This window comes from Microtus pennsylvanicus, chromosome 1 (assembly GCF_037038515.1).
Source record: "Microtus pennsylvanicus isolate mMicPen1 chromosome 1, mMicPen1.hap1, whole genome shotgun sequence".
In the NCBI taxonomy this organism is placed as follows: domain Eukaryota; kingdom Metazoa; phylum Chordata; class Mammalia; order Rodentia; family Cricetidae; genus Microtus; species Microtus pennsylvanicus.
Genome location: NC_134579.1, coordinates 89468628 through 89612806, shown reverse-complemented (window position 1 = coordinate 89612806; position 144179 = coordinate 89468628). Strand labels below are relative to the sequence as shown.

The window sequence follows — 144179 nt, the reverse complement described above, 5'->3', positions numbered from 1 at the left end:
AGGCAAAACTTATTTTGGTCTCTCCACATCTTGGAGCTGACTGAAGATGGCAGCGGACACACTGCCAGTGCTGGGGTAGGACCATATTTAAAAACTAAAAATTTCTTCCTTTGTCTCTACTTCTCTTCAGCTACTCTGGCTATCAAAATCCATCTTAGAAACTGTACAGACACTAGAGAACTATTTCCTTGTGCCATGTTTACAAATATTTGCGTTTTTACTCCCAGTTTTATGCCCAGCTATACTCTTTCATTTTTATATCTACTACTTGATGTGGGAGTGTCATATATCAATCTGTTGATTTCATTGGTTAAGCAATAAAGAAACTGCTAGGCCCATTTGATAGGCCCACCCTTAGGTGGGTGGAGTAAACAGAACGGAAGGCTGGGAGAAAGAAGCTGAGTCAGAGAGTCGCATGGTTCTCCCACTCCAGACAGATGCAGGTTAAGATCATTCCTGGTAAGCCAGCTCATGGGCTACAGCAGATTATTAGAAATGGGCTAGTCCAGGTGCCAGAGCTAGCCTAGAAGAGGCTAGATAGAAATGGGCCAAGCAGTGTTTAAAAGAATACAGTGTCTGTGTAATTATTTCGGGGCATAAGCTAGCCGAGCAGGCGGCTGGGGTGTTGGGGACGCAGCCCCGCCGCTGCTCCTATTACTACAAATGGCGTTCATGTGGACAACTGCTTCCACATAAAGCCTGAGACAGCTTGGGAAGTAATTCTAGAACAAAATGAAAGCATTGTGCCTGGTTTCTTGGTAGCAGCACTCTCTCGGGTCTACTCTGCTTGCCAGAGGCAAGCAAGTGCCTCATCTAGAGAGGCTTCCTGACTCAGCTTTAGCTGCAAAACCCTGCAGCTCATTAAGAGGTCCTGCCATGAAACACTTAAATGGTGTTGATGAAAAGCTGAACACATGCTTTTCGGTTTTCAGCCGTAGCAGGAAAAAAGCTGCGCCATTTAAAAATGCTGGCTTTCTGGGCTGTCCTGCCAGGGCAAACTCTGACTGTTTGAGGCAGGAGGGCCGGCTACCGAGAGAGGACTTGAGTGTTGTCTGTTGTAGCTCGCTGGCTGGCAGGGACCTTGAAACGCCATAGAGGTGTGGCTATAAACATGGCTACAGCCAGTACCTCAGCTATGAGGCTGGAAAGCTAAGGATCCAGCCGTCAAAGCCACGGCTTTAGTCCTACTGATATTGCTTGGTACATTAAAGACTCATGTGGTCAGAAAAACAGAGATACAGTAAAGAGAACGTCAAAGACAAAGAAAAATTTTAAATGATTTACAGTGTTAAAATATATGCAGACTAAAAGTTAAAATTCTTAAAGTAAACCTCTGTGACTTAAGGGTGTGGTAGCACACGCCTTTAATCGAGTGCCTAAAAGGCAGAGACAAACAGATCTCTGTGAGTTCAAGGTGTAGTAGCAAACACCTTTAATCCCAATGCCTGGGAGGCAGAGACAGGCAGATCTCTGAGAGTTCAAAGACAGCCTGGTCTACAGATATACGCTCAAAAAGCAAAAAGTTAACTTAGGAATGTCACAGCTTAGATTCTTAAGCATCTAGTGATTTAAAGGCGCAAATCAAAAGTGCTCCTGGATAGTAAAAAATTGCAGATTCACAATAGGACAGATTCAGACCACTAAATGAGTCACACTGTTGGATGAATGTACTTAGGTTTGGAAGAGAGAAGAAAAAGAATATAGAGAATAAAGTTAATGGTTTAAAAAAAAGGGTAAAGTCTTTAAAGAGACAGAATAAAGTGATAGAGTAAAAATAAGCCACGTAAAAATAGAAAATTCACAGAGAGTCTGGATTATGTACATTGTGTTTTCTTTAAATTTTTGACTGTGAAGGAGCTAAGTACAGAGAGACATTTCATTACATGGGCTGCAAAGTGGAACCAGAATGGATATAAGGGTATTACAATTTCAAAATTTGTGTCTAAGGATATGATGCTTTGGAGAGGGTCTTCTTTTGTTTTCACAGAGGACCAGACCCTGTGGATTGCATCTATCCCGATATGGTATGATAGACCAAGACCTCCTGAAAAGTTTCTGTGAACATCTTCAGAAAATTGCTTCGCTCAACTGCTAACTGAGATGAAACTAGCACACAGGTTATACCATGAAAGACCTAATTAATGATGCCCCCATTCAGCAGGAAGCAGTTTGGAGAGAAAAAACTGTGCCCATGTTCCCAAATATGGTTTATAAATGTTCTTTTACATTTAAAGGGGGAAATGATATAGGTATGAATAATTTGCATTGGTATGGATTTTAAGGTCAATTTTGTTATATGTATATGTATTTTTTATCTTGAATAAGGTGTGATTGTGTAGTTCATTTTTAAAATGTAATGTATAATTAGGAAATATAGGTTGTTGATGGATAATCATAAATAATAGTCAAGTTTGTAGTCATGTTACTTAGATTTTCTAGATATATAGAAATATATTTCAGATAGGCATTCTTCATATCTCTCAAAGGCTACAGAATATGGCATTTAAAATATTTTAATAACTTAGGACATTTCATGACAATGAGACATGTCTGCTCCTGATGGCACCAATCTACTTCGAGAGGAAGATGGGCATCAAAGAGGATTGTTATGGAGTTTGATAGCCATTTGGGCAAGAAACTGCTCTTGCCTGGACTGTTGCATAAACTGGACAAAGAGAACCCGCAGAGAGAGGACTGCTGAACTTGCCTAAAGGTGAGATGGTCTTTCGGGGTTCCTGACTCATGAAAGAGTCTGCGAGACATTCTGCAGGATACAGCAGAAAGTGACTGAACTGTCTTTGGAATTTCCAGCTTGATGAAAATGTCTGCTGGATACTATGGGCCTGAAGGCTGAAGATGGATGCCCCAACGGTACAGAAGAACTTTGAGTGACTGTCCAGGCAGCGAAATGTCTCTGTCATTTCTAAAGTTTTAAAAGTTGCTTTTTTCTTATTTGCTTAGGTAGTATTGTATCTTTCTGGAGTCTTTGATGGAGTTAAGAATAGTTAGTTATAGTTATAGTTTTCCTTAGTTATGATAAAGATTATGGTAACTTTTACTTGATAACTGTTTTGTTATATGTAATTTTGCTATGTTAAAGTTAAAGCCTTTTTTTTTTTTGTTTAAACCGAAAAAGGGGAAATGATGGAGGAAGGTCATTGGTTAAATAAAAAGAAACTGCTTGGCTCTCATTGGTTAGGAGATAGGTGGGAGGAGTAAACAGAACAGAACGCTGGGAGGAAGAGGAAGTGAGGTCAGACTCGACAGCTCTCCTCTCAGGAGCAGACGCCTCAGCAGAGACGCCATGCCCCGCTCCCGGGCAGACACACGTGATGAAGCTCCGACCTAGAATCTTCCCGGTAAGACCGGTGCTCACAGATTATTAGAGATGGGTTGATCGGGATATCAGAATTAGCCAGTAAGGGCTAGAGCAGAATGGCCAAGCAGTGATTAAATGAATACAGTTTGTGTGTAATTATTTCGGGGCATAAGCTAGCCGAGCAGGCAGCTGGGGTGTTGGGGAAGCAGCCCCGCCGCCGCTCCCATTACTACAACTATTTATTTCTGAGCACTCATTACTTACCTCTCCACCTGTGGTGCAATTTTCTTTTGGGATGCCTCACGTGCTCCCTTGTACACATGAGGACCTTTCTGTGTGTTTTGTGGTTCACTGGTCTGACCCACATTTAGGTGCCATTTTTTGGCTGATTTTGGCATATTGGGCTGCCATTTGTACACAATGACACCTTGCTTTCTGAAAGGTTTTGAGCCGCTTTATGCACAGCATTAGGATTCTCAGATGCTTGCTCTTTAACTATTGATTGCCCTGCTTCTGTACCTTCAATCAATCTATTAGATGTCTGTGTCAGTCTGGAGACAAAGTTTTGAAATAATTTATCTGATTCCTGTCTCATACTAGACATATCCTCAGCCTGTTCTTTAGAAGATGAAAGTCTATGCCAGGCCTTCTTGGCAGCTGCATTAACTTGGACATATGCTGTCATATCAAAGTCTAATTGCTGATCTCTGTATCTCCTTTGCACACTCCTGCCTAGACTTATTCTGCCTAACTATAGGCTTATTCTGGTATATTGTTAACCAATGAAATGAATAAATATTCAGAGAACACAGAAGCATTATCCCACAGCAGTGTGAACTTGTGTAATGTGAGCTGATTTACATCTGTGACATGAAACCACTGCTACAGTCAATGGCCTGTGTCTGAAACCTTGGGATGACCCAGTTGTGTCAATCAGGACTATACACATTTGTAGGCAGAGATTTCCTCTTCTGACAGTTTCCAAAAACTGACATGGAGACTTAATATTAATTATAAATGCTTGGCAGAGAGTTTAGGCTTATTACTAGGTAACTCTAACATTTCAAATTAACCCATATTCCTGATCTATGCTCAGCCATGTGGTGGTACGTTTATTAGCATAACACATTTATCTCCTTATATATCTGCATTTGGTTTGTGAGTTCTCTGACTCTGCTCTTGCTCTTCCTAGAGTCCTCAGTTTGGTTTTCCTTCCTATACTTTGTTACTAATAATGACAACAACACATTGTCATGGTATATAGGAGTATTCCACAGTACCTATTTACAAAACAAAAGTACAAAAAAAAAACCCTTCCTTAAATATTCATTTGCTCAAGAGAAACCCCCCAATTGTATAACCATTAATCAGGTCTGTCTTGATTCACATGACATGCATTGTAGGGCCCTGGTCTCCCTTATTCCTGTGGTGCATTTGTGGGGACAGTTTATGATCTACTAACTAAGCTTCCTGTGTGTTTCTGTGCTATGCCTGCCCTGCCTGGTGGTTAGCTGCAGGGCATTTACTCCATTGTTAATATGGTAATTTCCCACCTGCCTGGGCGGAGATCCTTGTGCTGCAGTCAGGTAGATAAGGACTCCCCCAATGCTGAATAAAGTGGCATTCGGCTGATCTCCTTTCGAATGACCCTGGTCTCTCTGTGTCTTCTTTTCAATCTCCAGGCCCTAGCCCGACTCGCGTTCGGTACAGAGGCGCGCAAACTGTACCGAGGGTGTAACACCAAATCGGGTGTTACAATGCATTAATACATGCTGGGAAATTACAGAATCATTCACCTACTACGAGCCACAGAATTATGCAGTAATTATACAGTTATTGTTTCACCAGATCGACCCATCAGAATCTATAATTCTGTTGTGTGATGGATTTAATCAAGATGTAAGGCATATTGGCATAATTGTCTTGTAAGGAAATGGATGTTTCCTCGCTACAGAATTCTCCCATAGCTTACTAACATCTGTTACTTACTTTGGATATACCTCCCACAGTTTAGTACTATTTGATCACTTTTTGTGCAAAATTTCCCTGAATTATATGAAAAACAGGCACACTGTCAAAAAAACCTTCCTCCCCACTATGAGAACTTCATTCTTTTTTTCCAATGTAAACACAGAACTAACTGCCTGTGATTATCTTTATTGGCAGTCATTTGGCCAGCATTAAGTGTCCAGGCAAAAGTACTTCATTAAAGCCATTTGTAGATATTAACTAGCATAAATATACTACATCCTAAGACTCTTAATTGATAGTCCCTCAAATAGTTAGAAAAATAAGTATACTCTGATTTTACCTCATTTACAGATAAGAGATTGACCTAAAGTAACTGTAGTAATTGGGGCGGCCGGGCTGCATCCCCAACACCCCAGCCACCTGCAAGGCTAGCTTATGCCCAAAATAACAACACACAAACTGTATTCATTTGATCACTGCTTGGCCCATTTCTATCTAGCCTCTTCTCAGCTAACTCTCACACCTGGACTAGCCCATATCTGATCATCTGTGTCACACCGCTCTTACTGGGAAGATTCTAGCCTATGTACATCCTGGGTCGGATCTCTCACGTGCATCTTCCCAGGAGCAGGGAGCATGGCGTCTCTCTGAGGCGTCTGCTCCCGAGAGGAGAGCTGTGGAGTCTGAGCTCACTTCCTCTTCCTCCCAGCATTCTGTTCTGTTTACTCCACCTACCTATGTTCTAACCAATAAAATGGGCCAAGGCAGTTCCTTTATTAGCCAATGACCTTCCTCCATTATTTCCCCTTTTTCTGTTTAAACAAAAAAAGGAAGGCTTTAACTTTAACATAGCAAAATTACATATAACAAAACAGTTATCAAGTAAAAATTACAATAATCTTTATCATAACTATGGAAAACTATAACTATAACTAACTATTCTTAACTTCATCAAAGACGCCAAAAAGATACAATACTACCTAAGTAAACAAGATGGATGCCCCAACAGTACAGAGGAACTTTGGGTGACTATCCAGGCAGTGAGATGTCTCTGTGATTTCTAGAGTTTTGTAAGTTGCTTACTTATCATTTACTTAGGTAATATTATATACTTCTGGAGTCTTTGATGGAGTTGAAGATTAGATAGATAGTTATAGTTGTTTTCCTTTGTTATGATAAAAGATAAAATAGATATAAATATTGTAGCTGTAATTCTTACTTGAAAACTGTTTTGTTATATGTAGTTTTGCTATGTTAAAGTTAAAGACTTCCTGTTTTTGTTAAAACAGAAAAAGAAGAAATGATGGAGGAAGGTCCTTGGTTAACAAAAGAAACGGCTTGGCTATTAGGTTAGAACATAGGTGGGTGGAGTAAACAGAACAGAATGCTGGGAGGAAGAGGAAGTGAGCCAGGATGCCATACCACTCCTCTCAGGGGCAGACACAATGAAGATCCAGCCCAAGACTAGGCTAGAATCTTCCTGGTAAGCCAAATCTTGTGGTGCTACACACATTAATAGAAATGGGCCAAGCAGTGTTTATATGAATACAGTTTGTGTATTGTTATTTTGGGGCATAAGCTAGCCAGGTGGCCAGGAGCTGGGTGGCAGGAACGCAGCCCGCAGCTCCTTCAACACAGGGCATTACCAACTGTCTCAAAACATTCACAGCAAGATTATGAAAGGAGATCAGTTGTCAGAAATACATAGGGAGAGTGTCTGATAACATATACATTACAATCTCATGGGCAGAATATAGACATTAGTGATAGAATATTTTTCACATTTTGTTTTCACATGTGATAGAATACTTTTAAAGGCAGTCTGGTCTCTGGGGCATAGAGTTTAATACAATAAAAGGCAACATAAGATGTGAAGTTCTCTCATAGTTGCTTCCTGCTGATAAGGGGAGAAATTGTAGGTCTTGACTTGAATGCTGGAGCATAGTGGAAACCCATGGAGACCAGGGAAGAGCAAGGCTGCCTCAGACTCTGTGACACCTGCAGGCAGCCTTGGAGCAGTCTGTGTCAAGAGAACACAATAGGGATTCATTGGGTGAGAGTTGCAGAGAGCTGGAGGGCAAAGTGCACAGCTGTGGCAAGGAAGCTGCCTAGCAATCTCTAACTCCTTAAATGTTTATAAATCTGGTGGAAAAAATACATGTTAATGGAAGGATATGAAGTTAAGGAATCTCAAAGAAGAAACTTTATCTCTTAGATGCACACTTGAAATTTTAAGTGCACAGTTTTGTCAGATTAGAAAAAGGCAAACCAGGCCAGGGAGACAGGGAAATTTCCTCTCCCCCACAAAAAAATTAGGCAGGTGGGAAAACAAATTACAAACAAATAATACTTAGTTGAGTTTACTTTTAGTTGTGACAATGATGCTGGATCTAAATCGATCTCTTGAAGCTCATAAGAATCATTCTTAAGAGGCAAAAATATTAGATCTATCAGGTTATTACTATTTGTGGTCTGTACTGAGATCCATATTGTGGAAGAAGCAAAGAGACAGCTATTCTGAAGCTATATTTTATCTATACCTGTAAGGTAAATAACAATTAATAAGAAGACAACTATACAGTTGAACAAATAGGTCCCTAGTATTAGAATTAAAAAAAAATGTTTAGAGTTAAATGAAGAGTGTAGGTTTTAAATTTATCGAGCAAGCAGCAGCATGTTTGTTTGTTTTTTTTTGGGTGGCTGGGATGGCCATGAGTGTAGGAGAGCATCAGGTTGCTGATACCTGAGCAAGCTGGGATAGACAGTGAAAGAGCAAATCTATCTTTTAGATCATACATTATAATCTGCACTGAAGAGAAGCAGTACAACATTTCAAAGATGTATCATTGGCACAATCCTAACACCAAAGGGAAATAACACAAAAACAGGGAAAAATCAAGGAAAAGTCCCCAATCCCCACTGTGAATGCTGGTATGAAATGAACAGCTTTGCTGAGCTCCTCAAATGTTAGAATAAGGGTGCCTTTTCCTCTGAGAGGGCTAGCTAGATTTTAAAGTCATAGTTGCTTCCTTGCAGAACCAGTTCAGTTTATCCAGACCTGCCCACTATCTGTCTCAGGGCTTCATTATGTTTTTGGTATGTGGGTGTTTCCTGCCATTTTCTGTGCACAGTACCAAAGAAGCCATAAAAGGCCATCAGAACCCTTGGGATTGGAGTTACAGGAGATGGTTAGCTACCATGGTTTCTTGCAATGGATCCTTTTCCTTTTTAACAGCAGATAGTGCTCTTCGCTGATAAGCTGTCTCTACAGATGGTTTTGTACTTAAAATTTATTTTTATACATTTTACTTAAAATGTATTATATCAATTTAATTCTTTTTTGTTCTCTTTTCACCAGTTCATAAATTATTTCCTTCCAATTTCCTCTTTGTTAAGCACATATGACTAAATGTGTAAAACACATTGTAAAACCTGTTGAGGCTATTTCTGTTGGTTGTGTATATATAGATCCAGGGTTGAACATGTCCCATTGGATACTCAGTTAGTTAGCTCATCCCTGCCTGAGTCAAATTCTCCCAGTTAAATGAAAACTCCAGTCATTAAAAACAAAATGATCTGACCCCACAGTGACATAGGCTTCTTTGGGTAGGAAATATTATCAAAATTAGAAAACCCTTGGTGCAAATTCCTCATCAGACACTTGCTGGTGTAGTAAAGGACTCTAAAGTTCTGTACCTGCAGCAAACACTCTGAACACTGATCTCAGCCAATCACAGTTTTCTTGGAACTCTGGGCCTCCCTCCACACCCTACTCACCATTCTCATTTCAGATAACTTAACAATCCTGAAGTTCCTGCCTCCAATTTCTTACTACCATGACTACATGTCTATGCCACTATGTTTGACTTAGATTGCTCTGGCTTTATTTAGTCAGGCATAAGAAAGATGGGATGAGTAAAAAGAGCATTACAGTTAACTACATTATAAAAGCATTGATCTCTGTAAGCCTGGGTTTTATATCTTTTGAATAAATTCAGAACTATGTGCTAGTCTCCTGATTAGTTATAAGAGACTCAATGATAAAGAAAAACTTTCTTTTTAATAGTTGAAAACAGTAGACATTAAGGAAGAAGTATTGTGTTTGATGGGAGCCATTTTGTGACTAGAATTAGGACCAGAGTCTGTGCCCTGGCTTCCTAAACTAACCGGGCTCAGACACTCATGCTTATTAAGCCAATTAAAAAACCATGTTATCCAGGTGTGCTGTGCGCATGTCTTATGCATACACACTGGAGAAAATGTGTGAAGACCTCTCTTATGTCCTAGGACAATCTAGACTACCATGTGAGGTTTGGGACAACCAGAAATTCATAACCACACACTTAAAATTAAATAAATATATAAATTTGATTATAAAAATTAAAATTATGAAAAATTTAAAAACTAAAAGTCAAATATATAACTCAAAAAACTAGCCATAAAATACCTAATAATCCAATTAAAAATAAAAAAAGATATTCACAGAGAATTCCCAAGTGAAGACTCTCAATTGGCAAAGACTTTGAGAAATTCCTCAACATACTTAGTCATTATAAAAATGCAAATCAAATAACTCTGAGATACCATCGTATACCTGTTAGAGTAAATAAGATCAAAACCACTGAAGACAGCTTTTGTTGGAGAAGATGTGGAGTAAGTGGGACATTCCTCCATTGCTGGTGGAAGTACAAACTTGTGCAGTCATCTTGAAATCAATATGGTGGTGTATCAGAAAATTGGGAATCAATCTACTCTCAAGTTCCAGCATTATCACTATTGGGTACATCCCTAATGTATTCTCAATCACACAACAAGGATACATGCTCGACTATGTTCATAGCAGCACTATTCATAATATCCAGAGCCTTTATATAACCTAAATGCCTCTCACCACAGCTGAGTGGATACAGAGAGCACAGTTGAAGTGAGTCTGTGCTCAGGTACACCCCAAGCATTACCTCTGCCTATTTGATTGGGTTTTAATGGGTAGAGGTTCTTCCCTAACAATTCAATACTCGACAGCTCTCTCTCTATAAATGCCTGATTGTCCAGGCCTTACAGTGACTTCTTTTTAAGCACCAGAATTTTTTGAAAATCTGTGCATCATTTGAAGTCACCACCATTCAAGTCTCCTAATTGAAAGTTTTACAGTCATAGTGAAGCAGACACATTCACATTCAGAAAAGTCATTCTTCATGCCTGTAAGTTCCCTTTATCTCCTTAAAGGGGCATAAACTCCAGCAGGGCTCCACCTGCCTTGTATCCTTGGGGTCTCCCATTGCTGACTATTTCCCAACTTTGGGCTAAACTCAGGTTTGTGATTTCATTAAGGGTCTGTCACTTTTTAAAAACATGTATTTTCAGTTTCTCTCCTGAATAGTTTTTGTACTCTTCCATTGTTTTATGGAGATTTGGGCTCAAAGACTCTTTGTGCATATTTCTAAGTTAGTTTCTGATGCTGTCGATCTTGTATTTCATTTGGGTCATTAGGTGTGAGGCAAAGATGAACTCAGGATCACCCATTCATACCTCACTGCTATAATGACATGCTCACTAGGCTGAAGAGATGGCTCAGCAAATAAGAACACTGGTTGCTTATCCACACAGCATGACTTTGTTTCCCAGAACCCACAAAACAGCACACAATTCTCTTTAACGCCTGTGAAAGGGGATCCCATACCCTCTGATGGCCTCCACTTTTACCTCCACTTTTGCACTCGGTATATACTATGACAAACTCAAGTCATCAGACAGCAGCAAAAAACTTTATGTACCGAGAAATATTATGGTATTCATTGGGCTTCTGAGAAAATGTTACGAACAAATGTTGAGTCCTAAGGATAACACATTCTACAATAAAGGGAAAAACAAAAGAAGAGATAGCAGTTTATCAGTTGCCTTGAAAATATGCCTTATTATTTAAGTAGTTGTCTTTTCTTTTTCCTTAAATTAAAACATGTTCACAATCTTCAAAATGACAACAATTTTCTGGTAGAATGTTTCAATTAATAGGGTGCTGACTTAGTGGGAAATGTTTGTGCTGTGCAAGCCTGGTAACCTAATCTTGATTACCATATGAAAAAAGCCAAGAGGCCACCACAAAAACTTGCCTTATGTTCTTCATATGTGTCAGGGCTAAAATTCCATAATTATATCACACATACATATAACAGAAACTATTTTCAAATATGTCTCATTGATGATACTTTGCCTTGCATCTCTTGATAATTCCCTTAGAAGGAAGCACTTCATGATGAAGTGACAAATGGAAAACTAATGGGGACAGGTATATGCAAAAAACTTCAAATAATGTATATGTATCCACAGGACATCAAGTTATACTGTGAAATATTCAGTTGACTACTGATTATCCCACATTTTATATTTCTACCAGTTTGATGAAAATGATGCTGTGGACACATATATGATGTAATGTTTCCTATACTCTATCCTATTATGCATTTTAACATTAATTTTGATAAGATATGTAGACAAAACAGCAAATGTACTTTTGGACTTATCAAGAGACTAACCCATGATGGTTATGAGTTCAGATGTATTCATAACTAATTAGTGACATACAAGCTAGACTGGATAGCAAATGGCATCTCAAGGGAATTTGTGAAAACATGAAAAAAAAATCCAGGAAAAAATTTCTTTGCCCTTTCACAGGCAGCATTACTTAAAAGGAATGACTATACATTGTCTAACATTAAATAAATGTTTTGCTTAGATGATGGATATCTCATTCTATATATTTCAGCAGAAAAATACCTATCACTAAGTGAAAGCACAGTAGAAGATGTACAAAAATCACAGAACAAATACAAAGAACACAAGATAAACTTTATTGAAAGGATTTGCTAAATGTATAGAACACTTTAATATCTCTCACTAACGAAATATTGCAATGGAAAAATGTCCACCATCAGACTTAGTAAATAATTAACCTTCTTTATGATGAAAAAGACAAGAAACAAGAATTTCTGACAATAAAGATCACTGTGGGGTCTAAAGTCTTTACCATATCATTTACATGAGGTTTTTCCCTTGCAGTAGTTCTTCCCTATTATCTGATGTTAAGATGATAAAAAATAATGTCTTTAACATATATACAGGGCAAAGACATGGCCAGGCAGTTAGGACAAGTTCATTGTCAGGATGAAGGTCAAGTTTTGAAAACTTCCTGTAGTCCTGCCTGCCACAAGAACACACAGGGTCTAACCTTCCTGGGAGCAAGCATGAATATTCATTTACCCAAACCAAGGCACATTAAAATAACATGATTAAAGTTAAATAAAAATATTTAAACAATTTTTCACTCATGAATATTTTTCTCCTCTAAGCATTCATTCCTGTAACCCAGCTGCTGAGGTATGTAAAGGCTTATTTCTAGAGTTTTTCTCAATGATTATTTGGTTCATGCAATAAAAAGCAAGAATGTAGATTTGAAGTTATAGAAATTAATCATTTTCAATTAGAGGCATCCTTTGGAAAATTTAGAAAATAATGCCATCCTGGAAGAAATGTCATGAGTTTGTCCCTGAGAATATACATTCACACACCATTTCAAGTTCCTGTACCTGGTTCATGCTACAAGCTGAGTATATGAGTTCTTAGCTTCCCAGTGTAGGTGTCGTGTCTGACACTTCTTGTGACAACACTGTCAAGGTGATCATGTAACCATCTGGAACCCAGAGTCACATTAAACTCTTAAGTGACTTGGACATTATGATTTATGACAGACACAGAAGAGACACTCATACACATCTACCAAATTTTACAACTGGATATGTAATAGGTGAAGCTTTGTTAACCAATCATCTTAAAGAAGTGGAATCTAGTTAAGGTGTGGCTCTCGGGAACCCAGGACAAAAACTGGGATAGATCAGGTGCTTGCTATCTGGGTAATTCCCATGTGACACAATGGAACTTGGACTTTCCATTCTTGTGGCATTAATTTCCCTTTATAATAAGTAAAAATATAATTGCTTATCTTTAAACAAACCTGGTTATTTCCTGAATCGAGCTAAATACTACAGATATTTATACAACTGAAGAAAAGTGGAAAATCAAAAATGGTTTTGATATCATTGAATTCACAGTACTTCTGTCCATATAATATTGCAGGTGCAAACAAAATAGAGACTTTATAATTCTTAAACAGATTTCATACTTTTAGACTTGTTTTCTTCCCAGTCTTATGTAAGTAAATGTGTATTGCCTGAAGAGATTTTCAAAACTTTTATAGTCACATTCCCTTCAGTATGATCAGGTTGAGGTTTTTCATCTACTTGGACTTGAGCTTTGTAAAGTGCATATAATATCTATATAATCGCATTCTTCAATATGCAGACACCCAGTTTGACCAGCAGCACTTGTTGAAGATGCTTTCTTTTTTCTAATCTGTCCCTCTGGAATTTTTTATAAAAATCAGATGTCTGTAAGTGTGCAGTTTTATGTCTGGGCCTTTAATTAGATTCCATTGATCAATGTATCTGCTTCATGCCAATACCTTGTGGTTTTTATTATTGTATCTGTGTAGTACAGCTTGCAATTAGAGATGGTAATATACCTCCAGCAGTTCTGTTACTGTTGAGGATTGTTTAAACTAGCCTATGTTTTTTGGTTTTCCATATAAGGTTGAAAATTGCCCTTTCAAAGACTGTAAGAATTGTGTTGAAATTTTTATGGTGATTGTGTTGATTTTGAAATTACTTTTGGTAGGATGACTGTTTTCACTATGTTGATTCAACTCATTCATGAGCATGGGAGATCTTTCCAATTTTTAATGTCTTCTTCATTTTCTTTCTTCAAAGACTTGAAGTTTCTATCGTATAAGTCTTTCACTTTCTTGGTTAGAGTAACCACAAGACATTTTATTTTGTTTTTCGCTGTCGTGAAGAATGTTGTTTTTCCAATTTCTTTCTCAGTCTATTTATCATTCATATATATATGCGGGCTAATGATTTTTTGAGATAATCTTGTATCCAGCCACTTTACTGAAGGTGGTTCTCTGGTAGAACTTTTAGGGTTTATATATATTATCATAGCATCTGTAAGTAATGATTCTTTGTCTTACTCCTTTCCAATTTGTATCTCCATGATCTGCTTCAGTTATCTTATTTCACTAACTAGATCTTCAAGCTCTATAGTGAATAGATATGGATAAAGTGGACAGCCTTGCCTTGTTTCTGATTTTACTATAATTGCTTTGAATTTCTCTCCATTTAATTTGAAGTTGGCTATAAGCTTGCTGTCAGTTGTCCTTGTTATGTTAAGGTATGTCCTTGTATCCTTAATATCTCCACAACTTTCATCATGAAAGGGTATTGGATTTTTCAAAGACTTTTTTAGTCCCTAGTAAGATGATCATCATGTTTTTCCTTCAGTTTATATGGTGCATTACATTTACTAATTTTCATATGTTGAACTATGTTGCAAGGAGAGGGTCTGCTTATTCCTCCTGGCCACCGGCTAGCTTAGTCCCAAAATACTCACACAGAAACCATATCAGTTTAAACCACTGCTTGGCCCATTAGTTCTGGCTTCTTATTGGCTAACTCTTCCATTGATTTAACCCATCTCCATCAATCTGTGTATCTCCATGTGGCTGTGGCTCAAAAGCAAGATTCTGACTGACATCATCTCTCTGACTCTGCTTTCCTCCTCCCAGAATTCAGTTCCATCTTCCCCACCTACCTAAGTTCTGCCCTATCAGGCCAAGCAGTTTCTTTATTGATTAACCAATGAAAGCAACACATAAACAGAGGGACCTCCTACACCAGAACTATCCCTACATCTCTAGGTTAAAGCCTGCTTGATTATAATAGATGATATTTTTGGCATATTCTTGGATTTGGTTTGTAAGTATTTTTGAGTACTTTTGCATCTATGACCATGAGGGAAATTGGTCTACAATTCTTTGTTGAGTCTTTCTGTGGTTTGGGTATCAAGGTGACTGTGGCCTTATAAAATGAATAGGGCAATGTTTCTTCTGCTTTTTTATTTTGTGAACTAATTTGAGGAGTATTGTAATTAACTCTTCTTTTAAGTCTGGTAAAATTCTGTTCTATATTCATTTGGCCATGGATTTTTTTATTTGTTTGGGAGACTTTTAATGACGATTTATATTTCACTGGGGGGATGTAGGTCTGGTTTTAATTTTAACTTTGGTAAGTGGTACCTGCTGATAAAATTATCTATTTCTTTTAGATTTTCCAATTTGATGAAGTACATGAATTAAAGTATGGTTTTTTTGTGACTCTCTAGATTTTCTCAGTGTCTGTTGTTATGTCCCCCTTTGGGTTCTGATTTTATTAATTTGGATATACTCTGCCCATATTTATTTAGTTTGGATAAGTTTTTATCTATCTTATTGATTTTCTCTAAGAATGACTTCTTTGTTTCATTGATATTTTTTGCATTGGTCTCTTCATTTCTACATTACTCATTTCAGTTTGATTACTTGTTCTGGTCTTCTCCTCTTGGGTGTACTTACTTCTTTTGTTCAATACCTTTAAGGTGTTCTATTAAGTTGTTAGTATAATATCTCTACATTTTTATTGTAGTCAAGTAGTGCTATGAATTTCCTCTTAGCACTTCTTTCATTGTATCCCATAAGTTTGTATATATTATGTATTCATTTTTATTGAATTCTAGAAAATGTTTAATTTCTTTATTTTTGCTCCACTGTTCATTCAATATAGAGATCTTTAGTTCCCATGAATTTATATGCTTTCTTTTCTTTCTGTTGTTAATATACAGCTTTAATTCAGGGTGGTCTGATGGGTACAGGGTATGATTTCAAATTTCTTGTATCTTTTGAGACTTGATTTATGTTTGAGTATGTGATCAGATTTGGAGAAAGTTCCTTGGAATGCTATTCAGAAGGTACAATCGTAGGGTTTGGGTAGAGTGTTTTTTAAATATCTGTTATGCTTATTTGTTTTAAAGTTCAGTTAATGCAGAATTCATTAATTTCATCTGCATGACCTGCACATTAGTGAGACTGGAGTATTTAAGTTCCCAAATATCAGCGTGTGTGGGTCAATGTACGTTTTAAGCTATAGTAATGTTATTCTTACAAAAGTACTTCGGGCATAGATTTTAAGAATTAAAATGTTGGCCAAACGGCAGTGGTGCATGTCTTTAATCCACCCACCCAGGAAACAGATGCGGGCAGATCTCTCTGTGTTCAAGGCCGACATGGTCCACAAGACCTGGTTCCAGGGCTGGCTTCAGAGATACAGAGAAGCCCTGTCTCAAAAAAAAAAAAGAAAGAAGAAAGAAAAAAATGAATTGAAATGTCATCTTTGCGGTGTGCCCTTCCCCATCTCTTTTGATTAATTTTGGTTTGAAGCCAAGTTTGTTGGATATTAAAAAGGCTACACCAGCTTGTCTTTTAGGTTTATTTGTTTGGAAGATTTTCTCCAATACTGAGGTAATGTATATAATTGATGTTAAAAGTTGGCTTCTTATACGCACCAGAAAATTGAACCCTGTTTTCACATCCATTCTATCGTTCATTGTGTTTTTATTAAGGAAATTAGACCACTGATAGAGAGATATCAAATGATTAATTCCTATAATTTTGTTGTAAATGTATATGTTTGTACATGTATGTCCAGGAGTGTGTATTCAGAAATATCTGTGTCTGTGTGCATCTGAGTGTCCAACCATTCACTAAGAACATAATCTTCCAATGAACAGAAACAGGAAAAATTGGAGGAAAGACTGCAATACCTGCTGAAGCAGAGGGATCTGATCACCAAGCAAATAGTCTTGGCAGAAAAGCTGCAGAATCACTTTGCTGTCTTCCAGATGAGGTAGGATCCCAGGCTCCGAAAGAGAGTTATACCCAGTAGTTCCCCAATACCTGAATCTCTGTCCTGTTTGGGTTACTGGCCATTTGCATGGCTTTTCAGTCACAGCCAGGGAAAGAACATCTGAGAGTATTGGGCTGGCTCAGTCAACAGAAATGTCTGCACAGGAAGCAATATGTGTTATCCTTAATCTTTCTCGATTGTGTGCACTTATTCACTTCTGAGTGCTCTCATGTGTTCTGAGTGCATTGATCCTGCCTATGGTAGTTCCAGACCTAACAGGTACAGTGTTAATTGTGGAAGACGGTGTCTCCTCCTGCCACTTTATTTTCCTCCAGGAGTATCACATTTAGAGATAAAATCCTACACTTGGGCAGATTTATGTGTGCACATTCTTATTGACTATGGGTTCTCTGCAGTCTGCATCTGTTTCCTATAAGAAGGTTTCTCTGGAATTAAAATCAGATTTAGAGTTTGACATGTTTTACCCAAGGAAGTTTCTTTGCCGAAATGGGCGGTTTTTCTAGTTCACCATGGTGGGTATTTCTCAGTTCAATTTCTAGCAGCTTTAAAAGTGGAGAAAAAAGAAACTCAGGTATTGTCTTATCCTTGAGGAAGCAAGGAGTGAATGAGCCCAGCTCAAATGAAATGCTGCATTGTACAGCTGAGAAGAGCTGGTGGGAACTCAAATGCTGGCAGGGCAGTTCCCCAACAGACGTGTCTGCCAGCTGTATTCCTCCCCTAGGTTTGAAAACCTCCAGCATGATCTGGAACTAGCCACAGTCCAGGATGGGAGCCTCCTGCAGAAGGACCTGCTGCAGCAGGAGCCCTGTGTGTGCCAGGCCAATGACCCACCATTGACTCCTATCCCCTGCAACCTTGGCATTCATGGGGTGGGTTTTCTTCCTTGACGTTTGTTTCCCATGTGTGGTCAGGCCCTGGTTTTGTCTAGGCTGTGGTCCAGTGAGGCTTCCTATGGGTCTGATTGCCTTTCCTTCTCTGACAGCTCCACTTTGGAGAACTGAGGAGGCTGAAGGAAGCTCCACACACTCCACTCTAGCAGCAACACCTGCTGAAAATCCGACCTCTCCTCATAGCTGTGAATTTACTAGTGAGGAAAATATCCACCTACTGCAGAGGATCCACACCCAATCTGATTCAAGTTCTCTTGGTCCATTCCTGGAGAAAGGAAATCATCAGAAAGAAGCCTGACATTCAGAGGACCAACCAAAAATGACTCAGAATCCCGACATCGGTCAGCAGGTGGACCCTGAGTGGCGCACAGCAGCATGGGGAGGATGTGCTGCTGAGCAAGGCTTCCTCTGTCAGTTTACTCTCCATGTCTTTAGTAAGCCGGCTGCGCCCTCCATATGTGGTGAGGACTCTCACGAGAAAGACTGTACTGATGCCGTGCTGTAGTCTGTGCACACCACAGGGAAAAGAACAGGATTCCCTCTCCTGTGAGTGCTGAGGGAGACTCCATGTCACAGGAAAGTGTTGGTGAAGATAACGCAGTACAGAGACTACAGCATCCCTCACCTGTGTTAGTCACTGATCGTCCATAAAGAAAATGTCCGGGGATTCTCCAGTTTCACAGTCTGAACTGACATGTCAGTCCTGAGAAAGGCTTATAGCAGAGGTCTGGTCACCTTTCCTTTCCTTAGAGAGCCAGATGCTCTCAATTGATTTGTTGAATGTAGAGCAAGAGAAAATTTTTAGCTTAATTTGGGGTGGAGGTTCTGGTTTTGTTTTTTGGGGTATTTTTTCTTTGCTTTGGTTTAAATATTGTTAGTTTTTGATAATTATTTTTTTCTTGTTTTAGTAGCTGGTTAAGGCTCTACACTGTATATACTGACTATCCTTCCTAAAGCCCCTATTGAGTAAAAAGACTATTTTTATGAATAAAAAAGCAATTTTCAACTCTTCAATTTTACCACCCTTCCAGAGTCAGGTGTGGGGTTGCTCTGCTGTGACTACAGAACTCACAGGCAGAGATGGATTTCTGTATGTTCCAGAAGCCATGATTACACAGTGAGTTCGCCTCCAGGCAGGTCTACACAGGTCTACACAGGAGGGTAGTACCTTGAAAGTGGATGGCCTGGCCTACTCCTGTCTTTATGACCTTGACTTTATATTAACAGCTAGATTTAAGAGAATGCAATGAAGAAGGGCTCTGGAAAGAAAGGAACTCCCCGTTCTGCACTACATTAGTTCTATCCCAGTGTCCAGTCACAATTGCCCATTGTGATCCTCGATGGCAAACCACTGAACATGGCCTTTGAAATACATGAGCAAAGTGTGCCCACAACAGAGGGGAACTGCTGAGCTGCAAGTTTGGATTCTGGAGATGCCTTCCAACCTCTCACTACTAAACCATGACTGTTACATTGGGAAGCTGTCGAAAAAGGGCCCGCTCCAACACTGTCATCAACTTACAGTAGGAATATAGGGAACAGAGTCAGAAGGATTCATTCAAAGCTCTGAAATGGTCCTACCCATTTATTTATGTCACAAAACAGTTAATAAAATTCCATAAGGCTATCTCATATAAGATATTCAGAACATCATTCCTTCTGCTATATTTAAGAAATGTGACTTTGGCACTTGGAGAGTTGGTTCAGTAGTGGAGAGCACTTGGGTTTAGTTTCCAGAACCCATAAGGGGGCTCATTTGAAACTAAAATTCCAGGGGACCCAATACCTTCTTCTGACCTCAGCACCATGCATGCCTGTAGTGCATATGCACACATTCACACACCCACACTCACCTCACACACACCCACAGTCACCTCACACACACCCACACTCACCCCACACACACCCACACTCACCCTCCACACACAGTTGCCACCAGTTAGAACCAAGTGTTCTCATACACAAGTCTATGAAGATCGTTTGTCTTTAGACTGAGTCCTGCCCTTGCATCTACCAGATGATTCTACTTTTGTTTTGAGTTGTTTTCTGTTGGTTTTCCTTGATCCTGCTGGCAACTTCTTCCATCTTTTTACAAGCAGCACACAGGCATTGCAGGTGTCTCCTGAGTGAGTCTGGTGCAACCCAAAACAGCTGTGGAAGTCCTTATCGTAATGTTTACTGCCTATGAACTGAGAGCAGGAGTACTTGGTTTTGCAGATACTGCAGTTCTCGGTACTTTTGTGTGCCTTTGGCTTGTGAAAACAAAACATCTTTTCTTCTGGGCCATAGTTTCCATGTGCAGCAGCATCCACCCAGTGTGGGCTGCACCAAGACAACTCACTCCAACCACTCACTGTCTACTCTAAATCCAGTAAGTTAGTTGTTTTTATATGCTACCTAAAGTTTAAAAAAATCACCAAATCTACCCAAATAGTATAGCCCAGAGTGTGATGAATCAAAAATGTTAAGACAAATCAATGATAAAAAATGATGTGCGTGTGTATATACTTGTCAAAAGTTTCTAGTCATGTGCAACTGTTTTAATGATTTTAGCAAAAGAGATGACATTGGACAACAATGGATATGTATGTTTGATGGGAAATTTGCCAACCTTTTCCAGTTCATAGTTCTTTTCATTCGCTGTTTGCTCATTATGCAATTTATTTTCAGACAACAAAAACAAACCCTCTATGGTTTTAACACTTTTATCATCTCCCTCTGTTTTTAGTCATAAGTGCACATGGTATACGCCTGTGGTTACTTTACCATGATATCAACAATTTGGAAAATAGAAACAATGAGGATGATTGAAAAACGAACTATGAAATTTTTCTTCAGCTCCTATTTAAACATTAAAAACAATCCATGTCATGAGCTGTAGTCACTCATGTCTTTAATCCTAGCACAGGAAGGCAGAGCCAGGAGACAATTTTTGAGGTGAAAGCTAGCCTGGTCCATGTAAAGTGTTCCAGACTAATTAAGGCAACATAACATAAAATATTTGTTGCTCATTTAGCGTGTAAAAATAAGAACTGACAATGTCTGTCTCAGTCCATGCTTTTACACTTAGCACACTGCCTTTACCAGAAAATGGAGTCTACTAAAGTCTCGCAATGATTTGGTTTGAGAAGTGTTGAATTGCAGAAATTCGACATCTTTTATTTCAGATCCATGATACATTTATGAGGTGTGTAAACCAATGGCCTTTTGGTTTACTAGATTTATACACATGTCTAATATCTAATTTTTTATTAGTAACATTTTGTATTTTTAGATTTATCACCTGTATACCAAACAATTTGGTCTCTTTTATTCCAACCATAAGTACTCTAAAATCAATATTATTATCATTATCGAAAACACCTTTTTTATCTTTCATTATCTTGAAAACACCTCTGGATCCTTTAAAACAGGTTTCCTTTCATGTTGTAACTCTAGTCTGCTGTGTTTTCTCTAGAAACAGGTTGCTCATCTTGAATGGAATTTTATAATTTGAGCAAAAGGAACTAAGCCCTTGCTATAATGGCTCTACTAAAAGGTACTTTACTATATTTTCAGGACATTTTAAACCAGGATATTGACTCACCTTTGCACAAATCAGTTCCATGGATGTGTGAAGCTTTGTTTCAGATCTCTGCTTAAAACAGCTTACAAAAGTAGCAGAAGAAATTAAACTTTCAAGTGTTAGTGCCCTCTCTTGCCAAAATATATATATACATTTAAATTACAGAATAACTTAACTCATTGAAGATTATAAGATTAGGAAGTAAGTGGTAGACTCTGAAACGCAATTGTGTTTGTGGTTTTTCTCATGTTTCTAGTAGAATCTTACTTGTGGTGATATTTTGTTTATGATCTAACCAATAGAGGTTGTCTGAGGATCAGAGTGCAAAGCTAGCCACACTAGTCAGCCATACAGGCCATGCAGTGTTATCATTAATCCCAACAGCCACACGAGTTAGCCATAGAGGCTGGAAGACGGTCGTACACACCTTTAACACCAGCACTAGAGAGGAATATAGGGCAGAGTTAGACAGGACCTTGCTTTCTTTTCAGTCTGAAGATTTTTTTCAACACTGCTTGGCCTATTAGCGCAGGCTTCTTATTTAATAATTTTTAATTAATTAATTAATTTAAAATTCCCACCTTCTCTTCTCCTCCCATTTTCCTCCCACTCCCCCCACTGCCTCCCTCCCTCTCCTGTCCTAAGAGCAATCAGGTTTTCCTGTGCTGTGGGAGGTCCAAGGTCCTCCCCACTCCATCCAGGTCTAGGAAGGTGAGCATCCAAACAGACTAGTCACCCACAAGGCCAGTCCATGCAGTAGAATCAAAACTCAGTGCCATTGTTTTTGGCTTCTCAGTCAGCCCTCATTGTCAGCCACATTCAGAGTCCAGTTTGATCACATGCTCCATCAGTCCCAGTCCAGCTGACCTTGGTGAGCTCCCTTTAGATCAGTCCCATTGTCTCTGATGGTGGACGCACCCCTAGAGGTCCTGATTTTCTTGCTCATATTCTCTGTCCTTCTGTTCCTCATTTGGACCTTGGGAGCTCAGTTCAGTGCTCCAATGTGAGTCTCTGTCTCTATATCCATCCATCTCTGGATGAAGGTTCTATGGTGATATGCAAGATATTCATCAGTGTGGCTATAGGATAAGGTTAGTACAGGCACCCTCTCCTCTTCTGCCCCTGTAACTAGTTGGGGAAATCGCCTTGGCCACCTGGGAACCCCTCTAGAGCTAAGAATCTTGCCAACCCTAAAATATCTCCCTTGGTTAGGATAAACTCTTCCCTGCTCCCATATCCACCCTTCCTCCATCTCAATTATCCCATTCCCCCAAGCTCTCCACAATCCTCCCTTTCTCCCTTCTCTCTCCCCATCTCCTCTTCCACCCAATCCACCCCCACTCCCATGCTCCCATCTTTTGCTTGACGATCTTGTCGACTTCCAATATCCCAGAGGATAAATATATGTTTTTCTTTGGGTTCACCTTCTTATTTAGCTTCTCAGGGTCACGAAATATAGGCTCAATGTCCATTGTTTATGGCTAGAATCCATTATGAGTGAGTACATACCATATTTCTCTTTTTGGGTCTGAGTTACCTTACTCAGGATAGTGAGTGGGTGCCATCCCAGGCAGGAAAAGGAGTTCTTTTCCATTTCTTTATGACAGTTTTTCACGTCTTGTTTAAGGTCCTCTATTATTTTCATAATAAAGTTGATTTCTTCTACTTCTTCTTGAGTAGGGTGTTCAATTCTTCTTGTTGCATGATCCCTGGATTCTGGTGATGTCATGTTCCCTTTCAGGTTGTTGGAGGAATTCTTGCATTGGCGCATGCCCATCTCTTCCTTCAAATGCAGCCAGGAGAGTCTTGGTGTCTTGTTCCAATCTTTGCTATTACTGACTCTCTGGGAGGATCTCCTCAGTGCAGGACTAGGAACTGTTCCTGGGCCAAGGGCCAGTCTGGATGGATCTCCTCATTAGAGGACCAGGGACTCCTGGTAGTCCAACGACCCCCAAAGACAAAAGCACAAACTTGGGGGGAGGGCAGGGTCATGTGGATCAAAGAAGCCCCTGCAGCAGGAGTTGAAGGGGCCCTGTACTCCCTCACCCATCTGGATGGAAATCCTCAGCACCTATATTTTTCCTTTTTTTCTCATTTCAAATGTGTTGACTACATGCGGGAGTGGTGAGTGTCAATTTGGATGGGTTTTCCCACAGTAGCTCTTCTCCTTTGTGTGCTTGTTTTCAAATTTAGTATATCTTTAAGAGTCAAAAGTCATAGACCAAAGAAACTAATGTGTTCTTAATATATAACAGTTAAACAACTTCAGTTATGTTCAGTCTGTCTCACATCACTCGGCTAGCTTTAAAAACTGAAAATAATTTACCTTCTCCAAAAGTGAACTAAAAATCATGAGTCCATGAACTTAATTGTGTCGGTGTTGTTTGGAATAAACTTATGTTATGGTGTGTCATATATCCAAAAACATGAATTAGATGAGATTTATTTAACATGTAAAAACAATTCTCAACTTTAAAGATTTGGCCTATGTGTTTCCTGAGAGAACTTATAATATTATTCCCTAGGAGTGTTTATTAAACAATGATTTTTTTCCACAAATCCATGATTATTATATCTCAAATACCTATCTTGAAAACACATAATATGGAAGGAAATGTTTTTAAGTATCATGTAGGATTTTTACAGCACTTTAATAAATTTAATTTAACAATTTATTCATTTTTAGCATGCTTACAAAATATTTTCTCATGAATAAACTCTCAAAGGTGAATGTCCTTCATTCCTTTTAATAGTACACATTAGATTAGCTTGAGATCACAAACAGTGAATAGAGATATTTACTGTGTCAAACATCTAGAAACACATGTTTATAAACATTCAGCTGCTTCTGAGTAAGAGAAGAAGCAACTGATAGTAAAGCTTTCGGGAAAAAATTGATAAATAAATCCATTACACTTATTACACTGGAAGACATGACTAAATTATTCAAACAGTAGAACTGTCAATTTGTCAGAAAGACCAAATGTGTTTGGCAAAATAGTTCAGCATCAGTGTAAAGCATTTTTAAATGGTCAGAGAGGAGAGACAAACAAATAAAACTCTCTGTACAAAACACAACAAGAATCAGGCACAAGGAACAGAATTGTTTTTCAAACCATATTCTGTGGTTGTGTTGTGTGTGTACACGGTCTCTCTGTGCTACATCAGGTTCTAATGGAGTCTACTGTCTCCTTGTGACAGTGAAATGAGTAAGGAGAGTGAAACCCGAACTTCAAAGGTTCCATTCTTACTCACTAGGCGTCCTTCTTTACCTATCCCCACATCCTTCACAAACAGCGGTTTGTTACTCGTGTTTAAGGAAAAAGAGGGCTCCTAACAGTAGGTCCTCATGGGCATTATAAAAATCTCAGTATTTGCTTTTCATATCAAAATATATGAGTCCGTAAGAATCTACCATAACATACTGTGGTGATATTCTACATGATTAATGAACAATGTCTCATGTTGAAGCATTTTGAACTCTACTGCTTCCTTTAAAAAAATCTGAAAATACTTGCAGTTCTCTCAGAATTTCAAAATCACAAACAACTGCATGTGGAAATAAAATTGCTTTCACTTGTGCTTCATTCCACAGCTTCTATTTGTCAATCTAATTAGCAGCCCCAACATCTTTGTGAATCTTCCCAGTGAAACCAAGGTAGAGGTATGATAAGCTTCATAAGATTTTGATCTCCATAAGATTTTGAGTTCAGCTTTCCTTTCCCCACTGCTGCTTTGCTTTGATTGAGTACAACAGGCCAGTGCAGCCAGAGATCTCACTGCTGGGCAGACCTCTTGAACTCAGCAAGGGAAAAACTCAGCATTTAAATCTCTCTTGTTTTCATGAGTATCTGTTTAACCAAGCCAGGAGTAAATAGTTCCTGATTTCTGAGGCTCTGCAGATGGTGAGTGTGCGTGTAGCAGCTGAATGGTATTTAGTGATATTTTTTAAAAGCAAATCCTCTAGAGAGAATCCAGGAACAGAAGCTCAGAAGAGATGGATGGTTCTACAGTAAGTATGTCTCTGCACAGCAGCTATGCTCAATTTCTTCTACAAAGTTGATATATTTATGTTGCACATTTTCTCTGCTTCTCATAGTCTTCCCTAAGGAGTTTATATCTATTGACATTTGTGTGTCTGTGCTAAATTATGAAAATTATAATTGAGTCTTTAAATATATACTATTTAGCAGTCCATCGCCTTACCACTCAGCCACCTCGTCCCACAAATATATACTATTTAAACGGGATCAAATTCCCACTGTTTTGTTTTGTTCTTGTCTGTTTGTTTTTTGAAGACATAGATCCTCAATGAACTGATGATGCTTATCATTGGGGATTCCACTGTGACAGAGGAATATTGTAGTTTCCTGATGCCCAATTCCTCCAGAGAACAACTCACACCATATATGGTATGGCTACTGCCCAGGCTCTCTTTGATTACTGGTTTATGAAAATGCATGCTCGTTCACATGAAATGCGTAGCCTAGCATAACTTTTTCAGTTATGAGAAAGTAGACTTAGTAATGGCAGAGTCTTGTGGAAAACAAAACTACATATCCGGAATTCACTTGAGAATCTGGAATGTGGCAGACACACGTAGCTTATGCGTGGCATAAAATTGATGCTGTTGTATTCACACTAGAGTTTCTATGCTGTATTCCTTGGGCAATCACTATGCCAGCAATAATGATGTGACTCTTGTGTGAAAAGCTGTCATCAGCTTTCCTTAATGTATTGATTTTGACTTCATTCACCTGTATTAGGTTCTCTGTAACAATGTCTACCACTTCAGAGATCATTAGTTTGGTTGCTTTGTTCCTGGATTCATATACAGTGTTTGATTCTGTAGTCAGGATATGTTGATTTCATATTATCAGTAATAAATTATTTTGAAGCATTGCCAAGTGATGAACATAAATGATCACATCTTTTGCAGAAAATGAACTTCTCTCTAATTATTTATATTTCATTTTTTGCATTGGAAACTACCTAGCATGGGATCTCCACACATTTTCCCAATGAACACAGTAGTTTTCATATGAATATTTAAAAAATAACGGTCTATTTATATGTTTTTTAAACTTATCCTTATACTGAAAACAGTTTTCCTTAAATAATTTCCTAGTTGTATTTGTTTCAACTCTACTATGTCCAATTCTTTCCCATCATTTTCCCATCCAGATCCAACCCCTTTCTTTCTCTCACCAGAAAAAAACTGATTTCTAAGTGATAACAATAAAAAAATATATATACTATGATGTAGTAAGATAAAACAAAACTACCACAGAATAATAGAAAAAAACAATTAGAAGACTAATAGCCCAAAAAAGCCTAAAGAAACAGAATCCCCCAAAACACTCAAACTGGAAAATGTATAAATAAGATAAGATATAAAAGAAAGAGAGGATGTAAAGTTCTGACATGACATTATGAGACAAGGAATCTCCAAGATGCTGTTAAATTTCAGGGGGGGGGTATTTTTTCAAGACAGGGTTTCTCTGTAGCTTTGGAGCCTGTCCTGAAACTAGCTCTTGTAGACCAGGCTGGCCTCGAACTCATAGAGATCTACCTGCCTCTTCCTCCTGAGTGCTGGGATTAAAGGTGTGCATCACCACTGCCAAGCTCGCTGTTGAAGTTTTTGAGGTTTGGCTTGTAGCATACATTTGGGAGTAGTTCTTATCCTAGTGACAATTCCTTGAAAAACTAAATTTTCATTTGCAAATGGTTATGATTCAGAGATAGATTCTGGGTTAGGGATCTGTGCATGAGTCCAATTCTTATTTCATTTCTAGTACCAAATCAGGTACATAACTACATACCCTGTGTATACTGCCTCTATTTCTGCTAGTCCATATGTACTTCAATCCAGGTGAGGTGTGGAAGGGTGTGGGGGTATTGGTATTCTACATCATCTTTGGGTCTTACACACTAGCTTCCTCCTATTTTTAAATTTTTATTATAAACTATCTTTATTCATTTCATGTACCAATCCCAGTTGTCCCTACCTCCCTTCTTCCTCTTTTTTCCAGTTTACCTCCTGTTCTCCACTTCATCAACTCCTCACAGAGGGTAAGGTATATTGCTTTGAGAAAGGACCTAGTCCTTCATACTACATCTGGGATGAACAAGATATCCGTCCTAAGAGAATGGGTTCAAAAAGTCATTAGAAGCAGTAAGGCTAAATCCTGGACACCCGCCAGTGGGCCCCCCTGTCAGCCTCAGGGATACAAATGTCACCCACATTCAGAAGTCCTAACTCAATCCTCTGCTGGTTCCTTTCCTATCTAGCTAAATTTGGTGAGCTTCTTTCAGCTCAGGCAAGCTGTTTCAGCAGGTATGCCCATCATGGTCTTGACCTCTTTGCTCATATCCTCACTCTTCTCACTCTTCAACTGGATGTTGGAAGATCAGCCCAGTGCTCCACAGCGGATCTGTGCCTCTCCCTCCATCAGTTGCTCGACAAAGGTTCTATGGAGACATTTGTGTTAGTCATCAATCACATTAGAGGGCAAGACCAATTCTGACACTATCTCCACTATTGGTTAGGGTCTTAGATGGGGTCATCCTAGTGGATTCCTGGGAATTTCTTTAGTGGCAGTTTTCTTGCTAGCCCCTAAAGGCTCCCACAATTAAGCTATCTCCTTCCTTGTTCTCTGTCACTGTCTTTTCCCAGTCTCAACTATCCATTTACCTCTAGTTCCCTTCCACCATTCATTTCTCACCTCCTCCTCCCCTTCTAACCTCCCTTCTCCTCCCACCTACATGCTCCCAATTTTCTCAGGAGATCTAATCTATTTCTCTTAGGATTCTATTTGTTACTTGGCTTCTCTGGGGTCATGGACTATAGGATTTTGTTACAGCTAAAATCCCCTTATGTGTGAATGCATACCATACTCATCTTTCTGGGTATGGGTTACCTCAATCACGATTGTTTTTTTAGTTTTATCCATTTGCATGCAAATTCCAAGATGCCAATGTCTTTCACTGCTGAGTGGTACTCCATTGTGCAAATGTATCACATTTTCTTTATCCAATCTTTGGTTGAGGGACACCTAGGTTGTTTACAGGTTCTGGCTATTACGATTAAGGCTTTATGAAGATATGAACATAGTTGAACAAATGTCCATGTAGTATGATTGAGCATTATTTGGACATATGCCGAAGACTGGTATTGCTGGGTTCTAAGGTAGGTTGAATCCCAATTTTCTGTGAAATTTCCATACTGCTTTCTAGTGTGGTTGCAAAAGTTTCATTCCCTCCCACAATGTAAGACTGTTCCTCTTACTTTGCATGCTCTCCTGCATAGGCCTGAAAGGGTGTTTTGGGTCTTACACATACTGACAGGTGTAAGATGGAATCTCAGAGTCATTTTGATTTGCATTTCCCTGATCACTAAGGGTGTTGACCATCCCTCTAACTGTCTTTTGGCCATATGGGATTCTTCTATTTAAATTCTCTGTTTTGATCTGTACCCCATTTTTAATTGTATTATTTAGCATTTTGATGTCTATTTGCTTGAGTTCTGTATTCATTTTGGAAATCACAGTCCTCTGTCTGATGTGGGGTTGGTGAAGATATTTTCCCAATTTCTAGGCTGCTTTTTTATCTTATTGACTGTGATTTTTGATTTACAGAAGCTTCTTAGTTTTAGGAGGTCCCATTTATTTACTGTTTCTCTCAGTATTGTGCTGCTGGGGTTATTATATTTAGGAAGTCGTCTCCTGTGCCCTTGGATTAAAAGCTGCTTCCCACTTTCTCTTCTATCAGGTTCAGTGTGGTATGATTTATAATGAGGTCTCTAAACCATTGGGACTTGAGTTTTGTGCTTGAGGATAGATATGAATCTATTTTAATTTTTCTACATGTTGACATCCAGTTATGCCAGCATGGATTGTTGAAGATGCTTTCTATTTTTGATTGTATAATTTTAACTTCTTTGTTAAAAATTAGGTATTTGTAGGTGTGTCGATGAATATACAGATCTTCAATTCTATTCCATTGGTCAAACAGTCTGATTAATACTAATACCAGACCATTACATTATTGTAGCTCTGTAAAAGAGCTGGATGTCAGGGACGTTGATGTCTCTAGAAGTTCTTTATTGTACAGGATTGTTATGGCTATCCAGGGTTTTTTGTTTTCTCATATGAAGTAGATTATTGTTCTTTCAAGGTCTTTGAAGATTTCTTTTGAGATTTTGATGGGGATTGCATTGAATCAATAGATTGCTTTTGGTAGTATAGCCATTTTTATTGTGTTGATCCTACCTATGCAAGAGCATGGGAGATCTCTCCATTTTCTGGTGTCTTATCCAATTTCTTTTTACAAAGATTTAAGGTTCTTGTCGAGCAGGACTTTCACTTGTTTGGTTAGTGTTACCCACAAGATATTTTATGCTATTTGTGGCTTCTGTGAAGGGTGATGTTTCTCTGATTTATTTCTCAGCTTCTTTATCATTTGTATATAGGAGGGCTACTAATTATTTTTAGTTGATCTTGGATCCTTCAATATTATAATTATAATTATTATTAATCTGTAGTATTTCCCTAGTAGAGTTTTGGGGCTTATGTACGTCATATGCAAATAACAAAAGTTTGACTTCTTTCTTTCCAATTTATATCCTCTTGATATCCTTTTGTTTTCTGATCACTCTAGGTAGAACATTAAGAACTATGTTGAATAGATATGGAAAGACTGGAGAGCCTTGTCTTGTCTCTAATTTTGGTGTAATCCCCTTGACTTTCTTTCCATTTAATTGATGTTGGCTATTGTCTTACCGTGTACTGCTTTTATTATGGTTAGATATGGTCCTTGTATCCCAGTTTTCTCAAGACCTTTATCATAACAGGGTTTCAAATGCTTTTTCAGCATCTGATGAGATAATCCTCATATAAAAATCTTTCATAATTTTGTTGTGGGTTTCATTGATGGATTTTTGTATCTTGAACAATCCGTGAATCATGCGATGAAACTGACTTGATCATGGTGGATGATTTCCAGGTTTTTTATGGAGGGGTTAGTTTTGTTTGTTTGTTTGTTTGAGGCAGGGTCTCTCTGGAGCTTTTGTAGCCTGTCCTGGAACTAGCTCTTTTAGACCAGGCTGGCCTCGAACTCAGAGAGATCCATCTGCCTCTGCCTCCCGAGTGCTGGAAATAAAGGGGTGTGCAGTTATTTATTGAGTGTTTTTGGATCAATGTTCATGGGTGAGATTGGTCTGTAATTCTCTTTCTTGGTGTGTCTTTTGTGGTTTTGGTATCAAGGTAACTGGGCCTCAAGAAAAGAATTTGACAATTTTCCATCTGTTTCTATTCTGTTGAACACTTTGAGGATTATAGGTATTAGCTCTTCTTTGAAATTCTTGTAGAATTCTGCACAGAAACCATTCAACTCCGGGATTATTTGGTTAAGAGGTTTGTGATAACACCTTCTATTTCCTTGTAGGTTGTACATCTATTTTAATTGTCAAGCTGGTCTTGTTTTAAATTTGGTAGATGGTATCTATCTAAAAATTGTCCATAAAGTTTGTGGAGTATAGGCTTTTGTAGTATGACCTAATGATTCTGTGGGTTACCTCACTCTCTGTTGTTATATCCCTCTTTTCATTTCTTTTTTTTTATTTTTTATTAAAAATTTCCACCACCTCCATGCATCCCCTTTCCCTCCCCCTCCCCCCACTCCCCAAGCCCCATTCCCTCCCCTTCCCTCTCCAGTACAAAGAGCAGTCAGGGTTCCCTTCCCTGTGGGCATTCCAAGGTCCTCCCCCCTCCATCCAGGTCTAGGAAGGTGAGCATCCAAACAGGCTAGGCTCCCACAAAGCCAGTACATGCAGTAGGGCCAAAGAGGAGCCATTTTAGGGTTGGCAAGAGCCTTGACTCTAGAATGGTTCCCAGGGGTCCAGAGAGATGTACCCCACTAGGTCCTTGGGCAGCTGAGGAGAGAGAGCCTGAAATGGACCGATCCTATAACTATACTAATGAATATCTTGCATATAACCTTCATTTGGCGATGGATGGAGATAGAGACAGAGAGCCACATTGGAGCAATGGACTGGGCTCCCAAGGTCCAAATGAGAAACAGAAGGAGGGAGATCATGATCAAGGAAGTCAAGACCGCAAGGGGGGCACCCACCCACTGAGACAGTGGGGCTGATCTATTAGGAGCTCACCAAGGCCAGTTGGACTGGGATTGAGTAAGCATGGGATAAAACCGGACTCTCTGAATATGGTGGACAATGAGGGCTTCTGAGAACCACTTTTCATTTCTTATGTTCTTAATCTGGATATTCTATTTCTGCCTTTTAATTAGTTTGGATAAAGGTTTGTCTGTATTGTTGATTTTCTCAAAGAAACAGCTCTTTGTTTCATTGATTCTCTGTATTGTTTTCTTTGTCTCTATTTTGTTGATTTCATCCCTCTTTTTGATTATTTCCTGTCTTCTACTCCTCCTGCATGAGACTGCTTCTTTTTGTCGTAGAGCTCTTAATTATGCGTGAGCTTTCCTCACATTCTTTTTGTGGGCACTTAATGCTATAATCTATCCTTTGAGCACTGCTTTCATAGTGTCCCATAGGTTTTGGTACACTATGCCTTCATTTTTGTTGAATTCTAGGAAGTCTTTGATTTCTTTCTTTATAGCTTCTCGAGACCCAGGGGTGGTTCAGTAGAGCACTGTTTATTTTCCATGTGTAGTGGGTTTTCAGAAATTAGTGTTACTGTTGAATTCTAATCTTAAACCACAGTCCAATAAGATCCAGGGTGTTACTCCATTTTTTGTATCTGTTGAGATTTGCTTTGCTACCAAGTATGTGATCAATTTTAGCGAGGGTTCTGTGAGGTGTTGAGAAGAAGGTATATTCTTTCGTGTTTGGGTGGAATGATCTGTAGGTATCTGTAAATTACATTTGATTCATTAATCTGTTAGTCTTTTTATTTCTCTTTTAGGTTTGTCTACTTTACCTGTTCATTGGGGCGAATGGGGTGTTTAAGTCCTTAATAATTAGTGTGTGGTGTTTGATTTACAATTTAACCTTTAGTAATGTTTCTTCTACCTATGTGGGTGTTCTTGTATTTGTGGCATTATTGTTCAGGAGTGAGACTTCACCTAAATGGATGGGTCCTGTTATGAGTATAAGGTGTTTTTCTCCACCGCTTTTGATTGATTTTAGTTTGAAGTCTATTTTGTTAGATAATAAAAGAGCTACACCCACTTTTTCTTTAGGTTCATTTGATTGGAAAATCTTTTCCCAACCATTTACTCTGATTTAATATATGTCTTTGAAGTTGAAGTGTGTTTCTTGTATACAGCAGTAGGCTGGATCATGCTGTCATAATCATTTTCTTAGCCTGTGACTTTCCATAGGGGAATTGAGTTCACTGATATTAAGAGATAATACTGACCAGTGTTTGTTAATTCCTGTTAGTTTTTGATGAAATTGTGTGTTTCCCTTCATTTGGTTTTATTGGAGTGAGGTTATATGATGTTGTATGTATTTATATGTGTGCAGGTAGCTTTGTTTCGTCAGTGTTCCTTCTTGTACTTCGGTAGTGCTGGATTTGTGGATAGGTATTGTTTAAATCTGATTTCTCATGGATTATCTTGTTTGCTAATGGTGATTTAAAACTTTACTGGCTTTAGTAGTCTGGGCTTGCATTTGTGGTGTCTTCAATTCAGCAGTAATCTGCCCAGGATGTGACTAGAACAATGGAAGAAAATAGTGTACTACAGAAACATACAGAAAAAATCATAAGGCACAATTAAAAAACGAACCAGTAAATAACATAAAAAATATTTAAGGTGTAGTTAAGTGATCATGAATATGTTAAAGAATTAGAATAAGAAAAAGACAACACAGAAATGAATGATGAAGAATATAATTATACTGTCCATTAGGACATGTTCTTGGTGGTTTGTCCTTTTTATCCTATATTCTTCATGATGATTCATGTAAAAAAAATGGATGAAAGGCAACGTGCTGTTTGTAATATTATATCTAATCTAGAATATCTAATTTATGGGATTGCTGATCACAAAATGTTTAGTCATATTTTGCTGGTGTTTTTATTGATTCTTTGAAAATTTTGCTGAGTAACTTATTGTACTTTAGTTCATACGGATCTTATGTTCTTGAAGCAGTGATCGGAACCTGTAGGGAAGAGTCAGTTTTGGATGTCAGTTGATCCAAGCCATGCATCAGCTACACAATCTACATCCTTTACTTGTCCTTTATAAATCTGCCCACAGATTCCCAGCACTGATTCAGGACGTAGAAATTAGTCTCTTTATACCTCGCCATACAAAGGTGTCAGCTCTTCCATGGTCTTCCCACTGATGTCATTGGAATCATATGCAGTAAAAATTTCTGCTTCTTTCTTAAATTCTGCCTTTGCTACACATCTTATGTTTGACATATTTTTATTTGACATCAGTGTATGCCTGCATGGTTGCAGCTTACAGCTCATGTTTATGCAGCCTATGGATTCTAAAGAAAAAATTTGCCATAAGTATAGATAATTAAGGGCACAGGTGAAGTCTGGAACTTCACATGAAGATAATCTGGCTCCCATTCTCATACCCCATTTAGGCCCATAGGTCTGAAGGTTAACTTTTCCTACTTGGTTTAATACTTCAACTACACACAGATTTTTAGTATAGACTGTATTTGGAGTATGTCTTTTAGAATAATGATAAGCAAGAACACATCAAATTTTGGGATGAACTCTTGTATCCTTAGTCTAAGTAAAGAAATATTTACGTGGGCATTTGATAAACTCTTTCCTTTCATGACAGGGAATCTTGACATTCCAGGATGTGGCAATTGATTTCTCTCCAGATGAGTGGGACAGCCTCGACTTTGCACAAAGGGCTTTGTACAGGGAAGTCATGTTGGAGAACTACAGTAACATGGTCTCTGTGGGTGAGACATTTTTTGTTCCTGATTCCTTCTTTATCATATTTGTATCCTACAACGATGTTTTACATCTACGTCTGAATTGTCTGCCTCACATTTATTTGCCAATTTAATAAAAATCTTGGAGTTCATTATGTAAATCAAAATGTTTTGTGTAAATTTATCTTGTCAATATATTCCTGACTCCTGGAGATGATATTTATCATTTAAACTTTCATAATACATTTTAGTTTTTAGACGCATCATAGATTATATATTGATTTGGATCTTAATGATTCATAATGTGTTTGCATTTGATCCAGTAGTAATTTACAAGGAAACTCAAGGTATACAATATTAACAAAAATGCTTTTGAGTGTGTTAAAATATTTAAAGATAGCAATAAGACAATCATATTTGGAATTTTAAATTATAGGCCATCTTATATAATCAGCATGGTGGTTTATGAAAAATCCATGTGTTTTATTGTTATCCCAAGTTATGGTCATAGGTCTCTTCCAATATGCAGGTCTTTCAGTGTCAAAACCAGACCTGATCAGCTTTCTTGAGCAAAGCAAAGAGCCCTGGAATGTGAACATACGAGAGGCAGAAGGCAATGAACAAGGTAATCATAATGAAGCATTGGCACACGTGGGAAACCTGGGGCATGGAGAAATTCTGCCCTGAAGGGGGATGCATGGTGTAGGAGAACCATTATGTTTTCATTGGTTAATCAATAAAAAACCTGCTTGGCCTGATAGGGCAGAACATAGGTAGGCGAAGGTAAATTCTGGGAGGAGAAAATCAGAGTCAGCGTGAGAGAGCCACCATGGAGACCCCAGGTCAGATATGCTAAATCTTTCTCAGTAAGCCATGACCTTGTGGTAAACACAGATTTATAATAATGGGTTAAATCAAAATGTGAGAGTTAGCCAATAGGAGGCTAGAGCTAATGGCCAAGCAGTGTTTCTATGTGGTTATTTTGGGTGCAATCTAGGGAACAAAAGTCTCCAAATCCCTGTAACAGATGCACAAATATTTCTACCTAAAATTATGTAAAAATTCACATTGAATAATTATTCCAAATTACTTTATAAGTAAAATGACCTCAGATTTCCTTTGAATAATTAATTTATCTATAAAGCAGAAGTAAAATGATGTGTTGCCATATCTTCGAACATTACCAGGCCCTCAAATGAGCAATATTGAAATGAAAATTAGCATTAAAAAGTTTCACAGTGTTTGAAGGAGTATTGCTCTGTACCTGTTCATGTCTGTTCGTCTGCTCTCATGACAGAATTACATGGATTTCACTGTTGTATAGTCTCACATAAAATCAGGAAATATAAATCTTATAGTTGTATTCTTTGTAGAAGATTGTAGAGTTCATTATTTATGTCAGATACTGCAGAACTAAAAAGGGAACTTTTTCTAGTTCTGCAAACTATTCTTTAGAAATTAAGACTTGTTTAGTGTCATACATGTTATTAGTCTAATTTAATCACCTACTAATCTCTGAATATCAAAATTTATACGTTAATATCCACATTAATGTTGTATATGCACTTGTTTTCATTTGTGTTTTATATCTGTATTGTAATTTCTTTGGGGAAACAAATTTATATGTCTACAGTATTTTACTTTTAATACTTTTATTAGTGATTTAAGAATACCTTGCAATGTCATTAGACCAAATTCAACTCTCCAGTCTTCCCATGTTCCACTTCCTCCAGACATCTTTGGTTTTTTCCTCTTCTTTTTTTACATTCTCAGAATTCAACCGGAAACCTCCACAAAATTGTGGGTGTTGAGCATGGCCTACAATATGGTTGAACAATCAGAAGTTGCACATTCTTAAAATCAACATTATTTCCTTTCTGCAAGCATCTTTAAGATAGTAGTAGCTTCTCAGCAAGGCATGGATCTCCAGGCCCCTTCTTACTGTCTCCGAAGGATTTAAATCTGACTTGGGATTGCTCATGTCTGATACATATTATCCTAATTACTTGAGTTTACATGTGTGACTCTCATGTTGTGTACAGAAAGCACTATTTTCTTATACTCATTCATGACTTCCTGCCTTGTTATGTATTATCACTCTGTGCTGAATGAGCTGTGAACAGTCCATGGAATAAGTCTGTTATAAATATACTCATTAAAATTAAATATTTTCTTGTAGTTTGGACCATGTCTACCTATGAGTCACCTTTAGTTGTAAAATTCTGCCAGAATTTGGGAATGAAGGCTTAGAGATGCAACAGTCTGTGGGTAAATCAATAGGACATTAAAAATAATTTTAATAGCAAGCAGAATAATGTAGTAGGTGGTACCTTCTATTTTTTAATAATGCTTCTTGAATTAGCATGAATACTCCTCAAATTATTCTACAAAATAAAAACAGCAGAACACTGTGGAAATTTTTTATGAGGATAGCTACCTTGATATCTAAACCACATATACACCCAAAATGTAAGTAAAATACATGCAAATTTCATTATGAACTTATCTACGAAAGTCTCCAAAGAAATATTTGCTACATATATCCAATAACATATCAAAAAGATAATCTATCCTAGGCTTTACGTCAAGACATGTAGGGAGAGATGAAAAATTCAAAGTCAATAAATGTAATCTACCACTTGTACAACCTTAAAGTCAAATTCCAGACGTTCATCTTATTAGATGAAGAAAAGCCTTCGACAATATTAACAGCCCTTCTTGATAGAAGTCTTGGAGATATTAGGGATACAAGAAATATACCTCTGCTTAAAAAATGCAATTCACAGAAAGTGTATAGCCCACATCAAACTAAATGGAGAGAATTCAAAGCCTCTCCACTAAAATAGTGAACAATGCAAGAGTATTCAATCTCTCTATATGTATTCAATACAGTACTTGAAATCTTAGCTTAAACAAAAACTCAAATGAAGAAGATCTAGAATTGATTCATATCAAAGGAACAAATCAAAATAATGTTATATGCAGATGCTATGTTTTTATATATAAAGGACTGTAAGAACTCTATGAAGAAACTTGTACAACTTAGTAACACCTTCACGAAGTATAAGGATTGCCAAATTAACTAACAAAACTGAGTAACTTTCCTACATACAAATGAGAAAAGACTTAAATAGAATTCAGGAAAATGATGCCTGTCACAATAACCTCAAAAAATAGTTTTGGGTAATTTGAACTAAAACAGTGAAAGACCTTTATAAAAACTTTTAGACACTGAAGATATGAATTGAAAAAGATATTGTAAGATGGAAAAATACATATGCTCAAGGATTGGTCAATTAATATAGTAATATACTGATTCAGTGAAAACCCTATCAAAATTCTAACACAATTCTTCTCAGATCTCAAAACCACAGTTTTCAGTCTCATATAGATACAAATAAGCAAAAACCTCACAATAGCTTAAACAACCATGAAAAATAAAACTATAAACAATATACCATTCAGAGTTATAATTCTTTGACATTTTTATAATAATTAGGTTTTGTAAATAATGGTATGTCTGAAAGACAGACATATTGATCAAAAAATCAGATTGTAGATACTAACTTATGTCCACTCATTTATTACATTCATTTTGTAAAAGAATCTAGAAAAATGCACTTGAAAAATAAGAGCATTTAATCCTAATCTTACCTAAGCTATTTCGAACAGACCATAAGTCCCCAAAGAAAAAATAGTTTTCTCCAAGAGATTCTCAGTGGGGATAAAAGTAACACTTAGAGGAATTCCCCATAACCAGCACTTGAAATATATCACCACACAACTCAATGGAATTTTTGTGCATTCTTTTCTCCCCATAATGTTAAGTTTTGCAATGTATTTTTTTAATTGAAAAACTTTCTGCCTCCTCCCCGCCTCCAATTTCCCTCCCCCTCTTCCCACTCCTCCCTCTTTTTCCCGCTTCTCTCCCCCTCCTCCCATTCCTTTCCCCTCCCTCTCCAGTCCAAAGAGCAGTCAGGGTTCGCAGACCTGTGGGAAGTCCAAGGTCCTCCCCCCTCCAGCCAGGTCTAGGAAGGTTAACATCCAAACAGACTAGGTTCCCACAAAGCCAGTTCATGCAGTAGAATCAAAACCCAGTGCCATTGTCTTTGGCTTCTCATTAGCCCTCATTCTCCCTTGTGTTCAGAGAGTCCGGTTTCATCCCATGCATTTTCAGACCCTGTCCAGCTGGCTTTGGTGAGCTCCCAATGGATCAGCCCCACTGTCTCAGTGGGTGGGTGCACCCCTCGAGGTCCTGACTTCCTTGCTCATGTTCTCCCTGCTTTTGTCCTCATTTGGACCTTGGGAGCACATGTATTTATTTTTATTTATGACCTTACAATATCTTTATGTACATTACACCTTCAAAAGTTTTGTTTTCTTTGTTTTATGCAATTTGGGTGGTACAAATGTGTGTCTTTCTCTCTACAAATACTTATTGTGCTTTTTCTTTATGTTCCATTCTTCTCTGATTCTATCTGATTTCTTTTATTCTGGATATATTATTTTATTGTTATTTTTTAGGTGCCTATTTGTTTTCAAAGAAGTGACTAAAATTGGGTAAATTCAGACATACGTAAAGATGCGGATGATCTCAGAGCACTTGAAGGATGAAAAGTAGTCAGAATATATTTTATGTAAGCATCTATTTTCTGTATAAGAAAAAGAAAAAAAATGTATCTCTGATAAAAAATATCAGTCCTAGTGAATTTCCTTGATGTCTGATATTTTATTTTATTTTTATTTTTTTAATTTATTTATTTATTAAGGATTTTTGCCTCCTCCCCGCAACCGCCTCCCATTTCCCTCCCCCTCCCCCAATCAAGTCACCCTCCCTCATCTGCTCTAAGAGCAATAAGGGTTCCCTGACCTGTGGGAAGCCCAAGGACCGCCCACCTCTATCCAGGTCTCCTAAGGTGAGCATCCAAACTGCCTAGGCTCCCCCAAAGCCAGTACGTGCAGTAGGATCAAAAACCCGCTGCGATTGTTCTTGAGTTCTCAGTATTCCTCATTGTCCTCTATGTTCAGCTAGTCCGGATTTGTCCCATGCTTTTTCAGACCCAGGCCAGCTGGCCTTGGTGAGTTCCCGATGTCTGATATTTTATGGATCTCTTCCTTGGGGTATACATGATTGTCTGTAGACCAGGTAGTAGTAACAGTTTCCAGTTCATCTTTTGTTCTTTCCTTATTAATTAATATTCTGACTAATATTTTGTGTATGTGTTGTCAAATTTAATTTTTTATTAAAAATTTCCACTTCTTCCCCACATCCCATTTCCCTCCCCCTCCGCCCATCATCCTTCCCCCTTCCTCTCCAGTCCAAAGAGCAGTCAGGGTTCCCTGCCCTTGGAAAGTCCAAGGTCCTCCCCCCTCCATCCAGGTCTAGGAAGGTGTGCATCCAAACAGACTAGGCTCCCATAAAGTCAATACATGCAGTAGGATCAAAACCCAGTGCCATTGTCTTTGCCTTCTCAGTCAGCCCTCATTGTCTGCCACGTTCAGAGAGTCCGGTTTGAACACATGCTCCATCAGTCCCAGTTCAGCCTGTCATGGTGAGCTCCCATTAGATCAGCCCCACCATCTCAGTGGGTTGGTGCACCCCTCGAGGTCCTGAATTCCTTGCTCATATTCTCCCTCCTAGTGTTCCTCATTTGGACCTTGGGAACTCAGTCTGGTGCTCCATTGTGGGTCTCTGTCTCTATCTCCATCAATCTCCGGATGAAGGGTCTATGGTGATATGCAAGATATTTATCAGTATGGCTATAGGATCGGGACATTTCAGGTTCCCTCTCCTCAGCTGCCCAAGAAACTAGCTAAGGGTATCTCCATGCATACCCGGGAACGCCTCTAGAGTCAAGTCACTTGCCAACCCTAAAATGGCTCCCTTAATTTAGATATAGACTACCCTGTTCTAATTTCTTAATATTACTCAATTATTTCATTTCAAGGGATTGTGGATATGAGTTAAATCCATTAAGATAATGCAATTTTATGAGTGTACTTTTATTGCATTTGGGTTATAGTCGTTGTATTAGTTACTTATTATTTATTTCTGTGATAAAACTCCAAGATAAAGGCAATATATAGAAGAAAGATCCATGACAATGAATCAGAGGAAGCAGTTGGCAAGGGACTAGAGCAGCAGTGAGAGATCCCATCTAGAATCACAACAGAAAGTAGATAGCTCACTGTTGTTATTAGAAGGCTACAAAATTCTCAAAACCAGTGTCCAAGGACATAGGTGTTCCAATAAGTTGATACCTCTTTATCTTACCCATAAATATTCACCAACATTAGACTATGTATTCAGATATCTGATTATATGGGGTCATTTCACTCAAACTGCCATAATCTCATTTAGTATTCTAAAATTGTGATTGGAACCTCTAAGATAACATAAACTCAATCCTTTCATTTTTATAATGTATTTAATATATGTTATAAAAGATATTCTATCCATTTACATTAAGAAGTTTATTTCATTAGAACAAATGAATTGAAGTTTATTTTATATAATATGCCATCTTGCATATATGTCTACATATATATATAATTGTGTCACTTCTATAACTGAAAACATTCACCTAAGTATACTAATTCAGATAATTATATATTTTTCTTTCTTCCAGTTTTACATTCTCATCAAACACAAAAGAATAGACAAGATTGTATCCACAAGTTCGTGTCAGGAATAGCTGTAAGTAGTGACTTTAAAACCTTCCATTTAGGGATGATTTCAATATTCGGTGAAGAAAGAAAAGAGAATGGTTTATGTCGTGATTGAAATAATCTCTATTCATCAGCCATCCTGGGTAGTCCTAGAAATAAAGGTCAGTAATTTCTACCTTATCTGGAAAGATTTCACATTAGATAACTTACAATTTCAGAAGCAATTTCTTCAGTAAAAAAAATACAAATAAATTTTAAAAAACATTTTTTGTACAAAGAATATTGAAAAATCTGAAAATTGAATGACGTGTATTCTATTAAACATTCTCCAGAATTTTCTCAACAAAATGACATTTTGTTACAAGATATTCGTGAGATAAACATGAGAAGTTTTTCTCAATCAATTGAGACTGAAAATATATCAAAGAATTTTCAGTCATGAGAAACGTTAAACATTTACTGATCTTATTAAAGCCTTTCCTAGGAACTCTAATGAATAATTTCTAGAATCCTCTTCTTAAAGTGACAAATTCCCAAAAATGAAATCACCATATGTCTTTTCTCATTATATAAGTTCATAGAAGAAGTCTGTTTTTTCTAAGAGCCAATACATACATGATAATTGTAAGGATGATTTTGGTTGTAACACAACTTCTTTTTGTTTCAGCATGACCAGAAACAAGGGAGGCATTATATCAACAATCAAAATGAAGAGAGACAAAACAATTATATAGAATGTGGAAAGTGCTTCAACAGATATGCATGCTCCACTATGAATAAGAGAATTAATTCCAAAGAGAAGGCATACAAATGTAAAGATTGTGGCAAGTCATTTATCTGTCACACAAACTTTCAATCTCACCAGAGAACACATACTGGTGAGAAACCTTACAGATGTCAAATATGTGGCAAGTCCTTTACCCGGGTCTCAAATCTTCATTTTCATAACAGAATTCATACTGGTGAAAAACCTTACAAGTGTCAAGAATGTGGAAAGTTTTTTACCCATATCTCAACACTTCTATCTCATCAAAGAATTCATACTGGTGAGAAACCTTACAGATGTAAAGAATGTGGCAAGTCTTTTGCCAGGGCCTCAGATCTTCAGAAACATCACGGAACCCATACTGGTGAGAAACCTTACAAGTGTCAAGAATGTGGAAAGTCTTTTACCCAGATCTCAACTCTTCTATCTCATCAAAGAATTCATACTGGTGAGAAACCTTACAGATGTCAAGAATGTGGCAAGTCCTTTACTAGGGCCTCAGATCTTCAGAAACATCACAGAACCCATACTGGTGAGAAACCTTACAAGTGTCAAGAATGTGGAAAGTCTTTTACCCAGATCTCAACTCTTCTATCTCATCAAAGAATTCATACTGGTGAGAAACCTTACAGATGTCAAGAATGTGGCAAGTCCTTTACCCGGGTCTCAAATCTTCATATTCATCACAGAATTCATACTGGTGAGAAACCTTACAGATGTCAAGAATGTGGCAAGTCCTTTACCCGGGTCTCAAATCTTCATATTCATCACAGAATTCATACTGGTGAGAAACCTTACAGATGTCAAGAATGTGGCAAGTCCTTTACCTCTGCCTCAGATCTTCAGAAACATCACAGAACCCATACTGGTGAGAAACCTTACAGATGTCAAGAATGTGGCAAGTCCTTTACCCAGATCTCAACTCTTCTATCTCATCAAAGAATCCATACTGGTGAGAAACCTTACAGATGTAAAGAATGTGGCAAGTCTTTTGCCAGGGCCTCAGATCTTCAGAAACATCACAGAACCCATACTGGTGAGAAACCTTACAGATGTCAAGAATGTGGCAAGTCCTTTACCCGGGTCTCAAATCTTCATATTCATCACAGAATTCATACTGGTGAGAAACCTTACAGATGTCAAGAATGTGGCAAGTCCTTTACCCGGGTCTCAAATCTTCATATTCATCACAGAATTCATACTGGTGAGAAACCTTACAGATGTCAAGAATGTGGCAAGTCCTTTACCTCTGCCTCAGATCTTCAGAAACATCACAGAACCCATACTGGTGAGAAACCTTACAGATGTCAAGAATGTGGCAAGTTCTTTACCCAGATCTCAACTCTTCTATCTCATCAAAAAATTCATACTGGTGAGAAACCTTACCGATGTAAAGAATGTGGCAAGTCGTTTGCCAGGGCCTCAGATCTTCAGAAACATCACAGAACCCATACTGGTGAGTAACCTTATAGATGTCAAGAATGAGGCAAGTCCTTTACCCAGGTCTCCGATCTTCATATTCATAACAGAATTCATACTAGTGAAAAACCTTACAAGTGTCAACCATGTGGAAAGTCCTTTACCTGGCCCTCGATGCTTCTATATCATCAAAGAATTCATTCTGGTGAGAAACCTTACAGATGTCAAGAATGTGGCAAGTCTTTTGCCAGGGCCTCAGTTCTTCATAACCATCAAAGAATTCATACTGGTGAGAAACCATACAAATGTCAAGAATGTGGCAAGGACTTTAAAACAAATTCAAGTCTTAGAAAGCATCAAAAATGCATGTAATGCGTACATTTCATGAAACTTGTTAGTGTACCTCACATTAATTCATTGTACTGATCTTCATGCATTACCCAACTTATTTCACAGACTCACATCTTTCAATTAATTTTCAAATCTTAGTCAATACTTAGACAGCTACACAGTTCTTATGAATTTAGAAACATTGTATCCAGATTTGAATTTTATTATCATCAAATATTTAGTGTAAACAGAATTTATGCATCAATGTTGTAAACATAGTAATCAAAAATTAATTACTATGAATAAGTAAGTATTTCTAGGAGGAATAAATTGAGCAATAACTTTTCTTGACTGTATGTTAAGATAATGTGTGACAAAAACAACCTATGTCAAACTAGTTCAGATTTTGATGCACATTTAATTTCTTGGCATATGGTTGCTTATATAATGAGATTATATTCTATATAACATTATTTTTCTGTGATTTTTGTGATTCTTGAATAAATATAAGCTTATATTAAAATTCAAGTCTTTTAATTTGTGTCTTTGCAACAAAACAGTTAAACAATTTGCCCAATTTTTACTGCACATTTTTCTGATATTCTATTCTCTAATAGTAGAGTATCATAAGTGTGAACACTTCCATGGATGAGCTGGTAGGACAGAGAATGACACACTACATAGATTACTTTAAACTTTTATAATTATGGTACAAATCAGTGTGAGGTAGATGGAAGATATCGATGGGCATGAAAAACTGGACAAGAAAAGCTACAAGGCAACAATATCAAAGATCTGTAGTCATTAAGGAAAGCAGGGAGTGGGAGAGGTGGACTTCTCCAGAGAGAAACACAAAAACTGATTGTCCAGTAAGCAATGGACAATATGCTTGAAAATATATAGAATTATAACCTTTTATGGATTGGTCTCCTTGTATTTAGGAACATATGTATATACAAATTTATGTATCAATATAGCAGTGCATGAATAAAGGACATAAACTTGAAAGAGAACAGATATTGTGGTATATAATAGAGTTGGATATAGGATATCATAAGTACAAAATTAATCTTATTATTTGGTACATTCTAATTATATAAAATAAGTAATGTGTTTGTATACACCCTATTGTTTCCCTGTTATACTCCCTCCATCTAAAATATTTACCCTCTCAATTCTGCAAAAATTTTCATCCACTTTTTATATTTTTTTCTAAATTCTATTTATGAGATAAGATGAGTGTTATTTGTATTTTGGAGAGTTGTCTATTTCTTTGGCTTAATAATCCATAGTTGCAACAATTTTCTTGAGACATATAATTTTTTTGTTTTGTTTTTTGTTTTTTTTTTAATTGAGAAATGGGGAAAAAACAAGTTTCCACCTCCTCCCAGCCTCCCATTTCCCTCCCCCTCCTCCCACCCTTCTCCCCCTCCCCCCACTCCTTTCCCCCTCCCTCTCCAGTCCAAAGAGCAGTCAGGGTTTTCTGCCCTGTGGTAAGTCCTAGGTCCTTCCCCCTCCGTCCATATCTAGGAAGGTGAACATCCAAACTGGCTAGGCTCCCACAAAGCCAGCACATTACGTAGGATCAAAACCCTGTGCCATTGTCCTTTGTGTCTCATCAGCCCTCATTGTTCGCCATGTTCAGATAGTCCAGTTTTATCCCATGCTTTTTCAGTGACAGTCCAGCTGGCCTTGGTGAGCTCCCAATAGATCAGCTCCACTGAGACATATAATTTTTCTATAATTTTATTCATTGATCGATTATCTTTCATTATTTATTCATATATTTTCTTTATCCGTATATTTACATATATTAGTGGTTATCAAAGCTCATTCCCTGAATCATCTGTTATATGAAGTGCAGTAATAACAATTACCACAAACTCATGCATATGTGCTTCAGCATAGTGAACTCACTTTGACAAGTATGCATATCCAGGAGTGATTCAGCTGGTATGTGTATGGTAAATTTTCAGTCATATCTATCATTATAGCATCCACAGTACCTGGGATGTCTTATTTTACAGTGACCATAGCATATGTGTTCTTTTTTCCCACTTCCTTTGCAGTTTTTAGAAAAATTTACAGTTGACAAAAAATGTAATCATTAAAAAGGAACCCAAAGCTGGAATTATAGAACACTCCAAATATTATTTCCCTTTGTGAAAAATGAGTCTGGGACCCAAGAAAATGACCACAAAATCTACAGTACTTGAGCCAGCTTATAAGTTCTATTGAAAATGTATTGTAATGCAAGTGGTTGCCATGACTTAGCTTGAGTGGTCAGAGCTTGAACTCATATTACTACATGCCTGGGTACCTCAACGTGGTCCACTTGGTAAGCAGAAAGTACTTGTGAGTAACTAGGGTAACTTTGCACACATATTTGTATTTCATATGTATGTTGGCACTTGAGATACTGTCTTAGATATGCTGATTATGAAAAAATGTTGTCAGCATGCAGACAATAAAACTCTGCTCTTTATCATCTACCATACAAAAACTGCACCAAAAGTGTCATGGATATCAAAATGAGACCTGATACCCTACAAATTCCAAAGGACACAGTAAAGATAATCCTCCAACTTTTAAGCACATTTAAGGGGTGTCTGAATAGGACTCTTGTCCAAAAGTACATGAGACTAAAAATCAACTAATAGGAGCTTATAAAATTAAAACTTTTTATTTCAGCATAAGAAAATGTCATTTACACTATGAGAAATTCACTGGTGCAATGGTGACGTGAGAGTTATTGTGTATTTCACTTCATGCTGATCTGGTGAGACCTACACTCTAGGTAGGAATTAGTACCTGGTTCAGTGTCCATGGTCAAAAGACTCTGGCTGGATGAGTCATATATTCCTTTAAGATGATGCTACTGTTGTTACTTTTTGAGACAATGTAACTTCTTTGTAAATATTTCCATTTTGATGGATAGATGTCTTCAGCTGTCAGCCTTGGTTTGCTGATTGACGCAGCATAGCATGGTCTACATCATGTTATATCCCATGGCTATGTGCCTCAATATCTGTATGTGTGTGCATGTGTTTTTCCAACTTATGGTGCCTCTACTTAGCCCAGACTGATCTCTGACTTGCCACTGCTCTTTCTTCTGTTTATTGATTCAAGGTTTGGACCATTATATTCTTCCCAGGCAAGATTTTTTTCTATATATCTGAGGACTAATCTAGGCTCATGTGGCTCCAGCCAGAACTGTCAAATTGAATCTCATCTTCACTCACAACATCATAGCTTCAGTGAGCTCTGCAGGGGAAGTTTTTATCACTACCTGTATGACTTCCTGTTGTTTGGAACCAACCAGTCTCTAAAAGTCTGAGGATCTTTCCCAGATGCTCTTCACTTCAGAGGATTCATCCCTCCCAATCCCCATCATCCTGACCTAATTTCTCAGGATCATTAATTTCTCGTCTTACTCAGTATGGATCTTAAGGAAGGGAAGAACCATTCCTGCACAGTACTTCAAAAGTGAGCATTCAACTCCACACAGATAATGTTCTAATGAAGTGGGGAGCTAGATCTCTGGCTTTGAAAGGAGGATGAGCATCCTTTCTGATGTAAGAGAGGCTCCTGATATGGCACCTTGGTTTCAGGTCATGTTTGGAGTGAGGAAATTAGCCAGAGAGGAAAGGGCTGTACTGTACTGTGGGAAGCAGCAGACCCCTTCCTGGGCATTCTATTGTATCCTGGAGATCCCTGGCATTCTATGTGATGTCAGAAGTGCTGTGGCAACACCATCTGCCGCTGGGGCATCTGTTCATTGCTTACAGGTTTTGGTCATAGCCATGTTGGCAAGACTGATCAGGCTTCTTGAGAGACATAAAGGAGAGCATCATGAGACTAGAGGGAGGCAGAAGAAAGCTGGCCTTCAATCTCAGCGTCACACATCAAGAAATAAATGGTTTTGGGCAAAACGCAGTGAGTCCTGAATAGGGAGTGGGGAACTACTTGATGATGGAAGGCTTCAACTTGGTTTTACATGGTGGGACACTGGATCTTGGAGCTTTGGGGAGGTAATGGATCTATCCTGCTTCTCTTCATTTCTAAAGAGTAGACCTGGAGTCTAGGGTTTCTGATAGTTAGATTGGCAGAGAGCCAGTAATGGTCAACGCTGCAGCTGCTGTGCTAGGGGCCCTCTGCTTTGACTCTGAGTGGAAAGGAAAGAGAGAGAGATTAATGAGATCTCAGTTACAGAACTGTACTTCAGCACACTGGATTTCTTTTGGTTGTGGGTCACTAATAACAGGGAGAGTAAAGTCCCCTGGCCAAAGCTGGAGGATCTCACATTTTACCTCAGAGTATCCTGCAGGGCAGGAGCCATCAAGTATTGCTAAGGCTTCTGAGTCCTGCTTCTCAATCGCCCATCATCTTTCATTTGAGTGTAGGAATTGGCCATCATACTCTCTGCAAGTGTCTGTTCTTGGTGTGTGATTGCTCACCTCTGTGGATGCGCTGTCCAGGTGTCGCCAGACTGTCCTGTCACTAGGTGATCTCAACTTTGCTAACGTCATGATTAATGGAATGTATTCTGCTGATGTTTGGGAGAATTGTTCATTATTACCCATGTGACTTATCTTGGTGTGACGGGACACCCACAATCCCCATCACCCCCATGCATTGTAACAGCCCTGTGGATCTTTCCCGAGGTACTCATTCACTTTATGGAACTGAACTTCCTTCAACATCAACATGAGCTAATGTCTCAGTATCTTTCACTTCTCATCTTATTAATTAGAGATCTTCAGAGGGGAAGAGCCATTCCTTGGGAATGTTTGGAAAATGAGTCTTGACCTCTATACATGGTGAAGTATTAAATTAGAATTAATGAGAGTTTAACTAATCAAAGAAATCTCTGGATTGGAAGAAAGAGATGCTGAAGGGCTTCCCCTGTGTCTCAGGGAAGGCACCTGGAAAAACCAGCTTGGCTTTTGGTGATTTGGGGAAGAGACAGTTATGAAATAAGTGATGGTAGTTGGCCGTGACTCTAACAGTCCATTCTCTGCACATTCTATTGCATCCTGGAGAGTCGTTGACCTCTTTTGTGAAATCATCAGTGTTTTGTTTTGGGGGACTCATTAAGTACTTATAGGGTTCACCAGAAGACACGTTGGTAAGATTGATTTGAGCACACCAGTTGGCAGAGAGGTCTGACTTTTCAAAAGGGGATTGGGACTTGAGCTGGACCTCTAGAAATGGGGTTTAGTAGATGGGAACTTTGGAAAAGATGGTTCTATGCTGCTTCTGGGTTAATGAAGTGCAAACACATGGTCAAGGATTGGTGATGGTTAGTTTAGCAGAAAGCCAGGACTTGTCAATCCTACAGCTTCTGTTCTCGAAGTTCCTTACTTTTATTTTGAGTGGCAAAGACCAGCAGGAGGCACAGACTTCTATATGATGCTGGCATGGGTACTGGGGACTCTAGTCTGTTCTTTGCTCCTGGACCATACCATACCACAGGCTGAATTTTGAGCTGGAGATGGTGACTATGGAGCATAAGAAAGTGATGCTGGACCTGCAGAAATTCCCCAAGATTAGAGACGCCTTATATAAGTGCAAGGAGCTGACTGAGGAAACTGTTTCCTACAGGGAAGTGCGTGACTTCACTGGGATCCCCATTCATTGGGAGTGACTGTTTCTGCCATGTTTTTGTCTTTGAACCAAGGTGAGGACCTTCTTTCTAGCCTGTCTCATGCTCTTGAGTTGGGCCTCTTAGACCAGTTCTGCTAAGAGTGACGTATCTGTGAGCCCATCCCAGAATTGTCCTGCCAGCCAAAGGACCCTCTAGATAGAAAATCTATCCACACCATGATGAGGGTGTCAACCATCTGTGGGTCTGTGGGAGCTCTGGGAGGGTTTTAAGAGGTGATCCAACGGGACCCATAGATGGAATATATTTCTCTTGGGTCTTTTGTCCTCCCATAGAGAATATTTGCCTTCTACCTCTCAACCTCATAATGTTTTCCCAACCATGAACAGTTAAGTACATGTGGTTGGAGGCAAACCCTGCTCTCAGAAGTACATGGATCTTTTTACTGTCAGGGATTTCAGAAGTAGCCTGAGTCTTTCTGGAATTTGGCTCTTCTCTGGCTTTTGCCAGCTACTATATTATGCTGACATGGTTACTGGGGGCTCTAGTCTGGGGCTGCCTGGAACAAGGACCTTGCGTGGATGATGTGGGAGTTGTAGATGTAGGCTGGATTGGACTCACAATGTATTTTGTGATGGTTCAGCATCCTCCACAAGTAGCTGCTGAGTGAGCGAACTCAGTTGAAGCAAAAAGTTCGCATGTTGAGAGAAGAGAACCGAAAGCTATGGAGGGAGCAGATTTCACTGCAAGAGTTCTGTGAGAAGGTGAAGAATCTCAATGATGAGGCCAATGAGAAGATATATGAGCTATGTGCCGAGGAGAAGCAGGTAGGCTGAAGCAGTGTGGGCCGGCTGTACATCATCTGTAATAATACACACACACACACACACACACACACACACACACGATCATTTACCCACATATTCAGCAGCTCACTAACATCCTATCCAATTGTTGATTTCTGTGAACATTCACAAGTCTTTCTGGGGAAAGCATCTTGTAATATCAATGGTTAGGTGCAGCTTTGAAAGAGGATATCCCTGTATAAATGACAAAAGAGTGGTTCTCTTTGTCATCCTTTTTATCTTTTCTCATATATTACATCTCAACATCAGTTCCTGTTCCTTCCCTCCTCTCAGGTCTTCACTGCCTGCTCCCCCTCTCCCTGGTCCAGTCCTCCTTAATTTTTCTTTAGAAAATAGCAGGTCTCCCTTGGTTATTTGATCTAATTTTTAAAATGACAATAATCCCCAGGCTTTGCTCATGTTTGTTATGCATTCTAACAATGAGATACATCACCAGATCACTTTTGACCTTGAGATTTCAATCCGGTGCTCCTATGCGGGTCTCTGTCTCCTTTCAATCGCCTTATCAATTATTTTCATAATAAAGTTGATTTCGTCTACTTCTTCTTGAGTAGGGTGTTCAGTTCTTCTTGTTGCATGATCCCTGGATTCTGGTGATGTCATGTTGCCTTTCAGGCATTGGCAATGCCCATATCTTCCTTCAAATGCAGCCAGGAGAGTCTTGGTGTCTTGTTCCAATCTTTGCTATTACTGACTCTCTGGGTGGATCTCCTCAGTGCAGGACTAGGAACTGTTCCTGGGCCAAGGGCCAGTCTGGATGGATCTCCTCATTAGAGGACCAGGGACTCCTGGTAGTCCAACGACCCCCAAAGACAAAAGCACAAACTTGGGGGGAGGGCAGGGTCATGTGGATCAAAGAAGCCCCTGCAGCAGGAGTTGAAGGGGCCCTGTACTCCCTCACCCATCTGGATGGAAATCCTCAGCACCTATATTTTTCCTTTTTTTCTCATTTCAAATGTGTTGACTACATGCGGGAGTGGTGAGTGTCAATTTGGATGGGTTTTCCCACAGTAGCTCTTCTCCTTTGTGTGCTTGTTTTCAAATTTAGTATATCTTTAAGAGTCAAAAGTCATAGACCAAAGAAACTAATGTGTTCTTAATATATAACAGTTAAACAACTTCAGTTATGTTCAGTCTGTCTCACATCACTCGGCTAGCTTTAAAAACTGAAAATAATTTACCTTCTCCAAAAGTGAACTAAAAATCATGAGTCCATGAACTTAATTGTGTCGGTGTTGTTTGGAATAAACTTATGTTATGGTGTGTCATATATCCAAAAACATGAATTAGATGAGATTTATTTAACATGTAAAAACAATTCTCAACTTTAAAGATTTGGCCTATGTGTTTCCTGAGAGAACTTATAATATTATTCCCTAGGAGTGTTTATTAAACAATGATTTTTTTCCACAAATCCATGATTATTATATCTCAAATACCTATCTTGAAAACACATAATATGGAAGGAAATGTTTTTAAGTATCATGTAGGATTTTTAAAGTACTTTAATAAATTTAATTTAACAATTTATTCATTTTTAGCATGCTTACAAAATATTTTCTCATGAATAAACTCTCAAAGGTGAATGTCCTTCATTCCTTTTAATAGTACACATTAGATTAGCTTGAGATCACAAACAGTGAATAGAGATATTTACTGTGTCAAACATCTAGAAACACGTGTTCACAAACATTTAGCTGCTTCTGAGTAAGAGAAGAAGCAACTGATAGTAAAGCTTTCGGGAAAAAAATTGTTAAATAAATCCATTACACTTATTACACTGGGAGACATAACTAAATTATTCAAACAGTAGAAACTGTCAATTTGTCAGAAAGACCAAATGTGTTTGGCAAAATAGTTCAGCATCAGTGTAAAGCATGTTTAAATGGTCAGAGAGGAGAGACAAACAAATAAAACTCTGTACAAAGGACAGCAAGAATCAGGCACAAGGAACAGAATTGTTTTTCAAACCATATTGTGTGGTTGTGTTGTGCATGTACACGGTCTCTCTGTGCTACATCAGGTTCTAATGGAGTCTACTGTCTCCTTGTGACAGTGAAATGAGTAAGGAGAGTGAAACCCGAACTTCAAAGGTTCCATTCTTACTCACTAGGCGTCCTTCTTTACCTATCCCCACATCCTTCACAAACAGCGGTTTGTTACTCGTGTTTAAGGAAAAAGAGGGCTCCTAACAGTAGGTCCTCATGGGCATTATAAAAATCTCAGTATTTGCTTTTCATATCAGAATATATGAGTCCGTAAGAATCTACCATAACATACTGTGGTGATATTCTACATGATTAATGAACAATGTCTCGTGTTGAAGCATTTTGAGCTCTACTGCTTCCTTTAAAAAAATCTGAAAATACTTGCAGTTCTCTCAAAATTTCAAAGTCACAAACAACTGCATGTGGAAATAAAATTGCTTTCACTTGTGCTTCATTCCATAGCTTCTATTTGTCAATCTAATTAGCAGCCCCAACATCTTTGAGAATCTTCCCAGTGAAACCAAGGTAGAGGTATGATAAGCTTCATAAGATTTTGATCTCCATAAGATTTTGAGTTCAGCTTTCCTTTCCCCACTGCTGCTTTGCTTTGATTGAGTACAACAAGCAGTGCAGCCAAAGATCTCACTGCTGGGCAGACCTCTTGAACTCAGCAAGGGAAAAACTCAGCATTTAAATCTCTCTTGTTTTCATGAGTATCTGTTTAACCAAGCCAGGAGTAAATAGTTCCTGATTTCTGAGGCTCTGCAGATGGTGAGTGTGCGTGTAGTAGGTGAATGGTATTTAGTGATTCTTTTAAAAAGCAAATCCTCTAGAGAGAATCCAGGAACAGAAGCTCAGAAGAGATGGATGGTTCTACAGTAAGTATGTCTCTGCACAGCAGCTATGCTCAATTTCTTCTACAAAGTTGATATATTTATGCTGCACATTTTATCTGCTTCTCATAGTCTTCCCTAAGGAGTTTATATATATTGACATTGCATGTCTGTGCTAAATTATGACAGTTATAATTGAGTCTTTAAATATATACTATTTAAATGGGATCAAATTCCCACTGTTTTGTTTTGTTCTTGTCTGTTTGTTTTTTGAAGACATAGATCCTCAATGAACTGATGATGCTTATCATTGGGGATTCCATTGTGACAGAGGAATATTGTAGTTTCCTGATGCCCAATTCCTCCAGAGAACAACTCACAGCATATATGGTATGGCTACTGCCCAGGCTCTCTTTGATTACTGGTTTATGAAAATGCATGCTCATTCACATGAAATGCGTAGCCTAGCATAACTTTTTCAGTTATGAGAAAGTAGGCTTAGTAATGGCATAGTCTTGTGGAAAACAAAACTACATATCCGGAATTCACTTGAGAATCTGGAATGTGGCAGACATACGTAGCTTATGTGTGGCATAAAATTGATGCTGTTGTATTCACGCTAGAGTTTCTATGCTGTATTCCTTGGGCAATCACTATCCCAGCAATAATGATGTGACTCTTGTGTGAAAAGCTGTCATCAGCTTTCCTTAATGTATTGATTTTGACTTCATTCACCTGTATTAGGTTCTCTGTAACAATGTCTACCACTTCACGGATCATTAGTTTGGTTGCTTTGTTCCTGGATTCATATACAGTGTTTGATTCTGTAGTCAGGATATGTTGAATTCATATTATCAGTAATAAATTATTGTGAAGCATTGCCAAGTGATGAACATAAACTATCACATCTTTTGCAGAAAATGAGCTTCTCTCTAATTATTTATATTTGATTTTTTGCGTTGGAAACTACCTAGCATGGGATCTCCACACATTTTCCTAATGAACACAGTAGTTTTCATATGAATATTTAAAAAATAGCGGTCTATTTATATGGTTTTTAAACTTATCCTTCTACTGAAAACAGTTTTCCTTAAATAATTTCCTAGTTGTACTTGTTTCAACTCTACTGTGTCCAATTCTTCCCCATCATTTTCCCATCCAGATCCAACCCCTTTCTTTCTCTCACCAGAAAAAAACTGATTTCTAAGTGATAATAATGAAAAAAATATATACTATGATGTAGTAAGATAAAACAAAAATACCACAGAATAATAGAAAAAAACAATTAGAAGACAAATAGCCCAAAAAAAGCCTAAAGAAACAGAATCCCCCAAAACACTCAAACTGGAAAATGTATAAATAAGATAAGATATAAAAGAAAGAGAGGATGTAAAGTTCTGGACTGACATTATGAGACAAGGAATCTCCAATATGCTGTTAAATTTTGGGGGGGGGGTGTTTTTTCAAGAAAGGGTTTCTCTGTAGCTTTGGAGCCTGTCCTGGAACTAGCTTTTGTAGACCAGGCTGGCCTCAAACTCACAGAGATCTACCTGCCTCTGCCTCCTGAGTGCTGGGATTAAAGGTGTGCATCACCACTGCCAAGCTCGCTGTTGAAGTTTTTGAGGTTTGGCTTGTAGCATACATTTGGGAGTAGTTCTTATCCTAGTGACAATTCCTTGAAAAACTAAATTTTCATTTGCAAATGGTTATGATTCAGAGATAGATTCTGGGTTAGGGATCTGTGCATGAGTCCAATTCTTATTTCATTTCTAGTACCAAATCAGGTACATAACTACATACCCTGTGTATACTGCCTCTATTTCTGCTAGTCCATATGTACTTCAATCCAGGTGAGGTGTGGAAGGGTGTGGGGGTATTGGTATTCTACATCATCTTTGGGTCTTACACACTAGCTTCCTCCTATTTTTAAATTTTTATTATAAACTATCTTTATTCATTTCATGTACCAATCCCAGTTGTCCCTATCTCCCCTCTTCCTCTTTTTTCCAGTTTACCTCCTGTTCTCCACTTCATCAACTCCTCACAGAGGGTAAGGTATATTGCTTTGAGAAAGGACCAAGTCCTTCACACTACATCTAGGATGAACAAGATATCCGTCCTTAGATAATGGGTTCAAAGAGTCATTAGAAGCAGTAAGGCTAAATCCTGGACACCCGCCAGTGGCCCCCCAGTCAGCCACAGGGATACAAATGTCACCCACATTCAGAAGTCCTAACTCGGTCCTCTGCTGGTTCCTTTCCTATCTGGCCAAATTTGGTGAGCTCCCTTCAGCTCAGGCAAGCTGTTTCAGCAGGTATGCCCATCATGGTCTTGACCTCTTTGCTCATATTCTCACTCTTCTCACTCTTCAACTGGATGTTGGAAGATCAGCCCAGTGTTCCACAGCGGATCTGTGCCTCTCCCTCCATCAGTTGCTCGACAAAGGTTCTATGGTGACATTTGTGTTAGTCATCAGTCACATTAGAGGGCAAGACCAATTCTGACACTATCTCCACTATTGGTTAGGGTCTTAGATGGGGTCATCCTAGTGGATTCCTGGGAATTTCTTTAGTGGCAGTTTTCTTGCTAGCCCCTAAAGGCTCCCACAATTAAGCTATCTCCTTCCTTGTTCTCTGTCACTGTCTTTTCCCAGTCTCAACTATCCATTTACCTCTAGGTCCCTTCCACCATTCATTTCTCACCTCCTCCTCCCCTTCTAACCTCCCTTCTCTTCCCACCTACATGCTCCCAATTTTCTCAGGAGATCTAATCTATTTCTCTTAGGATTCTATTTGTTACTTGGCTTCTCTGGGGTCATGGACTATAGGATTTTGTTACAGCTAAAATCCCCTTATGTGTGAATGCATACCATACTCATCTTTCTGGGTATGGGTTACCTCAATCAGGATTGTTTTTTTAGTTTTATCCATTTGCATGCAAATTCCAAGATGCCAATGTCTTTTATGGCTGAGTGGTACTCCATTGTGCAAATGTATCATATTTTCTTTATCCAATCTTTGGTTGAGGGACAACTAGGTTGTTTCTAGGTTCTGGCTATTACGATTAAGGCTTTTGTGAAGATATGAACATAGTTGAAACAAATGTCCATGTAGTATGATTGAGCATTATTTGGACATATGCCGAAGACTGGTATTGCTGGGTTCTAAGGTAGGTTGAATCCCAATTTTCTGTGAAATTTCCATACTGCTTTCTAGTGTGGTTGCAAAAGTTTCATTCCCTCCCACAATGTAAGACTGTTCCTCTTACTTTGCATGCTCTCCTGCATAGGCCTGAAAGGGTGTTTTGGGTCTTACACATACTGACAGGTGTAAGATGGAATCTCAGAGTCATTTTGATTTGCATTTCCCTGATCACTAAGGGTGTTGACCATCCCTCTAACTGTCTTTTGGCCATATGGGATTCTTCTATTTAAATTCTCTGTTTTGATCTGTACTTCATTTTTAATTGTATTATTTAGCATTTTGATGTCAATTTGCTTGAGTTCTGTATTCATTTTGGAAATCACAGTCCTCTGTCTGATGTGGGGTTGGTGAAGATATTTTCCCAATTTCTAGGCTGCTTTTTTATCTTATTGACTGTGATTTTTGATTTACAGAAGCTTCTCAGTTTTAGGAGGTCCCATTTATTTACTGTTTCTCTTGGTATTGTGCTGCTGGGGTTATTATATTTAGGAAGTCGTCTCCTGTGCCCTTGGATTAAAAGCTGCTTCCCACTTTCTCTTCTATCAGTTTTAGTGTGGTATGATTTATAATGAGGTCTCTAAACCATTGGGACTTGAGTTTTGTGCTTGAGGATAGATATGAATCTATTTTAATTCTTCTACATGTTGACATCCAGTTATGCCAGCATGGATTGTTGAAGATGCTTTCTATTTTTGATTGTATAATTTTAACTTCTTTGTTAAAAATTAGGTATTTGTAGGTGTGTCGATGAATATACAGATCTTCAATTCTATTCCATTGGTCAAACAGTTTGATTAATACCAATACCAGACCATTACATTATTGTAGCTCTGTAAAAGAGCTGGATGTCAGGGACGTTGATGTCTCTAGAAGTTCTTTATTGTACAGGATTGTTATGGCTATCCAGGGTTTTTTGTTTTCTCATATGAAGTTGATTATTGTTCTTTCAAGGTCTTTGAAGATTTCTTTTGAGATTTTGATGGGGATTGCATTGAATCAATAGATTGCTATTGGTAGTATAGCCATTTTTATTGTGTTGATCCTACCTATGCAAGAGCATGGGAGATCTCTCCATTTTTCTGGTGTCTTATCCAATTTCTTTTTACAAAGATTTAAGGTTCTTGTTGAGCAGGACTTTCACTTGTTTGGTTTGTGTTACCCACAAGATATTTTATGCTATTTGTGGCTTCTGTGAAGGGTGATGTTTCTCTGATTTATTTCTCAGCTTCTTTAACATTTGTATATAGGAGGGCTACTAATTATTTTTAGTTGATCTTGGTTCCTTCAATATTATAATTATAATTATAATTAATCTGTAGAAGTTCCCTAGTAGAGTTTTGGGGCTAATGTATGTCATATGCAAATAACAAAAGTTTGACTTCTTTCTTTCCAATTTATATCCTCTTGATATCCTTTTGTTTTTTGATCACTCTAGCTAAAACATTAAGAACTATGTTGAATAGATATGGAAAGAGTGGAGAGCCTTGTCTTGTCTCTAATTTTGGTGTAATCCCCTTGACTTTCTTTCCATTTAATTGATGTTGGCTATTGTCTTACCGTGTACTGCTTTTATTATGGTTAGATATGGTCCTTGTATCCCTGTTCTCTCAAGACCTTTATCATAAAGGGGTTTCAAATGCTTTTTCAGCATCTGATGAGATAATCCTCATATAATAATCTTTCATTATTTTTGTGGTGGGTTTCATTGATGGATTTTTGTATCTTGAACAATCCATGAATCATGCGATGAAACTGACTTGATCATGGTGGATGATTTCCAGGGTTTTTTTGGAGGGGTTGGTTTTGTTTGTTTGTTTGTTTGTTTGTTTGAGGCAGGGTCTCTCTGTAGCTTTTGTAGCCTGTCCTGGAACTAGCTCTTTTAGACCAGGCTGGCCTTGAATTCAGAGAGATCCATCTGCCTCTCCCTCCTGAGTGCTGGAAATAAAGGAGTGCGCAGTTATTTATTGAGTGTTTTTGGATCAATGTTCATGGGTGAGATTGGTCTGTAATTCTCTTTCTTCGTATGTCTTTGTGTGGTTTTGGTATCAAGGTAATTGGGCCTCAAAAAAGAATTTGACAATTTTCCTTCTGTTTCTATTATGTTGAACACTTTGAGGATTGTAGGTATTAGCTCTTCTTTGAAATTCTTGTAGAATTCTGCACAGAAACCATTCAACTCCGGGATTATTTGGTTAAGAGGTTTGTGATAACACCTTCTATTTCCTTGCAGGTTGTACATCTATTTTAATTGTCAAGCTGGTCTTGTTTTAAATTTGGTAGATGGTATCTATCTAAAAATTGTCCATCAATTTTGTGGAGTATAGGCTTTTGTAGTATGACCTAATGATTCTGTGGATTTCCTCACTCTCTGTTGTTATATCCCCCTTTTCATTTCTTATTTTTTATTTTTTATTAAAAATTTCCACCACCTCCATGCGTCCCTTTTCCCCCCCCTTACCCCCACTCCCCACGCCCCATTCCCTCCCCTTCCCTCTCCAGTACAAAGAGCAGTCAGGGTTCCCTTCCCTGTGGGCATTCCAAGGTCCTCCCCCCTCCATCCAGGTCTAGGAAGGTGAGCATCCAAACAGGCTAGGCTCCCACAAAGCCAGTACATGCAGTAGGGCCAAAGAGGAGCCATTTTAGGGTTGGCAAGAGCCTTGACTCTAGAGGGGTTACCAGGGGTCCAGAGAGATGTACCCCACTAGGTCCTTGGGCAGCTGAGGAGAGAGAGCCTGAAATGGACCGATCCTATAACTATACTAATGAATATCTTGCATATAACCATAGAACCTTCATTTGGCGATGGATGGAGATAGAGACAGAGAGCCACATTGGAGCAATGGACTGGGATCCCAAGGTCCAAATGAGAAACAGAAGGAGGGAGATCATGAACAAGGAAGTCAAGACTGCAAGGGGGGCACCCACCCACTGAGACAGTGGGGCTGATCTATTGGGAGCACACCAAGGCCAGTTGGACTGGGACTGAATAAGCATGGGATAAAACCGGACTCTCTGAATATGGTGGACAATGAGGGCTTCTGAGAACCACTTTTCATTTCTTATGTTCTTAATCTGGATATTCTATTTCTGCCTTTTGATTAGTTTGGATAAAAGTTTGTCTGTATTGTTGATTTTCTCAAAGAAACAGCTCTTTGTTTCATTGATTCTCTGTATTGTTTTATTTGTCTCTATTTTGTTGATTTCAGCCTTCTTTTTGATTATTCCCTGTTTTCTACTGCTCCTGCATGAGTCTGTATCTTTTGGTCCTAGAGCTCTTAATTATTCGTGAGCTTTCCTCACATACTTTCTGTGGGCACTTAATGTTATGAACTATCCTTTTAGCACTGCTTTCATAGTGTCCCATAGGTTTTGGTACACTATGCCTTCATTTTTGTTGAATTCTAGGAAGTCTTTGATTTCTTTCTTTATAGCTTCTCGAGACCCAGGGGTGGTTCAGTAGAGCACTGTTTATTTTCCATGTGTAGTGGGGTTTCAGAAATTAGTGTTACTGTTGAATTCTAATCTTAAACCACAGTCCAATAAGATCCAGGGTGTTACTCCATTTTTTGTATCTGTTGAGATTTGCTTTGCTATCAAATATGTGATCAGTTTTAGCGAGGGTTCTGTGAGGTGTTGAGAAGAAGGTATATTCTTTCGTGTTTGGGTGGAATGATCTGTAGGTGTCTGTAAATTACATTTGATTCATTAATCTGTTAGTTTTCTTATTTCTCTTTTAGGTTTGTCTACTTTACCTGATCATTGGGGAGAATGGGGTGTTTAAGTCCCTAATTATTAGTGTGTGGGGTTTGATTTACAATTTAACCTTTAGTAATGTTTCTTCTACCTATGTGTGTGTTCTTGTATTTGGGGCATTATTGTTCAGGAGTGAGACTTCACCTAAATGGATGGGTCCTGTTATGAGTATAAGGTGTTTTTCTCCACCGCTTTTGATTGATTTTAGTTTGAAGTCTATTTTGTTAGATAATAAAAGAGCTACACCCACTTTTTCTTTAGGTTCATTTGATTGGAAAATCTTTTCCCAACCATTTACTCTGATTTAATATATGTCTTTGAAGTTGAAGTGTGTTTCTTGTATACAGCAGTAGGCTGGATCATGCTGTCATAATCATTTTCTTAGCCTGTGACTTTCCATAGGGGAATTGAGCTCACTGATATTAAGAGATAATAATGACCAGTGTTTGTTAATTCCTGTTAGTTTTTGATGAAAGTGTGTGTTTCCATTCTTTTGGTTTTGTTGGTGTGAGGTTATATGATGTTTTATGTATTTGTATGTGTGCAGGTAGCTTTGTTTCGTCAGTGTTCCTTCTTGTACTTCGGTAGTGCTGGATTTGTGGATAGGTATTGTTTAAATCTGATTTCTCATGGATTATCTTGTTTGCCAATGGTGATTTAAAACTTTACTAGCTTTAGTAGTCTGGGCTTGCATTTGTGGTGTCTTCAATTCAGCAGTAATCTGCCCAGGATGTGACTAGAACAATGGAAAAAAATAGTGTACTACAGAAATATACAGAAAAAATCATAAAGCACAATTAAAAAAACAAAACAGTAAATAACATAAAAAATATTTAAGGTGTAGTTAAGTGATCATGAATATGTTAAAGAATTAGAATAGGAAAAAGACAACACAGATATGAATGATGAAGAATATAATAATACTGTCCATTAGGACATGTTCTTGGTGGTTTGTCCTTTTTATCCTATATTCTCCATGATTATTCATGTAGAAAAAAATTGATGAAAGGCAAGGTGCTGTTTGTAATATTATATCTAATCTAGAATACCAAATTTATGGGATTGCTGATCACAAAATGTTTAGTCATATTTTGCTGGTGTTTTTATTGATTCTTTGGAAATTTTGCTGAGTAACTTATTGTACTTTAGTTCATACGGATCGTGTGTTCTTGAAGCACTGATGGGAACCTGTAGGGAAGAGTCAGTTATGGATGTCAGCTGATATAAGCCATGCATCAGCTACACAATCTACATCCTTTACTTGTCCTTTATAAATCTGCCCACAGATTCCCAGCACTGATTCAGGACGTAGAAATTAGTCTCTTTATACCTCGCCATACAAAAGTGTCAGCCATTCCATGGTCTTCCCACTGATGTCATTGGAATAATATGCAGTAAAAATTTCTGCTTCTTTCTTGGATATGGAAATACTGCCTTTGCTACACATCTTATGTTTGACATATTTTTATTTGACATCAGTGTATGCCTGCATGGTTGCAGCTTACAGCTCATGTTTATTCAGCCTATGGATTCTAAAGAAAAATTTGCCATGAGGATAGATAATTAAGGGCACAGGTGAAGTCTGGAACTTCACATGAAGATAATCTGGCTCCCATTCTCATACCCTATTTAGGCCCATAGGTCTGAAGGTTAACTTTTCCTACTTGGTTTAATACTTCAACTACACACAGATTTTTAGTATAGACTGTATTTGGAGTATGTCTTTTAGAATAATGATAAGCAAGAACACATCAAATTTTGGGATTAACTCTTGTATCCTTAGTCTAAGTAAAGAAATATTTACGTGAGCATTTATTAAACTCTTTCCTTTCATGACAGGGAATCTTGACATTCCAGGATGTGGCAATTGATTTCTCTCCAGATGAGTGGGACAGCCTCGACTTTGCACAAAGGGCTTTGTACAGGGAAGTCATGTTGGAGAACTACAGTAACATGGTCTCTGTGGGTGAGACATTTTTCTTTCCTGATTCCTTCTTTATCATATTTGTATCCTACAACGATGTTTTACATCTATGTCTGAATTGTCTTCCTCACATTTATTTGCCAATTTAATAAAAATCTTGGAGTTCATTATGTAAATCAAAATGTTTTGTGTAAATTTATCTTGTCAATATATTCCTGACTCCTGGAGATGATATTTATCATTCAAACTTTCATAATACATTTTAGTTTTCAGACGCATCATAGATTATATATTGATTTGGATCTTAATGATTCATAATGTGTTTGCATTTGATTCAGTAGTAATTTACAAGGAAACTCAAGGTATACAATATTAACAAAAATGCTTTTGAGTGTGATAAAATATTTGGAGATAGCAATAAGAAAATCATATTTGGAATTTTAAATTATAGGCCATCTTATATAATCAGCATGGTGGTTTATGAGAAATCCATGTGTTTTATTGTTATCCCAAGTTATGGTCATAGGTCTCTTCCAATATGCAGGTCTTTCAGTGTCAAAACCAGACCTGATCAGCTTTCTTGAGCAAAGCAAAGAGCCCTGGAATGTGAACATACGAGAGGCAGAAGGCAATGAACAAGGTAATCATAATAAAGCATTGGCACACGTGGGAAACCTAGGGCATGGAGAAATTCTGCCCTGAAGTTGGATGCTTGGTGTAGGAGAACCATTATGTTTTCATTGGTTAATCAATAAAAAACCTGCTTGGCCTGATAGGGCAGAACGTAGGTAGGCGAAGGTAAATTCTGGGAGGAGAAAATCAGAGTCAGCGTGAGAGAGCCACCATGGAGACCCCAGGTCAGATATGCTAAATCTTTCCCAGTAAGCCATGACCTTGTGGTAAACACAGATTTATAATAATGGGTTAAATCAAAATGTGAGAGTTAGCCAATAGGAGGCTAGAGCTAATGGCCAAGCAGTGTTTCTATGTGGTTATTTTGGGTGCAATCTAGGGAACAAAAGTCTCCAAATCCCTGTAACAGATGCACAAATATTTCTACCTAAAATTATGTAAAAATTCACATTGAATGATTATTCCAAATTACTTTATTAGTAAAATGACCTAAGATTTCCTTTGAATAATTAATTTATCTATAAAGCAGAAGTAAAATGATTTGGTGCAACATCTTTGAACACTACCAGGCCTTGAAATGAGCAATATTGAAATGAAAATTAGCAATAAAAAGTTTCACAGTGTTTGAAGGAGTATTGCTCTGTACCTGTTCATGTCTGTTCGTCTGCTCTCATGACAGAATCACATGGTTTTCACTGTTGTATAGTCTCACATAAAATCAGGAAATATAAATCTTATAGTTGTATTCATTTTAGAAGATTGTAGAGTTCATTATTTATGTCAGATACTGCAGAACTAAAAGAAGAACTTTTTCTAGTTCTGCAAATTATTCTTTAGAAATTAAGACTTGTTTAGTGTCATACATGTTATTAGTCTAATTTAATCACCTACTAATCTCTGAATATCAAAATTTATATATTAATATCCACAAAAATGTTGTATATGTGCTTGTTTTCATTTGTGTTTTGTATCTGTATTGATTTTGTTTGGGGAAACAAATTTATATATCCACAGTATTTTACTTTTAATACTTTTATTAGTGATTTAAGAATACCTTGCAATGTCATTTAACCAAATTCAACTCTCCAGTCTGCCCATGTTCCACTTCCTCCAGACATCTTTGGTTTTTTCCTTTTCTTTTTTTACATTCACAGAGTTCAGTCTGAAACCTCCATAAAATTGTGGGTGTTGAGCATGGATATGGTTGAACAATCAGAAGTTGCACATTCTTAAAATCAACATTATTCCCTTTCTCCAAGCATCTTTAAGATAATAGTAGCTTCTCAGCAAGGCATGGCTCTCCAGGCCCCTTCTTACTGCCTCCCAAGGATTTAAATCTGGCTTGGGATTGCTCATGTCTCATACATTCTATCCTAATTACTTGAGTTTACATGGGCGACTGTCATGTTGTGTACAGAAGCACTATTTTCTTATACTCATTCATGACTTCCTGCCTTGTTCTGTATTATCATTCTGTCCTGAATGAGTTCTGAACAGTCCATGGAATAAGTCGGTTATAAACATACTCATTAAAATTAAATATTTTCTTTCTGTTTTGACCATGTCCACCTGTGAGTCACCCTTAGTTGTAAAATTCTGCCAGAAATTTGGGAATAAAGGCTTAGAGATGCAACAGTCTGTGGGTAAATCAATAGGACATTAAAAATAATTTTAATAGCAAGCAGAATAATGTAGTAGGTGGTACCTTCTATTTTTTAATAATGCTTCTTGAATTAGCATGAATACTCGTCAAATTATTCTACAAAATAAAAACAGCAGAACACTGTGAAAATTTTTTATGAGGATAGCTACCTTGATAAGTAAACCACATATACACCCAAAATATAAGTAAAATACATGCCTATTTCATTATGAACTTATCTGCAAAAGTCCCCAAAGAAATATTTGCTACCTATATCCAAGAACATATCAAAAAGATAATCTACAATAGGCTTTATGACAAGACATGTAGGGAGAGATGAAAAATTCAAAGTCAATAAATGTAATCTACCACTTGTACAACCTTAAAGTCAAATTCCACAAGTTCATCTTTTTTTTTTATTATTTTTTTTATTGATAAAAGAATAAAGAAAAAAAACAAATTTCCACCTCCTCCCAGCCTCCCCTTTCCCTCCCCCTCCTCCCACTCTTCTCCCCCTCCTCCCACCCCTCTCCCCTTCCCCCCACTCCTCTCCCCCTCCCTCTCCAGTCCAAAGAGCAGTCAGGGTTCCCTGCTCTGTGGTAAGTCCAAGGTCCTCTCCCCTCCGTCCATATCTAGGAATGTGAACATCCAAACTGGCTAGGCTCCCACCAAGCCAGCAGATTGCGTAGGATTAAAACTGCGTGCCATTGTCCTTGGCGTATCATCAGCCCTCATTGTTCGTCATGATCAGAGAGTTCAGTTTTATCCCATGCTTTTTTTGGTAATAGTCCAGCTGGCCTTGGTGAGCTCCCAGTAGATCAGCTCCACTGTCTCAGTGGGTGGGTGCACCCCTCGTGGTCCCGACTTCTTTGCTCATGTTCTCCCTCCTTCTGCTCCTCGTTGGGACCTTGGGAGCTCAGTCCAGTGCTCCAGTGTGGGTCTCTGTCTCTATCTCCATCCATCACCAGATGAAAGTTCTAAGATGATATGCAAGATATTCATCAGTATTGCGCTAGGATGGGGTCATTTCAGGTTCCCTATCCTCAGCTGCCCAAGGAACTAACTGGGGACCTCAGCTTGGGCACCTGGGAGCCCCTCTAGGGTCAATTCTCCTGCCCACCCTAAAGTGGGTCCCTTAACTAAGACTTGTGGTTACGTGCTCCCCTATCCAACCTTCCTTTATCCCGATCCTCCTATTTCCCCAAGTCCCCCCTCCTTCCCTTCTACCTTTTCTCTCCCCATCTCCCCTTACCCCCTTCCCACCCCACCCCCAAGATCCCACTTTTCTCCCCGGCAATTTTGTCTACTTCCCTTATCCAAGAGGATAACGATATGTTTTTCCTTGTGTTCGCCTTCTTACTTAGCTTCTTTAGGTTCGCCAATTGTAGATTCTGTGACCCCTATTTATGGCTAGAAACCAATTATGAGTGAGTACATCCCATGTTCTTCTTTTTGGGTCTGGGATACCTCACTCAGGATAGTGCTTTCTATTTCCATCCATTTGCATGCAAAATTCGAGAAGTCATTGTTTTTTACCGCAGCGTAGTACTCTAGTGTGTATATATTCCATACTTTCTTCATCCATTCTTCCATTGAAGGGCATCTAGGTTGTTTCCAGGTTCTGGCTATTACAAATAATACTGCTATGAACATAGTTGAACAAATGCTTTTGACATGTGATAGAGCATCTCTTGGGTAAATTCCCAAGAGTGGTATTGCTGGGTCCAGGGGTAGGTTGATCCCGAATTTCCTGAGAAACCGAAACACTGACTTCCACAGTGGTTGCACAAGATTGCATTCCCACCAGCAATGGATGAGGGTACCCCTTCCTCCACAGCCTCTCCAGCAAAGGCTATCCTTGGTGTTTTTGACTTTAGCCATTCTGACAGGTGTAAGATGGTATCTCAAAGTTGTTTTGATTTGCATTTCCCTGATTGCTAAGGAAGTTGCGCACGACCTTAAGTATCTTTTGGCCATTTGAAGTTCTTCTGTTGAGAATTCTCTGTTCAGTTCAGTGCCCCATTTTTTAATTGGGTTAATTAGCATTTTAAAGTCTAGTTTCTTGAGTTCTCTATATATTTTGGAGATCAGACCTTTGTCTGTTGCGGGGTTGGTGAAGATCTTCTCCCAGTCAGTAGGTTGCCTTTGTGTCTTAGTGACAGTGTCCTTTGCTTTACAGAAGCTTCTCAGTTTCAGGAGGTCCCATTTATTCAATGTTGCCCTTAATGCCTGTGCTTCTGGGGTTATACCTAAGAAGCGATCACCTGTGCCCATCTGTTGTAGGGTATTTCCCACTTTCTCTTCTATCAGGTTCAGTGTTTTCGGGCTGATAATGAGGTCTTTAATCCATTTGGACTTGAGTTTTGTGCACGGTGATAGATATGGGTCTATTTTCATTCTTCTACAGGTTGACATCCAGTTGTGCCAGCACCATTTGTTGAAGATGCTTTCTTTCTTCCATTGTATACTTTTAGCTCCTTTATCGAAAATGAGGTGTTCATAGGTTTGTGGGGTAAAATCCGGGTCTTCTATACGATTCCATTGGTCGACTTCTCTGTTTTTATGCCAGTACCACCCTGTTTTCATTACTGTAGCTCTGTAATAGAGTTTGAAGTCAGGGATGGTAATGCCTCCAGAAGATCCTTTATTGTATAGGATTGTTTTGGCTATCCTGGGTTTTTTGTTTTTCCATATAAAGTTGATTATTGTCCTCTCCAGATCTGTGAAGAATTTTGATGGGATCTTGATGGGGATTGCATTGAATCTATAAATTGCCTTAGGTAGAATTGCCATTTTTACTATGTTGATCCTCCCAATCCAAGAGCAAGGGATGTCCATCCATTTTTTGGTATCCTCATCAATTTCTTTCTTCAATGCCTTAAAGTTCTTGTCAAATAGATCTTTCACTTCCTTGGTTAGATTTACCCCAAGATATTTTATGCTGTTTGTGGCTATCGTGAATGGAGAAGCTTCTCTGATTTCCCTCTCTGCTTCCATATCCTTTGTGTATAAGAGGGCGACTGATTTTTTGGAGTTGATCTTCTATCCTGCCACATTACTAAAGCTGTTTATCAGCTGTAAAAGTTCTTTGGTGGAGTTTTGGGGATCGCTTATGTACACTATCATATCATCTGCGAATAACGAAAGTTTAACTTCTTCCTTTCCAATTCGAATCCCCTTGATCCCATTATGCTGTCTTATTGCTATTGCTAGAACTTCCAGCACAATATTGAAGAGGTATGGCGAAAGTGGACAGCCTTGTCGTGTTCCTGAGTTAAGCGGGATGGCTTTGAGTTTCTCTCCGTTTAATTTGATGTTAGCTGTCGGCTTGCTGTATATAGCTTTTATTATATTTAGGTATGACCCTTGTATCCCTAATCTCTCCAAGACTTTTAACATAAATAGATGTTGAATTTTGTCGAATGCTTTTTCAGCATCTAATGAAATGATCATATGGTTTTTTTCTTTCAGTTTATTTATATGATGGATTACATTGATAGATTTTCGTATGTTGAACCAGCCCTGCATCTCAGGAATGAAGCCTACTTGATCATAATGGATAATTTTTCGGATGTGTTCATGGATTCGGTTTGCCAGTATTTTGTTGAGGATTTTTGCGTCGATATTCATGAGTGAGATCGGCCTGTAATTCTCTTTCCTGGTTGAGTCTTTGTGTGGTTTTGGTATCAGAGTAACTGTAGCTTCATAAAAGGAATTTGGTAATGACCCTTCTGTTTCTATATTGTGAAATACATTAAGGAGTATAGGTATTAGGTCTTCTTGGAAGTTCTGGTAGAATTCCGCATTGAAACCATCTGGTCCTGGGCTTTTTTTGGTAGGGAGGTTTTTGATAACCTCTTCTAATTCTTTGCGACTAACAGGTCTATTTAGATTGTTCACCTGGTCCTGATTTAACTTTGGTAAATGATATTTATCTAAGAAAGTATCCATTTCCTTTACATTTTCCAGTTTTGTGGCGTATAGGCTTTTGTAGTAGGATCTAATGATTTTCTGAATTTCCTCTGTGTCTGTGGTTATGTCCCCCTTTTCATTTCTGATCTTATTAATTTGCAAATTCTCTCTCTGCCGTTTGATTAGTTTGGATAGGGGTTTGTCAATCTTGTTGATTTTCTCCAGGAACCAGCTTTTTGTTTCATTGATTCTTTGGATTGTTCTCTGTGTTTCTATTTTATTGATTTCAGCCCTCAGTTTGATTATTTCCAGTCTCCTACTCCTCCTAGGTGAGTCTGCTTCTTTTTTTTCTAGAGCTTTCAGGTGGGCTGTTAAGTCTCCAATGTGAGCTTTCTCTGTTTTCTTTAAGTGGGCACTTAATGCTATGAACTTTCCTCTTAGGACTGATTTCATAGTGTCCCATAAGTTTGAGTATGTTGTTTCTTTATTTTCATTGAATTCCAGGAAGACTTTAATTTCTTTCTTTATTTCTTCCTTAATCCAGGTGTGGTTCAGTAGTTGGCTGTTCAGTTTCCATGACTTTGTGGGCTTTCCGGGGGTAGCCTTGTTGTTGAATTCTAACTTTAATCCATGGTGATCTGATAAGACACAGGTGGTTAGTAATACTTTTTTGTAACTGTGTAAGTTAGCTTTGTTACCAAGTATGTGGTCAATTTTCGAGAAGGTTCCATGAGCTGCAGAGAAGAAGGTATATTCTTTCCTATTTGGGTGGAATAATCTATAGATGTCTATTAAGTCCATTTGCTTCATTACCTCCATTAATTCTCTAATTTTTCTGTTAGGTTTCTGTCTGATTGACCTGTCCATTGGTGAGAGAGGAGTGTTGAAGTCTCCTACTATTATTGTGTGCGGTTTAATGGCTGCCTTGAATTTTAGCAATGTTTTTTTTACGTACGTGGGTGCTTTTATATTAGGGGCATAGATATTCAGGATTGAGACTTATTCCTGATGAATTGTTCCTGTTATGAGTATAAAATGTCCCTCTCCATCTCTTCTGATTGATTTAAGTTTGAAGTCAACTTTGTTAGAGATTAGTATGGCCACACCTGCTTGTTTCTTAGGTCCATTTGCTTGATAGGCCTTTTCCCAACCCTTTACTCTGAGTAGGTGCCTGTCTTTGTGGTTGAGGTGTGTTTCTTGTAAACAGCAGAATGTTGGATCCTGTTTTCTTATCCAATCTCTTAGCCTGTGCCTTTTTATAGGTGAGTTGAGACCATTGACATTAAGTGATATTAATGACCAGTGGTTGTTAGCTCCGGTCATTATTTTTTAGTCGTAGAGTTTGTGTGTATCCCTTCTTTGGTTTGTGTTGATGAAGGGTCTCTAGATGTCTGAGTTATTGTGGTCATTATTGGATTCCTTGGTTAGTGATTTTCCTTCTATTACTTTCTGTAAGGCTGGATTTGTGGCTGCATATTGTTTGAATTTGTTTTTATCCTGGAAAATTTTATTTTCTCCATTTATAGTGAACGAAAGCTTGGCTGGGTATAGTAATCTGGGCTTGCATCCATGGTCTCTCAGTTTCTGCAGTACATCTATCCAGGACCTTCTGGCTTTCATGGTTTCCATGGAAAAGTCAGGTGTAAGTCTGATAGGTTTACCTTTGTAAGTAATTTGGCCTTTTTCCTTTGCCGCTCTTAATATTTTTTCCTTATTCTGAATGCTTTGTGTTTTGATAATTATATGGCGAGGGGATGTTTTTTTTTGATCCAGCCTATTCGGTGTTCTGTATGCTTCTTGCACCTTCATAGGTATATCTTTCTTTAGGTTGGGAAAGTTTTCTTCTATAATTTTATTAAATATATTTTCTGGACCATTGAGCTGCACTTCTTCTCCTTCTTCTACTCCTATTATTCTTAGGTTTGGTCTTTTTATTGTGTCCCATATTTCCTGAATGTTTTGTGATGAGAGTTTGTTGGACTTGCTGTTTTCTTTGATCATAGTGTTTATTTTCTCTATGGTATCTTCAGAATCTGAGAGTCTTTCTTCTATCTCTTGTATTCTGCTGGTTATGCTTGTTTCTGTAGTCTCTATTCGTTTACCTAGATTTTCCATGTCCAGCCGGCCCTCTGTTTGTGTTTTCTTCTTTGCCTCTATTTCAGTTTTCAAGTCTTGAACTGTTTCCATTATCTGTTTGATTGTTTTTCCTTGGTTTTCTAGGGTATCATTCACTGATTTATTCAATTCTTCAAACTTTCTGTTATATTTCTCATCCATTTCTATAAGGGCGTTTTTTACATGCTGTTTAAGGGCGTCAATCACTTTCATGAAGTCAAACTTTTCTCCTTCTTGATTAAGGTGTTCATGTCCTTCCGTTGTGAGGTCGCTGGATTCTGGTGGCTTCATGTTGCTTTTCAATTTGTTGGGCGAATTCTTGCCTTGACGTCTGCCCATCTCTTCTTCCAAATACTCCCTTATGGGTCTTCTTTTACCAGATCAGGTCTCCTTGCCTACCCAACGCGGCCTCCCAAATGTTGGCTCTCCTGGCACCAAGGGATCAGGTCTCCGTGCCCAACCCTGGCTCGTCCCAACGCTGGTTCTCCCCAATGCTGGTTCTCCTCAACGCTGGTTCTCCTGGGGCCGAGAGATCAGGCCTCCGTGCTGGTTGGGCAGCTCGCAAACAAAGCGCCTACCCTCCTTGGTGCAGTCAGGCCACAGAAACAAAGGCAGTGGAGCCCGCCCGGGCGCCGGGAGGACTGGAATCCAGCTCCCAATGCCTCGCGCCAAAAGAGGGCGGGGGGGCCCAAGTGGGGAGGGCTCTGGAAAGAAGCCCACCTCTGGATCTCCTGGGGCCGAGAGATCAGGCCTCCGTGCTGGTTGGGCAGCTCGCAAACAAAGCGCCTACTCTCCTTGGTGCAGGCAGGCCATAGAAACAAAGGCAGTGGAGCCCGCCCGGGCGCCCCGAGGACTGGGATCCAGCTCCCAATGCCACGCGCCAAAAGAGGCCACAAGTTCATCTTATTAGATGCAGAAAAGCCTTTGACAATATTAACAGCCCTTCTTGATAGAAGTCTTGGAGATATTAGGGATACAAGAAATATACCTCTACTTAAAAAATGCAATTCGCAGAAAGTGTATAGCCCACATCAAACCTAATGGAGAGAATTCAAAGCCTCTCCACTAAAAAAGTGAACAATGCAAGAGTACTCAATTTCTCTATATGTATTCAATACAGTACTTGAAATCTTATTGAACAAAAACTCAAATAAAGAAGATCTAGAAGTGATTCATAGCAAAGGAACAAATCAAAATAATGTTATATGCAGATGCTATGTTTTTATATATAAAGGACTGTAAGAACTCTATGAAGAGACTTGTACAACTTAGTAACACCGTCACAAAGTATAAGGAGTGCCAAATTAACTAACAAAAATAGTATCCTTCCTATATACAAATGAGAAAAGACTTAAATAGAATTCAGGGAAATGATGCCTTTCAAAATAGCCTCAAAAATAGTTTTGGGTAATTTGAACAAAAACAGTGAAAGAACTTTATAAAAACTTTAAGACATTGAAGATATGAATTGAAAAAGATATTGTAAGATGGAAAAATACACATATTCAAGGATTGGTCAATTGATATAGTAATATATTGATTCAGTGAAAACCCTATCAAAATTCTAACACAATTCTTTTCAGATCTCAAAACCACAGTTTTCAGTCTCATATAGATACAAATAAGCAAAAACCTCACAATAGCTTAAACAACCATGAAAAATAAAACTATAAACAATATACCATTCATAGTTTTAAATTCTATGACATTTCTATAATAATTAGGTTTTGTAAATAGTGGTATGTATGAAAGACAGACATATTGATCAAAAAATCAGATTGTAGATACTAACTTATGTCCACTCCTCTATTACATTCATTTTGTAAAAGAATCTAGAAAAATGCACTTGAAAAATAAGAGGATTTATTCCTAATCTTACCTAAGCTATTTCGAACAGACCATAATTCCCCCCCGCAAAAAAAAATAGTTTTCTCCAAGGGAGTCTCGGTGGGCATAAAAGTAACACTTACAGGAATTCCCCATAACCAGCACTTGAAGGATATCACCAACACAACTCAATGGAATTTTTGTGCATTCTTTTCCTCCCATAATGTTAAGTTTTGGAATGTATTATTTTTTAATTGAAAAACTTTCTGCCTCCTCCCTGCCTCCCATTTCCCTCACCCTCTTCCCACTCCTCCCACTTTCCCACACTTCTCTCACCCTCCCCCAATTCCTTCCCCCTCCCACTCTAGTCCAAAGAGGAGTCAGGGTTCCCAGACCTGTGGGAAGTTCAAGGTCTTCCCCCCTCCATCCAGGTCTAGGAAGGTTAACATCCAAACAGGCTAGGTTCCCACAAAGGCAGTTCATGCAGTAGGATCATAACCCAGTGCCATTGTCTTTGGCTTCTCATTAGCCCTCATTGTCCCCCATGTTCAGAGAGTCCGGTTTCATCCCATGCCTTTTCAGTCCCAGTTCTGCTGGCCTTGGTGAGCTCCCAATAGATCAGCCCCACTGTCTCAGTGGGTGGGTGCACCCCTCGAGGTCCTGACTTCCTTGCTCATGTTCTCCCTCCTTCTGCTCCTCATTTGGACCTTGGGAGCTCAAGTATTTATATTTATTTATGACCTTACAATATCTTTATGTACATTACACCTTCAAAAGTTTTGTTTTCTTTGTTTTATGCAATTTTGGGGGTACAAATGTGTGTCTTTCTCTCTACAAATACTTACTGTGCTTTTTCTTTATTTTCCATTCTTCTCTGATCCTATCTGATTTCTTTTATTCTGATTATATTATTTTATTATTATTCTTTAGGTGCCTATTTGTTTTCAAAGAAGTAACTGAAATTGGGTAATTTCAGACATACGTAAAGATAGGGATGATCTCAGGGCATTTGAAGGATGAAAAGTTATAGTCAGAATATATTTTATGTAAGCATCTATTTTCTGTATAAGAAAAAGAAAAAAATGTATCTCTGATAAAAAAAGATCAGTCCTACTGAATTTCCTTGATGTCTGATATTTTATGGATCTCTTCCTTGGGGTATACATGATTGTCTGTAGACCAGTTAGTAGTAACAGTTTCCAGTTCATCATTTGTTCTTTCCTTGTTAATTAATATTCTGTCTAATTTCTTTGTTGTGTATGAGTTGTCAAAATTATTTTTTTATTAAAAATTTCCACTTCTTCCCCACATCCCATTTCCCTCCCCCTCTGCCCATCACCCTTCCCCCTTCCTGTCCAGTCCAAAGAGCAGTCAGGGTTCCCTGCCCTGTGGGAAGTCCAAAGTCCTCCCCCCTCCATCCAGGTCTAGGAAGGTGTGCATCCAAACTGGCTAGGTTCCCACACAGCCAGAATATGAAGTAGTATCAAAACCCGTGCCATTGTCCTTGGCTTCTCAGTCAGCCCTCATTGTCTGCCACGTTCAGAGAGTCTGGTTTGATCACATGCTCCATCAGTTCCAGTTCAGCCTGTCATGGTGAGCTCCCATTAGATCAGCCCTACCGTCTCAGTGGGTTGGTGCACCCCTCGAGGTCCTGAATTCCTTGCTCATGTTCTCCCTCCTAGTGAACTCAGTCTGGTGCTCCAATGTGGGTCTCTGTCTTTATCTCCATCAATCTCCAGGAGAAGTGTCTATGGTGATATGCAAGATATTTATCAGTATGGCTATAGGATCAGGACATTTCAGGCTCCCTCTCCTCAGCTGCCCAAGAAACTAGCTAAGGAAATCTCCATGGATACCCAGGAACACCTCTAGAGTCAAGTCACTTGCCAACCCTAAAATGGCTCCCTTAATTTAGATATATACTACCCTGCTCTAATTTCTTAATATTACTCAATTTTTTCATTTCACCGGATTGGGGAGATGAGTTAAATCCATTAAGATAATGCAATTTTATGAGTGTACTTTTTTGCATTTGGGTTATAGTAGTTGTATTAGTTACTTATTATTTATTGCTGTGATAAAACTCCAAAATGAAGGCAATATATAGAAGAAAGATCCATTACAATGAATCAGAGGTAGCAGTTGGCAAGGGGCTAGAGCAGCAGTGAGAGGTCCCATCTAGAATCACAACAGAAAGTAGATAGCTCACTGTTGTTATTAGAAGGCTACAAAATTTTCAAAACCAGTGTCCAAGGACATAGGGGTTCCACTAAGTTGATACCTCTTTATCTTACCCATAAATATTCACCAACATTAGACTATGTATTCAGATATCTGATTATATGGGGTCATTTCACTCAAACTGCCATAATCTCATTTAGTATTCTAAAATTGTGATTGGAACCTCTAAGATAACATAAACTCGATCCTTTCATTTTTATAATGTATTTAATATATGTTATAAAAGATATTATATCCATTTACATTAAGAAGTTTATTTCATTAGAATAAATGAATTGAAATTTTTTTAATATAATACGCCATCTTGCATATATGTCTACATATATATATAATTGTGTCACTTATATATCTGAAATACATTCATCTAAGTATACTAATTCAGATAATTATATATTATTTTCTTCCAGTTTTATATGCTCATCAAACACAAAAGAATAGACAAGATTGTATCCACAAGTTGGTGTCAGGAATAGCTGTAAGTAGTGACTTTAAAACCTTCCATTTAGGGATGATTTCAATATTCGGAGAAGAAAGAAAAGAGAATGGATTATGTCATGATTGAAATAATCTCTATTCATCAGCCATACTGGGTTGTACTAGAAATAAAGGTCAATAATTTCTACCTTATCTGGAAAGATTTCATATTAGATCACTTACAATTTCAGAAGCAGTTTCTTCAGTAAAAAAATACAAATAAATTTTAAAACACGTTCTTTTCTACAAAGAATATTGAAAAATCTGAAAATTGAATGACGTGTATTCTATTAAACATTCACTAGAATTTTCTCAACAAAATTACATTTTGTTACAAGATATTCATGAGATAAACATGAGAAGGTTTTGTCAATCAAGTGAGACTGAAAATATATCAAAGAATTTTCACTCATGAGAAAGGTTACACATTTACTGATCTTATTAAAGCCTTTCCTAGGAACTCTTATAAGAATAGTTTCTAGAATCCTCTTCTTAAAGTGACAAATTCCCAAAAATGAAATCACCATATGTCTTTTCTCATTATATAAGTTCATAGAAGAAGTCTGTTTTTTTCTAAGAGCCAATACTTACATGATAAGTGTAAGGATGATTTTGATTGTACCAAAACTTCTTTTTGTTTCAGCATGACCAGAAACAAGGGAAGCATTATATCAACAATCAAAATGAAGAGAGACAAAACAATTATATAGAATGTGGAAAGTGCTTCAACAGATATGCATGCCCCACTATGCATAAGAGAATTATTTCCAAAGAGAAGGCATACAAATGTAAAGATTGTGGCAAGTCATTTATCCATCTCACAAACTTTCAATCTCACCAGAGAACCCATACTGGTGAGAAACCTTACAGGTGTCAAATATGTGGCAAGTCCTTTACCCGGGTCTCAAATCTTCATATTCATAACAGAACTCATACTGGTGAAAAACCTTACAAGTGTCAAGAATGTGGAAAGTCCTTTACCCAGATCTCAACTCTCATATCTCATCAAAGAATTCATACTGGTGAGAAACCTTACAGATGTAAAGAATGTGGCAAGTCCTTTACCTCGGCCTCAGATCTTCAGAAACATCACAGAACCCATACTGGTGAGAAACCTTACAGATGTAAAGAATGTGGCAAGTCTTTTGCCTGGGTCTCAAATCTTCATATGCATCACAGAATTCATACTGGTGAGAAACCTTACAGATGTCAAGAATGTGGCAAGTCCTTTACCTCGGCCTCAGATCTTCAGAAACATCACAGAACCCATACTGGTGAGAAACCTTATAGATGTCAAGAATGTGGAAAATCCTTTACCCAGTTCTCACATCTTCTTATTCATCAGAGAATTCATACTGGTGAGAAACCTTTCAGATGTCAAGAATGTGGAAAGTCCTTTCCCTGGGCCTCCACTCTTCTGTATCATCAAAGAATTCATTCTGGTGAAAAACCTTACAGATGTCAAGAATGTGGCAAGTCTTTTGCCAGGGCCTCAGATCTTCATAACCATCAAAGAATTCATACTGGTGAGAAACCATACAAATGTCAAGAATGTGGCAAGTCCTTTACCCACCGCTCATCTCTTCACAATCATCACAAATTCCATACTGGTGAAAAACCTTACAAATGTAATGAATGTGGCAAGGACGTTAAAATAAATTCAAGTCTTAGAAAGCATCAAAAATGCATGTAATGGGTACATTTCATGAAACTTGTTAGTGTACCTCACATTAATTCATTGTACTGATCTTCATGCATTACCCAACTTATTCCACAGACTCACATCCTTCAATTAATTTTCAAATCTTAGTCAATACTTAGACAGCTACACAGTTCTTATGAATTTAGAAACATTGTGTCCAGATTTGAACTTTATTATCATCAAATATTTAGTGTCAACACAATTTATGCATCACTGTTGTAAACATACTAATAAAAAATTAATTACTATGAATAGGTAAGTATTTCTAGGAGGAGTAAATTGAGCAATAACGTTTCTTGACTGTATGTTAAGATAATGTTTGACAAAAACAACCTATGACAAAGTAGTTCAGATTTTGATGCACATTTAATTTCTTGGCATATGGTTGCTTATATAATGAGATTATATTCTATATAACATTATTTTCTGTGATTCTTGAATAAATATAAGCTTGTTTTAAAATTCAAGTCTTTTAATTTCTGTCTTTGCAACAAAACAGTTAAACATTTTGCCCAATTTTTACTGCACATTTTTCTGATAGTCTATTCTCTAATAGTAGAGTATCATAAGTGTGAACACTTCCATGGATGAGCTGGTAGGACAGAGAATGACACACTACACAGATTACTTTAAACTTTTATAATTGTGGTACAAATCAGTGTGAGGTAGATGGAAGATATCAATGGGCATGAAAAACTGGACAAGGAAAAGCTACAAGGCAACAACATCAAAGATCTGTAGTCATTAAGGAAAGCAGAGAGTGGGAGAGGTGGACTTCTCCAGAGAGAAACACAAAAACTGATTGTCCAGTGAGCAATGGACAATATGCCTGAAAACATATAGAATTATAACCTCTTATGGATTGGTCTCCTTGTATTTAGTAACATATGTATATACAAATTTATGTATCAGTATAGAAATGCATGAATAAAGGACATAAACTTGAAAGAGAACAGATATTGTGGTATATAACAGAGTTGGATGTAGGATATCATAAGTACAAAATTAATCTTATTATTTGGTACATTTTAATTATATAAAATAAGTAATGTGTTTGTATACACCCCATTGTTTCCCTGTTATACTCCCTCCATCTAAAATATTTGCCCTCTCAATTCTGCAAAAATTTTCCTCCACCTTTTATATTTTTTCAAGATTCCATTCATGAGATAAGATGAGTGTTATTTGTATTTTGGAGAGTTGTCTATTTCTTTGACTTAATGATCCATAGTTGCAACAATTTTCTTAAGACATATAATTTTTCTATAATTTCATTCATTGACCGATTATCTTGCATTATTTATGCATATTACATTTTTTATCCATATATTTAGATATATTGGTGGTTATATAAGCTCATTCCCTGAATCATCTGTTATATGAAGTGCAGTAATAACAATTTCACACAAACTCATGCAGATGTGATTCAGCATTTTGAACTCACTTTGATAAGTATGCATATCCAGGAGTGATTCAGCTGGTCATATCTATCATTATCGCATCCACAGTACCTGGGATGTCTTATTTTACAGTGACCATAGCATATGTGTTTTTTTTCCCACTTCCTTTTCAGTATTTAGAAAAATTTAGAGTTGACAAAAAAATGTAATCACTAAAAAGGAACCCAAAGCTGGAATTATGGAACACTCCAAATATTATTTCCCTTTGTGAAAAATGAGTCTGGGACCCAAGAAAATGACCACAAAATCTAGAGTACATGAGCCAGCTTATAAGTTCTATTGAAAATGTATTGTAATGCAAGTGATTGCCATGACTTACCTTTAGTGGTCAGAATTTGAACTCATATTACTACATGCCTGCGTAGCTCAACGTGGTCCACTTGGTAAGCAGAAAGTACTTGTGAGTAACTAGTGTAACTTTGCACACATATTTGTATTTCATATGTATGTTGGCATTTGAGATACTGCTGATTATATATATAGATATGCTGATTATGAAAAATTGTTGTCAGCATGCAGACAATAAAACTCTGCTCTTTATCATCTACCATACAAAAACTGCACCAAAAGTGTCATGGATATCAAAATGAGACCTGATACCCTACAAATTCCAAAGGACACAGTAAAGATAATCCTCCAACTTTTAAGCACATTTAAGGGGTTTCTGAATAGGACTCTTGTCCAATAGTACATGAGACCAAAAATCAACTAATAGGAGCTTATGAAATTAAAACTTTTTATTTCAGCATAAGAAAATATCATTTACATGGGGCATAAAGAATATGAGAGAGTCACTGGTGCAATGGTGACGTGAGAGTTATTGTATATTTCACTTCCTGCTGATCTGGTGAGGCCTGTACTCTAGGTAGGAATCAGCACCTGGTCCTGTGTCCATGGTCAAAAGACCATGGAAGAATGAGGCGTATATTCCTTTAAGATGAAGCTACTGTTGTTACTTTGTGTGACAAGAGAAACTTCTTTATAAATATTTCCGATTCTATGGATAGATGTCTTCAGCTGTCAGCCTTGGTCAGAGGTTCTTCTTTATGGAGTGCTCAGGAGCAAATGCGCAGCCTCATAATTTCAGAATGTTGGAGTGACCCTGAATGCTCATTCCTAAATGGGACCTGTAGACGATCCATTCCCCTAGACACAGGGGATGTCATTGAAGTGGGTCCTGAATGTCCTGGCTGAGGGTGAGTAGCACTGCTGTGACATGCTGTCTTTGGGCATGACCCAGTCACTGCTCACTCACAAGAGCTGTTATCCCCTGCAGCTTCAGGTGACCATGTTCAGAACTGACCATTAACCTATCTGTTGTGAACCACACAGCTGGAGGAGACAGCCTGCTGGTGGACGAAAAGCCTCCTAAGATTTTGTCTCAGGACAGAAAATAAAAAGAAAAGCTCAAAGATGACCATTTGTATTACTTATCAGTTCCCCATTTCCCCCTTTCTTCATCTGTCTCCCAGGGAAGACTGTGTCATTCCTATTCCGTCAAATTAATGAGTTTATTGAGATTAATACAGGAATATAGGCACAGAATTGCTTACAGTTGTATGAATGACTCATATCTGTAGTATCACAAAGGCTCCCATCAGAATGGGGGACTCAGGAAAACTAGAACTATGAACATGTCTGCATGGTTTGTTTGCAACTGACTGAGACAGAGGTTCTTATTTCTTCAGTTCGCCTTACTTACCACATAAGTAAGTTTGAGAGCAGAAGGTCCTTACTAATCTTTTAGCGCCAGCCTTCCCAGCCATGGTAAATGCTAAGTCTTATGAACTTCCTTTCTCTTTCCGTAGAATTTTGTGAGACTTAAGGAAATTCTCCTCCTTAGGGAAGAGCACACCTGTTGTAAATCCCATATCAAACAGTGATTCTCGAAAGCATACATGCTAGGTATAAAGAATGATTGGTTTACATTTTGGACTATACAGCTGTATGCCTTTACATATATGCATGTAACAGCAATGAATGAAAAGACAGGTTATAAATGAGAAACAGAGCAAGGGAGAATGTAGGAAGTGTTTGCAAGAATGAAAGGGAAGAAATAAATGCAAGTATAATCTCAAAAATAACAGAAACTCTTCATGTCAAAAAAAGAAATTTTTGCATATTACTTCATGCTTTCCTTAAAATGTTAGCTGTTTTCACAAGAGCGCAGTCTACCATGGAGCTCTGCAAAAACTCTAAAGCTACACACCCGTCCTGAAGTCCCTGGTGAAGCACACTTTATTGTTCACCTCCTCTGTAAGCACAGCTCCATCATGCTCAGTGACTCGGCCATAAACACTGCTTCTCTCATACATAGTTTTTCAGGAAAACCTATCATTCCTCAGCTTCCAGTCCATGATATTTGTGAGACCTCTTCTTGAGATAGCCAAGCAACCTGGGGCTTAAAACAAAACAAACAAAAGGCATGGAGTTAGGAATGTTGGAAATCGGAGCGTGGATCAGGAATTGTTTAAGAGGAATGAAGGAAATATGATCAAAATATGCTGTACACATGGACGAAATTCTCACAGAATTATAAAATTGTCTATGTTAAAAGTCACAGCTCAATAGCATTAAAATCTGATGAAAACGTTTATCTTTTGAAAGAGAAGAGTGAGGAAGTCACTCTCAGTGAAATTGAGATTTTGACATTTGACAAGAAGCATTTTCTTTTCAAACGCAAATAATGGGGGTCTGGCCCAGTTGATTCTCTTGTGCTTTTAATTGTCTTCTTTCTTTTCCTTAGGAAGAATTACATAAAACCTGTGATTCTTTTTCTTTCTTTCTTTTTTTTTAATTGAGAAATGGAAAAAAAAGTTTCCCCCTCCTCCCAGACTTCTCCCCCTCACCCACACCCGTCCCCCTCCCTCTCCAGTCCAATGAGCAGTCAGGGTTCCCTGCCCAGTGGAAAGTCCAAGGTCCTCCCCGCTCCGTCCACGTCTAGGAAGGTGAACATCCAAACTGGCTAGGCTCCCACAAATCCCGGACATGAAGTAGGATCAAAACCCCATGCCATTGTCCTTGGCTTCTCATCATCCCTCATTGTTCACCAAGTTCAGAGAATCCGTTTTTTTTTTTTTTTTTCGAGACAGGGTTTCTCTGTGGCTTTGGAGCCTGTCCTGGAACAAGCTCTGTAGACCAGGCTGGTCTCGAACTCACAGAGATCCACCTGCCTCTGCCTCCCGACTGTTGGGATTAAAGGCCTGCCGTTTTATCCCAGGCTTTTTCAGTCACAGTCCAGCTTGCCTTGGTGAGCTCCCTATAGATCAGCCCCACTGTCTCAGTGGGTGGGTGCACCCCTTATGGTCCTGACTTCCTTGCTCATCTTCTCCCTCCTTCTGCTCCTCATTGGGACCTTGGGAGCTCAGTCCAGTGCTCCAGTGTGGGTCTCTGTCTCTATCTCCATCCATCACCAGATGAAGGGTCTATGGTGATATGCAAGATATTCATCAGTATTGCTATAGGATAGGGTCGTTTCAGGTTCCCTATCCTCATCTGCCCAAGGAACTAACTGGGGACATCGCCTTGGGCTCCTGGGAGCCACTCTAGGTTCAAGTCTCTTGCCACCCCTAAGGTGGCTCCCTTAACTAAGAACTGTGCTTCCGTGCTCCCCTATTTAGCCTTCCTTTATCCCAATCATCCTGTTTCCCCAAGTTCCCCCCATCCTCCCCTTCTCACATTTCTCTCCCCATCTCTCCTTACACCCAACCCACCCCACCCCCAAGATCCCACTTTCCTCCCCGGCAATTTTGTCTACTTCCCATAGGCAAGAGGATAACTATATGTTTTTCCTTGGGTTCACCTTCTTATTTAGCTTCTTTAGGTTCACCAATTGTAGACATTTCTATATATCTGAGGACTCATCTGGGCTCATGTGGCTCCAGCCAGAACTGTCAAATTGAATCACATCTTCACTCACAACATCATAGCTTGAGTGAGCTCTGCTGGTTCACCAATTTTTTTATCACTACCTGTACGACTTCCCTTTGTTTGGAACCAACCAGTCTCTAAAAGTCTGAGGATCTTCCCCAGATGCTCTTCACTTCAGATGACCCATCCCTCCCAGTCCCCATCACCCTGACCTAATTTATCAGGATCATTAATTTCTCATTTTACTCAATATGGATCTTAACGAAGGGAAGAGTCATTCCTGCACAGTACTTCGAAAGTAAGCCTTCAACTCCACACAGATAATGTTTCTGATGAAGTGGGGACCTAAATCTCTGGCTTTGAAAGGAGGATGTGCCAAAGAGCTTCCTTTCTGACGTCAGAGAGGCTCCTGATATGGCACCTTGGTTTCAGGTCATATTTGGAGTGAAGAAATTAGCCAGAGAGGAAAGGGCTGTACCATGGGCTGCAGCAGACCCCTCCCTGGGCATTCTATTGTATCCTGGAGAGCCCTGGCATTCTATGTGATGTCACCAGTGCTGTGGCAACACCAACTGCCGCTGGGACATCTGTTCATTGCCTGTAGGTTTTGGTTATAGCCATGTTGACAAGACTGAGCAGGCTTCTTGAGAGACAGAAAGGAGAGCATCACAAAACTAGAGGGAGGCAGAAGTAAGTTGGCCTTTAACCTCAGTGTTACACATCAAGAAATAAATGGTTCTGGGCAAAATGCAGTGAGTCCTGTATAGGGAGTGGGGAACTACTTGATGATGGAAGGCTTCAACTTGGTTTTTCATGGTGGGACACTGGATCATAGAGCTTTTGGGAGGTAATGGATCTATCCTGCTTCTCCTCATTCCTGAAGAGTAGACCTGGAGTCTAGGGTTTCTGAAGGTTAGTTTGGCCAGAGCCAGTAATGGTCAACCCTGCAGATGCTGTGCTAGTGGTTCTCTGCATTGACTCTGAGTGGGAAGGAAGGAGAGAGGGATGAATGAGGTTTCAGTTCCACTGTACTTCAGCACACTGGATTTCTTTTGGTTGTGGGTCACTAATAACAGGGAGAATAAAGTCCCCTGGCCAAAGCTGGAGAATCTCACATTTTACCTCAGAGCCACTTGCAGGGCAGGAGCCATCAAGTATTGCTAAGGCTTCTGAGTCCTGCCTTTCAGTAGCCCCTCATCTTTAATTTGGGTGTAGGAATGGGCCATCACTCTCTATGTAAGTGTCTGTTCTTGGTGTGTGAGGGCTCACCTGTAGATGCCCTGTTCTTAGGTGTCTCCAGCCTGCCCTTTCACTGGGTGATCTCACCTTTGCTAACGTCATGAGTGATGGAATGTATTCTGCTGAAGTTTGGGGGATATTTTCATCATCACCAATGTGACTCATCTTTGATGTGATGGGACACGCATAATCCCCATCACCCCCACACATTGTAACAGCCCTGTGGATCTTTCCTGAGGTGCTCATTCACTTCATGTAACTGAACATCCTTCCACATCAACATGAGCTAATTTCTTAGTATCTTTCAGTTCTCATCTTATTAAATAGAGATCTTCGGAGGGGAAGAGCCTTTCCTTGGGAATGTTTGGAAAATGAGTCTTGACCTCCATACATGGTGAAGCATTAAATTAGAATGAATGAGAGTCTAACTAATCAGAAATCTCGGATTGGAAGAAGGAGGTGCTGAAGAGCTTCCCCTGTATCTCAGGGAAGGCATTTGGAAAAGCCAGCTTGGCTTTTGGTGAACTGGGGAAGATACAGTTATGAGATAAGTGATGGCAGTTGGCAGTGACCCTAACAGTCCATTCTCTGGACATTCTATTGCATCCTGGAGAGTCGTTGACCACTTTGGTGAAATCATCAGTGTTATTACCTTGGGGCACTCATTAAGTACTTATAGGGTTCACCAGAAGACACATAGGTAAGATTGAGCACACTGAATGGCAGAGAAATCTGACTTTTGAAGAGGGAGTTGGGGCTTGAACTGTACTTCCAGAAATTGAGTTCAGTAGCTGGAATCTTGGGAAGAGATGGTTCTATGCTGCTTCTGGGTTAATAAAGTGCAATGCAATGGTCAAGGATTGGTGATGGTTAGTTGGGCAGAAAGCAAGGAGTTGACAAGGCTACAGCTGCTGTTCTGTGAGTTCCTTCATTTATTTGGAGTGGCAAAGAAGGCCAGCAGGAGGCACAGACCATGAAGGTGTGAGTGTAGGATGTTGCTACAACTCATCCTCAGTGGATTCTTTAGGTTCTGTGAGTATCTCATGTGAAAATTCCCTTCTATGCACCAGGGTCTCAGACATTCAGTGACTTTTATTCCAGGAGACAGGTGAAATGGATTCGTCGTGCTAAGCACTAGAGACTCCAGAAATTTTCTGCATCACATCAGATATGAGTTGATACTTCCACAGCAGCATGGCTGGGTGACATACACCTTCCAGGGCCAGTGGGGCTGCAGGGGGGCTGATGCACATAGCTAGCCACAGTGAATGGAGACAGAGGCATGGCTTATGGGCTCCTAGCTTAAGGATAGTTGTCCTGCTCTCTGGGTCTTCACTGAGTTCCATGCATTCACTCTTCCTCAGGCCTCTTCATGAACTCAACATGATCTCTCCTGGACCTGTGCCATACAACTGTATAAATTTACTTATGTTTATCCACCTGCAGGGAGTACCGGAAAGACAGCAACCCCAACCTCTGTCACTGAGCAGGAGCAGCAGATGAACGAGGTGGATACACTGACCCTGCAGCTTCAGATGATGACCCAAGAAAGGAATGAACTTCGTGGAATCCTGGCTAATTCTACCACCAAGGACTTGAACAACAGGTAGTCATTTTGTTCAGTTCGTTGGTGACTGTCTTGACCCTACTGAGTCAAACCCAGCATTCCTTAGGTCACTGAAGACTGCACTCCAGCGTGCCTTCCTGCCCAAACTAAATATCCTGAGGGCATCTGAGAGGCAAAGCTGAATTCTGGGAAGGAGTGATATCAGGATACAGGCTGTTGTGATTCCTCTAAATGAAAAGCAGAGCCTGTGGCCTGGATCAGTCTGGGATGAGGCAATAGTTTGTGAGCTCTCAGCATACATTTCATGAGGCCTTGACAGGTGTCGGCTTGTGGACGATGCTAGGTGCTGTGAGTTTATGGTGAGTCTTTGTGCTTAACCAGCAGGTGCTTGAGTACTGGCTGCTCCTGGGAGCAGCTGCAGGGGCCTAGTCATCTTGGTCCATCTCAGTGGGTGACTTGAAGTCTAAACATCACTGCTCCTCTTTAGTCTGGATTCTTATATTCTGAGACAATTCCACCTCCCTGCATTTATTTGGAATCCTTCATCTGTGTCTGTGTATTAGTGTGTGTGTGTTTTAGTGTGTGTGTGTTTGTGAGTGTATGTGTGTATCTGTGAGTGTTTTAGTGTGTTTGAGTGTGAGTGAGTGTATGTGTGTGTTTTAGTGTGCATGTGCGCACGCGTGTGTCGGTGGGTGTTTTAGTGTATGTGTGTGAGTGTGTGTGTGTGTGTCTGTGTGTCTGTGTGTTCATCTGAAAGTTGAAGGTCTGTGACAGGGCTTGTGTGTTTTTCTATGTCACAGTTTCCAGGTGAGGCCAGCACTACGGTCAGGGAACTCCACTCCGAGCAGCAATACTCCTGGCCCGTGTGCTCAACTTGGCAGTCCATTGGAACACACTGGACTCTTTTTTTTTCCATTTTAAATACTTTTATTTATTTATTTATTTATTTATTTATTTATTTATTTATTAAGGATTTCTGCCTCCCCTCCTCATCTGCCTCCCATTTCCCTCCCCCTCCCCCGATCAAGTCACTTAAAAATCTATCCTTAAGTCTGTTCTTCTCCCTGAAAATACTAATTTTGTGCTTCACACACCCATGCTTCATACAATGGGAACCTGGGGTCAAAAATCCTAGTTCTGAAGACAGGAACAACATATTATAAATTTCTGGTGGAACCAGACTTGTGACACAGGCTCCTGAGGACTTAACTATTCTATTCCTCCAGGCAGGCCCATTGATGGAACTGGTGCAGCCCCGGCTCACTCTCTTTGCACCCCTGACTGCAGGTCTGGGGCCATGTCAGCAAGTTTAACAAGCATCAGGTTGTCCTAGTTGATAGATATCAGAATGTGACATTGAATGTGCTGGGGTGTTTAGGGCACAGCCTGAATTCATAGCATCATTAAGTCCAGGGTTGACGGGGTTCTTTGCTCCTGGGCCATGTCCTACCACAGGCTGAATTTTGAGCTGGAGATGGTAAATATAAAGCATAAGAAAGTGATATTTGACCTACAGAAATTCTTCAAGGAGATTAGTGAGGCTTTGTATAAGTACAAGGAGCTGACAGAGGAAACTGTCTCCTATAGGGGAGTGGGTGACTTCACTGGGATTCCCCATTCATTGGGAGTGACTTTTTGCCATGCTTTTATATTTGAACCAAAGTGAGGACCTTCGTTCTAGCCTATCTCCCCATAACAAGCAGCTTGTCTTATGCTCCTGACTTGGGCCTCTTGGACCAGTTTTGCTAAGAGTGAAGTATCTGTAACCCCATCCCACATTGTCCTGCCAGGATCAGGACCCTGTAGATAGAAAACCTATTTGCATCATGATGGGTGTGTCAGGCATCTGTGGGTCTCTGGGAACTCTGGTAGGGGTTTACGGAGGTAATTCTATGGGACCTATAGATGGAATGTATTTCTCTTGTGTCTTCTGTCCTCCCTTAGTGAATATATGCCTTCTACATCTCAACCTCATAATGTTTTCCCAACTATGAACAGTTAAGTACATATGGTAGGAGGCAAACCCTGCTCTCAGAAGCACATGGAACCCTTTTAGTGTCAGGGATTTCAGGAGTAGTCTGAGTCTTTCTGGAATTTGACACTTCTCTGGCTTTGACCAGCTACTATATTATGCTGACATGGTTTCTGTGGGCTCTAGTCTGGGGCTGCCTAGAACAAGGACCTTGCATGATGTGGGAGTGGTAGATGTTGGCTGGATGGGACTCATGATGATTTTGTGATGGTTCAGCATCCTCCACAACCAGCTACTGAGTGAGCGAACTCAGTTGAAGGAAAAAGTGAGCATGTTGAGAGAGGAGAACCGAAAGCTACAGAGGGAGCAGATTTCACTGTAAGAGTCCAGTGAGAAGGTGAAGAATCTCTGTGATGATGCCTATGAGAAGATCTATGAGCTATATGCTGAGGAGAAGCAGGTAGGCTGCATCAGTGGGGGCAGGCTGTCCACCATATGTAATACTCTACACACGTGCATGACCCCCTCCCCACACGTAATCATCCACTTACTTATCCAGCAGCTCACTAACATCCCATCCAGTTGTTGATTTCTGTGATTATTCACAAGTCTTTTTGGGGATTTAGCATCTTGTAATATCAATGGTTAGGTGCAAATTTGAAAGAGGATATCCCTGTATAAATGCCAGAAGAGTGGTTCTCTTTGTCATCCTTTTTATCTTTTCTCATATATTACATCTCAGCATCAGTTCCCCTTCCTTCCCTCCTCCCAGGTCTTCACCGCCTGTTCCCACACTCCCAGGTCCAGTCCTCCTTAATTTCCCTTCAGAAAATAGCAGGTCTCCCTTGGATATTTGATCTAATTTTTAAAATAACATTAAACCCCGGGCTTTGCTCATATTTGTTATGCATTCTAACAATGAGATACATCACAAGATCCTTTTAAAGTCTTGCAATATGATCACATTACATCCCACATATTAGCTTTGAACTCACAGTGTAGTTCGGTTCAGACTTTAATGTTCAATCCTTCTGTCTCAGTCTCTGAGTAGCTAGGATTAAGGGTTTGCATCACAAGCTCAAACCTAGGCTAAATACTTAAATTAAAATTGAAGGTTAATCCACATGTCAGAGGTCATTGTATTACAAGTGTGTGTTTTTAAGACATGGGTGCTAAATTATAGTCATCTCAAAAGCATCAGTGAAAATATAATTTAAGATGCATTATCATTAGTAGACAGGTAGCTTTAAAATGAATAGAATAAAGGTAGCTTTCTTCATTTAACCATTCAAGAGTCTATGTTGGGAGTCCCATAAATGCCTGGAAGTAAGCTATACCTGGAGCAAACAGATAAGGCATCTGTCCTGAAGGAACTGATGAAGTTATTATCTTTAATCCATCTTTTACACTATACCTTGATTCTGCTCAGTGCAATCCTCCAGCTCTTGCTGTGTTTGAGACCTCCAATAACAGAGGATTTTCCTTTGGGAGGCAGAATCCAACCCTTCCTATTGATCTGTCCACAAAATTCAGTCTCCACAGGAAAGGCAATTTTACCTCCTGCCCATTAGCCACACCCTCCAGTTCCCATCTATACATGAAAATGATTATATGCCATTGAATCATAGGGATTCCTGCTTCTTGTTATTATTTTAGGGGAAGTAAATTCTAAGCTTCCCCTTGGGTAGACACTACATAATTAATAATACTATTTTAAATTGCTGTTATAACATTTCAACAATACACATTTTCTTATTGAGTAAACTTTTCATTTCCTTTTTATTGAAAATAGATTATTCTTACATACAATAGATCTCAATCATAGTTTCCCTCCCTCCACTCTCCTGGCTCCCATAAACATCTGATTTTCCCCAGATCTGCTACCCCTTGGTTCCTTTTCAGAAAGAACAGATAAACATGACAGAAAAAGACAAGATAAGAACTCTGATATAGAGATGGACAAAGCATTCCAAGAGGAGGAAATGTGTCCCAAGTGTAGGCAAAAGGTTCAGAGAGATACCCACTCCCACTCACCAAAACACCAACGCATATACAGAGAACATGGTGCAGACCCATGCAGGCCCCATGCTTGCTGCACCAATCTCTGTGAGCCTATGTGAACCCTGTTTACTTGAGTGAGTGGGCGATGTTCTAGTGTCCTCCACCCCGTCATTCCCTCTGACTCCTAAAATTTCCCCTCCCCATTTCTTCTAAAGGGTTTCCTGAGCTCCTATGGGTGGGACTGATAGAAAGTTCCAATTTAGACACTCTCTTCCATATTGTGTCTGTCTGTGGGTCTATGCACTCATCTGCTACTAGAGAAAACCTCTCTGATGATGACCAGCAAGGAACCAAGCTATGAGTATAGCAGAACATTATGAGGAATAATAGGAATGATTTCATTGATTTTTTTTAGTTATGTTTGGTTCTACCCTATGTGTCTGGACTATTTGGTCTTCAGTTTCTAGCCATCCAAAAACTGTAGGGCATGGACTGCCTCTCCATGCATGAGCCTCAAGTTAAGCCAGACATTGTATGGCCACTTTTGCAACTTCTGTTCAACAGTGCCCCAGCATAACTTGCAAGGAGGACAGATTGCAGGTCTAGGATTTTGTGGCTGAGTTGATGTCATGTTTCTATTTCTGTAACCTGCAGAGTATCTTTCCATGCCAAACAGAATAGAACATATGGGTGAAGGCTCCATGCAGGCAACAGCTTGACCTCTCTAGGTTCAATGATGTGTAGATGTTGTCCACAACAATGGGACCCCACTGTCAGTTTTCAGAGAGCAACACTGTCCTAACATGAGCCAGAGCTGTTTAGGGATCTCCACAGAATCCCTTTCAACCAAATATTCAACTGAATGCAATCCAGTCTCAGCACTGAAAACTTTGCTTGGCTACAGAAGATGGTCAGTTCAGACTCTGTATGCTCCACTACTAGGAGTCCCCACTAGGATCCCCCACATAGATTATAGGAAGATTTTATCTGTACTAACTTTCTATATCAGCCTCTGGGAATCCCCCAATTTCAACTGTTTCTCTGCAATCTTCCTCCATCTCTCACACCCCCACATGATTCCTTTCCATCCTCTCCCCACCCAATGAAAGTTCACCTGCAAAATCTATTCTATTTTCTCTTCACAGGGAAATTCTTGTCTTCCCTCTAGTGACCTTCGCTTTACCTAACTTATCTGGGTCATGGAATGTAGCTGGATTATTAATTACTTAACAACTGATGCCCACATATAAGTGAATTCATATCATATGTGTCTTTCTGGATCTCAGTTATCTCAGTCAGCTTGATTTTTTCTAGTTCCACCCATTTGCTTACAATCGCAATTGGATGTCATTTTTCAATAGCCAACTAATATTTCCTTCTGTAAATGTACTGCCTGTTTTTATCCATTCTTCCATTGAGGGACATGAACGTTGTTTCCAGTTTCTGGTAATTATGAATAATGCCACTGTGAAGATATTTGAGCAAGTGTTCTTGCGGCAAGAGAGAGCATCCTTTGTATATATGTCCAAGAATGGTGTATCTAGGTTTTACAGTAAATAAGTTCCAAATTTTCTGAGGAACTACCGTATTGATTCCATAGAGGCTGGACAAGTTTGGACTCCCACCAGAAATGGAGGAGTGCTCCCTTTGCTAGAAACCCACACCACCATGAGCTGTCATTCATGCCATTGACCTTAGCCATTCTGACAGGTTTAAGATGGAATCTCAAAGGAGTTTTTAGTTCAAATTTCCCTGATAGCTAAGAATATAGAACATTTCTTTACGTGTTTCTCAGCTGTTTGTGATTCTTCTTCAGAGAATTTTCCGTTAGATCTATGTCACATTTCTTAATTGAATGATTTGATTTGTTGATTATTTGTTTGTTGAATGCCTTATATATTTTGGATATTAGCCTCTGTCATATATGGAGTTGATGAAAATCTTTTTCTATTCTGTAGGCCTCCATTTTCTCCTACTAATTGTGTCCTTTGCCTTACAGAAGCTTGTCAGTTTCATGAGGTCTTTTATTAATTGTTGATCCTAGTGCCTGAACTGCCAGTGTTCTCTTCAGAAAGTCATCTCCTTTGCTTTTCTGTTCAGGGCTATTCCCTAAATTCTTTATCAGGTTCAATGTGTCTAGTTTTATGTTGAGGTCTTTCATCCACTTGTACTTGAGCTTTGTACAGTGCAAATAATATCTATATATTTGCATTCTTCAAGGTGTCTATGCCCAGTTTGACCAGCACCATTTGTTGAAGATGCTTTTTCTTTTCCAATCTGTCCCTCTGGCTTCTTTATAAAAATCAGAAGTCCATAGGTGTGAGGATTCATGTCTGGGTCTTTAATTAGATTTCATTGATCAATGTATCTGCTTTATGCCAATACCTTGTGGTTTTTATATTTATATGTGTAGTACAGCTTGAAATCAGAGATTGTAATACCTCCAGCAGTTCTATTACTGTTGTGGACTGATTAAATTAGCCTATGTTTTTCGGTTTTCCATATAAAGTTGAGAAATGCCCTTTCAAGATCTGTAAAGAATTGTGTTGAAATTTTGGGGATTGTGTTGATTTTGAAATTACTCTTGGTAGGATGATTATTATTACTATATTGATCCAACTCATTCATGAGCATGGTAGATCTTTCCATTTTTTAATATCTTCTTCAGCTTCTTTCTTCAAAGACTTGAAGTTTCTATCATATAAGTCTTTCACTTTCTTGGTTAGAGTGACCACAAGACATTTTATATTGTTTTTGGATATTGTTAAGAATGTGGTTTCTCTCATTTCTTTCTCAGTCCATTTATCATTCATATATATGTGGGCTAATAATTTTTTGAGATAATCTTGTATCCAGCCACTTTACTGAAGGTGTTTCTCTACTGTAGGAGACCTCTGGTAGAATTTTTAGGGTCATTTATATATACAATCTTATCGTCTTTAAGTAATGATACTTTGTCCAATTTATATCTTCATAATCTGCTTCAGTTGTTTTATTGCACTAACCATATCTTTAAGCTCTATAGTGAATAGACATGGATAAAGTGGACAGCCTTGCCTTGTTTCTGATTTTACTAGAATTACTTTGAATTTCTCTACATTTAATTTGATGTTGGCTATAAGCTTGCCCAGTCAGTTGTCTTTGTTATGTTATAGTATGTCCTTGTATCCATAATATCTCCATAACTCTCATCATGAAAGGGTATTGGATTTTTTCAATGACTTTTTGTCTCTAGTAAGATAATCATCACGTTTTTCCTTCAGTTTATATGGTACATTACATTTACTAATTTTCATATGTTAACTATATTGAAAGGAAAGGGCCTGCTTATTCTTCCTGGCCACCCGGCTAGCTTTGTCCTGAAATAGCCACACAGAAACCGTATCAATTAAATCATTGCTTGGTCTATAAGTTCTAGCTTCTTATTGGCTAACTCCTACATTAATTTAACCCATCTCCATCAATCTGTGTATCTCCATGTGGCTGTGGCTCACCAACAAGTTTCTAACAGGCATCCGTCTTAGTTAGGGGATCCATGGCATCTCTCTGACTCTGCTTTCCTCCTCCCAGAATTCAGTTCCATCTTCCCCACCTGCTTAATTTCTGCCCTATCAGGCCAAGCAGTTTCTTTATTGATTAACCAATGAAAGCAACACATAAACAGAAGGACCTTTCACACGAGAACTATACCTATATCTCTAGGTTAAAGCCTGCTTGATCATAATAGATGATATTTTTGACATATTCTTGGATTTGGTTTGCAAGTATTTTTGAGTACTTTTGCATCTATATCCATGAGGGAAATAGGTCTATAAGTCAAGTCTCTTTGTTGAGTCTTTCTGTGGTTTGAGTATCAAGGTAACTGTGGCCTCATAAAGTGAATTGGGCAATATTTCTTCTGCTTTTTTTTATGTTGTGAAGTAATTTGAGGAGTGCTGCAATTAACTCTTCTTTTAAAGTCTGGTAAAATTCTGTGCTATAGTCATTTGGCCCTAGGTTTTGTTTTGTTTTGTTTCCCTTGGGAGACTTTTAATGATGGCTTCTATTTCACTGGGGGATATAAGTCTGATTTTTGTTTAATTTTGGTAAGTGGTACCTATTGATAAAATTATCCATTTCTTTTAGATTTTGCAGTTTGATGAAGTACATGACTTAAAGTATGTCCTTGTGATTCTCTAGATTTTCTCAGTTTCTGTTGTTACATCTCCTTTTGGTTTCTGATTTTATTAATTTAAATATATTCTGCCCATCTTTATTTAGTTTGGATAAGTTTTTATCTATTTTGTTGATTTTTCTAACCAACCAATTCTTTGTTTCATTGATAATCTTTGTTTTGTTCTCTTCATCTCTATGTTATTGATTTCAGTTTGATTACTTCTTCTCGTCTACTCCTGTTAGACATACTTACTTCTTTTGTTCAATGCTTTTGAGGTTCTCTATTAAGTTGTTACTATAATATCTCTCCATTTTTTTTACTGTAGGCACTTAATGCTATGTATTTCCTCTTAGCACTGCTTTCATTGTATCCCACAAGTTTGGGGATATTATGTATTCAATTTCATTGAATTCTAGAAAGTGTTTAAATTCTTTATTTTTGCTCCACTGTTAATTCAATATAGAGATCTTCAGTTTCCATCAATTTATATGCTTTCTTTTCTTTCTGTTGTTAATATACAGCTTTAATTCATGGTGGTCTGGTGGGTACAGGGGATGATTTCAAATTTCTTGTATCTGTTGAGACTTGCTTTTGGTTTGAGTATGTGATCAGTTTTGGAGAAAGTTTCTTGGAATGCTGTTCAGAAGGTACACTCTTATGACTTTGGTTAGAGTTTTCTTTAAATATCTGTTATGCTTATTTGGTTTAAACTTCAGTTAATCCAAAATTTATTAATTTTGTCTGCATGACCTGCACACTGGTGAGACTGGAGTACTTAAGTTCCCAAATATCAGCGTGTGGTGGTCGATATATGTTATAAGCTATAGTAATGTTTCTATTACAAAAGTACTTAGGGCATAGATGTTAAGAATTGAAATGTTGGCCAAACAGCAGTGGTGCATGCCTTTAATCCCATCACTCAGGAAACAGAGGCAGGCAGATCTCTGAGTTAAAGGCCAACCTGGTCTACAAGAGCTAGTTCCAGGACAGGCTCCACAACTACAGGGAAACCCTTTCCCCCCACCAGAAAAAAGAAAAGAAAAGAAAAAAATGAATTGAAATCTTTGTGGTGTGCCTTTCCCATCTCTTTTGATTATTTTTGGTTTGAGGCCAATTTTGTTAGGTATTAAAGAGGCTACATTATAGAGAGATATCGAATGATTAATTCCTGCAATTTTGTTGTATGTGTATATACTTGTACATGTATGTCCAGGAGTGTGTATTCAGAAATATCTGTGTCTGTGTGCATCTGAGTGTCCAACCATTCACTAAGAACATAATCTTCCAATGAACAGAAACAGGAAAAATTGGAGGAAAGACTGCAATACCTGCTGAAGCAGAGGGATCTGATCACCAAGCAAATAGTCTTGGCAGAAAAGCTGCAGAATCACTTCGCTGTCTCCCAGACAAGGTAGGATCCCAGGCCCCGAAAGGGAGTTATACCCAGTAGTTCCCCAATACCTGAATCTCTGTCCTGTTTGGGTTCCTGGCCATTTGCATGGCTTTTCAATCACAGCCAGGGAAAGAACATCTGAGAATATTGGGCTGGCTCAGTCAACAGAAATGTCTGCACAGAAGCAATATGTGTTATCCTTAATCTTTCTCGATTGTGTACACTTATTCACTTCTGAGTGCTCTCATGTGTTCTGAGTGCATTGATCCTGCCTATGGTAGTTCCAGACCTAACAGGGACAGTGTTAATTGTGGAAGACGGTATCTCCTCCTGCCACTTTATTTTCCTCCAGGAGTATCACATTTAGAGATAAAATCCTACACTTGGGCAGGTTTACGTGTGGCACATTTTTATTGACTATGGGTTCTCTGCAGTCTGCTTTTGTTTCCAATAAGAAGGTTTCTCTGGAATTAAGATCAAATTTAGAGTTTGACATGTTGAACCCAAGGAAGTTTCTGTGCCGAAAGAATAAACCCAGCCTACACTGCAATGTTGTGTATGCTCCCCTAGAGGGCTTCATGCAGTTAATTTCCCAGGGTTCTTACAGTTTCCTGGCATCTCTTCAAGGCCATGAATATCTACTGAACTGTGACTCGGACATTGCTATGCTGCTGTTTTTTTTCAAAAGAATGTATCTGAACTATTGGAGAAATGGACTGTTTTTATAGTTCACCATGGAGTGTATTTTTTCAGCTCAATTTCTAGTAGCTTTAAAAGTGGAGAACAAAGAAACTCAGGTGTTGTCTTATCCTTGAGGAAGCAAGGAGTGAATGAGCCCAGCTCAAATGTAATGCTACATTGTGTAGTTGAGTAGAGATGGTGGGAGCTCAAACGCTGGCAGGGCGGTTCCCCAACAGACCTGTGTGCCAGCTGTATTCCTCCCCTAGGTTTGAAAACCTCCAGCATGATCTGAAAGAGGGCACAGTCCAGGATGGGAGCCTCCTGCAGAAGGACCTGCTGCAGCAGGAGCCCTGTGTGTGCCCGGCCAAGGAGCCACCATTGAGTCCTGTCCCCCGCAACGTTGGCATTCATGGGGTGGGTTTTCTTCCTTGACGTTTGTTTCCCATGTGTGGACAGGCCCTGGTTTTGTCTAGGCTGTGGTCCAGTGAGGCTTCCTATGGGTCTGATTGCCTTTCCTTCTCTGACAGCTCCGCTTTGGAGAACTGAGGATGCTGAAGGAAGCTCCACACACTGTAGCAGCAACACCTGCTGAAAACCCGACCTCTCCTCATAGCTGTGAATTAACTAGTGAGGAAAATATCCACCTACTGCAGAGGATCCACACCCAATCTGAATCAAGTTCTCTTGGTGCACTATTCATGAAGAAAGAAAATCGTCAAAAAGAAGCCTGAGATTCAGAGGACCCACCAAGAATGACTCCAAATCCCGACATCGGTCAGCAGGTGGACCCTGAGTGGCGCACAGCAGCATGGGGAGGATATGCTACTGAGCAAGGCTTCCTCTGTCAGTTTCCTCTCCATGTCTTTAGTAAGCCGGCTGCGCCCTCCATATGTGGTGAGGACTCTCACGAGAAAGACTGTACTGATGCCGTGCTGTAGTCTGTGCACACCACAGGGAAAAGAACAGGATTCCCTCTCCTGTGAGTGCTGAGGGAGACTCCATGTCACAGAAAATGGTTGCTGAAGATAACGCACTACAGAGACTACAGCATCGCTCACCTGTGTTAGTCATTGATCATCCATAAAGAAAATGTCCGGGGATTCTCCAGTTTCACAGTCTGAACTGGCATGTCAGTCCTGAGAAAGGCTTATAGCAGAGGTCTGGTCACCTTTCCTTTCCTTAGAGAGCCAGATGCTCTCAATTGATTTGTTGAATGTAGAGCAAGAGAAAATTTTTAGCTTAATTTGGGGTGGAGGTTCTGGTTTTGTTTTTTGGGTATTTTTTCTTTGCTTTGGTTTAAATTTTGTTAGTTTTTGATAATTATTTTTTTCTTGATTTAGTAGTTGGTTAAGGCTCTACACTGTATATACTGACTATCCTTCCTAAAGCCCCTCTTGAGTAAAATGACTATTTTTATGAATAAAAAAGCAATTTTCAACTCCTCAATTTTACCACCCTTCCAGAGTCAGGTGTGGGGTTGCTCTGCTGTGACTACAGAACTCACAGGCAGAGATGGATTTCTGTATGTTCCAGGAGCCATGGTTACACAGTGAGTTCGCCTCCAGGCAGGTCTAACAGGTCTACACAGGAGGGTAGTACCTTGAAAGTGGATGGCCTGGCCTACTCCTGTCTTTATGACCTTGACTTTATATTAACAGCTAGATTTAAGAGAATGCAATGAAGAAGGGCTCTGGAAAGAAAGGAACTCCCCGTTCTGCACTACATTAGTTCTATCCCAGTGTCCAATCACAATTGCCCATTGTGATCCTCGATGGCAAACCACTGAACGTGGCCTTTGAAATACATGAACAAAGTGTGCCCACAACAGAGGGGAACTGCTGAGCTGCAAGTTTGGATTCTGGAGATGCCTTCCAACCTCTCACTCCTAAACCATGACTGTTACATTGGGAAGCTGTCGAATAAGGGCTCTCTCCAACACTGTCATCAACTTACAGTAGGAATATTGGGAACTGAGTCAGAAGGATTCATTCAAAGCTCTGAAATGGTCCTACCCATTTGTTTATGTCACAAAACAGTTAATAAAATTCCATAAGGCTATCTCATATAAGATATTCAGAACATCATTCCTTCTGCTATATTTAAGAAATGTGACTTTGGCACTTGGAGAGTTGGTTCAGTAGTGGAGAGCACTTGGGTTTAGTTTCCAAAACCCATAAGGGGGCTCATTTGAAACTAAAATTCCAGGGGACCCAATACCTTCTTCTGACCTCAGCACCATGCATGCATGTAGTGCATATACACCCACCCACATACCCACAGTCACCCCACACACACCCACAGTCACCTCACACACACCCACACTCAACCCACACACACCCACACTCACCCTCCACACACACACCCACAGTCACCTCACACACACCCACACTCACCCCACACACACCCACACTCACCCCACACACACCCACACTTACCCTCCACACAAGTTGCCACCAGTTAGAACCAAGTGTTCTCATACACAAGTCTATGAAGATCGTTTGTCTTTAGACTGAGTCCCGCCCTTGCATCTACCAGATGATTCTACTTTTGTTTTGAGTTGTTTTCTGTTGGTTTTCCTTGATCCTGCTGGCAACTTCGTCCATCTTTTTACAAGCAGCACATCGGCATTGCAGGTGTCTCCTGAGTAAGTCTGGTGCAACCCAAAACAGCTGTGGAAGTCCTTATTGTAATGTTTACTGCCCATGAACTGAGAGCAGGAGTACTTGGTTTTGCAGATACTGCAGTTCTCGGTACTTTTGTGTGCCTTTGGCTTGTGAAAACAAAACATCTTTTCTTCTGGGCCATAGTTTCCATGTGCAGCAGCATCCACCCAGTGTGGGCTGCACCAAGACAACTCACTCCAACCACTCACTGTCTACTCTAAATCCAGTAAGTTAGTTGTTTTTATATGCTACCTAAAGTTTAAAAAAATCACCAAATCTACCCAAATAGTATAGCCCAGAGTGTGATGAATCAAAAATGTTAAGACAAATCAATGATAAAAAATGATGTGCGTGTGTATATACTTGTCAAAAGTTTCTAGTCATGTGCAACTGTTTTAATGATTTTAGCAAAAGAGATGACATTGGACAACAATGGATATGTATGTTTGATGGGAAATTTGCCAACCTTTTCCAGTTCATAGTTCTTTTCATTCGCTGTTTGCTCATTATGCAATTTATTTTCAGACAACAAAAACAAACCCTCTATGGTTTTAACACTTTTATCATCTCCCTCTGTTTTTAGTCATAAGTGCACATGGTATACGCCTGTGGTTACTTTACCATGATATCAACAATTTGGAAAATAGAAACAATGAGGATGATTGAAAAACGAACTATGAAATTTTTCTTCAGCTCCTATTTAAACATTAAAAACAATCCATGTCATGAGCTGTAGTCACTCATGTCTTTAATCCTAGCACAGGAAGGCAGAGCCAGGAGACAATTTTTGAGGTCAAAGCTAGCCTGGTCCATGTAAAGTGTTCCAGACTAATTAAGGCAACATAACAGAAAATATTTGTTGCTCATTTAGCATGTAAAAATAAGAACTGACAATGTCTGTCTCAGTCCATGCTTTTACACTTAGCACACTGCCTTTACCAGGAAATGGAGTCTACTAAAGTCTCGCAATGATTTGGTTTGAGAAGTGTTGAATTGCAGAAATTTGACATCTTTTATTTCAGATCCATGATACATTTATGAGGTGTGTAAACCAATGGCCTTTTGGTTTACTAGATTTACACACATGTCTAATATCTAATTTTTTATTAGTAACATTTTGTATTTTTAGATTTATCACCTGTATACCAAACAATTTGGTCTCTTTTATTCCAACCATAAGTACTCTAAAATCAATATTATTATCATTATCGAAAACATCTTTTTTATCTTTCATTATCTTGAAAACGCCTCTGGATCCTTTAAAACAGGTTTCCTTTCATGTTGTAACTCTGGTCTGCTGTGTTTTCTCTAGAAACAGGTTGCTCATCTTGAATGGAATTTTATAATTTGAGCAAAGGAACTAAGCCCTTGCTATAATGGCTCTACTAAAAGGTACTTTACTATATTTTCAGAACATTTTAAACCAGGATATTGACTCACCTTTGCACAAATCAGTTCCATGGATGTGTGAAGCTTTGTTTCAGATCTCTGCTTAAAACAGATTACAAAAGTAGCAGAAGAAACTAAACTTTCAAGTGTTAGTGCCCTCTCTTGCTAAAATATATATACATTTAAATTACAGAATAACTTAACTCATTGAAGATTATAAGATTAGGAAGTAAGGCTCTTTTGGCGCGTGGCAGTGGGAGCTGGGTCCCAGTCCTCGGGGCGGCCGGGCGGGCTGCACTTCCTTTGTTTCGGTGGCCTGCCTGCACCAAGGAGGGTAGGCGCTTTGTTTGCGAGCTGCCCAACCAGCACGGAGGCCTGATCTCTCGGCCCCAGGAGAACCAGCGTTGGGGTGAGTTTCTGGCCCGTGGCGCCAGCCAGGGACAGGGATCTCGGGGGTCCCTTGGCCTCCTGTCTTTCTTGGGCTCTCTGCAGGACCTCTATTCCCTGGGTACTGCCTCTTTCTTCCTGGCCCACCCAGCTTCCGTCCAGAGCCCTCCCCACTTGCCCCCCCCCCGCCCTCTTTTGGCGCGTGGCATTGTGAGCTGGGTCCCAGTCCTAGGGGCGGCCAGGCGGGCTGCACTTCCTTTGTTTCGGTGGCCTGCCTGCACCAAGGAGGGTAGGCGCTTTGTTTGCTAGCTGCCCAACCAGCACGGAGGCCTGATCTCTCGGCCCCAGGAGAACCAGCAGTGGGGAGAATCAGCATTGGGACGAGCCAGGGTTGGGCACGGAGACCTGATCCCTTGGTGCCAGGAGAGCCAACATTGGGGAGGCCGCGTTGGGTAGGCAAGGAGACCTGATCTGGTAAAAGAAGATCCATAAGGGAGTATTTGGAAGAAGAGATGGGCAGACGCCAAGGCAAGAATTCGCCCAACAAACTGAAAAGCAACATGAAGCCACCAGAAACCAGCGACCTCACAACGGAAGGACATGAACACCTTAATCAAGAAGGAGAAAAGATTGACTTCATGAAAGTGATTGACGCCCTTAAACAGCATGTAAAAAACGCCCTTATAGAAATGGATGAGAAATATAACAGAAAGTTTGAAGAATTGAATAAATCAGTGAATGATACCCTAGAAAACCAAGGAAAAACAATCAAACAGATAATGGAAACAGTTCAAGACTTGAAAACTGAAATAGAGGCAAAGAAGAAAACACAAACAGAGGGCCCGCTGGACATGGAAAATCTAGGTAAACGAATAGAGACTACAGAAACAAGCATAACCAGCAGAATACAAGAGATAGAAGAAAGACTCTCAGATTCTGAAGATACCATAGAGAAAATAAACACACTGATCAAAGAAAACAGCAAGTCCAACAAACTCTCATCACAAAACATTCAAGAAATATGGGACACAATAAAAAGACCAAACCTAAGAATAATAGGAGTAGAAGAAGGAGAAGAAGTGCAGCTCAATGGTCCAGAAAATATATTTAATAAAATTATAGAAGAAAACTTTCCCAACCTAAAGAAAGATATACCTATGAAGGTGCAAGAAGCATACAGAACACCAAATAGGCTGGATCAAAAAAAACATCCCCTCGCCATATAATTATCAAAACACAAAGCATTCAGAATAAGGAAAAAATATTAAGAGCGGCAAAGGAAAAAGGCCAAATTACTTACAAAGGTAAACCTATCAGACTTACACCTGACTTTTCCATGGAAACCATGAAAGCCAGAAGGTCCTGGATAGATTTACTGCAGAAACTGAGAGACCATGGATGCAAGCCCAGATTACTATACCCAGCCAAGCTTTCGTTCACTATAAATGGAGAAAATAAAATTTTCCAGGATAAAAACAAATTCAAACAATATGCAGCCACAAATCCAGCCTTACAGAAAGTAATAGAAGGAAAATCACTAACCAAGGAGTCCAATAATGACCACAATAACTCAGGCATCTAGAGACCCTTCATCAACAAAAACCAAAGAAGGGATACACACAAACTCTACGACTAAAAAAAAAATGACCGGAGTTAACAACCACTGGTCATTAATATCACTTAATGTCAATGGTCTCAACACACCTATAAAAAGGCACAGGCTAAGAGATTGGATAAGAAAACAGGATCCAACATTCTGCTGTTTACAAGAAACACACCTCAACCACAAAGACAGGCACCTACTCAGAGTAAAGGGTTGGGAAAAGGCCTATCAAGCAAATGGACCTAAGAAACAAGCAGGTGTGGCCATACTAATCTCTAACAAAGTTGACTTCAAACTTAAATCAATCAGAAGAGATGGAGAGGGGCATTTTATATTCATAACAGGAACAGTTCATCAGGATGAAGTCTCAATCCTGAACATCTATGCCCCTAATATAAAAGCACCCACGTACATAAAAGAAACATTGCTAAAATTCAAGGCAGCCATCAAACCGCACACACTAATAGTAGGAGACTTCAACACTCCTCTCTCACCAATGGACAGGTCAATCAGACAGAAACCTAGCAGAGAAATAAGACAATTAATGGAGGTAATGAAACAAATGGACTTAACAGACATCTATAGAACATTCCACCCAAATAGGAAAGAATACACCTTCTTCTCTGCAGCTCATGGAACCTTCTCGAAAATCGACCACATAGTCGGTAACAAAGCAAACATCCACAGTTACAAAAAAGTATTACTAACCACCTGTGTCTTATCAGATCACCATGGATTAAAGTTAGAATTCAACAACAAGGATACCCCCGGAAAGCCCACAAAGTCATGGAAACTGAACAGCCAACTACTGAAACATACCTGGATTAAGGAAGAAATAAAGAAAGAAATTAAAGTCTTCCTGGAATTCAATGAAAATAAAGAAACAACATACTCAAATTTATGGGACACTATGAAAGCAGTCCTAAGAGGAAAGTTCATAGCACTTAGTGCCCACTTAAAGAAAACAGAGAAAGCTCACATTGGAGACTTAACAGCCCACCTGAAAGCTCTAGAAAAAAAAGAAGCAGACTCACCTAGGAGGAGTAGGAGACTGGAAATAATCAAACTGAGGGCTGAAATCAATAAAATAGAAACACAGAGAACAATCCAAAGAATCAATGAAACAAAAAGCTGGTTCCTGGAGAAAATCAATAAGATTGACAAACCCCTATCCAAACTAATCAAACGGCAGAGAGAGAATTTGCAAATTAATAAGATCAGAAATGAAAAGGGGGACATAACCACAGACACAGAGGAAATTCAGAGAATCATTAGATCTTACTACAAAAGCCTATATGCCACAAAACTGGAAAATGTAAAGGAAATGGATACTTTCTTAGATAAATATCATTTACCAAAGTTAAATCAGGACCAGGTGAACAAACTAAATAGACCTGTTAGTCGCGAAGAATTAGAAGAGGTTATCAAAAACCTCCCTACCAAAAAAAGCCCAGGACCAGATGGTTTCAACGCGGAATTCTACCAGAACTTCCAAGAAGACCTAATACCTATACTGCTTAATGTATTTCACAATATAGAAACAGAAGGGTCATTACCAAATTCCTTTTATGAAGCTACAGTTACTCTGATACCAAAACCACACAAAGACTCAACCAGGAAAGAGAATTACAGGCCGATCTCACTCATGAATATCGATGCAAAAATCCTCAACAAAATACTGGCAAACCGAATCCAAGAACACATCCGAAAAATTATCCATTATGATCAAGTAGGCTTCATTCCTGAGATGCAGGGCTGGTTCAACATACGAAAATCTATCAATGTAATCCAGCATATAAATAAACTGAAAGGAAAAAACCATATGATCATTTCATTAGATGCTGAAAAAGCATTCGACAAAATTCAACATCAATTTATGTTAAAAGTCTTGGAGAGATTAGGGATACAAGGGTCATACCTAAATATAATAAAAGCTATATACAGCAAACCGACAGCTAACATCAAATTAAACGGAGAGAAACTCAAAGCCATCCCGCTTAACTCAGGAACACGACAAGGCTGTCCACTTTCGCCATACCTCTTCAATATAGTGCTGGAAGTTCTAGCAATAGCAATAAGACAACATAATGGGATCAAGGGGATTCGAATTGGAAAGGAAGAAGTTAAACTTTCGTTATTCGCAGATGATATGATAGTGTACATAAGCGACCCCCAAAACTCCACCAAAGAACTTTTACAGCTGATAAACAGCTTTAGTAATGTGGCAGGATACAAGATCAACTCCAAAAAATCAGTCGCCCTATTATACACAAAGGATATGGAAGCAGAGAGGGAAATCAGAGAAGCTTCTCCATTCACGATAGCCACAAACAGCATAAAATATCTTGGGGTAAACCTAACCAAGGAAGTGAAAGATCTATTTGACAAGAACTTTAAGGCATTGAAGAAAGAAATTGATGAGGACACCAAAAAATGGATGGACATCCCTTGCTCTTGGATTGGGAGGATCAACATAGTAAAAATGGCAATTCTACCTAAGGCAATTTATACATTCAATGCAATCCCCATCAAGATCCCATCAAAATTCTTTACAGATCTGGAGAGGACAATAATCAACTTTATATGGAAAAACAAAAAACCCAGGATAGCCAAAACAATCCTATACAATAAAGGATCTTCTGGAGGCATTACCATCCCTGACTTCAAACTCTATTACAGAGCTACAGTAATGAAAACAGGGTGGTACTGGCATAAAAACAGAGAAGTCGACCAATGGAATCGTATAGAAGACCCGGATTTTACCCCACAAACCTATGAAAACCTCATTTTCGATAAAGGAGCTAAAAGTATACAATGGAAGAAAGAAAGCATCTTCAACAAATGGTGCTGGCACAACTGGATGTCAACCTGTAGAAGAATGAAAATAGACCCATATCTATCACCGTGCACAAAACTCAAGTCCAAATGGATTAAAGACCTCAATATCAGCCCGAAAACACTGAACCTGATAGAAGAGAAAGTGGGAAATACCCTACAACAGATGGGCACAGGTGATCGCTTCTTAGGTATAACCCCAGAAGCACAGGCATTAAGGGCAACATTGAATAAATGGGACCTACTAAAACTGAGAAGCTTCTGTAAAGCAAAGGACACTGTCACTAAGACACAAAGGGAACCTACTGACTGGGAGAAGATCTTCACCAACCCCACAACAGACAAAGGTCTGATCTCCAAAATATATAGAGAACTCAAGAAACTAGACTTTAAAATGCTAATTAACCCAATTAAAAAATGGGGCACTGAACTGAACAGAGAATTCTCAACAGAAGAACTTCAAATGGCCAAAAGATACTTAAGGTCGTGCTCAATTTCCTTAGCAATCAGGGAAATGCAAATCAAAACAACTTTGAGATACCATCTTACACCTGTCAGAATGGCTAAAGTCAAAAACAACAAGGATAGCCTTTGCTGGAGAGGCTGTGGAGGAAGGGGTACCCTCATCCATTGCTGGTGGGAATGCAATCTTGTGCAACCACTGTGGAAGTCAGTGTTTCGATTTCTCAGGAAATTCGGGATCAACCTACCCCTGGACCCAGCAATACCACTCTTGGGAATTTACCCAAGAGATGCTCTATCACATGTCAAAAGCATTTGTTCAACTATGTTCATAGCAGTATTATTTGTAATAGCCAGAACCTGGAAACAACCTAGATGCCCTTCAATGGAAGAATGGATGAAGAAAGTATGGAATATATACACACTAGAGTACTACGCTGCGGTAAAAAACAATGACTTCTCGAATTTTGCATGCAAATGGATGGAAATAGAAAACACTATCCTGAGTGAGGTATCCCAGACCCAAAAAGAAGAACATGGGGTGTACTCACTCATATTTGGTTTCTAGCCATAAATAGGGGTCACAGAAACTACAATTGGCGAACCTAAAGAAGCTAAGTAAGAAGGTGAACACAAGGAAAAACTTATCGTTATCCTCTTGGATAAGGGAAGTAGACAAAATTGCCGGAGAGAAAAGTGGGATCTTGGGGGTGGGGTAGGAAGGGGGTAAGGGGAGATGGGGAGAGAAAAGGTAGAAGGGAAGGAGGGGGGACTTGGGGAAATAGGAGGATCGGGATAAAGGAAGGTTGGGTAGGGGAGCACGGAACCACAATCCTTAGTTAAGGGACCCACTTTAGGGTGGGCAGGAGAATTGACCCTAGAGGGGCTCCCAGGAGCCCAAGCTGAGGTCCCCAGTTAGTTCCTTGGGCAGCTGAGGATAGGGAACCTGAAATGACCCCATCCTAGCGCAATACTGACGAATATCTTGCATATCATCTTAGAACTTTCATCTGGCGAGGGATGGAGATAGAGACAGAGACCCACACTGGAGCACTGGACTGAGCTCCCAAGGTCCCAATGAGGAGCAGAAGGAGGGAAAACATGAGCAAAGAAGTCGGGACCACGAGGGGTGCACCCACCCACTGAGACAGTGGAGCTGATCTACTGGGAGCTCACCAAGGCCAGCTGGACTATTACCAAAAAAAGCACGGGATAAAACTGAACTCTCTGAACATGACGAACAATGAGGGCTGATGAGACGCCAAGGACAATGGCATGCAGTTTTGATCCTACGCAATCTGCTGGCTTGGTGGGAGCCTAGCCAGTCTGGATGTTCACCTTCCTAGATATGGACGGAGGGGGGAGGACCTAGGACTTACCACAGGGCAGGGAACCCTGACTGCCCTTTGGACTGGAGAGAGAGGGGGAGAGGAGTAGGGGGAAGGGGAGAGGGGTGGGAGGAGGGGGAGAAGAGTGGGAGGAGAGGGAGAAGAGTGGGAGGAGGGGGAGGGAAAGGGGAGGCTGGGAGGAGGTGGAAATTTGTTTTTTTTTCTTTATTCTTCTTTTATCAATAAAAAAATGTTAAAAAAAAAGATTAGGAAGTAAGTAGTAGACTCTGAAACGCAATTGTGTTTGTGGTTTTTCTCATGTTTCTAGTAGAAACTTACTTGTGGTGATATTTCGTTTATGATCTAACCAATAGAGGTTGTCTGAGGATCAGAGTGCAAAGCTAGCCACACTAGTCAGCCATACAGGCCATGCAGTGTTATCATTAATCCCAACAGCCACACTAGTTAGCCATAGAGGCTGGAAGACGGTCGTACACACCTTTAACACCAGCAATAGAGAGGAATATAGGGCAGAGTTAGACAGGACCTTGCTTTCTTTTCAGTCTGAAGATTTTTTTTTCAACACTGCTTGGCCTATTAGCGCAGGCTTCTTATTTAATAATTTTTAATTAATTAATTAATTTAAAATTTCCACCTTCTCCTCTCCCATTTTCCTCCCACTCCCCCCACTGCCTCCCTCCCTCTCCTGTCCTAAGAGCAATCAGGTTTTCCTGTGCTGTGGGAGGTCCAAGGTCCTCCCCACTCCATCCAGGTCTAGGAAGGTGAGCATCCAAACAGACTAGTCACCCACAAGGCCAGTCCATGCAGTAGAATCAAAACTCAGTGCCATTGTCCTTGGCTTCTCAGTCAGCCCTCATTGTCAGCCACATTCAGAGTCCAGTTTGATCACATGCTCCATCAGTCCCAGTCCAGCTGACCTTGGTGAGCTCCCTTTAGATCAGTCCCATTGTCTCTGATGGTGGACGCACCCCTAGAGGTCCTGATTTTCTTGCTCATATTCTCTGTCCTTCTGTTCCTCATTTGGACCTTGGGAGCTCAGTTCAGTGCTCCAATGTGAGTCTCTGTCTCTATATCCATCCATCTCTGGATGAAGGTTCTATGGTGATATGCAAGATATTCATCAGTGTGGCTATAGGATAAGGTTAGTACAGGCACCCTCTCCTCTTCTGCCCCTGTAACTAGTTGGGGAAATCGCCTTGGCCACCTGGGAACCCCTCTAGAGCTAAGAATCTTGCCAACCCTAAAATATCTCCCTTGGTTAGGATAAACTCTTCCCTGCTCCCATATCCACCCTTCCTCCATCTCAATTATCCCATTCCCCCAAGCTCTCCTCAATCCTCCCTTTCTCCCTTCTCTCTCCCCATCTCCTCTTCCACCCAATCCACCCCCACTCCCCTGCTCCCAACTTTTGCTCGACGATCTTGTCAACTTCCAATATCCCAGAGGATAAATATATGTTTTTCTTTGGGTTCACCTTCTTATTTAGCTTCTCTAGGGTCACGAACTATAGGCTCAATGTCCATTGTTTATGGCTAGAATCCACTTATGAGTGAGTACATACCATATTTCTCTTTTTGGGTCTGAGTTACCTTACTCAGGATAGTGAGTGGGTGCCATCCCAGGCAGGGCAGAAAAACCAGAAAAGGAGTTCTTTTCCATTTCTTTATGACAGTTTTTCACGTCTTGTTTAAGGTCCTCTATTATTTTCATAATAAAGTCGATTTCGTCTACTTCTTCTTGAGTAGGGTGTTCAATTCTTCTTGTTGCATGATCCCTGGATTCTGGTGATGTCATGTTGCCTTTCAGGCATTGGCAATGTCCATCTCTTCCTTCAAATGCAGCCAGGAGAGTCTTGGTGTCTTGTTCCAATCTTTGCTATGACTGACTCTCTGGGTGGATCTCCTCAGTGCAGGAGTAGGAACTGTTCCTGGGCCAAGGGCCAGTCTGGATGCATCTCCTCATTAGAGGAACAGGGACTCCTGGTAGTCCAACGACCCCCAAAGACAAAAGCACAAACTTGGGGGGAGGGCAGGGTCATGTGGAACAAAGAAGACCCTGCAGCAGGAGTTGAAGGGGCCCTGTACACCCTCACCCATCTGGATGGAAATCCTCAGCACCTATATTTTTCCTTTTTTTCTCATTTCAAATGTGTTGACTACATGCGGGAGTGGTGAGTGTTAATTTGGATGGGTTTTCCCACAGTAGCTCTTCTCCTTTGTGTGCTTGTTTTCAAATTTAGTATATCTTTAAGAGTCAAAAGTCATAGACCAAAGAAACTAATGTGTTCTTAATATATAACAGTTAAACACCTTCAGTTATGTTCAGTCTGTCTCACATCACTCGGCTATCTTTAAAAACTGAAAATAATTTACCTTCTCCAAAAGTGAACTAAAAATCATGAGTCCATGAACTTAATTGTGTCGGTGTTGTTTGGAATAAACTTATATTACAGTGTGTCATATATCCAAAAACATGAATTAGATGAGATTTATTTAACATGTAAAAACAATTCTCAACTTTAAAGATTTGGCCTATGTGTTTCCTGAGAGAACTTATAATATTATTCCCTAGGAGTGTTTATTAAACAATGATTTTTTTCCACAAATCCATGATTATTATATCTCAAATAACTATCTTGAAAACACATAGTATGGAAGGAAATGTTTTTAAGTATCATGTACGATTTTTACAGTACTTTAATAAATTTAATTTAACAATTTATTAATTTTTAGCATGCTTACAAAATATTTTCTCATGAATAAACTCTCAAAGGTGAATGTCCTTCATTCCTTTTAATAGTACACATTAGGTTAACTTGAGATCACAAACAGTGAAGAGAGATATTTACTGTGTCAAACATCTAGAAACACGTGTTTATAAACATTCAGCTGCTTCTGAGTAAGAGAAGAAGCAACTGATAGTAAAGCTTTCGGGAAAAGATTGATAAATAAATCTATTACACTTATTACACTGGGATACATAACTAAATTATTCAAACAGTAGAAACTGTCAATTTGTCTGAAAGACCAAATGTGTTTGGCAAAATAGTTCAGCATCAGTGTAAAGCATTTTTAAATGGTCAGAGAGGAGAGACAAACAAATAAAACTCTGTACAAAGGACAGCAAGAATCAGGCACAAGGAACAGAATTGTTTTTCAAACCATATTCTGTGTTTGTGTTGTGTGTGTACACGGTCTCTCTGTGCTACATCAGGTTCTAATGGAGTCTACTGTCTCCTTGTGACAGTGAAATGAGTAAGGAGAGTGAAACCCGAACTTCAAAGGTTCCATTCTTACTCACTAGGCGTCCTTCTTTACCTATCCTCACATCCATCACAAACAGCGGTTTGTTACTCGTGTTTAAGGAAAAAGAGGGCTCCTAACAGTAGGTCCTCATGGGCATTATAAAAATCTCAGTATTTGCTTTTCATATCAAAATATATGAGTCCGTAAGAATCTACCATAACATACTGTGGTGATATTCTACATGATTAATGAACAATGTCTCGTGCTTAAGCATTTTGAACTCTACTGTTTCCTTTAAAAAAATCTGAGAATACTTGCAGTTCTCTCAAAATTTCAAAGTCACAAACAACTGCATGTGGAAATAAAATTGCCTTCACTTGTGCTTCATTCCACAGCTTCTATTTGTCAATCTAATTAGCAGCCCCAACATCTTTGAGAATCTTCCCAGTGAAACCAAGGTAGAGGTATGGTAAGCTTCATAAGATTTTGATCTCCATAAGATTTTGAGTTCAGCTTTCCTTTCCCCACTGCTGCTTTGCTTTGATTGAGTACAACAAGCCAGTGCAGCCAGAGATCTCACTGCTGAGCAGACCTCTTGAACTCAGCAAGGGAAAAACTCAGCATTTAAATCTCTCTTGTTTTCCTGAGTATCTGTTTAACCAAGCCAGGAGTAAATAGTTCCTGATTTCTGAGGCTCTGCAGATGGTGAGTGTGCGTGTAGCAGCTGAATGGTATTTAGTGATACTTTTTAAAAGCAAATCCTCTAGAGAGAATCCAGGAACAGAAGCTCAGAAGAGATGGATGGTTCTACAGTAAGTATGTCTCTGCACAGCAGCTATGCTCAATTTCTTCTACAAAGTTGATATATTTATGTTGCACATTTTCTCTGCTTCTCATAGTCTTCCCTAAGGAGTTTAACTCTATTGACATTTGCGTGTCTGTGCTAAATTATGACAATTATAATTGAGTCTTTAAATATATACTATTTAAACGGGATCAAATTCCCACTGTTTTGTTTTGCTCTTGTCTGTTTTTTGAAGACATAGATCCTCAATGAACTGATGATGCTTATCATTGGGGATTCCATTGTGACAGAGGAATATTGTAGTTTCCTGATGCCCAATTCCTCCAGAGAACAACTCACAGCATATATGGTATGGCGACTGCCCAGGCTCTCTTTGATTACTGGTTTATGAAAATGCATGCTCATTCACATGAAATGCGTAGCCTAGCATAACTTTTTCAGTTATGAGAAAGTAGACTTAGTAATGGCAGAGTCTTGCGGAAAACAAAACTACATATCCGGAATTCACTTGAGAATCTGGAATGTGGCAGATATACGTAGCTTATGCGTGGCATAAAATTGATGCTGTTAATTTTCACACTAGAGTTTCTATGCTGTATTCCTTGGGCAATCACTATCCCAGCAATAATGATGTGACTCTGTGTGAAAAGCTGTCATCAGCTTTCCTTAATGTATTGATTTTGACTTCATTCACCTGTATTAGGTTCTCTGTAACAATGTCTACCACTTCAGAGATCATTAGTTTGGTTGCTTTGTTCCTGGATTCATATACAGTGTTTGATTCTGTAGTCAGGATATGTTGAATTCATATTATCAGTAATAAATTATTTTGAAGCATTGCCAAGTGATGAACATAAACTATCACATCTTTTGCAGAAAATGAACTTCTCTCTAATTATTTATATTTGATTTTTTGCGTTGGAAACTACCTAGCATGGGATCTCCACACATTTTCCTAATGAACACAGTAGTTTTCATATGAATATTTAAAAAATAGTGGTCTATTTATATATTTTTTAAACTTATCCTTCTACTGAAAACAGTTTTCCTTAAATAATTTCCTAGTTGTATTTGTTTCAACTCTACTATGTCCAATTCTTCCCCATCATTTTCCCATCCAGATCCAACCCCTTTCTTTCTCGCACCAGAAAAAAACTGATTTCTAAGTGATAATAATAATAAAAATATATACTATGATGTAGTAAGATAAAACAAAATTACCACAGAATAATAGAAAAAAAATTAGAAGACAAATAGCCCCAAAAAAGCCTAAAGAAACAGAATCCCCCAAAACACTCAAACTGGAAAATGTATAAATAAGATAAGATATAAAAGAAAGAGAGGATGTAAAGTTCTGACATGACATTATGAGACAAGGAATCTCCAAGATGCTGTTAAATTTCTGGGGGGGGGTGGTATTTTTTCAAGACAGAGTTTCTCTGTAGCTTTGGAGCCTGTCCTGGAACTAGCTCATGTAGACCAGGCTGGCCTCGAACTCACAGAGATCTACCTGCCTCTTCCTCCTGAGTGCTGGGATTAAAGGTGTGCATCACCACTGCCAAGCTCGCTGTTGAAGTTTTTGAGGTGTGGCTTGTAGCATACATTTGGGAGTAGTTCTTATCCTAGTGACAATTACTTGAAAAAATAAATTTTCATTTGCAAATGGTTATGATTCAGAGATAGATTCTGGGTTAGGGATCTGTGCATGAGTCCAATTCTTATTTCATTTCTAGTACCAAATTAGGTACATAACTACATACCCTGTGTATACTGCCTCTATTTCTGCTAGTCCATATGTACTTCAATCCAGGTGAGGTGTGGAAGGGTGTGGGGGTATTGGTATTCTACATCATCTTTGGGTCTTAAACACTAGCTTCCTCCTATTTTTTAAATTTTTATTATAAACTATCTTTATTCATTTCATGTACCAATCCCAGTTGTCCCTACCTCCCCTCTTCCTCTTTTTTCCAGTTTACCTCCTGTTCTCCACTTCATCAACTCCTCACAGAGGGTAAGGTATATTGCTTTGAGAAAGGACCAAGTCCTTCATACTACATCTAGGATGAACAAGATATCCGTCCTAAGAGAATGGGTTCAAAAAGTCATTAGAAGCAGTAAGGCTAAATCCTGGAAACCCGCCAGTGGCCCCCCAGTCAGCCCCCCAGTCAGCCTCAGGGATACAAATGTCACCCACCAAGATGCCAATGTCTTTTACTGCTGAGTGGTACTCCATTGTGCAAATGTATCACATTTTCTTTATCCAATCTTTGGTTGAGGGACACCTAGGTTGTTTCTAGGTTCTGGCTATTACGATTAAGGCTTTATGAAGATATGAACATAGTTGAACAAATGTCCATGTAGTATGATTGAGCATTATTTGGACATATGCCGAAGAGTGGTATTGCTGGGTTCTAAGGTAGGTTGAATCCCAATTTTCTGTGAAATTTCCATACTGCTTTCTAATGTGGTTGCAAAAGTTTTATTCCCTCCCACAATGTAAGACTGTTCCTCTTACTTTGCATGCTCTCCTGCATAGGCCTGAAAGGGTGTTTTGGGTCTTACACATACTGACAGGTGTAAGATGGAATCTCAGAGTCATTTTGATTTGCATTTCCCTGATCACTAAGAGTGTTAACCATTCCACTAACTGTCTTTGGCCATATGGGATTCTTCTATTTAAATTCTCTGTTTTGATCTGTACTCCATTTTTAATTGTATTATTTAGCATTTTGATGTCTATTTGCTTGAGTTCTGTATACATTTTGGAAATCACAGTCCTCTGTCTGATGTGGGGTTGGTGAAGATATTTTCCCAATTTCTAGGCTGCTTTTTTATCTTATTGACTGTGATTTTTGATTTACAGAAGCTTCTCAGTTTTAGGAGGTCCCATTTATTTACTGTTTCTCTCAGTATTGTGCTGCTGGGGTTATTATATTTAGGAAGTCGTCTCCTGTGCCCTTGGATTAAAAGCTGCTTCCCACTTTCTCTTCTATCAGGTTCAGTGTGGTATGATTTATAATGAGGTCTCTAAACCATTGGGACTTGAGTTTTGTGCTTGAGGATAGATATGAATCTATTTTCATTCTTCTACATGTTGACATCCAGTTACGCCAGCATGGATTGTTGAAGATGCTTTCTATTTTTGATTGTATAATTTTAACTTCTTTGTTAAAAATTAGGTATTTGTAGGTGTGTTGATGAATATACAGATCTTCAATTCTATTCCATTGGTCAAACAGTCTGATTAATACCAATACCAGACCATTACATTATTGTAGCTCTGTAAAAGAGCTGGATGTCAGGGACGTTGATGTCTCTAGAAGTTTCTTATTGTACAGGATTGTTATGGCTATCCAGGGTTTTTTGTTTTCTCATATGAAGTTGATTATTGTTCTTTCAAGGTCTTTGAAGATTTCTTTTGAGATTTTGATGGGGATTGCATTGAATCAATAGATTGCTATTGGTAGTATAGCCATTTTTATTGTGTTGATCCTACCTATGCATGAGCATGGGAGATCTCTCCATTTTCTGGTGTCTTATCCAATTTCTTTTTACAAAGATTTAAGGTTCTTGTCGAGCAGGACTTTCACTTGTTTGGTTAGTGTTACCCACAAGATATTTTATGCTATTTGTGGCTTCTGTGAAGGGTGATGTTTCTCTGATTTATTTCTCAGCTTCTTTATCATTTGTATATAGGAGGGCTACTAATTATTTTTAGTTGATCTTGGATCCTTCAATATTATAATTATAATTATTATTAATCTGTAGTAGTTCCCTAGTAGAGTTTTGGGGCTTATGTATGTCATATGCAAATAACAAAAGTTTGACTTCTTTCTTTCCAATTTATAGCCTCTTGATATCCTTTTGTTTTCTGATCACTCTAGGTAGAACATTAAGAACTATGTTGAATAGATATGGAAAGACTGGAGAGCCTTGTCTTGTCTCTAATTTTGGTGTAATCCCCTTGACTTTCTTTCCATTTAATTGATGTTGGCTATTGTCTTACCGTGTACTGCTTTTATTATGGTTAGAAATGGTCCTTGAATCCCAGTTTTCTCAAGACCTTTATCATAAAGGGGTTTCAAATGCTTTTTCAGCATCTGATGAGATAATCCTCATATAAAAATCTTTCATTAATTTTGTGGTGGGTTTCATTGATGGATTTTTGTATCTTGAACAATCCGTGAATCATGCGATGAAACTGACTTGATCATGGTGGATGATTTCCAGGTTTTTTATGGAGGGGTTGGTTTTGTTTGTTTGTTTGTTTGTTTGTTTGTTTGTTTGTTTGAGGCAGGATCTCTCTGTAGCTTTTGTAGCCTGTCCTTGAACTAGCTCTTTTAGACCAGGCTGGCCTCGAACTCAGAGAGATCCATCTGCCTCTGCCTCCCGAGTGCTGGAAATAAAGGAGTGCGCAGTTATTTATTGAGTGTTTTTGGATCAATGTTCATGGGTGAGATTGGTCTGTAATTCTCTTTCTTGGTGTGTCTTTGTGTGGTTTTGGTATCAAGGTAACTGGGCCTCAAGAAAAGAATTTGACAATTTTCCATCTGTTTCTATTATGTTGAACACTTTGAGGATTATAGGTATTAGCTCTTCTTCGAAATTCTTGTAGAATTCTGCACAGAAACCATTCAACTCCGGGATTATTTGGTTAAGAGGTTTGTGATAACACCTTCTATTTCCTTGTAGGTTGTACATCTATTTTAATTGTCAACCTGATCTTGTTTTAAATTTGGTAGAAGGTATCTATCCAAAAATTGTCCATAAATTTTGTGGAGTATAGGCTTTTGTAGTATGACCTAATGATTCTGTGGGTTACCTCACTCTCTGTTGTTATATCCCCCTTTTCATTTCTTTTTTTTTATTAAAAATTTCCACCACCTCCATGCAACCCTTTTCATTCCCCCTAGCCCCACTCCCCACGCCCCATTCCCTCCCCTTCCCTCTCCAGTACAAAGAGCAGTCAAGGTTCCCTTCCCTGTGGGCATTCCAAGGTCCTCCCCCCTCCATCCAGGTCTAGGAAGGTGAGCATCCAAACAGGCTAGGCTCCCACAAAGCCAGTACATGCAGTAGGGCCAAAGAGGAGTTATTTTAGAGTTGGCAAGAGCCTTGTCTCTAGAGGGGTTCCCAGGGGTCCAGAGAGATGTACCCCACTAGGTCCTTGGGCAGCTGAGGAGAGAGAGCCTGAAATGGACCGATCCTATAACTATACTAATGAATATCTTGCATATAACCATAGAACCTTCATTTGGCGATGGATGGAGATAGAGACAGAGATCCACATTGGAGCAATGGACTGGGCTCCCAAGGTCCAAATGAGAAACAGAAGGAGGGAGATCATGATCAAGGAAGTCAAGACCGCGAGGGGGGGCACCATCCCACTGAGACAGTGGGGCTGATCTATTAGGAGCTCACCAAGGCCAGTTGGACTGGGATTGAATAAGCATAGGATAAAACCGGACTCTCTGAATATGGTGGACAATGAGGGCTTCTGAGAACCACTTTTCATTTCTTAAGTTCTTAATCTGGATATTCTATTTCTGCCTTTTGATTAGTTTGGATAAAGGTTTGTCTGTATTGTTGATTTTCTCAAAGAAACAGCTCTTTGTTTCATTGATTCTCTGTATTGTTTTCTTTGTCTCTATTTTGTTTATTTCATCCCTCTTTTTGATTATTTCCTGTCTTCTACTCCTCCTGCATGAGACTGCTTCTTTTTGTCGTAGAGCTCTTAATTATGCGTGAGCTTTCCTCACATTCTTTCTGTGGGCACTTAATGCTATGAACTTTTAGCACTGCATTCATAGTGTCCCGTAGGTTTTGGTACACTATGCCTTCATTTTTGTTGAATTCTAGGAAGTCTTTGATTTCTTTCTTTATAGCTTCCCGAGACCCAGGGGGGGTTCAGTAGAGCACTGTTTGTTTTCCATGTGTAGTGGGGTTTCAGAAATTAATGTTACTGTTGAATTCTAATCTTAAACCACAGTCCAATATGATCCAGGGTTTTACTCCTTTTTTTGTATCTGTTGAGATTTTCTTTGCTACCAAGTATGTGATCAATTTTAGCGAGGGTTCTGTGAGGTGTTGAGAAGAAGATATATTCTTTAGTGTTTGGGTGGAATGATCTGTAGGTATCTGTAAATTACATTTGATTCATTAATCTGTTAGTCTTCTTATTTCTCTTTTAGGTTTGTCTACTTTACCTGTTCATTGGGGAGAATGGGGTGTTTAAGTCCTTAATTATTAGTGTGTGGGGTTTGATTTACAATTTAACCTTTAGTAATGTTTCTTCTGCCTATGTGGGTGTTCTTGTATTTGTGGCATTATTGTTCAGGAGTGAGACTTCACCTTAATGGATGGGTCCTGTTATGAGTATAAGGTGTTTTTCTCCATCTCTTTTGATTGATTTTAGTTTGAAGTCTATTTTGTTAGATAATAAAAGAGCCACACCCACTTTTTCTTTAGGTTCATTTGATTGGAAAATCTTTTCCCATCCATTTACTCTGATTTAATATATGTCTTTGAAGTTGAAGTGTGTTTCTTGTATACAGCAGTAGGCTGGATCATGCTGTCATAATCATTTTCTTAGCCTGTAACTTTCCATAGGGGAATTGAGTTCACTGATATTAAGAGATAATACTGACCAGTGTTTGTTAATTCCTGTTAGTTTTTGATGAAATTGTGTCTGTCCCTTCATTTGGTTTTATTGGAGTGAGGTTATATGATGTTGTATGTATTTGTATGTGTGCAGGTAGCTTTGTTTCGTCAGAGTGTTCCTTCTTGTACTTCGGTAGTGCTGGATTTGTGGATAGGTATTGTTTAAATCTGATTTCTCATGGATTATCTTGTTTGCCAATGGTGATTTAAAACTTTACGGGATTTAGTAGTCTGGGCTTGCATTTGTGGTGTCTTCAAGTCAGCAGTAATCTGCCCAGAATGTGACTAGAACAATGGAAGAAAATAGTGTACTACAGAAACATACAGAAAAAATCATAAAGCACAATTAAAAAAACGAAACAGTAAATAACATAAAAAATATTTAAGGTGTAGTTAAGTGATCATGAATATGTTAAAGAATTAGAATAAGAAAAAGACAACACAGAAATGAATGATGAAGAATATAATTATACTGTCCATTAGGACATGTTCTTGGTGGTTTGTCCTTTTTATCCTATATTCTCCATGATGATTCATGTAAAAAAATGGATGAAAGGCAAGGTGCTGTTTGTAATATTATATCTAATCTAGAATACCAAATTTATGGGATTGCTGATCACAAAATGTTTAGTCATATTTTGCTGGTGTTTTTATTGATTCTTTGGAAATTTTGCTGAGTAACTTATTGTACTTTAGTTCATACGGATCTTATGTTCTTGAAGCAGTGATGGGAACCTGTAGGGAAGAGTCAGTTTTGGATGTCAGTTGATCCAAGCCATGCATCAGCTACACAATCTACATCCTTTACTTGTCCTTTATAAATCTGCCCACAGATTCCCAGCACTGATTCAGGACGTAGAAATTAGTCTCTTTATACCTCGCCATACAAAGGTGTCAGCCGTTCCATGGCCTTCCCACTGATGTCATTGGAATCATATGCAGTAAAAATTTCTGCTTCTTTCTTGGATATGGAAATTCTGCCTTTGCTACACATCTTATGTTTGACATATTTTTATTTGACAGCAGTGTATGCCCGCATGGTTGCAGCTTACAGCTCATGTTTATTCAGCCTATGGGTTCTAAAGAAAATTTGCCAAGAGGATAGATAATTAAGGGCACAGGTGAAGTCTGGAACTTCACATGAAGATAATCTGGCTCCCATTCTCATACCCCATTTAGGCCCATAGTTCTGAAGGTTAACTTTTCCTACTTGGTTTTAATACTTCCAGCACACAGTTTTTAGTATAGACTGTATTTGGAGTATGCCTTTTAGAATAATGCTAAGCAAGAACACATCAAATTTTGGGATGAACTCTTGTATCCTTAGTCTAAGTAAAGAAATATTTACGTGGGCATTTGATAAACTCTTTCCTTTCTTGACAGGGAATCTTGACATTCCAGGATGTGGCAATTGATTTCTCTCCAGATGAGTGGGACAGCCTCGACTTTGCACATAGGGCTTTGTACAGGGAAGTCATGTTGGAGAACTACAGTAACATGGTCTCTGTGGGTGAGACATTTTTCTTTCCTGATTCCTTCTTTATCATATTTGTATCCTACAAGGATGTTTTACATCTATGTCTGAATTGTCTGCCTCACATTTATTTGCCAATTTAATAAAAATCTTGGAGTTCATTATGTAAATCAAAATGTTTTGTGTAAATTTATCTTGTCAATATATTCCTGACTCCTGGAGATATTTATCATTCAAACTTTCATAATACATTTTAGTTTTCAGATACATCATAGATTATATATTGATTTGCATCTTAATGATTCATAATGTGTTTGCATTTGATCCAGTAGTAATTTACAAGGAAACTCAAGGTATACAATATTAACAAAAATGCTTTTGAGTGTGTTAAAATATTTAAAGATAGCAATAAGAAAATCATATTTGGAATTTTAAATTATAGGCCATCTTATATAATCAGCATGGTGGTTTATGAGAAATCCATGTGTTTTATTGTTATCCCAAGTTATGGTCATAGGTCTCTTCCAATATGCAGGTCTTTCAGTGTCAAAACCAGACCTGATCAGCTTTCTTGAGCAAAGCAAAGAGCCCTGGAATGTGAACATTCGAGAGGCAGAAGGCAATGAACAAGGTAATCATAATAAAGCATTGGCACACGTGGGAAACCTAGGGCATGGAGAAATTCTGCCCTGAAGGGGGATGCATGGTGTAGGAGAACCATTATGTTTTCATTGGTTAATCAATAAAAAACCTGCTTGGCCTGATAGGGCAGAACGTAGGTAGGCGAAGGTAAATTCTGGGAGGAGAAAATCAGAGTCAGCGTGAGAGAGCCACCATGGAGACCCCAGGTCAGATATGCTAAATCTTTCCCAGTAAGCCATGACCTTGTGGTAAACACAGATTTATAATAATGGGTTGAATCAACATGTGAGAGTTAGCCAATAGGAGGCTAGAGCTAATGGCCAAGCAGTGTTTCTATGTGGTTATTTTGGGTGCAATCTAGGGAACAAAAGTCTCCAAATCCCTGTAACAGATGCACAAATATTTCTACCTAAAATTATGTAAAAATTCACATTGAATAATTATTCCAAATTACTTTATAAGTAAAATGACCTCAGATTTCCTTTGAATAATTAATTTATCTATAAAGCAGAAGTAAAATGATGTGTTGCCATATCTTCGAACATTACCAGGCCCTCAAATGAGCAATATTGAAATGAAAATTAGCATTAAAAAGTTTCACAGTGTTTGAAGGAGTATTGCTCTGTACCTGTTCATGTCTGTTCGTCTGCTCTCATGACAGAATTACATGGATTTCACTGTTGTATAGTCTCACATAAAATCAGGAAATATAAATCTTATAGTTGTATTCTTTGTAGAAGATTGTAGAGTTCATTATTTATGTCAGATACTGCAGAACTAAAAAGGGAACTTTTTCTAGTTCTGCAAACTATTCTTTAGAAATTAAGACTTGTTTAGTGTCATACATGTTATTAGTCTAATTTAATCACCTACTAATCTCTGAATATCAAAATTTATATATTAATATCCACATAAATATTGTATATGCACTTGTTTTCATTTCTGTTTTATATCTGTATTGTAATTTGTTTGGGGAAACAAATTTATATGTCCACAGTATTTTACTTTTAATACTTTTATTAGTGATTTAAGAATACCTTGCAATGTCATTTGACCAAATTCAACTCTCCAGTCTTCCCATGTTCCACTTCCTCCAGACATCTTTGGTTTTTTCCTCTTCTTTTTTTACATTCTCAGAATTCAATCTGAAACCTCCATAAAATTGTGGGTGTTGAGCATGGCCTACAATATGGTTGAACAATCAGAAGTTGCACATTCTTAAAATCAACATTATTCCCTTTCTCCAAGCATCTTTAAGATAGTAGTAGCTTCTCAGCAAGGCATGGATCTCCAGGCCCCTTCTTACTGTCTCCCAAGGATTTAAATCTGTCTTGGGATTGCTGATGTCTGATACATATTATCCTAATTACTTGAGTTTACATGTGTGACTCTCATGTTGTGTACAGAAAGCACTATTTTCTTATACTCATTCATGACTTCCTGCCTTGTTATGTATTATCACTCTGTGCTGAATGAGCTGTGAACAGTCCATGGAATAAATCTGTTATAAATATACTCATTAAAATTAAATATTTTCTTGTAGTTTGGACCATGTCTACCTATGAGTCACCTTTAGTTGTAAAATTCTGCCAGAATTTGGGAATGAAGGCTTAGAGATGCAACAGTCTGTGGGTAAATCAATAGGACATTAAAAATAATTTTAATAGCAAGCAGAATAATGTAGTAGGTGGTACCTTCTATTTTTTAATAATGCTTCTTGAATTAGCATGAATAATCCTCAAATTATTCTACAAAATAAAAACAGCAGAACACTGTGAAAATTTTTTATAAGGATAGCTACCTTGATAACTAAACCACATATACACCCAAAATGTAAGTAAAATACATGCCAATTTCATTATGAACTTATCTACGAAAGTCCCCAAAGAAATATTTGCTACATATATCCAATAACATATCAAAAAGATAATCTATCCTAGGCTTTACGTCAAGACATGTAGGGAGAGATGAAAAATTCAAAGTCAATAAATGTAATCTACCACTTGTACAACCTTAAAGTCAAATTCCAGAAGTTCATCTTATTAGATGCAAAAAAGCCTTTAACAATATTAACAGCCCTTCTTGATAGAAGTCTTGGAGATATTAGGGATACAAGAAATATACCTCTGCTTAAAAAATGCAATTCACAGAAAGTGTATAGCCCACATCAAACTAAATGGAGAGAATTCAAAGCCTCTCCACTAAAATAGTGAACAATGCAAGAGTATTCAATCTCTCTATATGTATTCAATACAGTACTTGAAATCTTAGCTTAAAAAAAACTCAAATGAAGATCTAGAATTGATTCATATCAAAGGAACAAATCAAAATAATGTTATATGCAGATGCTATATTTTTATATATAAAGGACTGTAAGAACTCTATAAAGAAACTTGTACAACTTAGTAACACCTTCACAAAGTATAAGGATTGCCAAATTAACTAACAAAACTGAGTAACTTTCCTACATACAAATGAGAAAAGACTTACATAGAATTCAGGAAAATGATGCCTGTCACAATAACCTCAAAAAATAGTTTTGTGTAATTTGAACTAAAACAGTGAAAGACCTTTATAAAAACTTTAAGACATTGAAGATATGAATTGAAAAAGATATTGTAAGATGGAAAAATACACATGCTCAAGGATTGGTCAATTAATATAGTAATATACTGATTCAGTGAAAACCCTATCAAAATTCTAACACAATTCTTCTCAGATCTCAAAACCACAGTTTTCAGTCTCATATAGATACAAATAAGCAAAAACCTCACAATAGCTTAAACAACCATGAAAAATAAAACTATAAACAATATACCATTCAGAGTTATAATTCTTTGACATTTTTATAATAATTAGGTTTTGTAAATAATGGTATGTCTGAAAGACAGACATATTGATCAAAAAATCAGATTGTAGATACTAACTTATGTCCACTCATTTATTACATTCATTTTGTAAAAGAATCTAGAAAAATGCACTTGAAAAATAAGAGCATTTAATCCTAATCTTACCTAAGCTATTTCGAACAGACCATAAGTCCCCAAAGAAAAAATAGTTTTCTCCAAGAGATTCTCAGTGGGGATAAAAGTAACACTTAGAGGAATTCCCCATAACCAGCACTTGAAGTATATCACCACACAACTCAATGGAATTTTTGTGCATTCTTTTCTCCCCATAATGTTAAGTTTTGCAATGTATTTTTTTAATTGAAAAACTTTCTGCCTCCTCCCCGCCTCCAATTTCCCTCCCCCTCTTCCCACTCCTCCCTCTTTCCCCCGCTCACTCCCCCTCCTCCCATTCCTTTCCCCTCCCTCTCCAGTCCAAAGAGCAGTCAGGGTTCGCAGACCTGTGGGAAGTCCAAGGTTCTCCCCCCCTCCATCGAGGTCTAGGAAGGTTAACATCCAAACAGACTAGGTTCCCACAAAGCCAGTTCATGCAGTAGAATCAAAACCCAGTGCCATTGTCTTTGGCTTCTCATTAGCCCTCATTGTCCCTCGTGTTCAGAGAGTCCGGTTTCATCCCATACATTTTCAGACCCTGTCCAGCTGGCTTTGGTGAGCTCCCAATAGATCAGCCCCACTGTCTCAGTGGGTGGGTGCACCCCTCGAGGTCCTGACTTCCTTGCTCATGCTCTCCCTGCTTTTGTCCTCATTTGGACCTTGGGAGCTCATGTATTTATTTTTATTTATGACCTTACAATATCTTTATGTACATTACACCTTCAAAAGTTTTGTTTTCTTTGTTTTATGCAATTTTGGGGGTACAAATGTGTGTCTTTCTCTCTACAAATACTTATTGTGCTTTTTCTTTATTTTCCATTCTTCTCTGATTCTATCTGATTTCTTTTATTCTGGTTATATTATTTTATTGTTATTCTTTAGGTGCCTATTTGTTTTTAAAGAAGTGAGTGAAATTGGGTAAATTCAGACATACGTAAAGATGCGGATGATCTGAGGGCACTTGAAGGATGAAAAGTTATAGTCAGAATATATTTTATGTAAACATCTATTTTCTGTATAAGAAAAAGAAAAAAATGTATCTCTGATAAAAAAATATCAGTCCTAGTGAATTTCCTTGATGTCTGATATTTTATGGATCTCTTCCTTGGGGTATACATGATTGTCTATAGACCAGGTAGTAGTAACAGTTTCCAGTTCATCTTTTGTTCTTTCCTTATTAATTAATATTCTGTCTAATTTTTTTGTGTATGTGTTGTCAAATTTAATTTTTTATTAAAAATTTCCACTTCTTCCCCACATCCCATTTCCCTCCCCCTCCGCCCATCATCCTTCCCCCTTCCTCTCCAGTCCAAAGAGCAGTCAGGGTTCCCTGCCCTTGGAAAGTTCAAGGTCCTCCCCCATCCATCTAGGTCTAGGAAGGTGTGCTTCCAAACAGACTAGGCTCCCATAAAGTCAATACATGCAGTAGGATCAAAACCCAGTGCCATTGTCTTTGCCTTCTCAGTCAGCCCTCATTGTCTGCCACGTTCAGAGAGTCCTGTTTGAACACATGCTCCATCAGTCCCAGTTCAGCCTGTCATGGTGAGCTCCCATTAGATCAGCCCCACCATCTCAGTGGGTTGGTGCACCCCTCGAGGTCCTGAATTCCTTGCTCATATTCTCCCTCCTAGTGTTCCTCATTTGGACCTTGGGAACTCAGTCTGGTGCTCCATTGTGGGTCTCTGTCTCTATCTCCATCAATCTCCGGATGAAGGGTCTATGGTGATATGCAAGATATTTATCAGTATGGCTATAGTATCGGGACATTTCAGGTTCCCTCTCCTCAGCTGCCCAAGAAACTAGCTAAGGATATCTCCATGCATACCCGGGAACGCCTCTAGAGTCAAGTCACTTGCAAACCCTAAAATGGCTCCCTTAATTTAGATATAGACTACCCTGTTCTAATTTCTTAAAATTTTTTCATTTCAAGGGATTGTGGAGATGAGTTAAATCCATTAAGATAATGCAATTTTATGAGTGTACTTTTATTGCATTTGGGTTATAGTCGTTGTATTAGTTACTTATTATCTATTTCTGTAATAAACTCCAAGATAAAGGCAATATATGGAAGAAAGATCCATGACAATGAATCAGAGGAAGCAGTTGGCAAGGGACTAGAGCAGCAGTGAGAGGTCCCATCTAGAATCACAACAGAAAGTAGATAGCTCACTGTTGTTATTAGAAGGCTACAAAATTCTCAAAACCAGTGTCCAAGGACATAGGTATTCCAATAAGTTGATACCTCTTTATCTTACCCACAAATATTCACCAACATTAGACTATGTATTCAGATATCTGATTATATGGGGTCATTTCACTCAAACTGCCATAATCTCATTTATTATTCTAAAATTGTGATTGGAACCTCTAAGATAACATAAACTCGATCCTTTCATTTTTATAATGTATTTAATATATGTTATAAAAGATATTCTATCCATTTACATTAAGAAGTTTATTTCCTTAGAACAAATGAATTGAAGTTTATTTTATATAATATGCCATCTTGCATATATGTATATATATATATATATAAAATTGTGTCACTTATATAACTGAAAACATTCACCTAAGTATACTAATTCAGATAATTATATATTTTTCTTTCTTCCAGTTTTACATTCTCATCAAACACAAAAGAATAGACAAGATTGTATCCACAAGTTCGTGTCAGGAATAGCTGTAAGTAGTGACTTTAAAACCTTCCATTTAGGGATGATTTCAATATTCGGTGAAGAAAGAAAAGAGAATGGTTTATGTCGTGATTGAAATAATCTCTATTCATCAGCCATCCTGGGTGGTCCTATAAATAAAGGTCAATAATTTCTACCTTATCTGGAAAGATTTCACATTAGATCACTTACAATTTCAGAAGCAATTTCTTCAGTAAAAAAAATACAAATAAATTTTAAAACACATTTTTTCTACAAAGAATATTGAAAAATCTGAAAATTGAATGACGTGTATTCTATTAAACATTCTCCAGAATTTTCTCAACAAAATGACATTTTGTTACAAGATATTCGTGAGATAAACATGAGAAGTTTTTCTCAATCAATTGAGACTGAAAATATATCAAAGAATTTTCAGTCATGAGAAACGTTAAACATTTACTGATCTTATTAAAGCCTTTCCTAGGAACTCTAATGAATAATTTCTAGAATCCTCTTCTTAAAGTGACAAATTCCCAAAAATGAAATCACCATATGTCTTTTCTCATTATATAAGTTCATAGAAGAAGTCTGTTTTTTCTAAGAGCCAATACATACATGATAATTGTAAGGATGATTTTGGTTGTAACACAACTTCTTTTTGTTTCAGCATGACCAGAAACAAGGGAGGCATTATATCAACAATCAAAATGAAGAGAGACAAAACAATTATATGGAATGTGGAAAGTGCTTCAACAGATATGCATGCCCCACTATGAATAAGAGAATTAATTCCAAAGAGAAGGCATACAAATGTAAAGATTGTGGCAAGTCATTTATCAGTCTCACAAACTTTCAATATCACCAGAGAACTCATACTGGTGAGAAACCTTACAGGTGTCAAATATGTGGCAAGTCCTTTACCCGGGTCTCAAATCTTCATTTTCATAACAGAATTCATACTGGTGAAAAACCTTACAAGTGTCAACAATGTGGAAAGTCTTTTACCCAGATCTCAACTCTTCTATCTCATCAAAGAATTCATACTGGTGAGAAACCATACAGATGTAAAGAATGTGGCAAGTCCTTTACTAGGGCCTCAGATCTTCAGAAACATCACAGAACCCATACTGGTGAGAAACCTTACAGATGTCAAGAATGTGGAAAGTCCTTTACCCAGATCTCAACTCTTCTATCTCATCAAAAAATTCATACTGGTGAGAAACCTTACAGATGTAAAGAATGTGGCAAGTCTTTTGCCAGGGCCTCAGATCTTCAGAAACATCACAGAACCCATACTGGTGAGAAACCTTATAGATGTCAAGAATGTGGCAAGTCCTTTACCCAGGTCTCCAATCTTCATATTCATAACAGAATTCATACTAGTGAAAAACCTTACAAGTGTCAACAATGTGGAAAGTCCTTTACCTGGGCCTCGACGCTTCTATCTCATCAAAGAATTCATTCTGGTGAGGAACCTTACAGATGTCAAGAATGTGGCAAGTCTTTTGCCAGGGCCTCAGTTCTTCATAACCATCAAAGAATTCATACTGGTGAGAAACCATACAAATGTCAAGAATGTGGCAAGGACTTTAAAACAAATTCAAGTCTTAGAAAGCATCACAAAATGCATGTAATGCATACATTTTATGAAACTTGTTAGTGTACCTCACATTAATTCATTGTACTGATCTTCATGCATTACCCAACTTATTTCACAGACTCACATCTTTCAATTAATTTTCAAATCTTAGTCAATACTTAGACAGCTACACAGTTCTTATGAATTTAGAAACATTGTATCCAGATTTGAATTTTATTATCATCAAATATTTAGTGTAAACAGAATTTATGCATCATTGTTGTAAACATACTAATCAAAAATTAATTACTATGAATAAGTAAGTATTTCTAGGAGGAGTAAATTGAGCAATAACGTTTCTTGACTGTATGTTAAGATAATGTGTGACAAAAACAACCTATGTCAAACTAGTTCAGATTTTGATGCACATTTAATTTCTTGGCATATGGTTGCTTATATAATGAGATTATATTCTATATAACATTTTTCTGTGATTTTTGTGATTCTTGAATAAATATAAGCTTATATTAAAATTCAAGTCTTTTAATTAGTGTCTTTGCAACAAAACAGTTAAACAATTTGCCCAATTTTTACTGCACATTTTTCTGATATTCTATTCTCTAATAGTAGAGTATCGTAAGTGTGAACACTTCCATGGATGAGCTGGTAGGACAGAGAATGACACACTACATAGATTACTTTAAACTTTTATAATTGTGGTACAAATCAGTGTGAGGTAGATGGAAGATATCAATGGGCATGAAAAACTGGACAAGGAAAAGCTACAAGGCAACAACATCAAAGATCTGTAGTCATTAAGGAAAGCAGGGAGTGGGAGAGGTGGACTTCTCCAGAGAGAACACAAAAACTGATTGTTCAGTAAGCAATGGACAATATGCTTGAAAATATATAGAATTATAACCTTTTATGGATTGGTCTCCTTGTATTTAGGAACATATGTATATACAAATTTATATATCAATATAGCAATGCATGAATAAAGGACATAAACTTGAAAGAGAACAGATATTGTGGTATATAATAGAGTTGGATGTAGGATATCATAAGTACAAAATTAATCTTATTATTTGGTACATTCTAATTATATAAAATAAGTAATGTGTTTGTATACACCCCATTGTTTCCCTGTTATACTCCCTCCATCTAAAATATTTACCATCTCAATTCTGCAAAAATTTTCATCCACTTTTTATATTTTTTCTAAATTCCATTTATGAGATAAGATGAGTGTTATTTGTATTTTGGAGAGTTGTCTATTTCTTTGACTTAATAATCCATAGTTGCAACAATTTTCTTGAGACATATAATTTTTTTTGTTTTGTTTTTTGTTTTTTTTTTAATTGAGAAAGGGGGGGAAAAAACAAGTTTCCACCTCCTCCCAGCCTCCCATTTCCCTCCCCCTCCTTCTACCCTTCTCCCCCTCCCCCCACTCCTTTCCCCCTCCCTCTCCAGTCCAAAGAGCAGTCAGGGTTTTCTGCCCTGTGGTAAGTCCTAGGTCCTTCCCCCTCCGTCCATATCTAGGAAGGTGAACATCCAAACTGGCTAGGCTCCCACAAAGCCAGCACATTACGTAGGATCAAAACCCCGTGCCATTGTCCTTTGCGTCTCATCAGCCCTCATTGTTCCCCATGTTCACATAGTCCAGTTTTATCCCATGCTTTTTCAGTGACAGTCCAGCTGGCCTTGGTGAGCTCCCAATAGATCAGCTCCACTGAGACATATAATTTTTCTATAATTTTATTCATTGATCGATTATCTTTCATTATTTATTCATATATTTTCTTTATCCATATATTTACATATATTGGTGGTTATCAAAGCTCATTCCCTGAATCATCTGTTATATGAAGTGCAGTAATAACAATTACACACAAACTCATGCATATGTGCTTCAGCATAGTGAACTCACTTTGACAAGTATGCATATCCAGGAGTGATTCAGCTGGTATGTCTATGGTAAATTTTCAGTCATATCTATCATTATAGCATCCACAGTACCTGGGATGTCTTATTTTACAGTGACCATAGCATATGTGTTCTTTTTTCCCACTTCCTTTGCAGTTTTTAGAAAAATTTACAGTTGACAAAAAATGTAATCATTAAAAAAGAACCCAAAGCTGGAATTATAGAACACTCCAAATATTATTTCCCTTTGTGAAAAATGAGTCTGGGACCCAAGAAAATGACCACAAAATCTACAGTACTTGAGCCAGCTTATAAGTTCTATTGAAAATGTATTGTAATGCAAGTGGTTGCCATGACTTAGCTTGAGTGGTCAGAGCTTGAACTCATATTACTACATGCCTGGGTACCTCAACGTGGTCCACTTGGTAAGCAGAAAGTACTTGTGAGTAACTAGGGTAACTTTGCACACATATTTGTATTTCATATGTATGTTGGCACTTGAGATACTGTCTTAGATATGCTGATTATGAAAAAATGTTGTCAGCATGCAGACAATAAAACTCTGCTCTTTATCATCTACCATACAAAAACTGCACCAAAAGTGTCATGGATATCAAAATGAGACCTGATACCCTACAAATTCGAAAGGACACAGTAAAGATAATCCTCCAACTTTTAAGCATATTTAAGGGGTGTCTGCATAGGACTCTTGTCCAAAAGTACATGAGACTAAAAATCAACTAATAGGAGCTTATAAATTTAAAACTTTTTATTTCAGCATAAGAAAATGTCATTTACACTATGAGAAATTCACTGGTGCAATGGTGACGTGAGAGTTATTGTGTATTTCACTTCATGCTGATCTGGTGAGACCTACACTCTAGGTAGGAATTAGTACCTGGTTCAGTGTCCATGGTCAAAAGACTCTGGCTGGATGAGTTATATATTCCTTTAAGATGATGCTACTGTTGTTACTTTTTGAGACAATGTAACTTCTTTGTAAATATTTCCATTTTGATGGATAGATGTCTTCAGCTGTCAGCCTTGGTTTGTTGATTGACGCAGCATAGCATGATCTACATCATGTTATATCCCATGGCTATGTGCCTCAATATCTGTATGTGTGTGCATGTGTTTTTCCAACTTATGGTGCCTCTACTTAGCCCAGACTGATCTCTGACTTGCCACTGCTCTTTCTTCCGTTTATTGATTCATGGTTTGGACCATTATATTCTTCCCAGACAAGATTTTTTTCTATATATCTGAGGACTAATCTAGGCTCATGTGGCTCCAGCCAGAACTGTCAAATTGAATCTCATCTTCACTCACAACATCATAGCTTCAGTGAGCTCTGCAGGGGAAGTTTTTATCACTACCTGTATGACTTCCTGTTGTTTGGAACCAACCAGTCTCTAAAAGTCTGAGGATCTTTCCCAGATGCTCTTCACTTCAGAGGACTCATCCCTCCCAATCCCCTTCATCCTGACCTAATTTCTCAGGATCATTAATTTCTCATCTTACTCAGTATGGATCTTAAGGAAGGGAAGAACCATTCCTGCACAGTACTTCAAAAGTGAGCATTCAACTCCACACAGATAATGTTCTAATGAAGTGGGGAGCTAGATCTCTGGCTTTGAAAGGAGGATGAGCATCCTTTCTGACGTCAGAGAGGCTCCTGATATGGCACCTTGGTTTCAGGTCATGTTTGGAGTGAGGAAATTAGCCAGAGAAAAAAGGGCTGTACTGTGGGAAGCAGCAGACCCCTCCCTGGGCATTCTATTGTATCCTGGAGATCCCTGGCATTCTATGTGATGTCAGAAGTGCTGTGGCAACACCATCTGCCGCTGGGGCATCTGTTCATTGCTTACAGGTTTTGGTCATAGCCATGTTGGCAAGACTGAGCAGGCTTCTTGAGAGACGTAAAGGAGAGCATCACGAGACTAGAGGGAGGCAGAAAAAAGCTGGCCTTCAATCTCAGCATCACACATCAAGAAATAAATGGTTTGGGGCAAAATGCAGTGAGTCCTACTTGATGATGGAAGGCTTCAACTTGGTTTTACATGGTGGGACACTGGATCTTGGAGCTTTGGGGAGGTAATGGATCTATCCTGCTTCTCTTCATTTCTAAAGAGTAGACCTGGAGTCTAGGGTTTCTGATGGTTATTTTGGCAGAGAGCCAGTAATGGTCAACGCTGTAGCTGCTGTGCTAGGGGCCCTCTGCTTTGACTCTGAGTGGAAAGGAAAGAGAGAGAGATTAATGAGATCTCAGTTACAGAACTGTACTTCAGCACACTGGATTTCTTTTGGTTGTGGGTCACTAATAACAGGGAGAGTAAAGTCCCCTGGCCAAAGCTGGAGGATCTCACATTTTACCTCAGAGTAACCTGCAGGGCAGGAGCCATCAATTATTGCTAAGGCTTCTGAGTCCTGCTTCTCAATGGCCCATCATCTTTCATTTGAGTGTAGGAATGGGCCATCATACTCTCTGCAAGTGTCTGTTCTTGGTGTGTGAGTGCTCACCTCTGTGGATGCGCTGTCCAGGTGTCTCCAGACTGTCCTGTCACTAGGTGATGTCACCTTTGCTAACGTCACGATTAATGGAATGTATTCTGCTGATGTTTGGGAGAATTGTTCATTATTACCCATGTGACTTATCTTGGTGTGACGGGACACCCACAATCCCCATCACCCCCATGCATTGTAACAGCCCTGTGGATCTTTCCCGAGGTACTCATTCACTTTATGGAACTGAACTTCCTTCAACATCAACATGAGCTAATGTCTCAGTATCTTTCACTTCTCATCTTATTAATTAGAGATCTTCAGAGGGGAAGAGCCATTCCTTGGGAATGTTTGGAAAATGAGTCTTGACCTCTATACATGGTGAAATATTAAATTAGAATTAATGAGAGTTTAACTAATCAAAGAAATCTCTGGATTGGAAGAAAGAGATGCTGAAGGCCTTCCCCTGTGTCTCAGGGAAGGCACCTGGAAAAACCAGCTTGGCTTTTGGTGATTTTGGGAAGAGACAGTTATGAAATAAGTGATGGTAGTTGGCCGTGACTCTAACAGTCCATTCTCTGCACATTCTATTGCATCCTGGAGAGTCGTTGACCTCTTTTGTGAAATCATCAGTGTTTTGTTTTGGGGGACTCATTAAGTACTTATAGGGTTCACCAGAAGACACGTTGGTAAGATTGATTTGAGCACACCAGTTGGCAGAGAGATCTGACTTTTAAAAAGGGGTTGGGGCTTGAGCTGGACCTCTAGAAATGGGGTTTAGTAGCTGGGAACTTTGGAAAAGATGGTTCTATGCTGCTTCTGGGTTAATAAAGTCAAACACATGGTCAAGGATTGGTGATGGTTAGTTTGGCAGAAAGCCAGGACTTGTCAATCCTACAACTTCTGTTCTCGAAGTTCCTTACTTTTATTTTGAGTGGCAAAGACCAGCAGGAGGCACAGACTTCTATATGATGCTGGCATGGGTACTGAGGACTCTAGTCTGTTCTTTGCTCCTGGGCCATACCATACCACAGGCTGAATTTTGAGCTGGAGATGGTGACTATGGAGCATAAGAAAGTGATGCTGGACCTGCAGAAATTCCCCAAGATTAGAGACGCCTTAAATAAGTGCAAGGAGCTGACTGAGGAAACTGTCTCCTACAGGGAAGTGCGTGACTTCACTGGGATCCCCATTCATTGGGAGTGACTGTTTTTGCCATGTTTTTGTCTTTGAACCAAGGTGAGGACTTTCTTTCTAGCCTGTCTCATGCTCTTGAGTTGGGCCTCTTAGACCAGTTCTGCTAAGAGTGACTTATCTGTGAGCCCATCCCAGAATTGTCCTGCCAGCCAAAGGACCCTCTAGATAGACAATCTATCCACACCATGATGAGGGTGTCAACCATCTGTGGGTCTGTGGGAGCTCTGGGAGGGTTTTAAGAGGTGATCCAAGGGGACCCATAGATGGAATATATTTCTCTTGGGTCTTTTGTCCTCCCATAGAGAATATTTGCCTTCTACCTCTCAACCTCATAATGTTTTCGCAACCATGAACAGTTAAGTACATGTGGTTGGAGGCAAACCCTGCTCTCAGAAGTACATGGATCTTTTTACTGTCAGGGATTTCAGAAGTAGCCTGAGTCTTTCTGGAATTTGGCTCTTCTCTGGCTTTTGCCAGCTACTATACTATGCTGACATGGTTACTGGGGGCTCTAGTCTGGGGCTGCCTGGAACAAGGACCTTGCGTGGATGATGTGGGAGTTGTAGATGTAGGCTGGATTGGACTCACAATGTATTTTGTGATGGTTCAGCATCCTCCACAAGCAGCTGCTGAGTGAGCGAACCCAGTTGAACCAAAAAGTGAGCATATTGAGAGAAGAGAACCGAAAGCTCTGGAGGGAACAGATTTCACTGCAAGAGTTCTGTGAGAAGGTGAAGAATCTCAATGATGAGGCCAATGAGAAGATCTATGAGCTATGTGCCGAGGAGAAGCAGGTAGGCTGAAGCAGTGTGGGCCGGCTGTACATCATCTGTAATAATACACACACACACACACACACACACAATCATTTACCCACATATTCAGCAGCTCACTAACATCCTATCCAATTGTTGATTTCTGTGAACATTCACAAGTCTTTTGGGGAAAGCATCTTGTAATATCAATGGTTAGGTGCAGCTTTGAAAGAGGATATCCCTGTATAAATGACAAAAGAGTGGTTCTCTTTGTCATCCTTTTTATCTTTTCTCATATATTACATCTTAACATCAGTTCCTGTTCCTTCCCTCCTCTCAGGTCTTCACTGCCTGCTCCCACTCTCCCTGGTCCAGTCCTCCTTAATTTTTCTTTAGAAAATAGCAGGTCTCCCTTGGTTATTTGATCTAATTTTTAAAATGACAATAATCCCCAGGCTTTGCTCATGTTTGTAATGCATTCTAACAATGAGATACATCACCAGATCACTTTGGACCTTGAGATTTCAATCCGGTGCTCCTATGCGGGTCTCTGTCTCTGTCTCCTTTCAATCGCCTTATCAATTATTTTCATAATAAATTTGATTTCGTCTACTTCTTCTTGAGTAGGGTGTTCAATTCTTCTTGTTGCATGATCCCTGGATTCTGGTGATGTCATGTTGCCTTTCAGGCATTGGCAATGCCCATCTCTTCCTTCAAATGCAGCCAGGAGAGTCTTGGTGTCTTGTTCCAATCTTTGCTATGACTGACTCTCTGGGTGGATCTCCTCAGTGCAGGAGTAGGAACTGTTCCTGGGCCAAGGGCCAGTCTGGATGCATCTCCTCATTAGAGGAACAGGGACTCCTGGTAGTCCAACGACCCCCAAAGACAAAAGCACAAACTTGGGGGGAGGGCAGGGTCATGTGGAACAAAGAAGCCCCTGCAGCAGGAGTTGAAGGGGCCCTGTACACCCTCACCCATCTGGATGGAAATCCTCAGCACCTATATTTTTCCTTTTTTTCTCATTTCAAATGTGTTGACTACATGCGGGAGTGGTGAGTGTTAATTTGGATGGGTTTTCCCACAGTAGCTCTTCTCCTTTGTGTGCTTGTTTTCAAATTTAGTATATCTTTAAGAGTCAAAAGTCATAGACCAAAGAAACTAATGTGTTCTTAATATATAACAGTTAAACACCTTCAGTTATGTTCAGTCTGTCTCAAATCACTCGGCTAGCTTTAAAAACTGAAAATAATTTACCTTCTCCAAAAGTGAACTAAAAATCATGAGTCCATGAACTTAATTGTGTCGGTGTTGTTTGGAATAAACTTATATTACAGTGTGTCATATATCCAAAAACATGAATTAGATGAGATTTATTTAACATGTAAAAACAATTCTCAACTTTAAAGATTTGGCCTATGTGTTTCCTGAGAGAACTTATAATATTATTCCCTAGGAGTGTTTATTAAACAATGATTTTTTTCCACAAATCCATGATTATTATATCACAAATAACTATCTTGAAAACACATAATATGGAAGGAAATGTTTTTAAGTATCATGTAAGATTTTTACAGTACTTTAATAAATTTAATTTAACAATTTATTAATTTTTAGCATGCTTACAAAATATTTTCTCATGAATAAACTCTCAAAGGTGAATGTCCTTCATTCCTTTTAATAGTACACATTAGATTAGCTTGAGATCACAAACAGTGAAGAGAGATATTTACTGTGTCAAACATCTAGAAACACGTGTTTATAAACATTCAGCTGCATCTGAGTAAGAGAAGAAGCAACTGATAGTAAAGCTTTCGGGAAAAAATTGATAAATTAATCCATTACACTTATTACACTGGAAGACATAACTAAATTATTCAAACAGCAGAAACTGTCAATTTGTCAGAAAGACCAAATGTGTTTGGGAAAATAGTTCAGCATCAGTGTAAAGCATTTTTAAATGGTCAGAGAGGAGAGACAAACAAATAAAACTCTGTACAAAGGACAGCAAGAATCAGGCACAAGGAACAGAATTGTTTTTCAAACCATATTGTGTGGTTGTGTTGTGCGTGTACATGGTCTCTCTGTGCTACATCAGGTTCTAATGGAGTCTACTGTCTCCTTGTGACAGTGAAATGAGTAAGGAGAGTGAAACCCGAACTCAAATGTTCCATTCTTACTCACTAGGCGTCCTTCTTTATCTATCCCCACATCCTTCACAAACAGCGGTTTGTTACTCGTGTTTAAGGAAAAAGAGGGCTCCTAACAGTAGGTCCTCATGGGCATTATAAAAATCTCAGTATTTGCTTTTCATATCAAAATATATGAGTCCGTAAGAATCTACCATAACATACTGTGTTAATATTCTACATGATTAATGAACAATGTCTCGTGTTGAAGCATTTTGAACTCTACTGCTTCCTTTAAAAGAATCTGAAAATACTTGCAGTTCTCTCAAAATTTCAAAGTCACAAACAACTGCATGTGGAAATAAAATTGCTTTCACTTGTGCTTCATTCCACAGCTTCTATTTGTCAATCTAATTAGCAGCCCCAACATCTTTGTGAATCTTCCCAGTGAAACCAAGGTAGAGGTATGATAAGCTTCATAAGATTTTGATCTCCATAAGATTTTGAGTTCAGCTTTCCTTTCCCCACTGCTGCTTTGCTTTGATTGAGTACAACAGGCCAGTGCAGCCAGAGATCTCACTGCTGGGCAGACCTCTTGAACTCAGCAAGGGAAAAACTCAGCATTTAAATCTCTCTTGTTTTCCTGAGTATCTGTTTAACCAAGCCAGGAGTAAATAGTTCCTGATTTCTGAGGCTCTGCAGATGGTGAGTGTGCGTGTAGCAGCTGAATGGTATTTAGTGATATTTTTTAAAAGCAAATCCTCTAGAGAGAATCCAGGAACAGAAGCTCAGAAGAGATGGATGGTTCTACAGTAAGTATGTCTCTGCACAGCAGCTATGCTCAATTTCTTCTACAAAGTTGATATATTTATGTTGCACATTTTATCTGCTTCTCATAGTCTTCCCTAAGGAGTTTATATCTATTTACATTGCGTGCCTGTGCTAAATTATGACAGTTATAATTGAGTCTTTAAATATATACTATTTGAACGGGATCAAATTCCCACTGTTTTGTTTTGTTCTTGTCTCTTTGTTTTTTGAAGACATAGATCCTCAATGAACTGATGATGCTTATCATTGGGGATTCCATTGTGACAGAGGAATATTGTAGTTTCCTGATGCCCAATTCCTCCAGAGAACAACTCACAGCATATATGGTATGGCGACTGCCCAGGCTCTCTTTATGGTTTATGAAAAATGGATGCTCGTTCACATGAAATGCGTAGCCTAGCATAACTTTTTCAGTTATGAGAAAGTAGACTTAGTAATGGCAGAGTCTTGTGGAAAACAAAACTACATATCCGGAATTCACTTGAGAATCTGGAATGTGGCAGACACACGTAGCTTATGCGTGGCATAAAATTGATGCTGTTGTATTCACACTAGAGTTTCTATGCTGTATTCCTTGGGCAATCACTATCCCAGCAATAATGATGTGACTCTTGTGTGAAAAGCTGTCATCAGCTTTCCTTAATGTATTGATTTTGACTTCATTCACCTGTATTAGGTTCTCTGTAACAATGTCTACCACTTCAGAGATCATTAGTTTGGTTGCTTTGTTCCTGGATTCATATACAGTGTTTGATTCTGTAGTCAGGATATGTTGAATTCATATTATCAGTAATAAATTATTTTGAAGCATTGCCAAGTGATGAACATAAACTATCACATCTTTTGCAGAAAATGAACTTCTCTCTAATTATTTATATTTGATTTTTTGCGTTGGAAACTACCTAGCATGGGATCTCCACACATTTTCCTAATGAACACAGTAGTTTTCATATGAATATTTAAAAAATAGTGGTCTATTTATATGTTTTTTAAACTTATCCTTCTACTGAAAACAGTTTTCCTTAAATAATTTCCTAGTTGTATTTGTTTCAACTCTACTATGTCCAATTCTTCCCCATCATTTTCCCATCCAGATCCAACCCCTTTCTTTCTCGCACCAGAAAAAAACTGATTTCTAAGTGATAATAATAATAAAAATATATACTATGATGTAGTAAGATAAAACAAAACTACCACAGAATAATAGAAAAAAAAACAATTAGAAGACAAATAGCCCAAGAAAAGCCAAAAGAAACAGAATCCCCCAAAACACTCAAACTGGAAAATGTATAAATAAGATAAGATATAAAAGAAAGAGAGGATGTAAAGTTCTGACATGACATTATGAGACAAGGAATCTCCAAGATGCTCTTAAATTTCGGGGGGGGGGGTATTTTTTCAAGACAGGGTTTCTCTGTAGCTTTGGAGCCTGTTCTGGAACTAGCTCTTGTAGACCAGGCTGGCCTCGAACTCACAGAGATCTACCTGCCTCTTCCTCCTGAGTGCTGGGATTAAAGGTGTGCATCACCACTGCCAAGCTCACTGTTGAAGTTTTTGAGGTTTGGCTTGTAGCATACATTTGGGAGTAGTTCTTATCCTAGTGACAATTCCTTGAAAAAATAAATTTTCATTTGCAAATGGTTATGATTCAGAGATAGATTCTGGGTTAGGGATCTGTGCATGAGTCCAATTCTTATGGTGAGTGTTAATTTGGATGGGTTTTCCCACAGTAGCTCTTCTCCTTTGTGTGCTTGTTTTCAAATTTAGTATATCTTTAAGAGTCAAAAGTCATAGACCAAAGAAACTAATGTGTTCTTAATATATAACAGTTAAACACCTTCAGTTATGTTCAGTCTGTCTCAAATCACTCGGCTAGCTTTAAAAACTGAAAATAATTTACCTTCTCCAAAAGTGAACTAAAAATCATGAGTCCATGAACTTAATTGTGTCGGTGTTGTTTGGAATAAACTTATATTACAGTGTGTCATATATCCAAAAACATGAATTAGATGAGATTTATTTAACATGTAAAAACAATTCTCAACTTTAAAGATTTGGCCTATGTGTTTCCTGAGAGAACTTATAATATTATTCCCTAGGAGTGTTTATTAAACAATGATTTTTTTCCACAAATCCATGATTATTATATCACAAATAACTATCTTGAAAACACATAATATGGAAGGAAATGTTTTTAAGTATCATGTAAGATTTTTACAGTACTTTAATAAATTTAATTTAACAATTTATTAATTTTTAGCATGCTTACAAAATATTTTCTCATGAATAAACTCTCAAAGGTGAATGTCCTTCATTCCTTTTAATAGTACACATTAGATTAGCTTGAGATCACAAACAGTGAAGAGAGATATTTACTGTGTCAAACATCTAGAAACACGTGTTTATAAACATTCAGCTGCATCTGAGTAAGAGAAGAAGCAACTGATAGTAAAGCTTTCGGGAAAAAATTGATAAATTAATCCATTACACTTATTACACTGGAAGACATAACTAAATTATTCAAACAGCAGAAACTGTCAATTTGTCAGAAAGACCAAATGTGTTTGGGAAAATAGTTCAGCATCAGTGTAAAGCATTTTTAAATGGTCAGAGAGGAGAGACAAACAAATAAAACTCTGTACAAAGGACAGCAAGAATCAGGCACAAGGAACAGAATTGTTTTTCAAACCATATTGTGTGGTTGTGTTGTGCGTGTACATGGTCTCTCTGTGCTACATCAGGTTCTAATGGAGTCTACTGTCTCCTTGTGACAGTGAAATGAGTAAGGAGAGTGAAACCCGAACTCAAATGTTCCATTCTTACTCACTAGGCGTCCTTCTTTATCTATCCCCACATCCTTCACAAACAGCGGTTTGTTACTCGTGTTTAAGGAAAAAGAGGGCTCCTAACAGTAGGTCCTCATGGGCATTATAAAAATCTCAGTATTTGCTTTTCATATCAAAATATATGAGTCCGTAAGAATCTACCATAACATACTGTGTTAATATTCTACATGATTAATGAACAATGTCTCGTGTTGAAGCATTTTGAACTCTACTGCTTCCTTTAAAAGAATCTGAAAATACTTGCAGTTCTCTCAAAATTTCAAAGTCACAAACAACTGCATGTGGAAATAAAATTGCTTTCACTTGTGCTTCATTCCACAGCTTCTATTTGTCAATCTAATTAGCAGCCCCAACATCTTTGTGAATCTTCCCAGTGAAACCAAGGTAGAGGTATGATAAGCTTCATAAGATTTTGATCTCCATAAGATTTTGAGTTCAGCTTTCCTTTCCCCACTGCTGCTTTGCTTTGATTGAGTACAACAGGCCAGTGCAGCCAGAGATCTCACTGCTGGGCAGACCTCTTGAACTCAGCAAGGGAAAAACTCAGCATTTAAATCTCTCTTGTTTTCCTGAGTATCTGTTTAACCAAGCCAGGAGTAAATAGTTCCTGATTTCTGAGGCTCTGCAGATGGTGAGTGTGCGTGTAGCAGCTGAATGGTATTTAGTGATATTTTTTAAAAGCAAATCCTCTAGAGAGAATCCAGGAACAGAAGCTCAGAAGAGATGGATGGTTCTACAGTAAGTATGTCTCTGCACAGCAGCTATGCTCAATTTCTTCTACAAAGTTGATATATTTATGTTGCACATTTTATCTGCTTCTCATAGTCTTCCCTAAGGAGTTTATATCTATTTACATTGCGTGCCTGTGCTAAATTATGACAGTTATAATTGAGTCTTTAAATATATACTATTTGAACGGGATCAAATTCCCACTGTTTTGTTTTGTTCTTGTCTCTTTGTTTTTTGAAGACATAGATCCTCAATGAACTGATGATGCTTATCATTGGGGATTCCATTGTGACAGAGGAATATTGTAGTTTCCTGATGCCCAATTCCTCCAGAGAACAACTCACAGCATATATGGTATGGCGACTGCCCAGGCTCTCTTTATGGTTTATGAAAAATGGATGCTCGTTCACATGAAATGCGTAGCCTAGCATAACTTTTTCAGTTATGAGAAAGTAGACTTAGTAATGGCAGAGTCTTGTGGAAAACAAAACTACATATCCGGAATTCACTTGAGAATCTGGAATGTGGCAGACACACGTAGCTTATGCGTGGCATAAAATTGATGCTGTTGTATTCACACTAGAGTTTCTATGCTGTATTCCTTGGGCAATCACTATCCCAGCAATAATGATGTGACTCTTGTGTGAAAAGCTGTCATCAGCTTTCCTTAATGTATTGATTTTGACTTCATTCACCTGTATTAGGTTCTCTGTAACAATGTCTACCACTTCAGAGATCATTAGTTTGGTTGCTTTGTTCCTGGATTCATATACAGTGTTTGATTCTGTAGTCAGGATATGTTGAATTCATATTATCAGTAATAAATTATTTTGAAGCATTGCCAAGTGATGAACATAAACTATCACATCTTTTGCAGAAAATGAACTTCTCTCTAATTATTTATATTTGATTTTTTGCGTTGGAAACTACCTAGCATGGGATCTCCACACATTTTCCTAATGAACACAGTAGTTTTCATATGAATATTTAAAAAATAGTGGTCTATTTATATGTTTTTTAAACTTATCCTTCTACTGAAAACAGTTTTCCTTAAATAATTTCCTAGTTGTATTTGTTTCAACTCTACTATGTCCAATTCTTCCCCATCATTTTCCCATCCAGATCCAACCCCTTTCTTTCTCGCACCAGAAAAAAACTGATTTCTAAGTGATAATAATAATAAAAATATATACTATGATGTAGTAAGATAAAACAAAACTACCACAGAATAATAGAAAAAAAAACAATTAGAAGACAAATAGCCCAAGAAAAGCCAAAAGAAACAGAATCCCCCAAAACACTCAAACTGGAAAATGTATAAATAAGATAAGATATAAAAGAAAGAGAGGATGTAAAGTTCTGACATGACATTATGAGACAAGGAATCTCCAAGATGCTCTTAAATTTCGGGGGGGGGGGTATTTTTTCAAGACAGGGTTTCTCTGTAGCTTTGGAGCCTGTTCTGGAACTAGCTCTTGTAGACCAGGCTGGCCTCGAACTCACAGAGATCTACCTGCCTCTTCCTCCTGAGTGCTGGGATTAAAGGTGTGCATCACCACTGCCAAGCTCACTGTTGAAGTTTTTGAGGTTTGGCTTGTAGCATACATTTGGGAGTAGTTCTTATCCTAGTGACAATTCCTTGAAAAAATAAATTTTCATTTGCAAATGGTTATGATTCAGAGATAGATTCTGGGTTAGGGATCTGTGCATGAGTCCAATTCTTATTTCATTTCTAGTACCAAATCAGGTACATAACTACATACCCTGTGTATACTGCCTCTATTTCTGCTAGTCCATATGTACTTCAATCCAGGTGAGGTGTGGAAGGGTGTAGGGGTATTGGTATTCTACATCATCTTTGGGTCTTACACACTAGCTTCCTCCTATTTTTTAAATTTTTATTATAAACTATCTTTATTCATTTCATGTACCAATCCCAGTTGTCCCTACCTCCCCTCTTCCTCTTTTTTCCAGTTTACCTCCTGTTCTCCACTTCATCAACTCCTCACAGAGGGTAAGGTACATTGCTTTGAGAAAGGACCAAGTCCTTCATACTACATCTAGGATGAACAAGATATCCGTCCTAAGAGAATGGGTTCAAAAAGTCATTAGAAGCAGTACGGCTAAATCCTGGACACCCGCCATTGGCCCCCCTGTCAGCCTCAGGGATACAAATGTCACCCACATTTAGAAGTCCTAACTCAGTCCTCTGCTGGTTCCTTTCCTATCTAGCCAAATTTGGTGAGCTTCTTTCAGCTCAGGCAAGCTGTTTCAGCAGGTATGCCCATCATGGTCTTGACCTCTTTGCTCATATTCTCACTCCTCTCGCTCTTCAACTGGATGTTGGAAGATCAGCCCAGTGCTCCACAGCGGATCTGTGCCTCTCCCTCCATCAGTTGCTCGACAAAGGTTCTATGGTGACATTTGTGTTAGTCATCAATCACATTAGAGGGCAAGACCAATTCTGACACTATCTCCACTATTGGTTAGGGTCTTAGATGGGGTCATCCTAGTGGATTCCTGGGAATTTCTTTAGTGGCAGTTTTCTTGCCAGCCCCATAAGAGGCTCCCACAATTAAGCTATCTCCTTCCTTGTTCTCTGTCACTGTCTTTTTCCAGTCTCAACTATCCATTTACCTCTAGGTCCCTTCCACCATTCATTTCTCACCTCCTCCTCCCCTTCTAACCTCCCTTCTCCTCCCACCTACATGCTCCCAGTTTTCTCAGGAGATCTAATCTATTTCTCTTAGGATTCTATTTGTTACTTGGCTTCTCTGGGGTCATAGACTATAGGATTTGGTTACAGCTAAAATCCCCTTATGTGTGAATGCATATCATACTCATCTTTCTGGGTATGGGTTACCTCAATCAGGATTGTTTTTCTAATTTTATCCATTTGCATGCAAATTCCAAGATGCCAATGTCTTTTACTGCTGAGTGGTACTCCATTGTGCAAATGTATCACATTTTCTTTATCCAATCTTTGGTTGAGGGACACCTAGGTTGTTTCTAGGTTCTGGCTATTACGATTAAGGCTTTATGAAGATATGAACATAGTTGAACAAATGTCCAGGTAGTATGATTGAGCATTATTTGGACATATGCCGAAGAGTGGTATTGCTGGGTTCTAAGGTAGGTTGAATCCCAATTTTCTGTGAAATTTCCATACTGCTTTCTAGTGTGGTTGCAAAAGTTTCATTCCCTCCCACAATGGAAGACTGTTCCTCTTACTTTGCATGCTCTCCTGCATAGGCCTGAAAGGGTGTTTTGGGTCTTACACATACTGACAGGTGTAAGATGGAATCTCAGAGTCATTTTGATTTGCATTTCCCTGATCACTAAGGGTGTTGACCATCCCTCTAACTGTCTTTTGGCCATATGGGATTCTTCTATTTAAATTCTCTGTTTTGATCTGTACTCCATTTTTAATTGTATTATTTAGCATTTTGATATCTATTTTTTTGTTTGAGTTCTGTATACATTTTGGAAATCACAGTCCTCTGTCTGATGTGGGGTTGGTGAAGATATTTTCCCAATTTCTAGGCTGCTTTTTTATCTTATTGACTGTGATTTTTGATTTACAGAAGCTTCTCAGTTTTAGGAGGTCCCATTTATTTACTGTTTCTCTCAGTATTGTGCTGCTGGGGTTATTATATTTAGGAAGTCGTCTCCTGTGCCCTTGGATTAAAAGCTGCTTCCCACTTTCTCTTCTATCAGGTTTAGTGTGGTATGATTTATAATGAGGTCTCTAAACCATTGGGACTTGAGTTTTGTGCTTGAGGATAGATATGAATCTATTTTCATTCTTCTACATGTTGACATCCAGTTACGCCAGCATGGATTGTTGAAGATGCTTTCTATTTTTGAATGTATAATTTTAACTTCTTTGTTAAAAATTAGGTATTTGTAGGTGTGTCGATGAATATACAGATCTTCAATTCTATTCCATTGGTCAAACAGTCTGATTAATGCCAATACCAGACGATTACATTATTGTAGTTCTGTAATATAGCTGGATGTCAGGGATGTTGATGTCTCTAGAAGTTCTTTATTGTACAGGATTGTTATGGCTATCCAGGGTTTTTTGTTTTCTCATATGAAGTTGATTATTGTTCTTTCAAGGTCTTTGAAGATTTCTTTTGAGATTTTGATGGGGATTGCATTGAATCAATAGATTGCTTTTGGTAGTATAGCCATTTTTATTGTGTTGATCCTACCTATGCATGAGCATGGGAGATCTCTCCATTTTCTGGTGTCTTATCCAATTTCTTTTTACAAAGATTTAAGGTTCTTGTCGAGCAGGACTTTCACTTGTTTGGTTAGTGTTACCCACAAGATATTTTATGCTATTTGTGGCTTCTGTGAAGGGTAATGTTTCTCTGATTTATTTCTCAGCTTCTTTGTCATTTGTATATACGAGGGCTACCAATTATTTTTAGTTGATCTTGGATCCTTCAATATTATAATTATAATTATTATTAATCTGTAGTAGTTCCCTAGTAGAGTTTTGGGGCTTATGTATGTCATATGCAAATAACAAAAGTTTGACTTCTTTCTTTCCAATTTATATCCTCTTGATATCCTTTTCTTTTCTGATCACTCTAGGTAGAACATTAAGAACTATGTTGAATAGATATGGAAAGACTGGAGAGCCTTGTCTTGTCTCTAATTTTGGTGTAATCCCCTTGACTTTCTTTCCATTTAATTGATGTTGGCTATTGTCTTACCGTGTACTGCTTTTATTATGGTTAGATATGGTCCTTGTATCCCAATTTTCTCAAGACCTTTATCATAAAGGGGTTTCAAATGCTTTTTCAGCATCTGATGAGATAATCCTCATATAAAAATCTTTCATTAATTTTGTGGTGGGTTTCATTGATGGATTTTTGTATCTTGAACAATTCGTGAATCATGCGATGAAACTGACTTGATCATGGTGGATGATTTCCAGGTTTTTTATGGAGGGGTTGGTTTTGTTTGTTTGTTTGTTTGTTTGAGGCAGGGTCCCTCTGTAGCTTTTGTAGCCTGTCCTGGAACTAGCTCTTTTAGACCAGGCTGGCCTCGAACTGAGAGAGATCCATCTGCCTTTGCCTCCCGAGTGCTGGAAATAAAGGAGTGTGCAGTTATTTATTGAGTGTTTTTGGATCAATGTTCATGGGTGAGATTGGTCTGTAATTCTCTTTCTTGGTGTGTCTTTGTGTGGTTTTGGTATCAAAGTAACTGGGCCTCAAGAAAAGAATTTGACAATTTTCCATCTGTTTCTATTATGTTGAACACTTTGAGGATTATAGGAATTAGCTCTTCTTTGAAATTCTTGTAGAATTCTGCACAGAAACCATTCAACTCCGGGATTATTTGGTTAAGAGGTTTGTGATAACACCTTCTATTTCCTTGTAGGTTGTACATCTATTTTAATTGTCAACCTGGTCTTGTTTTAAATTTGGTAGATGGTATCTATCCAAAAATTGTCCATAAATTTTGTGGAGTATAGGCTTTTGTAGTATGACCTAATGATTCTGTGGGTTACCTCACTCTCTGTTGTTATATCCCCCTTTTCATTTCTTTTTTTAATTTTTTATTAAAAATTTACACCACCTCCATGCATCCCTTTTCCCTCCCCCTACCCCCACTCCCCATGCCCCATTCCCTCCCCTTCCCTCTCCAGTACAAAGAGCAGTCAAGGTTCCCTTCCCTGTGGGCATTCCAAGGTCCTCCCCCCTCCATCCAGGTCTAGGAAATTGAGCATCCAAACAGGCAAGGCTCCCACAAAGCCAGTACATGCAGTAGGACCAAAGAG

The 144179-nt window shown here is 38.6% G+C and overlaps 2 protein-coding genes across 2 annotated transcripts; both read left to right on the top strand.

Annotated features, from left to right (window-relative positions):
* Positions 1–34476: 34476 nt before the first annotated feature.
* LOC142849830 (uncharacterized) lies at positions 34477–43382 on the top strand. The gene is made up of 4 exons (XM_075972562.1): positions 34477–34510; positions 35013–35074; positions 38447–38463; positions 42188–43382. Exons 1-4 carry the CDS (start codon positions 34477–34479, stop codon positions 43380–43382), a joined length of 1308 nt encoding a protein of 435 aa, XP_075828677.1.
* Positions 43383–61869: 18487 nt separating this feature from the next.
* LOC142848009 (uncharacterized) lies at positions 61870–134446 on the top strand. The gene is made up of 8 exons (XM_075969475.1): positions 61870–61881; positions 62384–62479; positions 75327–76261; positions 124897–125521; positions 129267–129490; positions 130933–131100; positions 131706–131889; positions 134372–134446. Exons 2-8 carry the CDS (start codon positions 62471–62473, stop codon positions 134444–134446), a joined length of 2220 nt encoding a protein of 739 aa, XP_075825590.1. The 5' UTR covers positions 61870–61881; positions 62384–62470.
* Positions 134447–144179: the final 9733 nt, after the last annotated feature.

Coding starts and splice junctions, on each gene's coding strand:
- LOC142848009 (XM_075969475.1), top strand. Junction 129,491..130,932: donor GATCTTGGAGCTTTGGGGAG/GTAATGGATCTA, acceptor ACCATACCACAG/GCTGAATTTTGAGCTGGAGA. Junction 131,890..134,371: donor TATGTGCCGAGGAGAAGCAG/GTAGGCTGAAGC, acceptor TTCATTCCACAG/CTTCTATTTGTCAATCTAAT.
- LOC142849830 (XM_075972562.1), top strand. CDS start 34,477: ATGTTGGAGAACTACAGTAACATGGTCTCTGTGG. Junction 34,511..35,012: donor CAGTAACATGGTCTCTGTGG/GTGAGACATTTT, acceptor TCCAATATGCAG/GTCTTTCAGTGTCAAAACCA.